The following is a 144,179-nucleotide window of genomic DNA, read 5'->3' on the forward strand; positions in this document are numbered from 1 at the left end:
AATATCGGGGCTTTTGGTGCTTTCCTTGCCAAGTTCTGGGGCCAGCAGAAGACACCATCCCTTCCTCCCAGGACTAAGAGTTGGAAAGCTCTCCAAAGGCAATAACAAGGACTTTCTCCTTCCTTTATGGAAGCACTCCTGGTAGGAAGCTGCCCTTCACTACCCATATCCATCACACCTCTTCTGTGGTACAGCAGAGGCAGATGTAGGAAGGAGGAGGAGATAGGGTCTGTAGTCACAGGCAACAAGGAGCTGAAGCATCCCTCCCAAGCCTTCAATAAGGGAATCACCATAGACACAGGAAGCAATCAGTAGCTCATTACTGCCTGCTCAGGACCCACAACCTGAGTACCAAGTGTGACAAGTGCCCCTGGCTTCTGAACAGAGGAGTGCCAGTGAACTGCAAAAATGTGCCCACTAAGCACAGGGAAAGTGACCAAAAGGGACATTTCTCGAGCTTGGGCATTTAGAAATCTCACGTTTTGATTGAAGATCATTCTTCACCCCAAAGTGCTTTCTTTTTTTGAATGGACACCCCCATTTGCCCACCCTCCTGTAAAAGGGGGCTGCTGCAGCAAGGTAGCACACATGACCATATGTAACAGCATAGATTTGGATGGCATTACTGCCAGGCTGGACATGGGGGCAGTGCCCAGTCCCCCAGGCTAGGTCCATCTTCTTTGTCCTCAGCATCTCTTCTTTTCCATTTTGTGCTTGGTCACACCCTGATGATCTAGGTCTGAGAGACCCTGCCCCTTGCTTAAACTTTGGATGTTAAAAACTACTATAGTGACCCTCCTTTGAAACAAGCCATTGCCTTGGTTTTCTGTCCCCTACTAATAATAAAGATTGTTTCTTTTCTCAATAATATTAATTTAATGATGCCTTTCTGAGACTAGATCCAGAAATACCACCTTGGCATTTCTAAGATATATCAAGAAGGACAAAGACTGGCATAAAAAGCTACCGCCTGAAGATGGCAACTAATCTCTTAGGCTTTGTAAAGCTTACAAGTACTAGGTTTATTTCTTTGGTCCCAGATGCTCCTCTCTTCCCACTCTTTTACCACAGCTTTTAAGCTTTTTTTCATACTTTCTTGTTTGGTAGCAAGGGAGGCAGAAGACGAATCTAAAAATTTCCTTAAATTGAATATAGTTTTTTTATTCTGAAAAAAGAGAAATATAGAATTCACACTTTACTCGCAAAAGTATGCTATGATTTTAAAGAAATATATATATATATATATATATATATACATATATATATATATATATAATATATATATATATATATATATGTATGTATGTATGTTGTCCTTTTTTGCCAACATCCCTCCCACACAAATCTTAATGCTTTATTTTCTTCTTGCTGTCCATCACTAGGTAAGTAAGTGATTTATACCAGCTTTAAAAGTTTATTTTCAAATGCAATCATAATAATAGCATCTTGTATAAGAAAGAGGACTGGAATAGGATTCAGAAGATCAGCAATAATATGAGCTATAACGCATTAACAGGGTGCCTCATTTCTGCAAGTAACTAACTTCCTTTCTCTCTTTGCCTCCATTTTATTAGCTATAAAAATGCAGATAATAATTGTAGGCTTTTGCTTGTATGGATTTGGTAGGAAATGTATATTTTTAATCAGATTAAAGGAAAGACTGAAGATGAGAGAACAAAAAGCTAGTGGAGGAGAAGGGACAGGGAAGCTTAGAATATTTCTTTTCTCAGCTGCAGCTAGTTGAAAGAAGGTACTGTTTACCTGAAACTGAATGAAATCATGAGCAATTGGAGCCTTATTTGACCATTGAATCAAGGAGTGACTGGAGAGAATTTTAACACTGGACTAGACTTGGCAAATTTATCCTTTCTACAATTTACCCTATCCTCTCATTGTTACTTGGTGAAATGTAATATGGGAGATCTTTCTATCTCATTGTCATATGTTACCCATGATAAAAAACAACAACAAAAAATTAAACATGCAAAAAACAACAACAAAAACCCAGAAAGGTTTCTGGATAGTATTTAGAAAAGTCATGCATCTCTTTCCATGCACATATTTCTGATTCAGAGGTCAATTAGTAAGGAATATATTAAAGTTGTACCATGATTTTAGTTTGTTTCTTGATTAGAATTTAGTTGGTGATCAGAGGAAGACATGGTCCTTTTATGATGGAATATAGATAAGACTAGACAATGTTTAATCAAAAAAAAAATCATCCCAAGAAAAGGATTATAGCAAAGAACTGATAGTAGTCTCTAAATTCAAAGCAACTTAGTGTTATTCAATAAGTAATTATTGAAAATAGTTTCTATTGAACAGAACTTTGCATATGCTTGATGTTAGTCTCAGATGCCAATGTTATCTGTCAATAAGCAGTTTCAGTCATTCAGTGAGGAGCCATTTGGTTTGGGAACATCTTAATTAAATCATTTTGACTAAATAACCCCATTTGAGCGAAGGTTTCCCTTTCTCCTAGAAAGAATTGAATAAAGCCAAGCTCTACATTCATGTTTATTTACAATGTAAATGCATATTTTTATCAATATTTTCTGACAGGTTTATATTGGATTGAGGCCCAGAAGGTTTTTTCTGCATCTACAAGGTTTCCCAGAGCTATTGGGTTAGTGATTTTGCTCAGTGCATTATAAATGGCTTGTTCTCTTTACTGATTTCTCTTCATTTCACTGTAGCTAACGACATGCTCTGCAGATTAATGAATTCCTGCTGAGTCCAAGCAAGTCTTGCTTGGTCCTTCATGAACTGTTCTTGTCGATGTGGTTGGAGAATACGGCTCTGAGATTTTTCTGTTTGGAGATATTTATAATCTGAGAAGCCTTGCTTCTCCACGCTGACATGAGCCCCCAGAATGCTCCCTACTCTTCTAGTCATCAATAACGCTTCGGATGCAACATTTCATTTTTAAATGTTGTGGGAGTCCATCCTTCACAACAGTTCATGTGTGTGGTTTTCCTAATCTTGAAAATGGACAAAGTAATAGCTATCTTTGCTAATGATGCCGAACATCAACATTACTTCCTTTTGGAACACTTTGGAGGGAAGATGTCCTATGCATTTTTCTAACATATGATAAAAACAAATAATTTGATCTTCATGTAATTTTAAAAAGAATTCTAAAATATATTGATTAAGACTGGTTTGTGTGTGTATGTGGTGAGAGAGAGAGAGAAAGGGAGAGAAACAGAGACAGAGACAAAGACAGATAGAGGAAGGGAGGGAAGGAGAGGGAGAAAAAAAAAGAGAGGGAGGGAAAGAAGGAGAGAGAGGGAAAGGGAGAGAAATAAGGAGAGAGGGAGAGGGAGAGAGAAGGAAAGGTGGAGAGAGAGAGAGAAACCCCCCAACGATGCTAATGGATAGGTTCAACTATAACATAGCCTCAGAGATTTTTCTGGATCATTGAGAGGTTAAGTCTTTTGCCCAAATTCAGTCACACAGTCAATATACATAAAATGTTGAATTTGAATTCAAATCTTCCTTTAAGCAAAACAGGCCATCTCAGTAGTAGATGAGGCTTCCTCAAAAGGTGATCTATAAATACTGTAGTTTAGGATATATTCTCTGAAACAAGATGTCTGGGCACTTAATATAAAATTTCCCAATATAAATATATCCTGTAGTGCAAAGGGTACAGACTTGCCTGGGGTGGAGGGGAGAGGGGAAGACCTTGGTCCACTTTGCTGCATGACCTTGGAAAAGCCATATGATATCTCTTTTACTATTTCCTCACTTAAAAATGGAAACAATAGGCACATCTTACCTACTCCAAAGAGTTGTATTTATAATCAGATATCAAATATAAATGTCAAATCTGTTTCTGGGCCCTTATTTGTATCTTTTAAGCTGGAAGGTCCTGTTGCTGTTTGTTTTTGTCTTATGTAGCTCTAGACTGTGTATAGTTTTATTGAAATCTTGGGACAGAACTTTGGTGAGAAGATATTCTAAAAATTCAGAGAAAATTCATATTGTATTTGTATGTTCTGGGAAATAGAATTATACTCTAATATAAAATCGTAAATACCACTTATATTTGTACTTTGTGTATTAGCTTCTCCTCAAAAATATAAATAAGGAGGTGAAATTAAAAATATGTATAGTCTAACATTGTTATAGAGAGAAAACACAGTATGGATTTGGATACAGAAGTCTTGGGTTCAAATCCTCCGCTACTCAATAACTGTTCATCTATCCATTTTGATTGGCTATTTGCTTCTCCAGATCATTTAATTCTTGAGGAATGAAACTGAGGCAAACAGGATTAAATGACTTTCCAGAAGCACACATCTAGTAAATGTCTGAAGTCAGATTTGAACTCATGAAAAAAATTGTTTTTTCCTGATTCTAACCTCTTTGCTCTATTCACTTAGCTATCTAGCTACCCTAATCACAGATAGATAGGTGCATAAATAGATAGACAGATAGATGTATAGAGATAGATATGGATGTATACATATATTGTGCATTTACGTAAATGCATATGCATGTTTATGTACACATATTCACTGTTGTACATGTATATATATATATAGTAAATTGTATATATCAATAACTATTTACACATGCATGGATACACATGACCATCCTATCTACATGCATGTTTGCATACAGTCTTACTTAAGATAATATAAGCTGTTTGTATCCTCAGCAATCAGCATGGGCAGGTTAATAAATGAGTGTTGGTAGAATGATTGATTGACTTTCATTCTTACCCTGTACCATTCCTCCTGTTGAAAGCAGCTAGGTGATGAAGTGGAAAGAATGCTGGACCCAGAATCAGGAAAACCTAAGTTTAAATCTGAACTGAGACCCTTCCTAATTAATGTGACCTTAGGTAAAGAACTAAATCTCTATATTTGTAAAGCATTTTTCACAGTGCCTAGCACATAATAGGTGTTATACATCTGGATATTCTATAAACTTCCCCTATTTCTTTAGGATTCTGGGAAAAAAGTTTTTTGAAATATCATTCTACCAAAATTATTCAAGAACAGCTGTATTAAATGCAATTAGGTATTTGTGAAAAAGAGGCAGAAGTCCAAACATGTATCTTACAGAGACTACAAATCCTCTTAAAATAAAACTCTTCAAGGCTGCTAAGCATATGGATAGCAACCAAAAAGAATGGCTGAGTTATGCAGGATTAAAGCTTCATAACTTTGCCAAATATATTAAAATATTTAAAATTCTTTCCAAATTTAAAATCAGAATGAAAAATAAGTCAGGTATAATTTATTAAAGATATTTGCATTTGGTAAAATTTCAATCAAACTTTCATTTTTAAAATATTTTTAATTTGCCCTCAATGAGGAAGCTGATACAAAGGAGGTCAGAGAGCAAATTGATGATAACTTATACTTTAACCAAATACCTCTCTTAAAAGAGAGAAAATAGAATTTGCTATTTTTGACCATCTGTTTTGTGATATTGAGTTCTTATCATGTAACAAATATTACAGCCAGTGTTTGATGACAAACCTTCTTTAAAAATTAAATGTTGTTAATTTAATGCCTCATTTCACTGCTCTCCTTTGCATTAATGCATTCTTCAAAATATCCCTGAGTATCTAACCTGGTACTGTTATGTCAGAATCTCGGAAACATTCTCACCAAGGGAATGGATTTCTCTGACTAAGTTAATAATATGCTATCTTTGAACATCAAACATTTCTTTATTTAAATATGTTGTTTGAAGAAGAGACAAAGTGTTTACAAAAGCTATTAGCATTCAAGATGATGATTCTGGAAAAAGAAAATCAATAATAGTTTTGGAGCTTTATATGGTGCTTTAAAGTCTGTGAATCACTTTATCTTACAGATGAGCAAACAGAGGGTCCTAGGAGTGTAACATCTTGCCCGCAGTCACCAGCTAGTACATTTCAGAAGATTTCAAATTCAGCCCCTTTTTTAAAACTTCAAATCCAGCATGCAGTCTCTCTCTTGCTCTTTTCCATAGCTCCTGAAAAATCAAATCATATGAATTTTGCAACAGACGTTTGCATTTCTTCTTCCTCTCCCTTTTTATTTTTGGTTTATACTTTTCTCTTTATGATTTTAAAATTCTTAGGAAACAGTTCAAGCAATGGAATGCCTGCAGTAGTTCTACAATTTAATCTTGAAGAAAAGAAGTAATATATTTTTCCTCACTAAGGTGCCATAGAATGTATCACTTTTTTATATTTGTGATCATTAGTAGATCAATTATCCACTGAGCCTCAGCTTACTCATATATAAGATGGAAATAGTAATACCTGAAGTGCTTACCTACTAAATAGTTTTTTTCTGAAGTTCACTTACTTTTTTGGCTACACTTAAAATACTTTTAAATTGTCCATTGAATCAGTGTCAAAAAATAATTTAATCTGTGATCATAAACAAATATTTATGTCTACAAACTATATGAACAAATATACAATAAATATATTTATATTTCATAAATATTAATTATATCATACTATATGATCTAATTATAATATATTTTATATCTTACATATGTATTTACAGGTGATATATAATTAGTAATTATAATAAGATTTATAATTTTAAAAGTGTTAGATTTTACATAAATATATTCATTTAAATATAAACATATTTCATTGTAAAATATAAATATTTATATTTTTCAAATATTTTTGTTATTTAATTTAATGCCTATGTAATTTAAAAATAGAAACTATATAGATTTTAAAAACCACATTACAGTAAAATATAAAGTATTCCAAAAATTTTAATGAAATTTTAAAACTTAAAACCACTAAAAATTGCAAGGACATCTTGTATATTGTTAACATCTTTGTGATATAAGTGGAATTAATAGCCTTATTTTATAAATGAAGCAAAGATATTAAGCAATTTGTCCATAGTGATATTGCTAGAAAATATATGAGGCAGGAGTTAGGGGAGTTTTCTGTCTCTCATCTAATACTTTTTTCACTTCTTCATGTAGCTCTTTGACTCTGTTTTAGTACTGAAATACATCTTTCAATTATCTCTCACTATTCTTCAATTCATGCTCCACACAGTTATCAAAATTATTTTCTCAAATCATAACTGTGAGCATACTATGCTATTGCTTAAGAAACATTAGTGTATCCCAGTGCTTTTAGGGTAAGCTATACTTTTTTTTTTTTTTTTTTCCAGGTAGGCATTTAAAGTTTACTGCATTTTGGCTCTAGTTTACATTTTCAGACTTAATCAAAGACATTCTATTTTGAGCATGTCTAATTCTTGTTAAACTATTTCACTTAACCTATCTTCCCATATTCTATCATTCCATCACTATGCTATGAAGCTGTCTCATGTGCATGGGATGTTCTCACTTCTAACTTCTCCCTTTTAGAATCTTGATCCTCCTTCAAAGCTCAACCTTCTTTGTGAAGAACTTTTTAAAGCCTTTAATAATCAGTGGTAACTCTAACATTTGTATTTACTCTTCTCCATGTCTCTTTCACCTCATTTAACCTAATTCCCTTGAAGCAAAGCACCAAAGGCATGAATCAGATTGAGCACATACAGGGGTTCTTCACAAATCTATAAGGATTTACAGAATGATTCCCAAACAGGACCCTTTGCTGAGTTTAAGCAAAGTGTCACCTGGCATCTATCTTATCACAGTGGGAGAAATATCATGTGAGTTCCTGACTTCAGTACAGTTTCTGCTCCATTCCCCTAATCAGTTTCCCCAACATGTCCATCCTGGTCTTGATAAAAGCTTATTGACCACACCATCTCTTTCTCCTCTCAGTTCTTGTTACCTTCTCTCTCTCTCTCTCTCTCTCTCTCTCTCTCTCTCTCTCTCTCTCTCTCTCTCTCTCTCTTTTAACTTTTTATTGACAGAACCCATGACAGGGTAATTTTTTACAACATTATCCCTTGCACTCACTTCTGTTCCGATTTTTCCCCTCCACCCCCTCCCCCAGATGGCAAGCAGTCCTTTACATGTTAAATAGGTTACAGTATATCCTAGATACAATATATGTGTGCAGAACCAAACAGTTCTCTTGTTGGATTCAGAATTGGATTTAGAAGGTATAAATAACCCGGGAAGAAAAACAAAAATGCAAGCACTTTATATTCATTTCCCAGTATTCTTTCTTTGGGTGTAGTTGCTTCTGTCCATCCTTGACCAATTGAAACTGAATTAGATCTCTTTATCAAAGAGATCCACTTCCATCAGAATATATCCTCATACACTATGGTTGTTGAGGTATATAATGATCTCCTGGTTCTGCTCATTTCACTTAGCATCAGTTCTTGTAAGTCTCGCCAGTCCTCTCTATATTCATCCTGCTGGTCATTTCTTAATAATAATTTTCCATAACATTCATATCCCACAATTTACTCAACCATTCTCCAATTGATGGGCATCCATTCATGTTCCAGCTTCTGGCCACTACAAACAGGGCTGCCACAAACATTTTGGCACATACAGGTCACTTTCCCTTCTTTAGTATTTCTTTAGAGTATAAGCCCAGTAGAAACACTGCTGGATCAAAGGGTATGCACACTTTGATAACTTTTTGAGCATAGTCCCAAATTGCTCTCCAGAATGGTTGGATGTGTTCTCAATTCCACCAACAATGTATCAGTGTCCCTGTTTTCCCACATCCCTTCCAACATGTGGCACTTCGGTATTTGAACTGTTTTTTCCTGGCTGCTTGTAAAATTTTTTCTTTAGTCTGAAAATTCTGAAGTTTGGCCACAATATTCCTTGGAGTCTTTATTTTAGGGTCTTTTTCAGAAGTGTTTGATGAATTCTTTCAACACCTATTTTCCCTTCCGGTTCTATTACTTCTGGGCAGTTCTCTTTGATGATTTCCTGTAAAATAGTATTTAGGCTCTTTTTTTCATCATAATTTTCAGGTAGTCCAATGATCCTGAGAAGGTTATCTCTCCTAGATCAATTTTCCAGGTCTGTTGTTTTTCCAAGTAAATAGTTGACATTTTTTTCCAATCTTTCATTTTTTTGGTTTTGCTTGATTGATTCTTGATGTCTCAATGAATCAGTCATTTCTATTTGTTCAGTTCTGATTTTTAGTGAGTTATTTTCTTCATTACCTTTGTTTACTTCTTTTTGTATATGTCCAATTGAGTTGTTTTGCTCTATGGAATTTTTTTCCATTTCTACATATATATATATATATATGTATATATATATATATATATATATATTTTAGTGAGTTATTTTCTTTTTTCAATTCACAAATTCTGTTTCCCTGCACTTCTTGGGAGTTTTTTACCTTGTTTTCTTTTTCCACTTTATCAAATTTTCCTTTTAGTGAGTTATACGTACTCTCTTGCATAGCTTCTCATTCCTTTCCCCATTTCTCTTCTAGTTCTCTTTTAAGGTTTTGAATAGTCTCTTCTAGGAGACTTTTGTATTGGGGACCAACAATTGGAGACTGTCTGCTATTAGTCTCTTCAGGGTTGAAAAGCTGTTCTCTTTCTGGGTAGAAACTATCAATGGTTCTTTTGAATTTTTTACTGATTGTGTTAAAGCCTGTAAGGTCTGCCTTCAGAGCCAGGAGGTTACCAGCTTCCTCTGCAGAGCAGTGAAAGGTATATGGATGGGCAGCTGTCCTGCCAGCCGGCTACAAAAAGCAGTGAGGTACTGGAGTGCTCTGGGAAAGAGTCCCCCACCAGAAAGTAACTCAGGCCTGCAGGGCCGGGCTGGGAAAGTGCCTTTCAAAGAACCTCAGCTGTGTGAGATAATGACTGCCCTGGGGCTAGACACTTAGCAGTGAGAGTTTCACTGCCCCAAGCCAAACCCTGCCCTGGGGCTGTGGGTATTAGCAGCTGAGCAGTGAATGGATTTGCAGGGACCAGAAGTGTCTGGGCAGGAAGCACAGTCAGCTGGGGGGGTTCTATTGCCCCAGGCCGAGCCCCCCACTCTGCCGATCAGAGGCTGCCCAGGCTGTGCCCCCTGTCGTGCAGATTAGTAACTGCCCCCGCAAAAGCCCCGAACTGCCGGATGTGGCCACAGGGCTGCCGTAAAGTCTGCCTGAGTCACTTCCGGGTTTGAGGGGTTACAGCCAGATCTCCTTAGGTTCTGGTGTTTTTTAGAGAACCCTCTGTTTTAGGCTTTAACTTCTCTGCCAGTTTACTGCTTTGTAGTCGAGGCAGAGCAGTTAGCCTATAGCAGAGTGGTCCCTATAACTTCTCCAGCCACAGAGATCACCCCCGCCCCTGGTCTGCTCAGGACGCTAGCCTCTCCCTGCCTGTGCTAGTCTGTTCCTGGCCCCTCAGGACAAACCTTTCCTGGCGAGCTTCCGGATCGGCTGGTAAGTTGTAGTGCTTCTCATCTTCATGAATTTAAGCAGGGAAGAGCTATTTTTGAGGCTGGATTAAATAGTTGGTTATGAGGGTGATGAGAGGAGCTTAGGTGTGTGCCTGCTCTGCCATCTTGGCTCCGCCCCAGAAGTCCTTGTTACCTTCTCAAACTTCACCCTTCCCAAAACTAAAGTAGAAAATTCCTCAAAGGGAAATGGAGACATACATTGTGAATACAAATAAGATTTAAAACATCATGAACAAGAGATTGCAAGGATAAATGGCATAAAGCCTTCAACAGAGCAATATAAGTTCTACTAAGAACATATGGTGTTGGGAGAAAGTGAATATTTCTAGAATATTGGGTGATTTCTTGTGATTAACATTTAGGAAGATATGAATGAGAAGTTCCCACAATAGGTTGCCATGGATGGGCCATTATCTACATTACTGGAGGGAATAATTTACAATAAGGAAATAAGAAATCTATTGAAGTACTAAAGTAAGACTTTTCCCCATCCAAATAGCTTTGTTCAGTAAAATGTTTCCAACATTGCTTGTGATTGTACTCCTTATATTGGACATATGACTTGCCCTAAACTTTTCCATACACACACACACACACACACACACACACACAAATATATTCATATACACAGACACACACACATATACACACACACAAATATATGCATATACACACACATACATATACATACACACACATATATATACATATATATACACATATATACACACATACATACACACATATCTTTTCATACTTAAATACATGCATGCATACCCACACATATATACACACATGTATAAATACAGACAAAGAGATATAAATTAATATAAGTACTCACTGTCTTTACCTATAATTTTTACCTATAATTAGTCATTTGAATTGACTTCCTTAACTGAATGATCCTTTCCAGTTCTTCTCAGAACATGCTTATCTGACATTCTTTAGACTATCTCTTGTATATTCATTGTCTATATTTGCTACACATGTATGTGTGTAGTACCTACGGTGTTACCTATAGTTATAGACATATACATATTTATATATATTTTCTCTATGTGTGTGCATATGCATATGTCTATATATAGACATGTATGTCATATATATATATATATATATATATATATATATATATATACAAACATGCCTATATACATATATGTGTGTATGCATATATACTTATGGATGGATTTATCTACTCTTTTTTAGTTTGCAGGTGATTAGAAAATTCCATCAATTAATTTACTTTTTAAAAGTTTACAGCATCAGAGAATTTGGATCTGAACCTTAGAAAACATGTAGCCCTCATTTGACTGAAGATAAAATTAATTCCTGGACCAGTAAGAAGTTTAATTCAGTAAATTAGCAAAGTGAAGAGTTACAATCTAGTACCAGTCTTCTGGATCTAAATCTGAAATATTTATTTTTTCATTTGAATATCCTCACCATGTGTCATCTTAGATTTTAAGCCCTAAGGATTATGTCTAATGATTTATTTTGCACACAAGCAAGACCATATTTACTTAGGTCTTTTTAATATTAAAAAATGATATTTCAAATGAATACAACCTCAGTTGGTTGGCATCCTGTCACTTTTCACTTTCCATTTTAGTTAATTGTAAGATGGCAATCAGTTTATAAGGAAACACAGTTTCATTGAGTAGTAAATAATAGCAAAAAAAAAAAATGTTAAGTGGTACAGTTGAGTGCTGGGCCTAGAGTCAGGAAGACCATTCTTCCTAAATTTAAATCTAATCCTAGATATTAATAGCTGTGTGACCTTGGAAAAATCTCCTAACTCTATTTGTCTCAGTTCTTTATCTATAAAATAAGTTATTCTTTGTGTTTCAACATGTAATGACATTCTAAAAATAGTCATTTGAGTCCTTTAACCCAATTCTATAATTTAAAAAATACCATTAAGCCCTGGAAATGTCACCCCATATAAACACAATGATTACATCATAAGTTATTATTTCATTCCTTAAAGTTTGATCCTTTTTTTAAAGAATAAAAAATTACTATGAAATTAGTGGCATTATGAAGATAATATCCTGAGGAAGAATGGAATTAAAACAAATTATTTAAATGTATTATATTTGCAGAACATACAAGGAAAGCTAATGACAGATGAAAGTGCACAATAAATAATATTTCATGTATATACATGTGGAATGTATATTTCATGCACACAAATACGCAGTTTATAATAATTCATAGATGCATGGAATCTCAGATCTTTTTGGTTGGAAGGGATATCAAGAGATCATTTAGTTCAGTAAAGTCATCATTCAGTCATGGATCAATGCAGGCCACATAGTGACTGGAAAAGTAGGTAACATTATCTATTGTGTTATATTTTTATTTTACATTGCATTTTTATTTATTTTGATAGACATTTGTCAAATACACTTTAGTCTCATTCCAAACAAAGTAGGTGATTTTACAGCTTACTTGTAGCACACAACCTTGATGTGACATCTACAATCTAGCCCAAAACACATCTAAGAGGGAATTTCACCTCCTGTGTAGCATCCTTAAAAAAGTCTCTGCTTGATGATGCATAATTATGAAGATCTCCTTAACCTTGATTTATCCTTGAGCTATCCCTTTTAGCATTAGTAATTATTTGGATTATTTTTCTTAAATTATGTTAAATCTACTTCTCCATCATTCTATGCATTTTTCATATTTTATGAATAGGTTTATGTTTGTATGCACAAAATCATACTGATCAAGCATAATTCTTATTTTATATGTTCTAAAATCCATTCATGATACAGAGGATCATGGAATTGGAGATGGAAGAGATGTTAGATACATTTCAGAAACCTGACCCACAGAAAGGTGAAGTTTTCAGTTTAAATAATAAAGATGGAATTTTAATTAGAGGCCTCTGATTCCAAATCCATTGATCTTTTCTCTACATTATTCTGTTTCTCAGTTGTGCTGATATATTAGAAAATGAATTCTTGGAATATAACATTTTTTTTAAAGTCAAACAATGTAAAAATGATGACTGATTAGCCAGTAGTATAATGTGTGGTTTTTTATGATGATAAAATAAAGGAAAATAACAATTTTTATTTTTATTTTTTATTATATAGCTTTTAATTTACAAGATATATGCATGGGTAACTTTTCAGATTGACAGTTACAAAACCTTTTGTTCCAACTTTTCCCCTCCTTTCCCCCAGTCCCTCCCCAAGATGGCAGGTTGACTAATACATGCTAAATATGTTAAAGTATAAGTCAAATACAATATATGTATACATGTCCATATAGTTATTTTGCTGTACAAAAAGAATTGGACTTTTAAATAATGTATAGTTAACCTGTGAAGAAAATAAAAAATGCATGCGGACAAAAATAGAGGGATTGGGAATTCTATGTAGTGGTTCATAGTCTTCTCCCAGAGTTCTTTCTCTGGGTATAGCTGGTTCAGTTCATTACTGTTCTATTGGACCTGATTTGGTTCATCTCATTGTTGTAGAGAGCCACATCCATGAGAATTGATCATCACATAGTATTGTTGTTGAAGTATACAGTGATCTGGTCCTGCTCATTTCATTCAGCATCAGTTCATGTAAGTCATTCCAGGCCTTTCTGAAATCATCCTGCTGGTGAGAAAATAACAATTCTTAATAGGTGACTAATTAATATACCTTATCCTAATATTGCTTATATTTTATGGTGAAAATTTTAAGAAAAATAAAAGAATATCTTAACTACAAAATGTAATTGAATCTAAAATATAGTTAAAATAAAGAGAATACCTGATGATTTTTTCCCCCAAGGCTGCAAAGAACAAAAAAAATTCTTGAATTATATTTGAAATAAGTAGTATAGAAATATTTTTAAAGAATCAAAACTTGTACAATAAAATGAAGCAAAACACTTCTTGGGAGATTGAATAGTCAATGAATGCACAATAGAGAAAAGAAAAGGAAAACGACAACTGTTCAATCAAAATGAACAGGAGGCCCTTGGATCTATGGGAGTGGAAAAGTTATTTGTCTTCTGTTGAATGATCATTTATTGCAGGAAATCATCTAAAAATTTATGGAGCCCAAATATATATACATACAAACACATGTGTGTATGTGTGTGTGTGTTTACATACACAAGTTAAAATGTATGCACATTTTATGCACATATATTAAATATGTATATATACAAATGTATGGTGATAACTAATATCTATACAATTAATTTCCTCTAAACTTATATATGTATGGGATGGGAGTTAGGCCCCCTTTCCCAAATTAACTAATCAGAGACATATTCAGGTACAAAGAGTGAGCATTTATTTAGTCCCTGCAGGGAGAGGCCCAGACACATCTGGGAGCCATCCCAGCTCCATCATGTGCCCCTGGAACTTGGCCAGATTCTGGCTGATCCAGGACTTAAAAGCAAAAAGACCTGAGCCTTCTCATTGGATAGATAAAAGGATGTAACCATCCTTTGTTGGAATCTTTACAAACTGCTAACTCATTAGAGTTGATAGATTATTGATCTGATCTTACAAGAAGATGTTTTGGGCCAGAACCTGAAACAAGGTACTAAGTAGAATTAATTGATACAATGCTTGTGTTTGCACCTTTACTCATTGGAGTTCACATGTTTGGGAAATTTCAGGGTTTAGTATGAGATATCTGAATTCACACCTCCCTTGAAGCTCTTAGGGCCAGAGAGCACTATGGGAGAAAACCCATAATCCCATTCTCTCAGAAGAGTCATATATAAGAGAGATCTATTCCAGAATATTTTCCACTTGGCTGGCTGGTGGCAGAAGAAGAGTTTTCAGAGGAAGAAGCTACGAATCGAGAGCTCAGTGAAGATTGAGAAGGCTCTCTCAGAGGCAAGACAGATTCAACTTGGTGCTGGCTCTGGAGGCTGATGAAAGCAGAGGCAGAGGCTAAAGGACAAAACCTTTGGATTTGGAGACATTCAGAGGGAGCTCTTGGAACCAAGCAGAGAGAGAGGCCTCAACTAACCAGGCTACTTTGAAAGAAGAAAATAAACGTTTGTATTTTTACCAGCTGGCTGCATTTGGGGTAATCATTGATCTGAACTGATACTAAGGCTGCCTCCAAGAAAACCTCCCCGGAGAAACCTGCACCTCTCCCCCAGAGAGAATTATTCTACTTATTTTAAAAGAAGAAGATCACCACAATCCTTGACCAATGGTCACCAATGTTATCTGCCTCCCACAGGTCACATCATTTCCTGTAACTTCACTAACTTCCTGCGTCCCAGGGTTCAAGGTCTGGAAATAGGGATCATGTGACTTAGGCCTAGTCTTATAAACTGAGAAAGCTTCATCCAATCAGTCCCATTCAGTCTCCCCTGTTTTTCATCCATCTGAAGATTTCTCACCCCAATATACACATCTTCCACTATGGCATCTCTGTGACCTGGGCCTTCAGGCTGGTTCCTCTTCAGTACCAACTGTAACCCGCCCTCTGCCATTTAGAACCAGCACTCGCACTTTAGTGGAAGCTTTCAGAAACCACTTTAGCTACTCCTAAACTTGGCTAAATCTTGAACTACTCTAATGATTAAGCATATAAGCAAGAAGGTGACAGGATATTGCTGCTTAAAACAATGAGCAGGGATCAGACCCCGCTTCCACCCACTCCCACGATCTGTCTTGGAAACTCTGTCAGCACAGAACAGATTGGAGTCTGGCAGCCATAGAACTCCAGCATTGTGGAGGCCTGAGGACCTCAGGGCCATTGTCGCATCATCCCCATCTCAAGCAGTCCAGACCCAGACTCGTTTGGGACAAAGGGACGAAGGTCTTTTCTGGAACTGCTTCAGGTTGACAAGGGGCATAGGCCTGGCCCTGCCCAGTGGGGTACGGACTGAAGAGGGGAGACAAGTGAACTTGTAGGCAGCAGCAGCAGCAGCAGCATCAGGTGCTGAGTGTCAGAATCGGGTCTCAGGTGATTTCAGGTGGACCACGTGGTTGGAGTCTGGAAGAAGCAACTCTCACAAATATATTAAAAGTATAAGAACTAAATGTAAACAAAAGAGAAAGAATTACCAAAAATAGAGATAATATGGAGGTTACTAAAGACTGTAACCAGGAGCCCCATCCAGAGGAAGACTGGGGGGAGATGAGGCTGTCATAAATGTCTCTTGTCCAAACAGCTTTCCTAGGATAGATACCAAAGAATGTTTTCCCATAATTCTTGCTTTTGTTTCTTCAAAGGAGCAGGTACAATGGGTAGAGCATGTGCCCTTCAGTGAGTATGAACTCTCCCCACAAAAACCCTAGAGTCTCACAAGGCAAGGCTTTTACCTAATTAGTACAGATGTTAACAAAACCTAAAATAATTTGAAGCCCCTGTAAGGAGCACATGTGTGGGCCTTTTTCACAGTCCTTTCAGAATTTACTTTCCTGGGAACTATATGAGGGAATGCAGGAGTCAGGGATTGGGGAATTAAAGTTGCCATGGTCAGGGGCAAACAATCAGTAACATGGGCAGCTGATCTATAAGCCTAAATTCCCCTTCATTTAAGAAACAGAAACCTCTCTAGGTCCATAGACAGCTGGCAGTAATCGTTTTCTCTGCATACTTAATGGGGAATTGTTTGGCTGTCAAAAATCCATTTTCTTTCCATATACCTCCCACCTCACGATCATGCAAAACATGAGAAATGCATTGGAAGTCAGTATAGATCTTTGATAAGTAAGCAAAAAGTCTAGGATTGGGGTTCCAGAAACCCCAAGGACCTTGTCTTGCCTTCCATCAACATATAGTGTAAAAGGCTCTAGGCAGATTAGCTTAACTTTTAGGGTCTTAAAAATACCCTTAGCCTAATCAGGGCATAATAAGATTGTCTGCTTCCTCTTAATGAACAAAAGGGAAAGTGGACATGGCCCCTAATATTTGGAAAGAGTAGGCCTTTAAATAAAGAAACTCTTGCCCCAGGAAGCAAAAGAATTAAAGATGTTATAACAGCAACCAGAGAATCCTACAGAGCTGAGCTGTAAATCAAAATATCTATATACTTGTATTATGTTTTACATCTTCCACCGATCACTTGCTCTGACTACAGACATTTTCTGTAGGAGGAAATATCAGCAACATGATTTAAATAGTATTAAATCTTAACCTTAAGAGCACATACAGGATAAAGCATCCTTAAAGTAGTTTTACTTCAGGTAACTGTCCTAATTTTAACAAATTCTACCTAAAGTCTGACTCAGAAATAATTAGGTGGGTTTCTCATTAAAAAAAAAAAACACCACTGGGAAACTAAGTCAGAAAAATCCTACCTTCAGCAGAGGCCAAAATTCTCCTTCTGACTTCTACCTGTAACAACTTCTGAGTAGCTTATGGCATATTCCTTTCAGATGGTGGATCACTAGCTTGATGATCTATAAGATAATCATACCTGAATTTAAAACTCCAAATAATATCAACTGCAGTCCCAAGACATTTTATCTCCAATAGCAATTCTCATTAATCAAAGCTTCAGATGAATCTAGCTTTCAAGGATCACAGTAAGAGATTCATCCTAGAAAGTCACAGTTTATCTTTTATATCTAAGTAGATGGTTCTAAGTTCAACATTACACAGGTCATTTTGCTTTTAAAATACCCAATACATAGAAAAATTCTAAATTGCACATTGTCCATAATAAACATTTTCAAAGGGACAAAGGCAAAAACTTATTCTCAGAGTCCCTTTAAATAATAGTACAACTTTAAGATGACTATAATTAATTAAAACTCATACAGAATATCCAATTTACACATAAAAGAACTTTATTGGAACTAACAATTTCTTCTTAAAAAAATGTTAAGTCAACTTCTTCCAATTGAGGAGTCCCTATAAACTTTTTGGAAATAGTCCTATCAATTTATCAGATCAGATTAAAATTCTGCTCTAGGTTTTTTGTTATCATATTCCTTAAACAAGGAGACAATTATACACTTAGATAAACATTAAATAATTTACTGAAGACAGATGGGATACCTTAGTAGAAATAAATCGTTTTCAGAAAACTTACGATTCCAACAAATCTCTTAGAACAGCTATAAAGTTGAAAAATAAAAATAAAACATTCAGTTATTAATACCATGTAAATGTAGGCTGTTCCTTTAAACAGTACAAGCGATTAATATTTCAAGCAACAAGGAGCTACAGTTTGTTAAAAAGCTACTGTACCATATTTAATGGGAGGAAGTGAATTTAGATTGTCACCTGATAAGGCTCTTTCCACATGGCCACCCTTCCTCCCCACTCCACATGTCATTTTTCCTAACTTCACCATGCTTCCTAACCCCCCACTTCTCACAGCTAAACTTTTTAGGGTGTCAAGTCCCTTGGATCCAATCTGCAAGCCACAAACAGGCCCCAACTTCATTGGGTATCTCTACAAATTCACCAGCTTGCACATTTTTGGCCTCTGTTTTCCAATAAGCCATTTTTCTCTCTTTCTTCCTCCTTTTCTCATGCCATTTCTTCCCCTGTCCCATCTCTATTTCCTCCCGATGCCTGCGTGCTCAATCCTTCTCCAACATATTTTAAACACTCCCAAACCAATAACCCTTCTTACTAGATGTTCCATTTAAACTATTAATTGCTTTTGCAAATCAGTCTTTCTTATCTCGTATTTAAATCATTTTTTTGTAACTTTAAACTTTAAGATTTGCAATTAGTAACTTGGAACCAAATTTCATAAAACTTATACATATATCTAGCAGAGCTGACAAATTTTAAAACATAACTCATAATGTTTACAAATTACTCAATACTTCTAGAAAGCAACATATCATCTAATTAGGGATACAAATTGACCTCCCATAAGGTAAACTACCAGCATTTTGTTTTAATAATCTATATTTTTAAATTTAAAATCCAATCAAATACAATTTTAAATTCCTAATAATATAAAACTGCTTTTCCTATCATATCTCAAATAAAGAATTTCACAAAAATGATTAAACATAGTTTCTTTCTCTCCCTCTGGCCCCATATGGTCTGTTGCAGTAAGGGAATGAACAAGGAAAAGAAAAAAAAAATCATCATCTTAATTCTCTCTTCACTCTTTGCATGATCTTCCTCCACAAGGCCCCAATTTAATTGAATTGCTTTGGAATTTTGAAATGACCAATTGCCAAATTCCCAGATCATTATTCTCAATGGATTTTTTCTGAAGTTCCAACTTCAGAGTTGGACCAGAGCTGGAGCCCACAAGAAAGTTGGACCATTCTCTTTTTTTCAAACCCCCCCCCCCAACAAATTCTAACTTACAGAACAGACATGACAAAGACATTTTGTACAAAGACACAAACATAGACAAAAATCACATGGAAGAGACCACCTCTTCCCCAATTTCCCACATACAACAGAATACTCAGGTGCACTTTTTTCCTTTTTCCTTTTTGTTCTGATGATCTGAGTTGGACTGCCTCCTCTCAGAGCATCCAATCTTATTACCACCTGGTCTCCAGCAAAATGCACAGCTAATTCCCCCAAGGGTGGCTTGGCAGACCAGAGTCAGAAGTAGTTGTCTGCTTTCCTAGCCAACCACAGAGTGCAAATGTCCTATGCCTTTAAGAGAACCCCTTTCCTGGCCCTCACCCTTTCATCTGGATCATCCCAGGGCCCACCATTTAAGGATAGTTCAAAGACACCTTAACGGACAGTCCCTTCTGTGGATCACACATGCATTAAGTTACCTGGCTCTCTCTTACCTGGGCTTCATCTTGAAAGGCTTGTGTATTTTCTGTTTGTATCTGAGTGTCTCTCCTAAACCCATTTTTCATAGAGAGGGAGGCTCAGAGTCTGATCTCAAGGATGGTGAGAGAAAATCCAACCTGGTGCTTGCCTTGAATCAGGATCCCAGCCATCTTTCTGGGAAGCCACAGATCCTAGAGGAGCCCCCATTAATTGTGTGGGACAGGTGCCAAACTGCTTTCCCAAATTAACTAATCAGAGACATCTTCAGGTACAAAGCTTCCAGCTTGTCCAGGACTTAAAAGCAAAATACCCGAGCCTTCTCATTGGATAGAGTAAAAGAATGTAACCATCTTTGACCAATAGTCACCAATGTTGTCTGCCTCCCACAGGTCACATCACTTCCTGCAACTTCACTAACTATCTGCATTGCAGGGTTCAAAATCGGGGAATAGGGAACAAGTGACTTCCTGAAACTCAAGGCTCAAATGGATATAGGGATCATGAGACTTAGGCCTAGTCTCATAAACTTGAGAAAGCTTCATCCAACCTGTTCCATGGATTTTATTTTTTTAAATAACATTATTCCAAGCCTGCTAAAATTGTCATTGACAAAAAAAAAAAAAAAAGTTCAACCACTGAAATAGAGCAACAGATACTATCAATCAAGATATCATCCATTAAGACTGATAGGAAGAAAAGAAGATTAATAGTAGTTGATGATTCCCTCTTCAGAGGTTTTCAGGCAGTTACTTATTGATCTGATAACAACAATAGAGAAGCTTGTTGCCTTTCCTAAGCTAAAATCAGAGACATAGCAGGAATATCTTAAGGCTTATTGGATCATGACTATTATTAATTTTTGCTCATTCTTGTACATATAAATATTACTATCAAATGGGACCTAAAATTGTTGCCAAAAATTACAAAGTTGTAAGGAAGAAACTGAAGAATATAAAGGTCCAAATGGTGTTTTGCTTTCCATGGTCCATTGATGAAAATAAAGTGAGAAAAAACACTAAGAAGTGAATAGCTACATAATTATCCCCTTCACAATGGGATTTGAATTTCTGGAACATGGCTTTAAATATAACTATAAGTGACTACTAGTGAGGTATTGGTTGTTTGTTTGGATGTTATCCTTTGTCTTTGACAAGGACCACAATTACATCACTATATTTGTGTTGAATTAAAGTGTATCTGATTGTGGTTGATCAGATCCAATATGAGCTACGAACGCTTTGCTACAAATAATTGATAAGGACATTTGAAGCGAATTCTGTAACTCCACATCTTCTACTTTGCTCAGAGAACATAGGGCCTTCTCTGATGAGGGCATGCCATGCTGAGTGATCCTGTGCCAGTATCTTCCATATCATTCAATCAATTCTCAACTTCTGTGTGACCTTGAGAGTGTCCTGGCATTTCTCTTTTTAACTACTATGTGAGCACTTTCCCTGTGAGAATTCTTCATTAAATAGCCTTTTTGGCAGGCATATATTTGGCATTCAAACAGTATAGCCAGCCCAGAAGACTTGTGCTCTCTGCAGTAAAGTTGGAATGCTTGGCAATTTAGTCCAAGAAAGGACTCAGTGTCTGGTATCTTATCCCACTGAGTGATCTTCAGTCCTCTTAAGACAATTCAAATGGAAATGATTAACTTGCCTGTCCTGCCACTTGTACACAATCTGGCTTTCATAAGCAACAATTAGACCAGCACAATGACTCTGTAGACCTTTAGCATGATTGTCAGTTTAATATCTCTATTGCCCCACATATTCCTTTGGAATATCTTAAACATTAATTAGCTTTAGAAGTGCATGTGTTGGCCTCATTATCAGTGTGGACATCCTTAAAAATATTCTGTCAAAGTAGTGAATTTATTCTTAGCATTCAAAACCTCTCAATTTTTTATAATGGATGGCAGTGCATATGGATGATGTGATGATAGATGGAAAACCTTTGTTTTCTTAGTGTTAACTGTTAGGACAAAATTAGCATAAGCAGCAAGAAATCAATCCATAATGTTTTGCATCTCAGCTTTGGAGGTTGCATTGAGTGTACAATCATCTGCAAACCAAAAACATGAACCAACAGTCCATAAACTTCAGTGTTGGCTTCCAATCTTTTCACGTTAAAGAATTTATCACTTGTGTGGCAGCTGACTTTGATGCCATCTTTGTTCTCATAGAAATGTTTTGACAACATGGATGAAAACATCATGCTACAAATCAAAAGAGTAAGAACAGTCTTGTTCACTCCATTGGTGACCAGAAAGCTTGAGAGCACCATACTTTGTCCAGACCCCAGGGAGGCACGCCATCATGAAATTGATGTACAGTACTGATAAACTTTACTGGACAATCAAATTTTGACATAGTTTTCCATAAGACCTTGTGATCAAAAATATCAAAAGCTTAATCAGATCTAAAATGTTTGTTTATAAACCTCATTTCAGTTGCTATTTCTCCTGGAGATGGTGGTAACAAATATTATATTGACAGTTCCTTGGCCCCTTCTGAAGCCAAACTTACTCTCAAATAGATGACTATCTTCCAGATGTAGTATATAGCTTTTTAAGGAGTATTCTGGCAAGAATATTGCCAGAAATGATCAAGAGAGACCTCCCAATCCCACATGATCATTACAGGACAATCTGTTACCTTTATCTTTATAAAGATTGTCAATGAAGATATCCTTGAATTCCTGAAGCATAACTTACTTTTGTCATTTTATACAGAAAATTTCAGTCAGCTTTTCTATGAGCAATGGACTTCAGATGTTATAAATTTCAACTGAAATAGAATCAGTAACAGGTGCTTTGCCAAACAAAAGAAGCCTAATTATATTCAGAATTTTCCCTTCATTTGAAACTTCAGTTAGATAGGGATTGATTTCAACCTGAGGTAAAAAGACAATGACTTCAGCATTGATTGATGATAGTCTGATGAAAACACTATGAAAATGTCCCTCTCATCTCTTTAAGATCATTTCAGAAGGACTTCAAGAAAGGGATCTCATTGGGTGTGAAAAGGATGCTCAACCCAGCTCAGACTGTATCTGGAAAAACCAGTAGTAAGGTTTTAATCATAGGATATTAGCATCTAAGACCCTGAATTCTGGCTCAGCAAAACAGTACCAGAAAAAAACCCACTGCAAAAGGCAAATTGACAGGAAGGGGGGGAAATCAAGTAACACCAGGTAAGACTAGATCAGGCTACTCTCAATGGTGTGAGTAAGAACCAAACACAAGCAAGCCCTGTGCTCAAAGCCAAGTTTTAAAGCTTCACAAAGAGCTTAGAACAGAACCTTCCCTCTCCCCACTGTTATGGGCCAGAACTCTGCCCTCAGAAACAAAGGATTCTTATAAGGTACTAAGTCAGTGTAATTGATAGAGACAATGGTTAAATATAGTTTAGCACTGATTTAAATTTACAACAAATAACTGTTTCCTAACGATATAATGATTGGTTTATACCCAGTGTGGAGCATATAAGCTAGATTCAGAGAGGTAGAGAGCTTAGGCAGAAGCAGAGAAGACAAAGGACTTGTGTCAAGAGCTCAAACTCTCAGAACCAAGGAGAGAGATAGACCTCTAAGAAAGCTAACCAGGGCCCAGGAAAGGAGACGAGACTTTGAAAGAGATAATAAAGGATTTGGACTTTAACACATGGCAGTACTTGTGTGGTGATCACTGAACTGAAACAAAGGCTGCCATGACCCCCAAGGAAACCGAAAAAATAAAACACTACACTCCACCTCACCTCCAGAAGCAGAGCTCTAAAAGTCATAAAATAGAAAGGAGGAGAGAAAGAATGAAAAAAAAATAGCAAGAAACAGAAAAGAACTTTGACAATAGAGAGCTACTATGATGACAGGGAAAAGTGAAACACCAGAAGAGAGCAAAATGCCTTGCAAAATCTCAAAGGGGGACATGAATTGGTGACAAATCTAAGCAGACTTCTTGAAAGAGCTAATAAACGATTTTAAACTTCAAGTAAAAGAAAGAAGGAAAAATGGGAAAAGGAATGAGAAGTATGAGAGAGTCAACAACTTGAAAAAAGAAGGACAAAAATTGACTGATGAAATCAACTCCTCAAAAAATACAATTGGCTAAATGAAAAAAGAAAACCCACTGAAGAAAAAATATCTTTTACAGTAGAATTAATTACCTGGAAACATACATAAAAAAGCTGACTGAAGAAAATCATATATTAAAAACTAAAACAACCCAAATGGAAGCTAATGACTCCATGAAACATTAAGAATTAGTCAAAAAAATTTTTAAAAAAAGAATGAAAAAAGAGACAACTTATAGAAAAGTGGGAGGGGAAAGAGAAAAAGGGAAGGGGAAGGCTAAATAGAAGGGAAAACAAATAGTAGGGAAAGGTATGAAAGGGGAAGGGTCTCTACAGGGGGAGGACTGCTTGAGGCAAGTAGTGACCATAAGTAAAATACTGGGGAGAAGGGAAAGGAAAAAAGAAAAGAGGAAAGTATAATTTGGGACTAATAAGGTGGCAGGAAATACAAAATTAGTCATTTTAACTGTAAATGTGAATGGGGTGAACTGTCCCTTAACTCAGAAGCAAATAGCAGACTGAATTAAAAGCCAGAATCCAATAATTTCTTGTTTACATAAACACATTTAAAGCAGAGTGATATACAAAGAGTAAAGGTAAAAGGCTGGAGCAGAATCTATTATGCTTCAGGTGAAGTCAAAAAAAAGTAGGGATAGCTCAGATTAAGCAAATACAAAAATTGATCTAATCAAAAGAGATAAGGAAGGAAACTATATCTTGCTCTATATAGTACTTGATAAAGTACTACAGATAATGAAGCAATATCAGTATTAACATATATGCACCAAGTGGTATAGCATCTAAATTCCTAAAGGAGAAGTTAAGAGAGCTGCAAGAAGAAATAGACAGCAAAAATATACTACTAGGGGATCTCAACCTTGCTCTCTTAGAACTAAATAAATAAAACCACAAAATAAATAAGAAAGAAGTTAAAGAGGTAAAAAGAATACTAGAAAAATTAGGTATGATAGATCTTTGAAGAAAATTAAATGGAGACAGAAAGGAGTATACTTTTTTCTCAGCAGTCCATGGAACCTATACAAAAATTGACCATATACTAGGTCCTAAAGACCTCAAAATCAAATGCAGAAAGGCAGAAATAGTAAGGCATTTTTTCAGATTGTGATGCAATAAAAATTACATTCAACAAAAGGCCAGGGTAAAATAGTCCAAAAAGTAAATTGGAAACTTAATAATGTCATTCTAAAGAATGAATGTGTGAAACATCAAAATAGACGCGATCAATAATTTCATCCAAGAGAAGGACAATCATGAGATAACAAACCAAAATTTAATGAGATAACAAACCAAAATTTGTGGGATGCAGATAAAGTGGTAATAACGAGGAATTTTATATCTCTAAATGCTTACTTGAATAAAATAAAGAAAAAGAAGATCAATGAATTGTGCTTGCTACTAAAAAAGCTAGAAAAATAACTAATTAAAACCATCCAATCAAATACCAATTTGAAATTCTAAAAATAGAAGAGTTCAATAAAACTGAAAGTTAAAAACTATTGATTTAATCAATAAAACTAAGAGTTGGTTTTTATGAAAAAACCTACAAAATAGACAAACCTTTAGGGAATTTGGTTAGAAAAAGGAAAGAGGAAAAGCATATTGTTCTTCTCAAAAATGAAAAGGGAGAACTTTCTACCAATGAAGAGAAAATTAGAGCAATAATTAGGAGTTACTTTGACCAACTTTATGTCAATAAATTTGACAACCTAAGTGAAATGAAGCTATATCTACAAAAATACAGATTGCCCAGATTTACAGAAAAGGAAATAAATCACTTAAATAGTCCCATTTTAGAAAAGAAATAGAAGCCATTAATCAACTACCTAAGAAAAAATCCCCAAGACTAGATAGATTTACATGTGAATTCTAAAGAACAATTAACTTCAATACTGTGTAAACTATTTGAAAAAAGCTAGGGAATGAAGGACTCCTAACAAATTCCTTTTATGACACAGACATTGTACTGATACCTAAATCAGGTAGGACAAAAACAGAAAAAGAAAATTATAGACCAATTTCCCGAATGAATATTGGTGCAAAAATCTTAAATTAATTATTAGCAAAGAGATTATAGAAAATCATCCCCAGGATAATACATCATAACCAAGTGGGATTTATACCAGGAATGCAGGGCTGGTTCAATATAAGGAAAACTATTAGCATAATTGACTATATCAATAACAAAATTACCGAAAATATATGATTATCTCAATAGATGCAAAAAAGGCATTTGATAAAATCCAATGCCCATTCCTATTAAAAATACTAGAAAGTATAGAAATAAATGGACTTTTCTTTAAATCAGTCAGTTGCTTCTATTTGAAACCATCAGCAAACATTATATATAATGGGGATAAACTGGAACCATTCCCAGTAAGAATCCCATTATCACCATTACTATTCAATATTGTGTTAGAAATGCTAGCTTTGGCAATAATAGAAAAAAAAGATATTAAAGGAATTAGTTTAGGTAATGAGAAAACCAAATTATCACTTTGCAGATGATATGATGATATTTAGAGAACCCTAGAGAATCAACTAAAATATTATTAGAAAGAATCCACAACTTTATCAAAGTTGCAGGATACAAAATAAAATCACATAAATCATCAGCATTTTTATAAATCATTAACAAAATCCAACAGCAAGAGAAACAAAGAGAAATCCCATTTAAAATAACTGTTAATAGTATAAAATATTTGGGAATCTATCTGGCAAAGCAAAATCAGGAACTATATGAGCAAAACTACAAAACACTTTCCACACAAATAAAGTTCTATCTAAACAATTGGAAAAATATCAAGTACTCTTGCATAGATTCAGAGAATATAATAAAGATGACAATACTACCTAAGCTAATCTATTTATTTAGTGCTATACCAATCAAACTCCCAAAAAACTATTTTACTGACCTAGAAAAACTAACAACAAAATTCATCTGAAAGAACAAAAAGTCAAGAATTTCAAGGGAATTAATAAAAAAAAAGCTGCCTATCTGTACCAGATCTAAAATTATATTAGATTTGTGATATATTATTTGGCTTAGAAATAGAATAGTTGATCAGTGGAATAGGTTAGGTTCACAGAACAAAATAGTCCATGACTATAGCAACCTAGTGTTTTACAAACACAAAGACCCCAGTTTTTGTGATAAGAATTTACTATTTGACAAAAACTGCTGGGAAAATTGGAAACTAGCACTGCAGAAACTAGATATTGACCCACACATAACACCATATGCCAAGAAAAGATTGAAATAGGTTCATGATCTAGACATAAAGAATGATATTATAAATAAATTAGAAGAATATAGAATAGTTTATTTCTAAGACCTGTGGAGGAGGAAGGAATTTGTGACCAAAGAAGACCTAGAGATCATTACTGATCACAAAATAGAAAATGTTAATTATATTAAGTTAAAAAGGTTTTGTACAAACAAAACAAATAATATTTTTATATTCAAAGGTTCTGATAAAGGTTTTATTTCTAAAATAGCTAGAGAATTAACTCAAATTTATAATAGTTGAAGGCTTTCTCCAATTGACAAATGGTCAAAGGATATGAACAGACAATTTTCAGATGAGAAATTGAAAGTATTTGTTGTCATATGAAAAGGTGCTCCAAATTACTATTAATCTGCGAAATGCAAATTAAGACAACTCTAAGATTAATCATACTACACTCCTGTCACTATATAACTGTTAGATTGACTAAGATGACAGAAAACAATAATGACCAATGTTGGAGGGGATGTGGGAAAACTGCAACACTTGTTGGTAGAACTGTCAACAGATCCAACAATTCTGGAGTGCAATTTGGAACTATGCTCAAAAAGTTATCAAACTCTGTATACCTTTTAATCCAGCAGTGTTTGAACTGGGCTTATACCCCAAAGAGATCTTAGAAGAGGGAAAAGGATGCACATGTGTAAAAATGTTCATGGCAGCCCTCTTTGTAGTGGCAAGAAATTGGAAACTGAATGGATGCCCATCATTTGGAGAATGGCTGAATACATTATGGCATATGAATGTTATGGAATATTGTTCTCTAAGAAATGACTAGCAAGATGATGTTAGAGAGGCCTGGGGAGCTTACATGGGAAGATGCAAAGTGCAATGAGCAGAACCAGGAGATCATTATACACAGCAACAACAAGATTATACGATGATCAATTTTGTTGGACTTCGCTCTCTTCCACAATGACATGATTCAAACAAGTTCCACTTGTTCAGTGATGAAGAGTGCCAAAAACACCCACAGAGAAAACCGTGGGAACTGAGTATGGATCACAACTTTCTCTGTTGTTGTTAGCTTACATTTTGTTTTCTTTCATAGTTTTTTTTTTTTCCTTCTTGATCTGATTTTTCTTGTGCAGCAAGATAACTATATATATATGTGTGTGTATGTGTGTGTGTGTGTATCTATCTATCTATCTATCTATCTATATATGCACATACATTGGATTTAACATATATTTTAACATATTTAACATATATTGGACTACTTGCCGTCTGGTGAGGGGGAGGTGGGGAAAGGAGGGGGAAATTTGGAACAAAAGGCTTTGTAAGGGTCAATGTTGAAAAGCTACTCATGCATATGTTTTGTAAATAAAAAGCTTTAATCTTAATATTGATAAAGATTTTCCAACATATTTTCCTTTGTTTTCCTCTCTTGTGCTTAATTTTATGTTAAAGACACAGAGTGCGAGATCTTGTCAGTTTCTCTATAGAATTATGGTATTAATCCTATCTAGGAAAAAAAAATCTAGATTGTTCATGAGGTGTATATACTGCATAAAAACAGTACAATGGAAATCTGTTTCTGGTTTGTGATGCCCAACCAATCTCCAAAATTTAGAGACAATTTCAGGACTCCATGTTTTCTCTCTTAGCAGAGAAGCGTGAGAATTCTAAATAAACTTCTTCAAAGAAGGAGATTTAAAAGGGTAGGGAGAAGGTATAGAGTCCTGTCCTTCTTTGCCTTAGTCTCATCCTCCTTACTCATTGACTATATAAAGGTCTTTTGAACTTCAAAAAGATCTGGAACTTTGCATTTTCTCATTACATTGTATTAGTATACTCTACAGGATAGCAGCAGCAGGCAGGAGTGTCTGCATTTGAAATCAAGAACAAATTCGATACTATGAAAAAAAAAAAAAAGCAATAATCTATAGAAAGCCTAGCAAAAACCATACACCCTAAAGAGAACATTTCGAAAAGATAAGCAAAAGGGACATCTAGGAGCTGTGAGTCTCCCATTGGCAATTATAATCTCTAAACCTGAGTCCACTTTTCCTTGGACTCTAAATTTATTGGTAGGAGAGTATATCACAAACAGTGTATCACAAACTTTTGGTGAAGAGATACTTGCTTACTGACTTTACTGCAAGATATTTTGTTCTCACTTTAGTACCTTAGTAAATACTCCTTTATCAAAGTTAAGTGTTAGCTTTAGTCAGAACTAAGGAAACAAATAGTTATTGTGGAGATATATAATATTTAAATTTGGGCAATTCTGAGGTACCATTTCAAAGCTCTTAGGTAATAATAAAGGTTGGAGGGGATGTGGGAAAACTGGAATACTAATGTATTGTTAGTATAGTTGTGAAATGATCCAACCATTCTGGAGAGCAATATGGAACTATGCCCAAAGGACTATCAAAATAGGCACACCCCTTTATCCAGCAGTGTTTCTATTGGGCTTGTATGCCAAGGAAATCACAAAAAAGGAAAAAGGACCCACATGTACAAAAATGTTTATGACAGTCCTTTTTGTAGTGGCAAGAAACTGGAAACTCAATGGCTGCCCATCAGTTGGAGAATGGCTGAATAAGTTATGGTATATGAGTGTGATGGAATATTATTGTTCTATAAGAAATGATTAGCAGGATGATTTCAGAGAGACCTGGGAAGACTTACATGAATTAATGCTAAGTGAAATGAGCAGGAGCTTATTATACACGGCAATAACAAGACTACACAATGATCAATTCTGGTGAACATGGTTCTTTTCAACAAGGAGGTGATCTAAGATCACTCCAATAGATTGTTATGGAAGATGCCATCTGCATCCAGAAAGAGAGCTGTGGAGACAGAATGTCATTTGGGTAATAAGGTTTTTGTCTTTTATTATTGTTGCTTGTTGTTTGTTTTTCTTCTTGTTTTTCCCCCTTTGATCAGATTTTTCTTGTGCACCATGTCAAATGTGGAGATATGTTTGGAAGAATATATCTCATCATTTACTGTTTTGGCAATGGGGGAAAATAGAGGGGAAAATACTTAGAACATAGGTTTTTACAGGAGTAAATATTGAGATCTTTGCAAGTGTTTGGAAAAATCAAATACAAGTAAAAAGATATTTTTTTAACTAGATTTATCATTTCATAATGAAGAAACTCCTTTTACTAGTTAGGTTTCTGTATGTTTTAACCTTTTCACCCTGGGCAGTTTTGAACATTTTATCATTGAATCTTCATAGGATGATATTAAGAATTAGAAGGAACATTAGGGGACATTTATTCCAATTCTTTCATTTTACAGATGAGGAATGCTTCCTGGAACAAGTAGATATAGAAGTCATAAGAAAAATTTCACAATGATTTAACTAGCATTAGATGATAACTTTGTTGTAAACATTAAGATAATGAGAATAAGGGAATGCTGAAGCAGAAATATTTCTAAGAAAGAACATTTTAATAATCCAGATTAAACCTAGTAAGGGCCTATACCCAAACTTTAAATCTGGGGTTCTTAATCTGTTTGATGTCATAGACCTCTTTGAGTTTCACCTTTTTGAGTGAAACCTATGGAACCCATCTCAGAATAAGTTTTAATGAAAAAATACATATAATTAAAAGGATACTAATCATCATGAAATAATTATCAAATATATATGTTTAAAAGTTTATGTACTCCTGGTTAAAATTCCATATGTTAAAAAATATGAAGAAGGAAGTGAGATATCTGAAAACTGTCAATCTAGTCTAGTTGTTTTTAACCAAGGGTTTATGAACTTCCCTCACAAAAAATCTGATTATTATTCCATTATAATTGTTTTTTTGGAATACAATGTGTTTGGTTTTGTGCTTTTAAATATATGTATATATATTTATTTCTATAAACTATTTGGCTCCATAGATTTCATGACTGCCAAGAGATCCATGGCACCAAACACATTTTAAGCAATTCTGACTGAGTGAATATATGGAACTTTAATTTGTGGAGGTATAGTAAGATGATGATGAACTACCTGATTTGTTTTTCACATTTGGGATTTAATTAATCAGTACTTCAAGAGCTGTGGATCATAGATATAGAGTTCTAAAGTATTAGAGAAACCATGTAGTTCAAACCTTCATTTTACAGTTTAGGAACCTGACAACCTGACATGTCCAAAATTAAAATGTAATAAATATTAAAGAGGGATTTGAACCCAGATCCTCAGGCTGCAGAGCCATTGCTCTTTCTGCTTTACCATACTTCCTCTGTAAGTTTCTGCTAACATGTTATATTTCAATGAAAAATGCTTTTAAGAATTCAGAAAACATTTGATTACATCCATATAGCAAGCACTTCCCAAATAAAATTTGACATTCCTAATGAAATTAAATATTATGGATAAATGAACTTGCAAATGAGATTAAAACTTTGAATGCCAAGAAAATATTTTCTGATAAAAATAGTTCTGTGATACACTATAAACTTTTCTTTTTCTATGTTTAATAGATTGACTTGACATAATTTCACCTTTTCTTAGTGAGTCAGACTCATTATTAAAAACACCAATTATTATGTTGTGCCATAAAAACCTAACTATATTTAGATGTTTTTACTGAAAATGAATTGTGTGAATCAGCACATCTCCTGGATGTTAGGCTGAGGCTTTCCAGGCTTACCAATTGATTCTTTAGCACTGACATGTCCACTTACCTGTGTCAGAATTCTTTTACTCCAGCATACTGTTCCACCTTCCATTCTCAAATTGTTTGCCACTTTCTCTCACTGTCACATCCTCTAATCATCATAGTATGATATAGCTTCCTTTTTCGCATTGCTTTTTTTCCTATGCTGTCTATCATTTCTCCCTCAATGTTCAAAATTTTCATGTAAAGACAGATTGTATATAGACATCTACCAGACAAGCAAAATACTTCTGTGTAGCAGAAAGCTCAGTCACTGTGTCAGATATAATCTCTAAATCTTTGACTCTTCTTGTTTTTATTTATATGTTGTTGGTGCCCAGGAAATTTTTTTTTCACCACTGACAAACACTATTTGTTTTCCTAACTCCTTACATTCCAAGTGTTATAGGAAGCTAGGTTCAGTAGGACAGATATTTTTATTTACCATGCCAATAATCACGATCAATCTCAAAGTTGGAGAACAGATACAATGCACCTATTTCCTTTTCTTGAAGAAAATAAGGTTTTTGGTTGTAGAATATTGCATATATTACCACAAATGAATGATGCTTTATAGAATTTGTTCATTTTTGTTACAAGAGAAGACTCCTTGAAGATTTGAAAGTGTATATTTCTAGAAATCATTATGATAGGAAAAAAAAAACCTGCCAAAAACTCAATAAAACTTTGATTTTAAAAAAGTGAATTACTAAAGTATTTACTTCAAGGACATCTAATAGGCAACAATTATTCAAGTTATGCTAAAAGTAAAGATTCCTTGATGAGTGTTGGGTGGGTGTGTTTATTTGAAAATGATTATGATGGCATTGAAAATTACCAAAAAATATCTTTTATAAAGATAGGTACTAGACAGTCATTTTTCAAGTGGATACATAAACTTGAAGGTGATAAAAATACAGTTCTTTACAAATCTTAGGATAAAATTTATTTTTTCCACAAATTCAGATAAGATTACCCAAAATCAGTCTAATTTCATTTGGACTCGTGGAAAATCCATGACTCCAATTGAAATTAAACTGATCAAAATTTTTGCCTTAAGTCTGCAGGGATCTGTTTAATCATTTTATTTGTTGTTCTTCCCTTCCCTTAGCATCAAGGAAAACTTAGAAACTCAGAGATCTGATGTAAAGTGAGCTAAGCCCTATACATAGTAATATATGCGGTGGTTAGTTTTATTTGTCTTGCATAAACTTTGGCCCCGTAATACCAGTACTAGGTCTACATGACAAAAATATCGCTTTGAAATATATTTGTTTGTTTTGTTTTTAGAAAAAAGCAACTGGACTTCCGGCCAAGATGGCGGAGAGGAAATACACGTCTGTGTAACCTCCGTGTTTTTCTCTCACTATTCATTTCATTTCATGCCTCTGAATTAATGCTCGACTGAAAAAAAAACCATACAATTACTTACCAAGAGAAACCATCCTTGAGACTCGTCAAGAAAGGTCTGTTTTTGCGCGAGGGCGGGGACGGTATTTGGAAGCAGTCTGCGGGCAGCAGCAGCTTCAGCGAGAGCACAGATAGCAGCCCAGAGCCGAGCAGAGCGGAGAGGGGGTGGGGCGTGATTGCAGCCGTCTCTGCGGGGAGAGCTTTGCTACAGGAGCAGGTCAGCAGCCCAGCAGAGAAGCTAAAAATACCGGGGGTGAAGAATACAACCCCAAACAGCTGGAGTCTCTCGGGACCTGGCCAACCCTCCCCCACAGTGTCTCAGCCCGCTCGGATCTCAGAGCGCTCGGATCTCAGCGCGCAGGCGCCATAGCACAGTAGGACCCGTGCCTCACGAATACCCTGCCCCTCCCCCAAAGAAAGCAGCCTCCATTCAAGGGGTTTTTTTCCTTCTGTTTCTTTGATAGTTTGTCTTTGATAAATAGACAGAATGAGCAAGAAACTGAAAAAGAATCTAACCCTGGACAGCTTTTATACAGATAAAGAGCAGACTCCAAATCCTGAGGAGACTAAAAACAAACAGTCCACAGGTGAATCCCCAAAGGAGGAGATCGTATGTTCCTCAGCACAGATGAATCTCATGGAGGAAATTAAAAAGGCTCTCACAAGGGAGCTAGAAGAAAAATGGGAAAAGGAGAGGGAGGCTTGGCAAAAGAGCCTGGAGAAGTCAGTTAAAGAGAGAGTGGATAAAGAAACCAAATCCTTGAAAAATAGGATTGGTGAACTGGAAAACAAAATTGGCGAAATGGAAAAAAATTCCACAGAATAAAAGAACTCAATTGGACAATTAGAAAAAGATCTTAAAAAAGTGAGTGAAGAAAATACCTCACTGAAAATCAGGGTCGAACAATTGGAATTGAATGACTCGAGGAGACAAGAAGAATCAGTCAAGCAAATCCAAAAAAATCAAACAATGGAAAAGAATGTGAAATACCTTCTGGGGAAGACAACAGACCTGGAAAACAGATCCAGGAGAGACAACCTGAGAATCATCGGACTTCTAGAAAAGTATGATGAAAAAAAAAGCCTGGACACTATTTTCCAGGAAATTATCAAAGAGAACTGCCCAGAAGTCATAGAAACAGAAGGTAAAATAGACATTGAAAGAATTCATCGATCCCCTACTGAAAGGGATCCTAAAATCAAAACACCAAGGAATATAGTGGCCAAATGCCAGAACCCTCAGGCAAAGGAAAAAATACTGCAAGCGGCTAGAAAAACCCAATTCAAGTATCAAGGAGCCACAATAAGGATCACCCAGGATCTGGCAGCATCCACATTAAAGGATCGAAGGGCCTGGAATATGATATTCCGAAAGGCTAAGGAACTTGGTATGCAACCAAAAATAACTTACCCAGCGAGATTGAGTATCTTTTTCCAGGGAAGAAGATGGACATTCAACGAAATAAGCGAATTTCATCTATTTCTGATGAAAAAGCCAGAACTTAACAAAAAATTTGATCTACAAGCACAGAACTCAAGAGAAATCTAAAAAGGTAAAGATTAATCTTGGGAACTATATTTCGGCTATAAAGTTGTATAAAGAATACATGTATACCTTGTTCTAGAAACTAGATGTGGAAAGGACATTGTACCAGAAATAAGGGAAAGTGGGGGTACTACATCTCATGAAGAGGCAAAGAAAACCTAATATATCTGAGAGAAAGAATGGAGAGGGATGAATATAGTGAGTATTTTACTGCTTTCAGAATTGGCATTAAGAGAAGAATTTTAGACATATTCAATCTATGGTGAAACTTCTCCCACCTCATTGAAAAGTGAGAAGGGAAAAGTGAAAAAGGAAGGAATAAGCTAAGTGGAAGGGAATACGGTAACTGGGAGGGAAAGGGGCAAGTTGGGGGGGGACACTAAGGGGGAGGAGGGATACTGAAAAAGGGAGGGCTGTGAGAAGCAAGTGGAGCTCACAAGCTCAATACTGGGAAGGGGGGTAAGGGGGAAAGAAGGGAGAAAAGCATAAACCGGGGTTAACAAGATGGCAAGTAATACAGAATTGGTCATTTTAACCATAAATGTGAACGGGGTAACTCCTCTATAAAGAGGAAGCGGTTAGCAGAATGGATTAAAAGCCAGAATCCTACAATATGTTGTATACAGGAAACACACCTGAAGCGGGGTGATACATACAGGTTAAAGGTAAAAGATTGGAGCAAAACCTACTATGCTTCAGGTGAAGCCAAAAAAGCAGGGGTAGCCATCCTGATCTCAGATCAAGCTAAAGCAAAAATTGATCTAATCAAAAGAGATAAGGAAGGGCACTATATCTTGCTAAAGGGTAGAATGAATAATGAAGAAGTATCTATAATAAACATATATGCACCAAGTAGTGTAGCATCTAAATTCTTAAAAGAGAAATTAAGAGAGCTGCAAGAAGAAATAGACAGTAAAACTATAATAGTGGGAGATCTCAACCTTGCACTCTCAGAATTAGATAAATCAAACCACAAAATAAATAAGAAAGAAGTCAAAGAGGTAAATAGAATACTAGAAAAATTAGATATGATAGATCTCTGGAGAAAATGTAATGGGGACAGAAAGGAGTACACCTTCTTTTCAGCAGTTCATGGAACTTATACAAAAATTGACCATATATTAGGACATAAAAACCTCAAACTCAAATGCAGTAAGGCAGAAATAGTGAATGCATCCTTTTCAGACCATGATGCATTGAAAATTACATTCAATAAAAAGCCAGGGGAAAGTAGACCAAAAAATAATTGGAAACTAAATAATCTCATACTAAAGAATGATTGGGTGAAACAGCAAATTATAGACATAATTAATAACTTCATCCAAGAAAATGATAATAATGAGACATCATACCAAAATGTATGGGATGCAGCCAAAGCGGTAATAAGGGGAAATCTCATATCTCTAGAGGCCTATTTGTATAAAATAGAGAAAGAGAAGGTCAATGAATTGGGCTTGCAACTAAAAATGCTAGAAAAGGAACAAATTAAAAACCCCCAATCAAACACTAAACTTGAAATTCAAAAAATAAAAGGAGAGATCAATAAAATTGAAAGTAAAAAAAACTATTGAATTGATTAATAAAACTAAGAGTTGGTTCTATGAAAAAACCAACAAAATAGACAAACCCTTAGTAAATCTGATTAAAAAAAGGAAAGAGGAAAATCAAATTGTTAGTCTTAAAAATGAAAAGGGACAACTCACCACTAACGAAGAGGAAATTAGAGCAATAATTAGGAGTTACTTTGCCCAACTTTACGCCAATAAATTCGACAACTTAAATGAAATAGAAGAATACCTCCAAAAATATAGCTTGCCTAAACTAACAGAGGAAGAAGTAAATATCCTAAACACTCCTATCTCAGAAAAAGAAATAGAACAAACTATCAATCAACTCCCTAAGAAAAAAACCCCAGGACCAGATGGATTTACATCTGAATTCTATCAAACATTTAAAGATCAATTAACTCCAATGCTAAATAAACTATTTGAAGAAGTAGGGATTGAAGGAGTCCTACCAAACTCCTTTTATGACACAGATATGGTACTGATACCTAAACCAGGTAGGCTGAAAACAGAGAAAGAAAATTATAGACCAATCTCCCTAATGAATATTGATGCTAAAATCTTAAATAAAATATTAGCAAAAAGATTACAGAAAATCATCCCCAGGATAATACACTATGACCAAGTAGGATTTATACCAGGAATGCAGGGCTGGTTCAATATTAGGAAAACTATTAACATAATTGACTATATCAACAACCAACCAAACAAGAACCATATGATCATCTCAATAGATGTAGAAAAAGCATTTGATAAAATCCAACAGCCATTCCTAATAAAAACACTTGAGAGCATAGGAATAAAAGGACTTTTCCTTAAAATAGTTAGGAGCATATATTTTAAACCTTCAGTAAGCATCATATGCAATGGGGAAAAACTGGAACCTTTCCCGGTAAGATCTGGAGTGAAGCAAGGTTGCCCACTATCACCATTATTATTTAATATCGTATTAGAAACACTAGCCTCGGCAATAAGAGTCGAGAAAGATATAAAAGGAATTAGAGTAGGCAATGAGGAAACCAAACTATCACTCTTTGCAGATGATATGATGGTATACCTAGAGAACCCCAGAGATTCTACCAAAAAGCTATTGGAAATAATTCATAATTTTAGCCAAGTCGCTGGCTACAAAATAAATCCCCATAAATCCTCAGCATTCTTATACACCACCAACAAAATCCAAGAGCAAGAGATACAAAGAGAAATTCCATTCAAAATAACTGTTGATAGCATAAAATATTTGGGAATCTACCTACCAAAGGAAAGTCAGGAATTATATGAGCAAAATTACAAAAAAGTTTTCACACAAATAAAGTCAGACTTAAATAATTGGAAAAATATTAAGTGCTCTTGGATAGGCCGAGCAAATATAATAAAGATGACAATACTCCCTAAACTAATCTATTTATTTAGTGCTATACCAATCAGACTTCCAAGAAAATATTTTAATGATTTAGAAAAAATAACAACAAAATTCATATGGAACAATAAAAAGTCGAGAATCTCAAGGGAATTAATGAAAAAAAAATCAAATGAAGGTGGTCTAGCTGTACCTGATCTAAAATTATATTATAAAGCAGCAGTCACCAAAACCATTTGGTATTGGCTTAGAAATAGATTAGTTGATCAGTGGAAAAGGTTAGGTTCACAAGACAGAATAGTCAACTATAGCAATCTAGTGTTTGACAAACCCAAAGATTCTAAATTTTGGGATAAGATTTCATTATTTGATAAAAACTGCTGGGATAACTGGAAATTAGTATGGCAGAAATTAGGCAAGGACCCACACTTAACACCACATACCAAGATAAGATCAAAATGGGTCCATGACCTAGGCATAAAGAACGAGATTATAAATAAATTAGAGGAACATAGGATAGTTTATCTCTCAGACTTGTGGAGGAGAAAGAAATTTGTGACCAAAGATGAACTAGAGACCATTACCGATCACAAAATAGAAAATTTTGATTATATCAAATTAAAAAGCCTTTGTACAAACAGAACGAATGCAAACAAGATTAGTAGGGAAGTAACAAACTGGGAAAACATCTTTACAATTAAAGGTTCTGATAAAGGCCTCATTTCCAAAATATATAGAGAACTGACTCAAATTTATAAAAAATCAAGCCATTCTCCAATTGATAAATGGTCAAAGGATATGAACAGACAATTTTCAGATGAAGAAATTGAAACTATTACCACTCACATGAAAGAGTGTTCCAAATCACTATTGATCAGAGAAATGCAAATTAAGACAACTCTGAGATATCACTACACACCTGTCAGATTGGCTAAGATGACAGGAAAAAAATAATGATGAATGTTGGAGGGGATGCGGGAAAACGGGGACACTGATGCATTGTTGGTGGAGTTGTGAACGAATCCAGCCATTCTGGAGAACGATCTGGAATTATGCCCAAAAAGTTACCAAACTGTGCATACCCTTTGATCCAGCAGTGTTTCTATTGGGCTCATACCCCAAAGAGATACTAAAAAAGGGAAGGGGACCTGTATGTGCCAAAATGTTTGTAGCAGCCCTGTTTGTAGTGGCTAGAAACTGGAAAATGAATGGATGCCCATCAATTGGAGAATGGCTGGGTAAATTGTGGTATATGAATGTTATGGAATATTATTGCTCTGTAAGGAATGACCAGCAAGATGAATACAGAGAGGCTTGGAGAGACCTACATGGACTGATGCTAAGTGAGATGAGCAGAACCAGGAGATCATTATACACTTCGACAACGATATTGTATGAGGATGTATTCTGATGGAAGTGGATTTCTCTGACAAAGAGACTTAACTGAGTTTCATTGGAGAAATGATGGACAGAAACAGCTACACCCAAAGAAGGAATACTGGGAAATGAATGTGAACTATTTGCATTTTTGATTTTCTTCCCGAATTATTTTTACCTTCTGAATCCAATTCTCCCTGTGCAGTGGGAGAACTGTTCGGTTCTGCAAATATGTATTGTATCTAGGATATACTGCAACATATTTAACATATATAGGTCTGCTTGCCATCTTGGGGGGGGAGGAGGGAGGGAGGGGAAAAAACGAAACATAAGTGATTGCAAGGGATAATGTCGTGTAAAAATTATCCTGGCATGGATTCTGTCAATACAAAGTTATTATTAAATAAAATAAAAAAATAAAAAAAAAATAAAAAAAAGAAAAAAGCAACTGTTTACAAAGATATGTTAACAGCAATTTTTGTAGTGGCCCAGAGGGGATCAGAAAAGGTCTTACAAATTTTGACACTTGAACAGAAAGTCAAAATGGAAGATTTGGCAAATCTTGCTTCAAACCTTCCTTTTGAGATTTATTTCACAAAACTTCCCCACATCACACACTAAAGGACTTATCATTACTTCAATTCAATCTATTCTATCTTTACCTCTGCCACCATTACAGTCAACATCCTCAAGTCTAGAAGACAACCTTTTTGACTTTTCTTCTGACATTTTCCAATTTTGTAAAAGATAAGAAATCATCTCATCAAGATCTTCCTTAGCTCCAATCAGTGTGTATTCCTTTCTTCTTAGATCTCTCATATCGATTTGATTTCTTCTATATGTTGAATTACAATTTAGCTTTTAATAGTCCTTGACCCCCTGAACATATTAATATATCAATTTATCTTGATAGCCAAGAGCATTTCAATTTGCCATCTTAATTTCTTCTCATGGATTGCCCATATGTCTGTTGAAATAAACTGAAGCTTATCAACATGTTCTAGAGAAACTCCTAAGATAGAAGGTCATTGCATCATACATAGACAGGTTTAAAGACCAATCTAGTTTTTGAGCAGTTAAGGAAACCATGGCACAGACTGGTTAAGTGGTTTGCTCAAGTTAACATATCTGGTAAGTATCTGAAACAGGATTTGAATCATGGTCTTCCTGTTTCCAAAGTCAATTCCCCTAAATCCACTGAATTATGCTGCTCATCTAAGGAATGTCAGAATAATACAACAGAGAGCTAAAAAGAGGGATAATTAATATTAATGGTATTCTATTAAAAGATTTGTTTTTAAGTTGTAAATCTAAGTACAGAGATAGAACAGATAATTTATTTTAACTAAAGAAAGATCTTGTCCAAGTATTCAAGTGGATCTGAGGACATCTTTCTAGATATTAATAAAAATGATATTGAGAGAATACTTATTTACTTAGTATTGAAGATGACAATGTAGTTAGTTTAGGATGAGGACTAACGGGTAATTAATATAATAGATTAAAAGACTAAGAAGCAAAATTATTTTTATTCCATGTGTGTCTCTAAATGTTACCAATTGAAAAATTTTGGCTCTTCTGTTCCTTGGCTACTAAAATGTTCCATGACTCACAACCATAGAGTACTGGTAGAAGATTGGTATCAGAAAGCTATAATAAAATTAATACATAATTTTATTATGACAAATTAATACATAATCTGAGCATATAACCAAGTTTTCTTCAAATCCTAGATAAAATCTCACCTTCTATAAGAAACCTTCCCCAATTTTTCTTACTTCTAGCCTTTTAATTGTTAATTATTATCCTATGATTCCTCTTTATTTTCATAATGTCTCCCATGTTAGTTTGTGAGTTCCTCCAGAGCCTTTCTTGCCTCCTTCCCATTATTATTCTGTGGTGCAGTACCTAAAACATTATAGGTACTTACTAAATTTTTATTAACTGACTTGACAAATTAATTAAAAATATAGAATTCCCTTTGTTGTCGATCAAGAGACATATGCCTCATATATTCATAAGAATTCCTTAAATAAAGTTGGCAAGTCTCTATTTGGCTCTTTGATTGCTTTTCTTATTCCTACCTTTTCCCCTTAAGCCTTATTTCTTTCTTTTCTCCATCAGTAATATTTAATATAAAATGCACTATATGCAATATTTGTAAAAATACATATGATATTTTCGTAATTGGGAATAGCAGCAAATCTACTCTCTGACGAGTCTTTAAAAACTCCACACATTCTTGAGAACATCTTAAACTCATCACTGTGCAAAGCAATGATACTGGTACATTAGTTCATATACGATTTCACTGTTCGTTAACTTGTGATTTTGGGTACTGAGTAATTGGCAAGATTAATGATTATAGTAACTTCTCCAACCTACCCTCATTAACATTCTGATTTTATATTTCATACGCTAATAGAAGGCATGAATGTGATAGTAAAATAAATTGTTAATATATTTTAAACATTTGTCAAAAAGATTTATTCTAATGATAAATATAGAGGAGACACAAAATCCAAATTAAGTATTGTTAATCTGTTTAGTCCACTTATACATCTTTTCAAACAACTACCTTAAATTAGTTTAAGATATTCTACAAGTACAGTACTATGCTAATAACTTAAAAATAATAAAAATAGTCTGTTACCAACCTTAAGGGACAGTTTACCAGAGCGATATGTTATTTACATAAATAAGTAAATACAAAGTAGTATAAAAAATTTCAAAGAGGCTCTTATAATTGGGAGGGGGAATCAGGAAAGTGTTCCTGTAGGAGGTGAAGCCCAGTGTATAATTAATGAAAAAAAAAATGAGCAATGTTAGAAAGTTGCAACCTTTTTTTTTTTTTTTAATCAATGACTTCCCCAAGTGACCTTGATGTGTTAAAAGAAAATTACTACATTCCTGGCTGTTGATTTATTAGTTTCCAAGCTATCAAGTGTGGTCACAATTTTTAGAAAACATAAGGGATCCCTAAATGAATTAATTTTGTTTCCAAACATGGACTACAAATCAACAGTTGTCTATTCCCATTGTCCATCTTATTGATATTCAGGATAGAAGGGCAATTAAGCATTATGGTTTGGTTTTACTACACTTTATGATGTCTTACAGCCCACAGGGGCTTAGCCATGCATCCATTAACAAAGCAACAGAGCCTGAGATGTCAGTTAATCACATTAATTGGATGCAAACCCTCTTATAACCTCTTCTGCTTCTCTTCTATCCCCCTTACATTTATGAGTATGAGTTAAAGGAATTAAAGAGGTCTTTTGTTCCTTTTTAATCTACTCCTTCTTTGTGTTTTCATTATTCCACAGGCATGCATTATCATAATACACTCCTGTTTCAATAAGAAATCTTGAGCATTTCCACTTAGACTGAAGTCTTTTGGATTTATTTAATTTTTCCAGGTAATTAATAATCGGTTGCAGGAAACAGATAAAAAGTTTTTTAGTTTTAACAAGTACCATTTAGCCTTTGTGATACTGAACATGTTTGATCATGTTAATCTCAATCACTTATACTAGAAAGTTCATTTTACCTTTGTTCAAATGAGAAGTAGAAGAACAGCACAAGATTCTGTTGTGGTATTAACTTATTTATTTTCAATATCCTTGTGCCTCAAAAGCTTAATTCCTATTCATGACAAGAAGCAATGTTAGGTTTTCTTGAAAGAAATCACTTAGGTTTTCTAAGTGATTTAAAAACTAAATTATTAAACATACTTTAAATAACATCACAGACTACTTAATAACTGATGATTTTATAGAGCTTTTATGATTTATAAAAGTCTTTATATTGCCATACCTTGAATTTTCAATGCTATCATATAGCAGAGAGGCATGGAACAGTATTGCCTCTAAAGAACTAAGTATAAGTATTTCACAGAAGGCAAGAGAGAAGGGAACAGTCCACAAAATATGATCATTGAGGAGTTGCAAAGAAGAACAGGAGCAAAGGACAACATCAAGGAACTGTATAACAGGAAGAGGCGATGGGCTGGTCATTGGTAAGAGTGAAAGATGAGGGACAGCCAGTGTGCTATACTACTTCAGTATCAGGAAAAAACATAGAAGATGTCGAGCATTTGAAGTAAATATCCCTCTTCACAACAAACTTTATGGAGAATATAAATAATAATTTCACATAATGGACAGATATAAGTGAATTATAATATGCATATTTAGAGGGAAATCCAAAATCTATGAGAATACAGATTCACTTAAGTATCTTACATTTGTTCAATAAACAATTATTTGCCCTCCTTATTTCAGGAACAGGAGGAAGAAACTTGGAAAGTAAAAAAATATTAATTCAAAGTTTTCTCTTTTTTTCTAGGACTTACACTTTGTCTCATTTTGTCTAGAGAAGTCAGTTACTACTGAACTTCTTGAAAGATGAAAAATTTCATTGTGCCATTGAATTCTTATTACCCATCACAATACCTGATACACAATAGGCACTCAATAAGTATTTATTTAATTTAAATAAGAAACTTTTTGTAATTTTGAAGCCTAGAAATATTTCTTTCAAACATGCCCTCTAAAATAGTGTTTGCAGAAATTCTGAAATAATTTAATACAATGGAGTAAAGATTTGAGGGTAAAATAGTAATCAGTGCTTAATTTAGTGACTTTCTTTTTTTCTTTTTTTCTTTTTCTTTTCTGCTGTTCTGGAATAGCTTTTTACCTAGTAGGGGCTCTTTTAATGTCAAGTGACTTGGGATGTGGTAAGACATTTCATAATAATCAAATATGATTAACTCATCAAAACCTTTCAGAGTGACATTTAAATTTAGTTATCTCTGTAGTAAGTGTTGAAACACAATGAAGAAAAGTTTCATGCTTGAAATACTGAGGAAGATGATAGTTTGCATTTTTGCATTACTCTGGTCATGGATAAACAGGGAGCAAAGAAGAAGAAAACAAGGGTGCTGTAGCCTGAGGGCATCTGTGAAACTTATGAATCATTGAGGAAGTCTGTTTTCTCTTTCTACATTATATGGCATAAGTGAAAAGGGTCTGAAAGAAAAAAAAAACTCTCTTTCCAATAACAGAATAGAGTTCATTCTGCTACACTCATGTTTATATGATTGTAGCCTCCTGGTTTCAGATCAAAAGTTGAATACTTTTGGCCCAGAAGCCACAAAGAAATCTGGGCATTCCATCTATCTTCAAGTGACAGGCTCTTTTCTCTATGTATTTGTTCTCATATTTATGGTTCTGATCATTAAAAAACAAAACTTGACACATGACACTTCAAGCCCCATGTACCACCTCTAAAAGATCAAGCAGAGTATTTGAGCAATCTTTTCAAAACTATGTAATTTTTGTCTTTGTATTCTTAGTCTAGCAGAGTGCTTCATGTACAGATGATTAATAAATTATATTATTATAAAAATAACATTAAAATTTCAAATTAAGTTTAAAGAAAAAGAACTATAGATTTACAGTTAAAAGAAGTCTTAGAAGTCCATCTAGTCAAACCACTGAATATTTCAGATCAGAATCTTCAGGACCAGTAGGGATCAGGTGCTTGACCAAAAGCATAAAGATAATTGGCAGAGTTGAATTTGAATTCGGGATATTTGATTCCAGAGGTAGTGTTTTCTCTGACTTCATATCACTATTCTCTGCATCAACTATCTACTTCTACTTATCAGAAAATTTGTTATTACCTCAAACCTAAATTGACTTTTTTATAATATCTACCCTGACTAATCCTAGATCTACTCTCTGGGGAGAATCAGAAAAATGTCAAGCTCTATTTGGTGACAGTTTCTGAAGCCTGTAAAGATAGCTCTCATACCAATTCCAACAAATATCTATTTTTGGTGAGGCTAAATATCATCAGTTATTTAACTGGCCAGCCAATCAAATTGTTGTTAAAAACAATGATTATTGTTATTATTGTTGTTATTATTATTGTTATTATTATTATTATTATTTGGACTTATTTATGGTTTGCAAAACACTTTACAAATATCTCATCTGATCCTCCAACAATCATGGGAGATGGATGCTATCCCAATTTTACCAATGAGAAAACTAAGGTATTCAGAGGTTAAGTTACTTGTTCAGGGTCATACAGTTATTAAGTATCTGAGACTGTATTTGAACTTAAGTTTTCCTTATTCCAATCCAGCATTCTGTCTATTGAACTAGTTAGGTACAACATACAACATAAATCTATAAAGCCTTTCACCAACCTATTTGCTTTTCTCTAAGCACTTTGCAGGTCATTATAATCTCTTGTGAAATTTGATCGCTCAGAACTGAACACTTGAGTTGTGGTTTGACCAGGGGCAGAGTACACTACATTTATGACCAGTCTAGTCCTGTATGCAGTGATCATGACCTAACTCCAAACTTGCTCTTAATTTTTTTTTAGTGGAACACTCATAAGTATTTGCTTATCATGACTCTTTGTAAGCACAGACGAACTGAGAGCTATTACCCAGATTTCATCTAATTTGATTTTATGGAACAATGTAATAATTTCATTGTTTTTAAACATAAAAGGATAACATTTACTCAGGAAGCATAATAGCAGCCAGATGATTAAGCCTGATTTTGTTATGAGCACCTTTTCTACTGACAGTTCTTAACACTATTACTTAAGACTTATGAGTCTCAGTTTCCTCATCTATAAAGTGAAAAAATTAGATTAGATAAACTTGAAGATTCCTTATAGCTCTAAATTTGTGATTCTATAACCTGTGTTACACTCACTACAGTGGTGTAGTGGATAAGATACCAGATTTACTAATCACAAGCAGTGTCTTAATTTCTCTGAAACTCTGTTTCCCTTATGCAAAATAAGATTAAGAACATTTTTAATACCTACTTCAAGGATTACTTCAAGTCTCAAATGAAATTTATATGCTTCAAAATATATGCTTTATATGCTTTAACATTTTTCATTATGAGGAATTTGTTTACTGTTTTTCAAGCTAGTTATAACATTAGCTCTCTGTCTGATGCATTAGTGAAAAGGGCCATGGTCACAAACATTCCTGCTCCTGGGTTAATGTCAATGAAAAAATACTACTTTATCCTAAATTGCAACTAAAGGCGTAGTATCAAATTGTTAATTTACTCATCCAGGAACAGCAGTTTCACTTTCCACTGTTCCTAAAATGGGGTAAAAGACAAAGATTCAAATAGTTTCACACTGCATATCTAAAGATTCACTGAATATTATTATATTATTTAGATGTTATAGTATTACATTATTATGTTATATTATGTTATACTGTATTATATTATGTTACATTACATTATGTTGTTATAGTATATTACAGTTTTGTTACATTTTATGTTTTTTTTATATTATATTGTATTATATCATATTATATTATTATATCACTGTTATTTAATTTGTAACAGGGGGACTTTTGGGGTTAGATATCCCCTGTGATCTCTTCCTAATCTGAGAATCTGTAATTCTGAAATCAAAATATATAATAATTCCAACCCATCTATTGTTTGTTCTACTGAGTTTGAATAATGTTCAGAAAATTTTGTGAATGGTCTCACTGGAGTGATGGATGCAAGAGGAAACAAAGGCAAGTGAATTGGATTATGCTTCAAATCTTTCCATGTATAAAATTCACATTCTCTATGATTATTCCAAGCCATTATTAATTTTAGTAATTATGTGTCTCTGAAGAGTTTGAAATAGTACAACATTATTATTCTGTGATTTCTGAATGAAGCAACTCCTTTAGGTTGAAATCAATTCTGTCTATATGAGAAAATATATCATATACATAGAAATGGCTTATTTAAGTTATTATATAAACTCCAGCTCAAGTCTCTAGGAAACGTTTGCAAGTATTCCTAGTGGGGTATGGAGAGCACATCTATGAGAATTTTGCCTTGTTTGATGTCAGAGAGAGGCTTACCCCCAGAGCAGGCCATTTATAATGCTATTCATGTATTCCAGAAAGCAATGTTTTATATACTTTCTCCCCTCGGTATTCTCAACTGTTAAGCTAAGACAATCTGCCCTCTCTTGTGTTTGTGTGAATATTTTACCGGGTAAATTGATTTATTGGAAACGATTCAATTTTGTACTCTCACTGTTGTGAGTTTTAACTTTAATTGTGTTGCGAGTGACAGATAGATATTCTGTTTGTTCAGTGTAGTTTCCCTTGTGTTTTTATACATGGTTTAAATCAGAGCCTTTTTTTTCCTTGAAATTCCAATATTAAAATATCCTTTTGCTTAAAAATAAATAAAGCTTCAAAACCTAATCACGTTAGGCTGATTCGTGGCAACTGTCTTCTGAAAATATACTTTGCAAGGTTAAAAGGTATGATTTAGTATTACCCCATAAGCTTCATAGTCACTCTTAAGTCAATTTCTAATCTTTCATGACTTTACTCCAACAAGATTAACATGGAGAGGGAATGTTGATTGATTGTCTTCCCGTAGCTGCAAAATCACAAGTTTCTAAGAAGTAGTTTTCATATATAGTCTCTCCTCCACAAAAACTAGGTGACATAGCTCTCAGTTACACATGTATTTATGGGCTCTCTTCTTTTTTTGGCCAGACTATATGAAGGTCTAGCAAAAGGAATAATACAATAGAAACCTACTTTTTATTCTAATCTTAAAAATTCATTATATATCATATTAAACATAAGTAGCTTATAATATAGACTGTGGAATGTTATTGCATAGATAAACTAAATAATCTCTCCATCTTTGCACATATATTTATAATATGCACTATATATACATGTATTTCCATAAATATGTATGTATGTCCAGTTACCACTCTCTCTTTTTCTCCCTCTCTCTCCCTTTTCATACATAGATATATACAAATCAATACTCTGTGTATATGTGTGTATGTTTGTGTGAATATGTAAACATAGAAAAGGAGAATGAAGTAATAAAAAAAACTGTTCTGAGAAAATAATGTAAGTTGCAAAAAATTTAATTAATTAGATTTGGAGTAAAAAAAATTTCAAATCCAATACTCTAGAATCAGTATACTAATGAGAGATACAGAGAAAGTAAAGAATGCTTTTTTCTCTCCTATGGTTTTTCTGTTTTGTCCTGATTTTTCTCTCCCAATGTGATTCATAAAGCAATATGTATTAAAAATAAATTAATTTAATTTAATTTAACAAAAAAAAGAATAAATGTGATAGAATAGAAAGGAAAAGAAATAAAAGAGTATAGCCAAGCAAAAGAAAACTTGAGAAAGCACTTCTATCCACCAGGGAGAGAGCTGTGTGTCTGCTTTCCTTCAGTTCTCCTCTTTGACCTAAACCTCCTTCCTCCTGCAAGTGCTGGCAACCAGATGCATACCTGTCTCACTGCCTCTGCCATTATAACTATGCTGGGTCCTGGACTCTGACCCAGGACTCCAGGCACGGTCTGGGAGGTGAAAGTTCCTGTGGTTCCAGCTGAAATTCTCTAGAACCCAGACAGCTCCAGGGTTCCTCACTGGATGTTTCTGTGGAGCTAGCCTACGGGTGTTTATCCTCAGCCATCCTTCCAGTTGACTTGATGTAGCCTTTAGGAATAACCCCAAGACTACCTGGCCTTGAGAATGATGTAGTTAGACACCTGTCAGATTGGCTAGAGTGACAGGGAAAGATAATGTGGAATGTTGGAGGGGATGTGGGAAAACAGGGACACTGATACATTGTTGGTGGAATTGTGAACACATCCAGCCATTCTGGAGAGTAATTTGGCACTATGCTCAAAAAGTTATCAAACTGTGCATACCCTTTGATCCAGCAGTGTTTCTACTGGGCTTATACCCCAAAGAGATACTAAAGAAGGGAAAGGGACCTGTATGTGCCAAAGTGTTTGTGGCAGTCCTATTTGTAGTGGCTAGAAGCTGGAAAATGAATGGATGCCCATCAATTGGAGAATGGTTGAGTAAATTGTGGTATATGAACATTATGGAATATTATTGTTCTGTAAGGAATGACCAGCAGGATGAATACAGAGAGGACTGGAGAGACTTACATGAACTGATGCTAAGTGAAATGAGCAGAACCAGAAGATCATTATATGCCTCAACAACAATATTGTTTGAAGATGTATTCTGATGGAAGGGGACCTCTTCGATAAAGAGAGCTAATTCAGTTTCAATTGATCAAAGATGGGCAGAAGCAGCTACACCCAAAGAAAGAACACTGGGAGATGAATATAAACTGCATGCATTTTTGTTTTTCTTCCCAGATTATTTATACCTTCTGAATTCAGTTCTCCCTGTGCAACAAGAAAACTGTTTGGTTCTGCACACGTATATTGTATCCAGGATATACTGTAACCTATTCAACATGTAAAGGACTGCTTGCCATCTGGGGGAGGGGGTGGAGGGAGGGAGGGGAAAAATTGGAACATAAGTGAATGCAAGGGATAATGTTGTAAAAAATTATCCTGGCATGAGTTCTATCAATAAAAAGTTATTAAAAAAAAGAGAATGATGTAGTTAGGAATGATGTATATCTTCCTTTAGGTTATCTTGCCTTAGTTTACTTTGTATGGCCAGGATGCTGAGATCAAAAGATTACTAGCTATGGGATAACAGCTTTCTGTTCAGTGATAAGGGGTTTCTGAGACTAAGGAACAGCAATAATGAGCTACTTAAAGCCAGTGCAGGCTCAGAATAAAACTGGATGTCCACTACTTGACCTAGTGACTTTTTAGACCTAAAAACACACTTTAGCACATAAGGGGAGGCAGAGCCAAGATGGTGGAAAGGACACAAGTTTCTTTCTGATCTTCTCCTACAGCCTTCAAACTAATGACCAAATCTAGCTTCTGAATTAGTTCTGGACTGTCAGAACCCACAAATATTGGGAGTGTAACTAATTATTAGTAGAAGATAATTTTGAAGATTGCCAGAAAAGGACTGTTTCATTTGGGCATGGAGGGATGCACACTAAGAGCAAGCAGGCTGAGCAGACACCAAAAGCAGGAAACATAAGTCTTGAACTGATATGACCAAAAGATAGAGAATCCACAAGGAGGAATTTAAAGCAATGTTGGCTACTCTGCCCTGGGTGCTAGTCAATAGATCAGCAGAGAAGTTAGAAAGCACCCAACAAAAACGCAAAAGATCAATAGTAAACCTTGAAAAAACAGAATCTCACAGGACCTGGGCATGCCCACCAGCACCCCAGAGTGAGTCAGCATGGACCCAGTACAGCTGCAGCCACTGTCACTGCCACTACCACTGATGCTTGTAGAGAAAGCCACTGCCACTTGTAAAGGAAGCTTGGACAAACCCCTTGCCCTAAAAACATATCTCAGCTTTTTTCAAAGATGAGTAAGAAAGCAAAACAAGCTCTGACCATAGATAGTTTTATGGTGAAAGAGAAGAACTGGTTTCAAATCTTAAAGAGACTAAAAGCAGATCATCACCAGATGAAGTCCCAAAGGGTGATATAAATTGGCCCCCTTCACACAAGACACACCTAGAAGAAATTTTAAAAAGATCTTAAAAGAGAGCTAGGAGGATAATGGGGAAAGGAAATGAGAACTTTGCAAAAGATAACCACAGAAATTATCTGAAGAAAATTTATTACAAAATAGACTGAAATGGAAAAAAAAGCATATAATACCTTAAAAGTACATTTGATAAAATGAAAAAGAAAACAACTCCCTTAAAAACAGGATTTGTGAAATGGAAAAAGGGAAATAACTCCTTGGAAAAAAAAGAATTTGTGAAATGAAAAAAAAATCATAGAACAAAAAGCTCATTTAAAAATTCAATTTGAAAAAATACAAAAAGAAATAAAAAAGTAAATTAAAATAATTTACTAAAAATCAGAATTAAAAAAATGGAAATGAATGACTCAATGAGACATCAAGAATCAGTCAAGCAAAATAAAAATAAATGAAAAAAGAAGAAAATGTAAAATACATAGTTGGGAAAACAAATGACCTGGAAAATAGAGCTAGGAGAGATAATGTAAGGATTATTGGACTTCCTGAAAACCATGATAAAAAAAGATCATAGACATTATTTTTCAGGAAATCATCAAAGAGAACTGCCTGGGTGTCATAAAAGCAGAAGGTAAAAGAGCCATTGAAAGAATTCACTAAACATCTCCTGAAAGAGCCCAAAATTAAAACACCAAGGAATTTTGTGGCTAAATTTCAGAACTATTGGACCACGGGGGAAATATTTCAAACAGCCAGAAAGAAACAATTCAAATATAGAGGAGCCACAATAAGGATTATCCAGAACCAAACAACTTCCACCTTAAAGGATCAAATGGCCTGGAATCTGATACTCCTTTTGGCAAAGGAACTTGTTAAACTGAGCATTTTCTTTCAGGAAGAAGATGCACACTCAATGAAACAAGTGAATTCTATTTATTTCTGATGAAAAGATTAAAGCTAAACAAAAAAAAATGATCTCCAAATATTGAACTCACGAGAAGCATAAAAAGATGAAAAGAAAAGAACAGGAACTTAATTTCTGTTATGAGTATACATAGAGAGGTCATGTATAATTTGATTTTACTTTTATAATATAAAAAAGAAGCTAATGGTGGAAAGGGGATTGCAAATGAAAAAGAAAAAAAGTGCAGGTAAAATAAGGGAAATTACATCTCAGGAATAGGAAAAGAAAAGCTATTATAATTGAGGAAAAGTGGGGAGGTGGTGTGAACATTGTGGGAATCATACTCTTATCAGATTTGGCTCAAATTGATTAGACATATTTGGTTTCATAGAGAAGCTTCTCTTATATAGAAAAGTGGGAAGGAAAATGGGAAAATAGAAGAGATAGGCTAAATAGAAGGGAAAACAGAAACAGTAGGGGAAAGGTATAAGAAAGGAGAAGGAGCTCTAAAGGAGGAGGGCTGCTTGAGGCAAGTGGTACTCATAAATAAAATACTGGGGAGGAGAGAAAGGGGAAAAGGAAAGAGAAAAGTATAATTTGGGGGTAAATAAGATGGTGGAGAATATAGAATTAGTAGTTTTAATTATAAATATAAATGGACTGAATTCTCCCATAAATTGGAAGTAGATAGCTGACTGGACTAAAAGACAAAAACCTACAAGAAACACATTTAAAAAAGAGTGATACAGGTTAATTGTACACTATTTCAAAGTCCGATTATTTTTGTACAGTAAAATAACTGCATGAATATGTGTGTGTGTGTGTGTGTATTTGTGTGTGTGTGCGTGTGTGTATAGTATTTAACTTATACTTTAACATATTTAACATGTATTGATTGGTCAACCTGCCATCTAGGGGAGGGAGTGGGGTAAAGGAGGGGGAAAATGGAACAAAAGGTTTTGCAATTGTCAATGCTGAAAAATTATCAATGCATATATCTTGCAAATAAAAAGCTATAATAAAAAAAAAAGAAGAGTGATACATACAGAGTAAAGGTAAAAGACTCGAGCAGAATCTATTATGCTTCAATTGAAGTAAAAAAAAGTTGTGATAGCCATCCAGATCTTAGCTCAAGCAAAAACAAATATTGATATAATCAAAAGAGATAAGGAAGGAAATTATAATTTGCTAAAGGGTACCATAAATAATGAAGCATTATCAAATACCAAACATATATTCATCAAGCGTATAGTATCCAAATTCCTAAAGGAGAAGTTAAGAGAGCTGCAAGAAGAAATATTTACATAACTATACTAGTGGGGGATCTTAACCTTGCTCTCTCAGAACTAGATAAATCAAACCACAAAATAAATAAGAAAGAAGTTAAAGTGATAAATAGAATACTGGAAAAGTTAGGTATGATAGATCTTTGGAGAAAATTGAATGGAGTTAGAAAGTAGTACACATTCTTCACTATATGGAACCTATACAAAAATTGCCATATACTAGGACATAAAGACCTCAAAATCAAATGCAGAAAAGCAGAAATAATGAGTGCATTTTTTTAGATCATGATGCAATAAAATTTATATTCAATAAAACCCCAGGGGAAAATAGACCAAAAAATAATTGGAAAGGAAATAATCTCATCCTAAAGAATGGATAGGTGAAACAGCAAATCATAGACAAAATTAATAATTTCATCCAATAGCATGACAATAATGAGACAAGATACCAAAATTAGTGAAATGCAGTCAAAGCAGTAATAAGGGGAAATTTTGTATCTCTAGATGCTTACTTGCCAAAAATAGAGAAAGAGAAGATCAATGAATTGGGCTTGCAACTAAACAAGCTAGGAAAAACAAAACAAAACAAAACAAAAATGAAAACAAATTAAACTCCCCCCAATCAAATACCATACTTGAAATTCTAAAAATAAAAGGGGAGATTAATAAAATTGAAAATAAAAGAACTATTGAATTAATAAATAAAACTAAGTGTTGGTTTTATGAAAAATCCAGCAAAATAGATAAACCTTTAGTTAATTTGATTAGAAAAAGGAAAGAGGAAAATCAAATCATTAATCTCAAAAGTGAAAAGAGAGAATTTTCCACCAATAAAAAAGAAATTACAACAATAATTAGGAGTTATTTTGCCCAACTTTATGGAAATAAATCTTAAGTGTAATGGAGGAATACCTACAAAAATATAGATTGTCCAAATTAACAGAAGAGGAAATAAATTACTTAATGGTCCCAATTTAGAAAAAGACATAGAACAAGTTATTAATCTACTCCCTAAGAAAAAATCTCCAGGGCCAGATGGATTCACATGTGAATTCTACCAAACATTTAAGAACAGTTAACTCCAATTCTATGTAAACTATTTGAAAAAAATAAGGAAAGATGGACTCCTACCAAATTTCTATTATGACACAGACATGGTACTGATATCAAAACCAGAAAAAAACAGAAAAAGAAAATTGTAGACTGATCTCCCTAATGAATATTGATGCAAAAATCTTAAATAAAATATTAGCAAAGAGATTACACAAAGAGATTGCATAAAGTCATCACTAAGACAATATTTTAGAAATAATCCCCACAATGTTAGCAAAGTTGCAGGATACAAAACAAATGCACTAAAATCATTAACATGTTTATATTTTACTAACAAAATCCAACAACAAGAGATACAAAGAGAAATTAAATTTAGAATAACTGTCAATACTATAAAATATTTGGGAGTCTATCTGCCAAGGGAAAGTCAGGAACTGTATGAGTAAAACAAAAAACAAACAAACAAATGAAAAAAAAATACACACACACTTCATTTTCCACACAAATAAAGTCAGATCTAAACAATTAGAAAAATAACAAATGCTATCAGATAGGTGGAGCAAATGTAATAAAGATGACAATTTTACCTAAATTAATCTACTTATATATGCTATACCAATCAAACTCCCAAGATACTATTTTACTGACCTAGAAAAATAACAATAAAATTCTTTGGAAGAACAAAAAGTCCAGAATTTCAAGGAAATTAATGAAAAAAATGGAAATGAAGGTGGCCTAGATGTACCAGAAATAAAACTATGTTCTAAAACATCAGTCATCAAAACCATTTGTTACTGGCTAAGAAAAAAAGAAGTTGATCAGTGGAATAGATTAGGTTAACAGGACAAAATAGTCTATGACTGTAGCAATCTAGTGTTTGACAAACACAAAGACCCCAGATTGTTGGATAAAAATTCACTATTTGACAAAAACTGCTGGGAAAATTGGAAACTAGTATGGCAGAAATTAGGTTTTGACTCACACATAATACCTTACACCAAGATAAGGTGAAATGGGTTCATGCTCTAGACATAAAGAATGATATCATATACAAATTAGAAGAGCATAGGATAGTTTACATCTCAGATTTGTGGAGAAGGAAGGAATTTGTGACCAAAGAAGAACTGGAGATCATTATTGATCACAAAACAGATAATTTTGATTATATTAAGTTAAAAAGTTTTTTGGATAAACAAAACTAATGTAGACAAGACTGGAAGGGAAGTAATAACTTGGGAAAACATTTTTCCTTCAAAGGTTCTGATAAAGGCCTCATTTCCAAAATATATAGAGAATTGACTCTAAATTATAAGAAATCTAGCCATTCTCCAATTGAGAAATGGTCAAAGAATACGAATACACAATATTCAGATGAAGAAATTGAAACTATTTCTAATTAAAGAGGTATTCTAAATAAAATTATTGATCCAATTAATTGCAAATTAAGATAACTCTGAGATACCACTAGACACCTCTTCGACTGGCTAAGATGACAAGAAAAGATAATGATGAATTCTGGAGAGGGTGTGGGAAAACTGGGACACTGATACATGGTTGGTAGATCTGTGAATGACTCCAAACATTCTGGAGAGCAATTTGGAACTGTGTTCAAAAAGTTATAAAACTGTGCATACCCTTTGATCCAGCAGTGTTACTACTGGGCTTATATCTCAAAGAGATCTTAAAGGAGGGAAAGGGACCCATATATACAAAAATGTTTGTGGCAGCCTTTTTTGTAGTGGCAAGAAAAGGGAAAGTGTATCAATGCCCAGTAATTGAAGAATGGATGAGCAAGTAACGACATATGAATGTTATGAAATATTATTTTACTATGAGAAATGAGCACAGGATGGTTTCAGAGAGGCCTGGAAGGACTTACATGAACTGATGCTAAGTGATATGAGCAGAACCAGGAGATCATTACTCACTTCAACAACAATACTAAATGAGGATGTATTCTGATGGAAATGGATAACTTCAACAAAGAGAAACTCTCCTTCAGTTCCAGTTGCTCAATGATAGGAGGAGCCATATCCTCCCAGAGAGGACTGTGGGAACTGAATGTGGTTCACAACAAAGCATTCTTACTCTTTTTTGTTTTTGTTTGCTTGCATTTACAGGTTTGATTTGATATTTCTTGTGCAGCATGATAATTATATAAATATGTATGCATATATTGGATTTACTGTATATTTCTACCATGTTTAACATATATTTGACTACTTGCAACATAGGGGAGGGCATGGGGGAAGGGAGGGAAAATTGGAACACAAAGTTTTGCGAAGGCTAATGTTGAAGAATTGTCCTCCCATATGTTTTGAAAAATAAAAAGCTCCATAAATAAATAAATGAATAAGCAAATAAATAAATAAATGGATGAATGAATGATACACCTTAGTAAAATTCCTTGTGAACTGTGCCCAGGGAACTATGGTTATTGCACCTGCACTCAAAGTCAGAACCAGACTGCTTCTAATTCCACCTCTAAGCCATAAAATTATTTTATCAGTGACATGAAGCACCTGGTTACTCTTATTTTTCTCTCTAGATTTAACTTCTTGGTCTTGGCTCTTTGCTTATTTCTTTTAGAATCCAGCCAGCTTTAATTTTCATGATAATTATAATAAATTCATCTTTGACTTAGAAATTGGTCTGAGCCTGAAAATTATTTTGAGACAATAGTCTGGAACCCCAACATTTGGGGGTTCCCTTGAATTCCAATAAGTTCTTCTCAGGTTGTCTTAGAAGGATTTCTCTTTTCCCCCAAGACTTATTTGTTCTTACTTGATCTGTGTTCATCCTGAAGCATATTTATTTTGTTTGTAAGAGAAGTCTGTAGATCTTGGAATTTTCTGACCTACTCTATTATCTTCCCAGAATCCTTCCCTGCAATTTATTTTAATCCTTTCAAAGATTTTATATCAAAGATAGTTTTATCTTTCACTAGCCAGCCACAGGGGGGAAAATACTATTTCTGCTTCCCACTTTTGTTGGTGAAATTATTTTTAACTTTACTACCAAAAAATCAATGTATCAACAGCTTTCATTTAAAAATATGTATATATATTTCCTTTAATTCCCATTCAGTAATCATCAGATTTCCATACTAACTTTTTAAAAATTCTGTTTAGGTCCATAAATTCTTTCTTATTTTTTTGGTCCCATGAGCATGACCATAGTATAATAGGTTAACAATGCCACTAAGACTTCTTCCAAACATTCTAGACCTCTTGTATTCATATTTACCCAATTTCCCTCCCTCCCACCCCCATCTCAACCACTACCATCAACAACAACCAGAATAAATAGAGTTCATTAACTCCTGGATACTTTTTAGAATTCTTTTGCATTCCCTGTCCACTTCATGGCTTGCATTTATGATATGTAGCTAGAGTGGCAAGTGCATTCTAGGTTCCTGAAGCCTCCAAAGCTTCTCTAAAAACTAATTTCCAGTTTACCTCCCCCATTCCCTCTCTATAGAATGCTGAAGGCTTCCCATTCCTCTAGAGCATCCCTGGTCCAGAGTGTTGGCAGGCTTTCAGTTTGTTTACCCGCATTCATGCTGCCTGCCCTGGAGAAGAGATCCCATGGGCTTCTAGCTGTCTTTTTGCATTGCTCTGGGGTGGGAAAAAGGAATTTACTGTAGGTTCTCTTTGAATTTCTTATCTTATTCAATTCTGTGCTGTTTGTGAAATCTTTTACAGAGTACATGTAAAAGATAGGATCCTCTGTGACCTTTCATGCAACTATAATAACTAGAATTTCTCACAGAAATTTCAAGTACCTTGCACATAGTTACCTTTGGTAATTATAGAAAGAAGCAGAATTTAAATCAAGGTCTTCCTAAGTACAAATACAGGAATCCAATTGCTATATTAGATTGCTATCCCATGACTCAGAATAAATTTTTAAGCATTTTACTAATGACCCCCAAACTAGGTAGACTCTTTATCCTTAGTGTAAACAAACTATGGTCCAGAGAAACTTAGAAAGTTATAAGATTTTAAAATTAAAATTCTTGCAGATAGGATAACAATAGCAAACATGATTATGTAGGAAAGAATAGAACAATATATTCAAAATATTTTTGATAATTCCCTATGCATGGAGTCTTGACCTAGTTAAACACATGAAATGTTAAATAATACTATATCACAAACCAGTATAGTAGGAAGTCCTGAATAAATAAAGATGGCAAGGGGGAAATGCCATGAATTTAAGATAAAGGAAGTTAAAGCAATATTGATATAAGTAAAAACATACTCACTTCAGACAATGATCAGAATAAGACATGAGAAAGAAAACTGAAAGGAAAGAAGAGGATGTTAAGAGAGATAAGCATTTTTCTACTTAAGTATTGCTAGTGATAAGAATAATCCAAAACTGCTATGTGTTAACTTAGAAGTTACTATAGTCCTCAACTGGAGATCAGATCATGTATTGTCAGTGATATTACAGAAGAGTTCAGATGATTTCTAAAGTCATTTTCAATTCTGAAATGCTATGATTCTCTGATCATTTCTATAAATGTAGGATCAAGATATTTATACTCTTGAGTATAACAGAGAAGTTAATTTAGGTGAATATGAGGTATGATTTTGCACATAGAAAAAATAACTCTAGTTTTATCATTTTAAGAGATTGGTTGGTCAAAGAGATTCCTAAATTGAGTTTTGCTTTCAAGTTGAAAACAGTTAATAAAACCAAAAGAAAATTTGGAATGATGATGCTTATACTGTAGAAATTTGAAAGGGTCGAGTTAAAATTTAATTGAAAGGCAGTTCTCAAAAGTTGTAAATAATTAACAATTATATATATATAAATGCTCTAAATTATCATTAATATAAGAAATATCAATGACAACAAACTTGAGATCTTAGCTCATACCTTAAAAAATGCCAAATATAACAAAATATGGAAATAGTCAAAATTGGAAGGGTTGTGGAAAGATGGATTCACTAATGCTTTGCTGATGGAATAGAAAATAAGTATAACCCATTTTGGAAAATAATTTAGAATTATGCAAAAGATATGACAAAGTAATCTAAGCAAGAAATTCCACTGAAAATGTACCAATATAAGATATTTTCAGTCAATAAGCATTTATTATGTATGTACTATATGCTAGACACTGATAAATCCTGTAAATAAAGGGGGGTAGTAAAAGCAAATAAAAGCAAGACTAATTAAAGGGGATAGAAATAGCAGTGAAGGACACTGGTAAAGGTTTCCTGGAGAAGACTCTATTGAGCTGATGCTTAAAGCAAGGCAAAAGTTCATAATATTGAAAGTTGCGACAGGAGAGCATGCTGATATAACAATTTAGCTGAAGCATATGGGAGAAGTGAATGGAATTCACTATTTCTGTCACTATCCTTGTTGGCCCATCTTATTTTTCCTTGAGATTCTTGAATGTATTGTCATTGCTTGGGGAAAATAATTTCTTAACTATCATCTATTTTTGCCCCTCTTTTGTAGGTTTTATATCAGAGTTCTTTTCTCCATCCCCTTCTCTGACAATGTTCTTATCATCTCATGGGTACAATGATCTATGCACAAAACTTCAAAATCCACAAATCCAATCTTTATCTCTTTTCTGAGTTCTCTCTGGACATCTTTACTTTACTGTCTTATATTCTTTTTATTCAAATTGGCTGCTAAAAGTTATTGATTTTTTTTTTCCATAGCAGCATCTCTCTGGGTCACCTTCTTTGTATTCATCTAAGGGTCTTCATCACCTCTCTACTAGACTACTATAATAGTCTTATTAGGCTCTTCCTTCAAACTCTCCCCTTCTAAAATGTAATTGCCAATTAATTTAATAACACAATCATGTATTAAGCAGCAATAATATGAGCCAGTCATCAGTGATACAAAATTGGTTACCTACTAATAGGGAAATAATATTTTCAAAAGAAAATATAAATCAAGGCAAAGTAAAAGAAAGAGAGATAAATATTAAGTAAAGTAGTCTATTTTAAAAAGGAAAAAAATTATTTTCATGTTGAGGAATCAAGAAACCATCCATGAAAGAAGTGGTGCATGAATAGAGTCTTAAAGTTAAAGAAAGATTTCAACTAGGAAGTGATAACGAACAATTTCACTCTAAATTTGCACAGCAGGAAAAAAAGTAACTTGAAAGAGTGTCTAATTCAATTTCATTTTATACATGAGTAAATTAAGATCTAGATAATATTATAATTTTCCTAATTATTATTATATTAAGTAGGTAATATTAAAAATTCTTTTTTAATAAATGTGCAAATCAAACGTTTCAGATGTTGCATGGTTTGATTTGTCACATAGCTTTTAGGCGTAATCTAATTCTTCTTCATCTAAAATTTTTTTTTCCCCACACTGAATCCTCAGTGATGTAGTTTGAATTCACCATTTCAATATCTCTTCCAAAGAGGTAGAAAGAGATTAGAAACCTGAATGACAACTGAGGTGACTAGATAGGTATTTGCAAGTTCAAGGTACTAAAAGGGAGAAAAGGTTAAGAAAGCGAATATTCTCTTCTCCTTTCCACTTCCAGCAACAACTAGTGTCAAGCATCCAACTGCTCCTTAATCTCACCTTTTATCTACTCTGTCATGTTCCACTTTGTGCAAAAAGTTTTCCTAATAAATAAGCCAATTTGTGGTGAGAGAAGGACAGAAGCTTTATCTGCATAACTATACCTCTCACTGTGAAACTGATGGATGTTTTTAAAGCCCTCAAGGAACATTTGCAGGCAGCTGTGTTTGCTGTATTAAAACAAAAAAGGAGGAGAGACCCAGGGGATCAGGTGGAAATACTAGGAAGAGGAAGGATTATGGGCTATGGGAAAACATAGCAGTAAACACAATGATTGCTGGGGGTAAGGAGGAGAGGAAGCCCTCATCCCAAGAAAAGCCTGGAAGGAAGAATAATTCTATATTCCAACAATATGGAATAATATTCCATATAATCTCAATAATACTATCTAATTTAGAGAAACATTTATTGAACGCCTATTATATGGAATACACTGAGCTGGGTTCTGACAATACAAAAAGGGAAAAAAAGATAAAATTAAATAAAATATAAAGAAGGAAACAGGATAATCTTAAATCTCAAGTTTGCAATCTGATAGGGTTATGATATCCCTGTGATATCACCATTTCCTAAATTCTTTATCACTAGGAAAGCATGAGATTTTCCTAACTTTTCTCAGCGCTACCTTTGTTGTTAGTTTTCACAGAAAAAAAGGAAGGAACAAAAGAAAGAATCTCAGAGCTAGAATAGTTCTCAGGATCATATTACTCCAATTTGCACCTATTTTAAAATTCTGTCTCCAATTTTCCCAACAAGTTTGTAGTGAGAGGGAACCCACTACTTCCCACATTAGCTCATTCCATTTTTGGATAACTTTAAAATGTTAGGAAGTTTCTCCTTATAAGAAGTCCAAATTCACCTTTTTGCTACTTCTACCCAACTGATTGTGCATTCTCTATTTCACTTGGTTCTTCAAATGCTTAAATAAATAAACCATATTTCCCCTGAATATTTTCTTGTCCATCCTGATAATATCAGTTTGCTACAATTAACATTATATAGCATGTTGCCAAGGCCTTTCACCAGCCTAGTCACTCTCCTCTGGCTGCTGTCCAGTTTAACCATGTCCTTCCTAAAGTATTTTGCCTAGAATTGCAAAATAAAATAGATATGTTTTGACAAGGCCAAGTATTTTGATATGATATGATATGTGGAAAATGATTTCTCTCTTAAGAACAGTGTTAAGTAGGTACTTAAAAAAAACAAACAAACAAACAAAAAAAAACATTACTCCCTGTATTTTTTGTATCAAGGTTAAGAGGCTATTACTAAGTCAAGTTTATAATTTTGGACTGCATTGTTAATCAGTTAACTAATAATGAAACTAATGTCATTTCTTTTTATATTTTATTTAGAGTGTTTATCCTCTAACTGAGCTCATGAAATAAATAATACCAATAATATTATTATTCCCATTATATGAATGCTTGCCCATACTGACACTGTTAGAAAAAGTTAGAGCTACAACATGAACTTGAATCTTCTAATTATAAATTCATTATTCTATTTAATACACCAAAAGTATCACTGAGTTCTCCCCACACACATACACAAACACACATACACACACACACAGGACCACAACACTTATGAGTAAGGCCCAATTAAGTCAGATTAAAATATAATTTGGAAACAGGTAATATTAAATTGTAGTTTTCCAAATCAATATGAATCCCTCTAGGAATACTTAAATATGGCTTAATAGCTCCCATTTCTGTCTAAGTTTGAAACACAGAAATATACTACTGACACTTTCAAAAGACGAAAAAAGTAGTAAGTTATGACTTTAAGGCAGTTTACTAGATGTTAGGAACACTAAGACAGAAAAAGGAACTTATTTTCTACCAGGATAGGCAGGAAACGAAATAGAGATTATGATAAGAGATATGGAATATAACCTAAAAAACATAGACATATTAAGTTGGGGCAGGAGAGACTATTAATATTAATATGTATTAGGAATGTTCCTCAAGGAGGTAACAGATGACCCTCATTTTTGAAGGAATCTTAGGATTCTAAGATGCAGAGGTGATGAGCAAATGTATTCCAAGGACTAGGAATAGGTCCTACCAAAGTTTTCCGACAGGAAATGGAATTTGAAACTCATGGGATAGAGAGTAAGTTTGTCAGAAAGGTAGAAAAACCAAAGAGGAGGAATGTTTTAATAACCTAGAATGGCAGGGCAAGCCCTTATTATGAAGAGGTTTAAATATTGGCTTATAAAAATATTAATAGCTTAAATTATATCAATTAGGTTGAGCATAGTGTTCCACATGGAGTTAGCTAATAATTTATTGTTCTTTTAAAATAAATTTATACAAAAGAGAACATATTGTGTCCTATTTTTATATCCATTATATTGAATCCTATGGATCCCATTATATCCATTTATATTGGGTCTTATATTTATAGCTATATTTGTGTGTATGTGCATTTATATATACACATATACATATACATATATATGTGTGTGTGTGTGTGTGTGTGTGTGTGTGTGTGTGTGTATGTGTGTGTGTGTGTGTTTAATATAAATATGTTTGGGGTAGTTCTCAGGGGATATTTGCTGCTTTATTTCTTCTAAGGTAGGTCCATTTCTCATTAGTTACAACAAGACAGGAGTATACTTCATACTAGTTCAAGAACTCCCTTTTCAGAAAAGAGAGGTCAGGGAGTTTCACTGCCCTCATTTAACCTTGGATGTTCATTAAAGACAGCCTTTGTCATGAGAGCAAACATGTGATCAGGCACAAGTTAGTAGACTCTGGGGAAGGAGCTTTGTTTTAGAGTAGGCTAGATTAAGCATGATTAAAAGCATACCAACTTGTCCATAACAAAGTAACTCACCCAGGAGTTACTTTGCAGCTCACTTCTCCTCATCCTGAATTCCAAGATTCTTTGATGTCAGATGATTTTCCCTCCAAATTCCAATTGCCAAAGAGAGTAAATCAAAGTTTCACACAGAAAAGCTCTCAAATGAGAAGAGTTTGTGAGTTTGAAAAAGTATAGCACATCAATTCATTGGATAGAAATTCATTTATAGAAGTTGCTATCAGACTCTAGCATATCCCTAAAACTATCGAATTCATGTTCTTTTAAATGGAATGAGAAGAAAATATTGAAGCCTGTGAGAATCATAAAATAAAAGGGAATGTATGAGAAAATAAAATTAAATATCTTATTTATTAAGATCTAGCTAAATATCTAAAGAAACTGCTATATTAAGAAAGCACTCATTCAGAAAAATGATTAAAAACAATAATAAAAATCACATCAAAATAGTAGTTGACTCATATGTTTCTGCATATGATAACTTTCTATGCATTATTGTTTACTCTTGCCAAATGAAATGAAAATTGCTTATTTTTATTTGCCAAACAGTCCATTTGGGAAGGAATTCAAGATTCCCCTCAATTCATGACACTTTGTCCCTCTCAAAAAAAATATGTAAAATAAAAGAAAACTTTTGCTACATTGGTTAAAATGGTGTATTAAGAATGCCTAGTCTAAATCTTATGGATAAATATCAGAGATCTTTATACTTTTTGATATGTTTGCAACTTGATGCTCCAGAATCCCACATTTCTGCCTATCACTTTTATATGAATAAAGAAATAGAACTAAAAGATCCTTGGAGATCAGAAAGTAGGCATTTTAATCTTTTAGTAATCCAAACTCTATTTTAGATTGTGGTTCAGGCTAACCACCAAATCTAACACCTATTTATATCATTTTTTTCCCCTGTGGAAAAAATTGTTCTCAGTTCCAAATAGTGCTTTTACAAAATGGATTTTTTCACTGATTTGTGAGGAAGTAAGAACTCTTCTCCAAAAGATTTCCTCCATCAAAATTTTCCCTGGAATTATTAATGAAAGAAAAAAAAAGGAAGATGATAGTCCCAATCATTGTTTTATAAGTAGACCAATGAGGTGATTGGATTTGGTCCCATGCCATACAAGTCTATGGTGAAGAAATTGAATATATTTACCTTGGAGAAGAGAAAGATTTTGTTAGGTTCAGGAGAGATGAATATATTCATAAAAATGTGTTTAAAAATAGTTCTAACTCACTAGCATTTTCTGATGATGATATGAAAAATTTGTAAACTAAGATTTTTCAGCAGTTAAGTAACTTGGGTAACTGAGGAGAGGGGAGATACAGTACAGATGTTTGTTTCCCTCTGAATGCTGTTATTTTGTGCTTTTAAGAAAGTCAAAGCATATTTTCAATGTTATTTGATAGAGAACAAGACTCTTGTTTTGTGAATAGAAACAGTAATACCCCATAAATAAACCCTCTATATCCAATCTACATTTTAGATTAGCTTGCAAATCTTGCTTTCAAATTCTTAAATGATTTGTCAGGTACCATGCTAAATTCAACATTTTGTTGATATACAATAGGTCTTTACTTGCTGTGACTGGAAATCTATTTAATTCATGACTATTTATTAAGCACTTAGTATATGCTAGGTCCTAGGGATATAAACATAAAGAATGAAACAATCACTACTCTTGAAGAGTTTATGCTTTATATTGCCAAGAGATGGTAAGTATAAATTTTACTATGTTAATGTAGTTCTAACCCAGATAAATAAGTACAAATTATAAACAAAATTATACAACATAAAGGTAAAGACTTTTAAGGAAATACATAATGTTCTGGCAAGCACAGAAAAAGCCAGCAAAATTTTCATATAAGTCCCTAGTATAGTTGAGGTATACTTTTGCATCAATGTGGACCCAGTTGATGCTAAAAGATGTTCACTAGGAAGTTCCATACTTACCCTAATAGGTTGGGCATGCCCTAATGACCAGAAAAGTTGGAAAATAGGAATACGTTTAGCAGAAAACTTCTATATGTCAAATTTGTGTCTCATTATAATAAGACAGTATGCCTTTGTCTTGAGAGGTAGGTGGAATTGGGCATGTTTCTAATCAGAACTTAAGATTTCTAGTTCCATTTTGATATACTGCATTTCAATGAGTGCCTGTCATGTGACCTTGGTATTATACTTTGGTTCTCAACTAAAACAAACACACATGCTAGAATGTGACTACCATTATGCATGATATTGGTTAGTAAATAATTAGTATTTAATAACTAGAGAAAACAACACATAATAAAGAATAAGCCACCTTCAAAGTGATGGAGAGCTTTTATGAATCTGCAATATCCCACTCCCCCAACTCCTAGGGGTATTGGTTTGGATCTATAAGTTCTAAGATAGATGATAACGCTAAAGCTAATGATGATGATGACGATAAAATAGCTAGCATATGTGAATTTATGTCTGTATATCTATACAGCCTACCTATCTATCTAATTATCTAACTATGTATTTACATATCTATATATCTATATCTATATCTATATATCACATTAATGCTTTAAGAGTACTTTGCCTATATAAGTTCATTAAAGTTGTAACTTGGGACAGAGAGAAGGGTGCTATATGAAGTTTCTATAAGATGTTTGACTCATATTTTTCATCAGGCTATTTAATTGTAGGTGAGATCTGACCTTCAACACCATTCTATGTTACCATTCTCCAAACTGCAGATCCAAGGGAGTTTTTGTTGTTCAGTCATTTCTCCAACTCTTCAAGATCCCATTTTTTCCCCATTTATTTGTTAGTTTGTCTTTTGGCAAAGATACTGGGGTGGTCTGCTTTTTCCTTCTCAAACTTGTTATCTGGATGATGACCTGGGGCAAATAGGAGTAAGTGATTTGATCAGGATCATGCAGTTAGTAAGCATCTGAGGTCAAATTTGAACTCAAGTTTTTCTGACTCCAGACTAGTTTTTGTTGTTCAGATATTTCTCCAGATCTTCAAGATCCCAATTATTTTTTTTTCATTTATTTGTTTGTTTTTTTTTTGGCAAAGATACTGGGGTGGTCTGTTTTTTCCTTCTCAAACTTGTTATATGGATGATGACCTGGGGCAAACAGGAGTAAGTGATTTGGTCAGGATCACAGATAGTGAGCATCTGAGGTCAGATTTGAACTCAACCTTACTCTAGACTCAGTGCTCTATAGAAGGTGCTATCCCCCTAGAGGATAAGTTACATAGTATTATTGAGTAAAATATTTTTTTTTTCTTTAAGAAATCATCTTGGTTTACCTACCAAAATTACATTTGAATATAATATAACTTCCTTGAGTTTATGAGCTTGGTTTTTATTTCATTCATTTCTTTTGTATTTGCTTTTGTATCTTTGAATACTTTTACATAGTAATTACTTAATAAATACTGGTTAAATTGAATTTATTTGTTGAAATCATCAATCCAAAATGTATACATTTGTGTATTTGCTTTGTTGAGATGTATCTTGATTATCATTTCCATCATATAGTCATTTCTGATATACTATGTATCCATATTTAAATTGTTAGAAGACTTCCTAGATATGCCTTTTAATAATCTTCCTTTAATCTTTTCTTTACATACAGGTATGCTGGATCAAAAATTTTCAAATTTTCAAATGTTTCCTCTTTAGTCTTAATATTTATTTTTTTCTCTATGACTTGATTTGTGATTTGAGCATACAGTTTTGGAAATTTTCAAAAAAAAAGAAAATAGAAATGACAATATAAAATCAATCATTTGGAATTAATTCATGGGCATTGCTAATTTCTGCCCATCTATTGATCCAAATAAACTTGTACAAAGTAGAAATGCTTTTAATATATACAAATTGCTGTGGAAAAATAGTGACTTACTCTTGTAAGTGACTTCCTTTCCCTCCCCCAGAAAACACTTAATATCTATTTCCTTCCTATAACCTGAGAGTAGATTCCACACATAAAATAGAGAATGTAAGAAAAGTGAAATACATGGCTGCTAAGATCTTTTCCAACTCTAAAATATAAGAACTATGAATTAATGTTTGTCATTGCCTTCACATGCTGAGCCATGACATGTCCTCACTTAATAAACTCTCTTTTTTCTTTTTTTTAAAAAAGAAGGAAAAAAAAAAACACCTTGTTCAGCGTTCATGCTGTGGAGGCAAAGATAGCTTTCCCTGCTCAAGAATTTCTTTTGACAACTTTAAATTGCATTTCTAAGATGTCAAATTGAGTCGCATCTTGTTACCTTATGACATGATGTAACACAAACATATCCACAAAGTGGAACTCGACATGGTATTTTAGAAATGCACCCCTGACTTTCTGTATCCTATTCTGGCTATCAATTCACACATTTGAATAGCAATAATTTCATAGGAATAGAAGTGGTAAATGGAAAATGGTGCAGAAAATGGGCATGATTGTATTAGTAAATCATTTCTTTCCATCCACTTTATCTTTTTTGAAGAAAATTGGGTGAAAATCCTCTATATTCTAGTATTTAAAGCTAGAAAAGACTCTAGTGGTCAAGTCAGCCAACACTATCATTTGACAAATTTGGGAATTAAAGCCAATGAAAAGAAAGATTCAGAACAAAAATTTAAATGTTTCATTTTAAGCTAGAGAAAAAGTATTTTATCCTGTTGTTGACAGAATATTGACCTCAAAAAAATGAGACAATTAAAGTGGATTTGAAGAACTATTTTCATAATTATAACTTCATGAAACTTAAATTCTGTGATTCTGTTAACTCCATCTTTAAAGGAATAAATAAAATAATGACTATTGGTCTTACATTCATATAGGACAAAGAATAGAAATGATTTCATTGAAGTAATACATGACTGAACTAAAAAAAGGTGTAGGGAGCACCAGAGTGTTGCACTCAAATCTTCTTTAATCAAAGTGCTGAACACCTATTTGTTTAATGTATTGGAATTAAGCAATGGACTGAAAAATTATACGTTTAATATATTGTGAAGGGAATTTTGTTCCCTATGCATTGGATTATATAGTTCCAAAGCCCCCTTTGACTCTGTAATTCTGTGTTCTCTGAATTTAATTAGATTTTTGATGATGGATGACTTCCTACTATTAGCATTTCCATTCTGTACTTTGGCCTCTTGATAGTATCCCTTTCTGTCAGACACCTATACAAAAGTACCCAGCAAGATCTTTTACCTTTTTCTGTCCCTACAGATGAGCTTTCTCAAACCATTCATTTTCATTCCTTTACAACCATGTATTAGTGACTCAGAGAAATGATCTCCGAATTTTGACTATGACTTGATCCCCACTATATGATCAATTAAAAGTCATTCTGCAGCTTGTCTTCAACATAATGTATATCTCTCAAACCCACCTTTTTTTCCCAAATGTCCTTAAGTTTCCTAGATCATCATCTCATCATAGTTCTCAACCTTAATGTCACCTTTGATTTCTTACTTTCTTCACCCCACATATCTAATCAATGAACAAATCTTGTGTTTTCTTTCTTTGCTCTTTTGTCTTTAAATATAGCTACCACCACAACTTAGCCTCTCTTTTCTCACCTAGACAATGGCAATAGCTTTCTTTTTAAAATGTATACTACATATAATGTATCTATGAATACATATGTATATATACTTTTATGTCCATATGCATACACATATGAATATCTACACATATTTATTGAATTGTTTTCCATTATCTTGTTTCCAGAGAGTATATGTGTGCATATACACACATGCAAAATTTATTTTCAATTCATTACTTTTTAAGGCAGCTGTATGTATCTGTAATTATTATAAAATTATTACTTTAACTGAGCTGAAATAGTATAGAGCATCACCAAATCTCAGTTTTAAGTAGTCTCAGAGGCCATATAAATCAAGTTACACAAACAGTAACTCCTATAACATACTCCACAAATGATTATCATTTCCTGGAACACTTAAAATGATGGGTAGTAGATTGAACATTATTTCTGATAAAAAAGACAATTATAAATCTTAACTCCATCAATTAGTATATGTATAATGCCAGATAAGTCCGTGAATATCTTTAAATCTAAATTTCTTATAATAGTATTTCCTGTAGAAACTACCTTTTTTGTTGATGTTTTCTTAAGTTCACATGAGATATTGTGATGTTCTGCAAAACTTAAAGTATTAAATACTTTAGTTCTTATTATTCTTGCCATATTTATCCCATAGTTGAAGTCCTGGATTTACTGTATTTCATTTTTGGATTAATTAAATCAATATTTCAAGAGGAGTAATAGTTTACTGGATAGAAAGATAGCAGATCTGGGTTAAAGTCCTTCCTTTGATACATGCTAGTTGTATGGTCCTGGAAGAATCACGAATTCTCAATTCTTAGTTACCTCTCTTAGACTTTTTAAGTTACAGAATTGTTGATGAAAGTGTTGGTAAAGGATGGTTCTTCATCAGAAATTCTCTTTATCAATAAAAATCACTAAAATATAATAGCAGCAACAACAACACTTTTTGCTTATAATGACTAAGTAATTCTTAACTTGATGTTATCTGAAATTTTATATATCATCATCTAAGATTTTTACTGTAAAATATCTCTGTTAGTGAAATTTTTCAGCTCTGTTGTTATTGTTGTTTTCCTTAACTGACTCTAGTTTCCAGTCAGACTAAGTGGCCAGTTGCTTCTTGAACTTCAGTAGGCTGCCACTTCTGTGCATTTCTGTAGTCTATCATTCATCTTCTTCCTACCTTTTACCTGTACTCCCCTCTCTGCAGCTTAAAATCATACTTTCCCTGCAAGGATAAAATCAGATGACATCTCCTTTGTGAAACCTTCTCTGCTTAAGCCTGTAAAAAGTACGTTTTTCAAATTTCTTAAAGAATGCAGGCTATATTTCTCTTTTCCACCAAAAGCATTTTTACTTGGTATTATATTTAGAATGATCATAAATTTTAGACTGGAGAGAAGTAATCTAAACCAGAAGTATCAAACATGTTGCCTGCAGGCTTCATGTGGCCCATGATACTCTTATGTGACTCTGAACCAGATTAAAATATAATTGGACTATATTTAACAAAATAAATAAAATGCAACAAAATTGATAAAATTATATTTTAAAACTGTTAATATATCACCCATAGGGATACTTAATGTAGTTTAATGGCCTCCATTTGCATTTAAATCTAACACCATTGATCTGGATCAATCTTATATTACAGATAAGGAAACTGAGGTTCAGAAATAAAGAAGCATCATTATCACTCAATTGTTATTGTCTTTTTAGTCAAATGTAAACTAAGAATGAGAACAGCTTATTTTTTAATCTTGGTAACCAAGAAACAAGGGCAGTATCTTTTTTTTTAATAACAGGAATGAATGAATGGAATGAGTAGATATATTTTACGAGAGAAAACATCCTTCTTTCAAAATTCTGGGAAAAACAGAGTACAGCAAATCATCATTTTTAACATTTCTTCCTGCAGAGGCAATATGGTGACATGGACAGAGTGTCAGCCTCAGAGCCAAAAAGACAGATGTCTTCAGAAGTGTTACCTCTGATAAATAGTGGCTATGTGACCCTTGTCAAATAACACCTCAGAACACTAAGCAGTTCTCTGTGACTCTGTCAGAGAAGATGTCAATCTAAATCACAAGGAGTTTTCTCATCCAGGAATTTCACATACTAATGAAACTACAAACCCAGTCTCCATCCCTCATATAGAAAACTTACCAATCATCTTGCGTTACCATCCCATTTCTGGGAGTACTAATGTAACATACCACCATGTTGAAAAACTAACAGAAAGCCTCTGTTAGCTCTACTCTTACTCTATGACCGACTCTTTTATTTTTCTAGTCCACGGAATAACGTAAAGAAGATTGTGTTTGGAATGAGGATGCTGATTTGAATCCAGCCTAATCACTTAATACCTTCATGACCTTGAAAAAAATTCAGATTTATTTATATGTAAAATGAGATATACGTTAATATCCCTTTTAGTTTTAAGTCTATGGTCTCTGAAAAAAAATCTCTTAAATGAATTCATCCCAGCATCTAAATGTTCATAGCATTTCTTTATGAAAATATGTTTTTCTTTGTGTTTAATTTTGAGAACTTCATCTTGGGGTTTAAGACAACAACAAACACCACTACCCCCCCCCCCCATCTATTCAATTCCAATTTTGCCATTTGATCCTCTAGCCATTTCTGTAAGTCATTTTCTCCTCACTGCTCAGATTTGTCATATTGTACTCCCGGATACTGAACACAGCAAAATGCAATTTACTAATGGCTGAGTAAATCCATTTGCTCAAATTATATTAATTTAATGTTCTTTGTTAAATAAACTGAGATCATTAGCATGATCTACATGTTGGTATTGTTTTCTGCCTAAAGTATAATTTGTATAAGGCAAAAAAACACAGGAAAGAAATTTGATACATTCTGGTTTTAATTGGTAGCTTTATTTGATTTCCAAAAGCTTGTTTTAAGGTCTAATTTCCATTTCTTTATGTGAAGTTAGTGCTCATAAGAGGTGTTGAATTAGTAGTACTAGAGTTGCAAATTGTTTGTCCAACAGAGAAGTTCCAGTGGCTACATGAAGTTCTTCACAATTTTGATTATTTCCAGGGAATTTTAACTTTGACAAAAATCAACATTCTCTTGGGTTTTAAGTTTCCAATTTCTATGCTTAATCAACTCTCACTTTTTCCTGACATTGCCAGCAACAATACACCCAAATATTTTTAAAATAGCAACAATAATAACAAGGGCATTTAGGCATGAAGAATCAAATGGAGACAATTTTCCATTTTGGATCTTTAAAGGCAAATCTTTTTTCTTGTATTTTTTGAGAAACTGTAATATAGGATTTGAAATCAGATGGGTAATGTGTCTTCTTATTAACTCTTTCTAATATTATATATGATCTTGCATAGTCTTCTTAGCACTATTTACTAATGGTGCCAGTTATTAATCCAACTCAGGGATAAGATAATTTTTAAATTATTATTATAGCTTTTTATTGACAGAACATATGCATGGGTAATTTTTCAACATTGACCCTTGCAATCACTTCTGTTCCAATCCCCACCCCACCCCACCCCACCCCTGCTCCCCAGGGGTAAGATAATTAAAGGAAATAAAAGGAAATACTTTGTAGATTGTCATTTTGAATGGGGATTACCATTATATACTGCTTCAGAATGAAGTTAGTACTAATAACTAAAAGTTACAAAAGTATTTTTTTTTACCTCAAAAAGTATATATATATAAAAATTGGAATTTTTTCAGACAATGAGTAACTTCCGAATACAGTAGATTCCATGATGAAGGCAAAGCACTTTGTAAATCTTAAAGAGCTACAAAAATCCTAGAGCCACAAAAACTCAGCATTTCTTGGTATCCCTTTATAGTGTGTTTATCATTATTACTGCATATAAAACAAGGAGATACATAGATATATACACATATAGGATGTGGGGATTGGAGCATGTGTATGTGCATATGTATATACACACTTTGAATGTGAATAAAACATGTAAGTATATATATAAAAAGCTCCATATATGCATTATATATATATTACATATAATTTTCCTAAATGTGAAAATATATGCATGAAGCCATCAAAATTGATCAATTTTCTCCCTTAAATGTTCTGTGAATATCTGTCAGTTAATAAGTGTTAGCTAAGTGTCTAAGTAGATAGAGTGCTAGATTCCAAAGTTAGGAAGACCTGTATGAGTTCAAATATGGTCTGAGACATTTATTTACTTGCTGTGTAACATTGGATAACTAATTTAACTCTTTTTTTTAATTTAAATTTTATTTTATTTAATAATAACTTTGTATTGACAGAATCCATGCCAGGGTAATTTTTTTACAACATTATCCCTTCCACTCGCTTATGTTTCGTTTTTTCCCCCTCCCTCCCTCCACTCCCCCCCCCAAGATGGCAAGCAGTCCTATATATGTTAAATATGTTGCAGTATATCCTAGATACAATACATATTTGCAGAACCGAACAATTCTCCTGTTGCACAGGGAGAATTGGATTCAGAAGGTAAAAATAACTCGGGAAGAAAATCAAAAATGCAAATAGTTCACATTCATTTCCCAGTGTTCCTTCTTTGGGCATAGCTGTTTCTGTCCATCATTTTCCATTGAAACTCAGTTAGGTCTCTTTGTCATAGAAATCCACTTCCATCAGAATACATCCTCATACAATATCATTGTTGAAGTGTATAATGATCTCCTGGTTCTGCTCATCTCACTTAGCATCAGTCCATGTAGGTCTCTCCAAGCCTCTCTGTATTCATCCTGCTGGTCATTCCTTACAGAGCAATAATATTCCATGACATTCATATACCACAATTTACCCAGCCATTCTTCAATTGATGGGCATCCATTCATTTTCCAGTTTCTGGCCACTACAAACAGGGCTGCTACAAACATTTTGGCACATACAGGTCCCTTTCCCTTTTTTAGTATCCCTTTGGGGTATAAGCCCAAAGAAACACTGCTGGATCAAAGAGTATGCACAGTTTGATAACTTTTTGGGCATAATTCCAGATTGCTCTCCAGAATGGCTGGATTCGTTCACAACTCCACCAACAATGCATCAGTGTCCCCGTTTTCCCGCATCCCCTCCAACATTCATCATTATTTTTTCCTGTCATCTTAGCCAATCTGACAGGTGTGTAGTGGTATCTCAGAGTTGTCTTAATTTGCATTTCTCTGATCAATAGTGATTTGGAACACTCTTTCATGTGAGTGGTAATAGTTTCAATTTCATCTGAAAATTGTCTGTTCATATCCTTTGACCATTTATCAATTGGAGAATGGCTTGATTTTTTGTAAATTTAAGTCAGTTCTCTATATATATTGGAAATGAGGCCTTTATCAGAACCTTTAATTGTAAAGATGTTTTCCCAGTTTGTTGCTTCCCTACTAATCTTGTTTGCATTCGTTCTGTTTGTACAAAGGCTTTTTAATTTGATATAATCAAAATTTTCTATTTTGTGATTGGTAATGGTCTCTAGTTCATCTTTGGTCACAAATTTCTTTCTCCTCCACAAGTCTGAGAGATAAACTATCCTATGTTCCTCTAATTTATTTATAATCTCGTTCTTTATGCCTAGGTCATGGACCCATTTTGATCTTATCTTGGTATATGGTGTTAAGTGTGGGTCCATGCCTAATTTCTGCCATACCAAATGGTTTTGGTGACTGCTGCTTTATAATATAATTTTAGATCAGGTACAGCTAGACCACCTTCATTTGCCTTTTTTTTTTTCATTAATTCCCTTGAGATTCTCGACTTTTTATTGTTCCATATGAATTTTGTTGTTATTTTTTCTAGATCATTAAAATATTTTCTTGGAAGTCTGATTGGTATAGCAGTAAATAAATAGATTAGTTTAGGGAGTATTGTCATCTTTATTATATTTGCTCGGCCTATCCAAGAGCACTTAATATTTTTCCAATTATTTAAGTCTGACTTTATTTGTGTGGAAACATTTTTGTATAATTTAACTCTTTTGCTTCAGCTTTCTCATCTGCAAAATGGGCCAGAGAATAAATGGTAAACCATTCTGATATCTTTGGCAAGAAAATGACAAATGGAATCACAAAGAATCCAACATAACTGAAATGACTCAACCATAACATAAATGGAACTTTTGGGGATGGAGTCGAGAGTTCCAGGGTGTAGTAAAGAAGGTGGAATAAAGTCAGGGAGCTCCTTGAGTTCTCCTAGTTTGCTTTGAAAAACACCTGAGATTGAGCCTCTGAACAGAATCTGACAGAATGAAACCTCTCTCCAGCTGAAGACAGACTGAAAAACTTCAAGAAAGGTCCATCTCACTGGGGAGAAAAGGGGGTTCAGCCCAGCTCAGACAGACTCTGGGAAACATGGTGAGAAGGTCTTACTCACAGCAGATCAACAGCTGAGACACTGGGTCCTGGCTCAGAAGAGGAACACAGCAGGGGATATTATGTATGATTTTCTTCAGTTAGCTTTTATATATCTTCAGTCCCAGTTCAGGAGAGAGACTGGGGGAAACCAGGCTGTTTCTCCCCTGCAAATACAAGGAGGCGCTGTACTCAAAGCCGAGGCTCAGAGCAGCACTGGAAGTTTGGGACAGCGCCCAAGTAAATTAAATTAAATGATAAAATGGGGTATATGTGATTTAAAAAAAAGTAGAATTAGCCAAATGGAAAAAGACATATAAAAGCTAACTGAAGAAAATCATACATTAAAAACTAGAACTGAGCAAATGGGAGCTAATGACTTTGTGAGACAGCAAGAATCAGTCAAACAAACTAACAAATGAAAAAATGGAAGAAAATGTGAAATATCTCATTAGAGAAACAGCTGACCTGGAAAATAGATCCAGAAAACACAAATTAAAAATTATTGACCTACCTGAAAGCCATAACCAAAAAAGCTGGATAGCACTCTAAAAGAGGTCAATAAGGAAAACTGCTCAATATTCTAGAAAGAGAGGAGGAAATACTCATTACAATAATCCACGAATCAGCTGTGGAAAGGCTGCAGAACTTCAAAACTATAATCTCAGAGATTAAAAAAAAAAAGAAAAAAGAAGTGAGCATAGTGTTCATTTACATTCAGTCTCCTTAGTTCTTTCTCTGGATGGTGGTAGAATTTTGTGTCCAAGGTCTATTGGGATTGCTTTTAATCACTGAATCACTGAAAAGAACCAAACCTTTCATAGCTGATCATCACACATTCTTGCTGTTATTGTGTATAATCTATTCCTGGTTCTGCTTGTTTTGTTCAGCCTCAGTTCATGTAAATCTTTCTAGACCTTCCTATAATAAGCTTGTTCATCATTTTTTAAATAAAATAATAGTATTCCATTACCTTCAAGTACCACAGCTTGTTCAGCCATTCCCCAACTAATGGGCATTTACTCCTTTTTCTTTCTTTGCTATCCCCAAAAGAGCTGCTACAAACATTTTTGCACATATGGGTCTTTTTCATCCTTCAAGATTTCCTTGGGATACAGACAAAGTTATGTCCCTGTTGGGTCAAAGAATATTCACAGTTTGATAGCCCTTTGGGCATAGCTACAGATTGCTCTCCAGAATGACTGGGTCATTTCATAACCACATAAACAACTCTTTGTTTTACCACATCCCTTCCAACATTTATTATTATTCTCTCCTGTCATCTCAGTCAATCTGAGAGGTATGAGGTGGTATTTCAGAGTTGTTTTAATGTGCAATTCTCTAATCAATAGTGATTTAGAGCTAAATAATCCAATTCTAAATAATGATTATGTCAAACAACAAATCACAGAAACAATCCATAATTCCATCCAAGAAAATGACAAAAATGAGATAACACACCAAAGTTTATGGGATGCAGCCAAATTTTATATCTTTAAATAAATATATACATTTATTTAAATTATATATATTCATAATATGTTAATTATATATATATATAATTTAAATAAATATATTTAGAGCTATAAATAGAATAAATAAAATAGAGAAAATGGAGATCAATGAATTAAGCATTCAACTAAAAAAACTAGAAAAAGAACATATTAAAAACCCCTAATTAAATACCAAATTATAAAATTTGAAATTCAAAAGAAAGATTAATAAAATAGAAATGAAGAAAACTATTGAACTAATAAACAAAACTTAGAGTTGGTTTAATGAAAGAACTAACAATATAGATAACCCTTTGATTAATTTAAGCAGAAAAAGAAAAGAAAAGAAACAAAAATCATCAGCATCAAAAATGAAAGGGATGAACTCACCACCAAAGAAAAAGATATTAAAGCAATAATTAGGAGTTATTTTGCCCAAATTTTTTGGCAGCAAGTCTGGCAATCTAACTGAAACGTATGGATATTAACAAAAATATAAAGTGTCCCAGTTAACAGAAGAGGAAATAAAATACTTAAATAATCCCAGTTTAGAAAAAAGAAATTGAACATATCATTAATGAACTCCCTAAGAAAAAATATCCAGGACCAGATGGATTCGCAATTCTATCAAACATTTAAAGAACAGTTAATTCTAATTCTATGTAAACTCTTTGGGGGGAAAAAAAAGAGAAAAAAGGAGTACTGCCAAAATCTTTCTATAATGAAAGTATGATATTGATTACCTAACCAGGAAAGGCCAAAAGAGAGAAAAAAATACAGACATATCTCCCTAATGAATATTGACACAAAAATTTTAAATAATATATTAGCAAAGGGATTATAGTATCTTGTCATCAGGATTATACACTTTGACCTAATGAAATTTATACTAGGAATGCAGACTGGTTCAATATCAAGAAAACTGTTACCATAATTGACCATATAATAAACAAAACCTACAGAAAACATATGATAATCTCAGTAGATGCAGAAAAAGTTTTTGACAAAATATAGCAGCCATTCCTATTAAAAACATTAGAGAATATTAGGGATAAAGGGAGGTTTCTTTAAAATAATAATCGATAATCTGAAACTTACAGCAAGCATTATTTATAATGGAGAGAAGCTAAATGCATTACCAATAAGATCAGGGGTGAAATAAGGATATCTATTATCACTACTATTATTCAACATTGCACTAGAAATATTAGCTTTAGCAAAAAGAAAACAAAAATAAATTAAATGACTTAGAATAGGCAATGAGAAAATAAAACCATAACTTTCTGCATCTATGTTGATATACTTAGAGAATATTAAAAAAAATTCAAAAATCTACTTGAAACAATTCACAGCTTTAGGAAAGTTGCAGGACATAACATAAACCCACACAAATCATCAGCATTTTTATATATTACTGACAAACCACATCAGAAAGAGATAGAAAAAGAAATTCCATTTAAAATTACTGTAGACAAAATAAAATACTTGGGAATCTACCAGACAAGACAAACCCAAGAAATATACAAACATAATTGCAAAACATTTCTCATGCAAATAAAATCAGATCTAAACAATTGGAAAAATATCAATTGTATATGACTAGGCCGAGCTAATATTATAATAATGGCAATTCTGTGTAAATTGTTTAATGTTATACCAACCAAATTGTCAAAACATTATTTTCAGACAATTTTCAGATGATGAAATTATACTATTTATAGTTATGTGAAAAAAAAATGCTCAAAATGAATGTTGATTAGAGAAATGCAAATTAAAACAACTCTGGGGTATCACCTTACACCTCTCACTTTGGCTGAAATGACAGGAAAAGATAATGATAAATGTTGGAGGAGATGTGGGAAAACTGGGACACGGATACATTGTTGGTGGAGTTGAGAAATTATCCAACCATTCTAGAAAGTAATCTGGAACTATACTCAAAGGGCTATAAAACTGTGCATACCCTTTGACTCGACAGTCATTACTGACTCTGTATCCCAATGAAATCATAAAGGAGGTAAAAAATAATGTGTAAAAATTATTTGTAGCAGCTTGTTTTGTGATGGCAAGGAATTGGAAAATGAATAGATGCCCATTAATTGGGGAATGATTGAACAAGTTGTGGTAAAGGTAAAGGAACGTTATTGTTCTATAAAAAATGTTGAACAAGCTGATTTTAGAAAAGCCTAGAAGATTTACATGAACTGATATTGAAGGAAACAAGCAGAACCAGAAATATATTGTACATAGTAACAGCAAGAATGTGCAATAATCAACTATGAAAGGCTTGGTTCTTTTCAGTGATTCAGTGATAGAAAGCAATCCCAATAGACTGGATATAATATTCCATCCGCATCCATAAAGAGAATATAAAGAAATTGAATGTAAATTATGTTCACTTCTTTTTTCAGTTTTTTTAATTTCTCCCATGGTTTTTCCCTTTTGTACTGATTTTTTTCTCCCAATATGATTCATAAAATAATGTGTAGAAAAATAAATAAACTTACTACTATATAGAAAAAAAAATAAAAAGGTGAATGTTGAAAACTGACTTTGCATGTATTTGGAAAAATAAAATACTGTTAAAATATGTATAAAAACAAAATACGGAGAAGAAAAATATATGTATATATAAAGGTAAAAATAAAATAAAATAATATTCTGTGCTGCAATCTAAAAAAATAAATTTATTTTTGACTTATAGTTATATAATGACTTATAGTATTAATTCCATAGAAAAATTGCTAATAATTCTGACAACTGAAGTTGGTAACTGAAAAATTTCCCAAAATTAAGATTTAAAGACACATTTAGTGGTTCAATCCACATTGTGTAAAAACCTTAGGATTCTGCACACAAGATCTCATAAGGGGACATGAGTCAAAGAGACAACAAAAGACTCAGTGTTATAGCTATTGCCAAGGTCTTCACTTAATATAGTAGGACAGTTGACTCTATTTTAGCTTTTGTTTCCAATTTGCATTTATTATTTTTTTCTAACCAAGTTCTAAGCTCACCTATTCCTACTTGCTATACTGTCAACACCCACATTTTATGGAATAATTGGAAATAGCCCCAATCATAGTATTCTCATCCAGATGTCTCATCCATTTGCCTTTTATAAAGATATTTTTACACTGAAAAACTGAAGTGAATACTCTAAGAGCAAAAAACAAACAAAACGATGACAAGAACAAAAATCTTAACTTTCAATTCACCTAGACCTTAAGCCCTGGCAAACTGATTTTTTTCCTTCAGTCTCTGTTATTTGAATTCACTGGTAGTTTTACAGCAAAGATTAAACTTTTATATAAGAAAGAGTTGCTGGGATTCTCTCTATGCTCACTTAAATAGAATGAAACAATATAGCTGTCTTTTTAAAATCACTTCATTTTCAAAGAAGATGGTAGGGTCCAGCCTGGGGGCTGCTAATTTAAAGCAATTTAAGTGTGGTACTTGACAAAAAATAAGGGTGAGCTATTTCATGTTCTCTAAACGTGTTTTGCAATTTTTTAAGTGGCCTTTTCTACATCTCCCAAATAGATGTACCCCGAAAGCAAAATGCTCATAATAAGGTTAAAGCATCATTGTTCTGGGCCTGAAGAAAATCTTGTAGTTCTTTTAGTACAATCTCCTAATTTTAACAAGGTTGGAATTCAAATACACACATTACACACTACATATATATACTCTGAATCTCAGATTAAGCTATTTCTGAATTTTCCAGAGTCAATAAGCATTTATTCATTGCTTACTGTATATAAGGTCCAATTAAAAATATTTTATTGCTAATTTACTTATTGTAAAATTTCCTCATTTGCGGAGATGTCTTTCAGTAATTTTTCAATAGGGATTTTTTTTTATTTTTTATGTGAAGTCCCTAAAAAGTGAAATAAATTTTTTCATATTATCAATACTTTTCTATTTACCTTGTGTAGTAGCTACTAATTTTGAATACTTTCTTTTTTAAAAGTTTAATTGAATTTGGAAAATGGACTATTTCCTACAATTTTGCAATGCTTCATGGACTTCTTATATAGGTAAAGAAAGAAATCTTAATAAACATTATAAAACCCATAAGATAATCTCTCTTTTAATAAAATGACCTTGAATGTGCTATTTCCTAAGGATTTTTTTTTTCTAAAAGCTGAAAGAGAACATATGTTTGTAAGGTAATTCCTTTCATGAGGCTTGAAATCATACAGCAACATAAAGCTTCCTCTACCTCAAAAAATATATATTGTCATACATTTTTCTATCTTCTAAAACACTAGGAGGTCATGATTATATAACATGACTAGCAGTTATATGTATTAGTTAGTTGATAGTTTTGTAAACTTGTCTATCAGTACGATTTTGCTAAAAATTTCATGATCTGTGAACTCATTAATCATCAATGGATCCAGATATTTGAAATGAAATACATTTGGATCTAAGAAATTATACTAAAAAAAAAAAAGATGTCTTTTGTATCTATAGTTTAAAGGCTAGAGGAGAAGCCTCTTTTTAAATTGTTCAAGTTATCCCTTTTATTCTTAAAAACAACTAATAACATAAATAAGGCCTAATTTATGTAATAATTATAAGAATACATATATTATATGTACTTTTTTAAGACAGTATGTCAATAAAATTCAATTTCTCAAGGAATTAAATTTTCCATTTTATTATTATCCTCCTTATTTCAACCAAATGTATAAAGATTTAAATTGCTACTTGAGAAATGATATGTATACACTCCAGAATATGCACAGGGATCAAAATTATTTTTGGTAATTAAAGTTTTTTATTTGATCAATATCCAAATATCCTCTTAAATATATACATAAACAATAAATTATGTGTATCATATTTTTAAAAAAGATTAATAGTTACCTAATTTGAAAAAGTAAATTTCCAATTTTTTTCATATTTTTCCATCAAAGGTATATCTCAGGGGTGCAAGTACATACAATCAACAGAGTGTTGAACCTAGATGAGTTCAAATCCAGCATCAGACATTAGACACAAGTAACCCCAGGCAAGTCACTTAACCTTGTTTTCCTCCATTTTCCCATCTTTAAAATGAGCTGGAAAAGGAAATGGCAAACAATGCTAGCATCTTTGCTAAGAAAACTCCAAATGGGATCATAAGGAATCTGAAACAAAGATAAGCAACTGAATAGCAAGGAAATATCTCAAGAATTACATGCATGCTTACTTCAGTCAAACATCAACAAATGCTTCACATTAGGAAAGCACTATGAAATTCATTTCATAAATTATGCATCTTTAATACCTTGGAGAAGTAATTCAGTATTGCTTTTATTTTTTTTTTTTTCCCATGGAAGAACTAATTGGGGAGGACTTAGGTGGTACCTAAAATTTTACAATATTTCATTAGAAGTCGATGTACAAAGAGGCAGCATGGTATTTTGGAAAACAAAAACTGAATTTAGTCACAATTCAGTTAAACAAGTTTTCAATTGGTACCCACTAAGTCCAGACTCTCAGGTCCTATGTTAGAAACTAGGAATACAAATATAAAAATGAAAGCGATCCCCCTGCCTCCAAGAAACTTACATTTTTACCAGACATAATTACTGCTATTTTCATAGTAATTTGAAGGCAGCAAACTTTATTGGATATATCATTTGAAAGATGATTTTTTGAATATTTGTTTTATGAGATTTCTATACATAAGATAAATTTTTAAAATGGTTTTGGTTAGTGGACCTATAATATTAGGTGTGACTGTATTCTTCATAGAATGGGGAAAGGACAGAGCAAGAGGAAAAGAGTAAAAAGGTAAAGAATATTACTTGTTTAGAGCTAGAAAATATGTAGCATGACTGCAATAAAAGCATAGTCACTTAAATGGAAAGATACGTCTTTGTCAGTGTTGAGAGACTGAGTGGAATAGAAGAAATAGTTCTGTCACATATTATCTGTAGATCCTTGGGAAAATTAGCTCATCTTTAAAATCGTCCTTTCTTCATCTGAAAAAATGGAGATACTAAATTAATAATTAATGATAATTAAGATGACTGTTCGTGATGACTGGGAAGCTTGAAATATTATTGCCAATATCTTTTGTTAAAGCTGATATCCTAAGAACAACACCTCAGGTATAATTGTGTGTATTGGCATTTACCCTGCCTAACTTGAGGCAATTTGCCTCAAGTACTTTTCAAGGGGAGGGTCTTCAGCTCCTAAATCCATTGCTAAATCTTGGTTATAGTCAGCACAACATTCATATGGAGAATCGTTTTAGGACCCTTAGCTCCAGTGGATTTTCTTTTCTTGTCCATTATAGCACTTTCCACCACTGAAAGTAGTAATTACACAGAAAATATACAGCACTGGATGAAATTGTGGAAAATTGATATTTTAATGAACATTTTCCAGAACTTGTATGTAATGAATGAAATTTGCAGATCTGGAAAGCTAGCCTTAATGATGAAGCCAATCAAGCAGAAAAATTGCATGCAATACAAACCCAGGAAGCCTCTGAATGCTCGCAATAGTTTCTAAAACTTGTTCCTGATGCATTCCTTTTATCACAGTAGGAAATGGTATTATAATGCACACACCTCGCATAATGGGTTTCAAGTGAGTATTAGTTATTTGTAATGGAGGTTAAAGTCACTACCACTACCCAGTGCAATCATCAGAGATGAAATGAGATTGAATTACCCATTTCTTGTCCTAAATCTCTGACCAAAATGTAATACAAATTACTAGGTGAGAAACATTCAATTTTGGTCTGCTCCATAGGTTGAGCACTCTGATAGTATGGCATATAAAGGAGGTGAGAACGAGAAGAGACCAATTGTTGTTTAAAAGGAAAAGACAAAAAGAAAGAAAGGGAGAAATCCCATGTGTCACAGGAAGATTTGGGGTATAGATTGGAAAAAATAAAGCCACATTAGCTTAAAGAAAATTAATCAGGAAACAACCATTGTGGAATAATAATAATGAATAATAATAACATAGCAACAACTAACATCTATATAGTACCAACTATGTATGAGACATTGTGCTAACTGTTTTATTATTATTATTATTATTTCATTTGATCCTAAACAACTCTAGGCGGTAGGTGCTTTTAATAGAAAAGGAAACTGAGGCAAACAAGGTTAATATTTGCTACTACACAGTGTTACACAGCTAGTATCTGAGGCTGGTTTTAAACTCAAGTCTTCTTGACTTCAGACCTAGAAGTCTATCCACTGGCCACATAACTACATAATAAATTGTGTAATAGATGAATGACGAGTCAATGGGACTAAATTCTAGTCTTTGTATTGCTACTAAATGGCAATGTGACTTTCCATATCAGTTTCTTCATCTTTAAAGTGATCAGGTTGGAACAAATGGTCTCTAAGCTCTGTTCTCTAACATTTTATGAAATATTTATTGTTTTAAATAATCTAAGTCATATGGATGAAAGATTAGATGGTAGGAAAATAGTTTGTTTTTTGTTTTTGTTTTTGTTTTTTTGTTTTTTGTTTTTTTCTCCTTATGAATGGTCAGAAACTTTCCAGACTAATAAAGTTGTGAAAATTATGTGGAAAAGATAAAATTTAAGCAAAATTTTGAGGAAAGGAATGACAAAGGACTCTAGCTACACAAATAAATTTAAAGGACAAAGGGACAAAATAAACCTATAGATTAAAAAATAACAACAAAATTCACTTTACTGGACCAAAGGTTATTTGAGCTACAGTCACCGATACAGTTAGTTAAGTGATGAAGCACCTAATATTTAAGGCAGAATTCATATTGTACATAGTAGTGAAAATCCTCAAAGTTATAGCTCGTCTGGCAAGATTTAGGAAATTATAAATGTACAGCTAGAAAGGGAACTCAGAGCCTTCCCTCAGTTCAACTGCCTTCAATTTATACTAGTTAATATTAGCTAATAGTAATATTAGTAATAATAATAATAAAGTTTTGCAATTAGGATCTCATTTTATCTTCACAATATCCCTAGGAGGTAAGTATTATTATTATCTTCATTTTACAAATGAGGAAACTGAGATGAATAGAAGTCAAGTGGATTAAAAGTAGAACTGTCTGAGTCTGGATTTGAATTCAGATTTTCCTGAATTCAGGCCCAGAACTCTATTCTCCATACTAGCTGTCTTCCTATTTTAATTGACAGATGAAAAAGTTCATGAAAACACAAGAAATGATTGGATAAAAGGGAATAATATAGCTTAATTCTTTCCCATAAACACTACTAAAAAGATCTAGCAAAAAGGCTAGATGAAACCATACTGGTTCATTTTTTCCAGCCTAAAATCTCATGATTCTGTTCCTAGGCGTAGTAACTAGAGAAGGTACTTCAAATTAAGTGAATGGCTATATTGCTGTCATTCTGAACCTAGAATGGGATGAAAAAATTCAACCTATGGATATGGACAAGGGATGGTATTGCAATTATGTGACTGTGATCCCAGATAAGGATCAATATTTCTGGTTAAATTGACCAGAGCATTCAGTGGCTCAGGTCCCAGAAGGAGGTGATAAGATAACTTATAGTTCCTATATTCTAAATCAACAGAGTTTTCCAGCTACTTAAAAGATGCTAGGTTGAGCAACAGTCAACTGGAGTTCCATTCCAGAGAAAGCCTGGTATAGTATTAACCAAACTGAAGTCAGGATCAAGAACTTAAAAAATGCAGACCCATGAAGGCAATAATCAGATCTGAGATAAAAACTACCAAGAACATAATAGTCAAATTGGGAGAACTTTTAGTCTCTCCAAAAATACTGCAAAAGGTCAGAAAGAAAGAGTTCAAGCACTAAAGAACTGTGGTAAGGAAATGAGCATTTAGCAACTATTAGTATAAAAAAGTAGACTTAGAAGGATATTTCAGAAGAAAAAATTACAAATGATTTATAATTCAGAACAATTTACCTAGCAAAACTATGTAAAATCCTACAGGAGGAATAACTGAACTTTTAGTGAAACAAAAGAGAGCTTCCAAGAATTCTTCATAAAAAGAACAAAGCTTAGTAGAAAATTCTGAAATGTTAATACAGGTATAAAGAGAAATTAAAAAATAAAAAAAACAATACAAGTGAGCATTCTGAAGATTGAAATGCTAATGGGGAGGATGACAGAAGATTCCTCTCACAACCATAAAATCATTGTGCTGATTTGTTATTGTCCAGTAATTTTTCAGTTGTTTTCTACTTTTGGCGACCCATTTGGGTTTTTTTCAGCAAAGGTATTAAAGTGATTTGCCGTTTCCTTCCCCAAATCATTTTATAGATAAGGAACTTAGGGGAAAACAAATTCAAATGCCTTCCGCAAGATTACATAAACAGTAAGAGTTTGAGACCAGTTTTAAACTCATGAAGAAAAATCTTTCTGATTTCTGGCCCAAAACAGTATCCACTATGCTACCAAGCTGCTCCATCAGAAATGATATAAGGGGTTAAATGAGAAAGAGGAACTACTGTTTGTTGTTGTTGATGATGATGATGTTATGGTTTTGGTTTTATTATGTGTTGATTACCTTAAACATTAAAGGAAAGGAAAAGGAAAAATAAACTGGGTATAAAAGGAGGAAGAAGGCAGAGTAATGTACAATCACACATCAGTAGGGTATATAAGTAAAGCACCATACAAATAAGAAAAAAAAATGTAAAGAGAAAAAGAACAAACTGTGAATATCTCTTTAGTCTGACACAATGGAAGAAAAGTAAAACACACACACACACACACACACACACATATATATACACACTCACACAGACACTGATTTAAAAATGCTTGCAATTCCATAAGGAAGTAAAACATTACTAATTAGAAAGCTAATGATTACATTAGGATACAAATTCTAATAGAGTGCATCTTGAAATGAAATTGTAAAAGAAAAAAAAAAAGATAGAAATTGTTGACTAGATTGTGAATGAGGGGGAAAGCAAAAGGGCAAAGTGTCAGGAACACATTGCATGAAGAATCTAGAACTTTCACTGACCACAATGATTTTTCACTATTTTGTAAAGGAAGCAGCCAAAGAGAAAAAACAGAGAATAGGATGAAGGCAATACACAATATTAACAACTATGAACTTGGAAGATGGGAAGTTATTCATAAAACAGAAAAGAATAACTGAATGAATTAGGGGGAAAATGTCCTATTTATAAGAAACCCAATTGAAACATCAAGCTTTGAACAGTGCTAAAATAAGAGGATAAAATAAAAATCTATTATGCTTCATCTAAACTCAAAAAAGTAGGGGTATCAATCATGTCTTAGACAATAGTCAAAAATAGGTTTAATTAAAAGATACAGGAACCTCTATTATATTAAAAGGTACTTTAGGCAATTGATCAGTGTTTATAGACAAAAAAATTAAGTCTACTGGTTACGAGTTAGAAAAAAACCAGTAAAACAATAATGGTTTAGGATTTCTATGAACCCCTTTCAAACTGATAGAGATATAACAAAAATTAACAATTTATTAATTTAATAAATCATGGCATACATGAGTAAACACATTGTCAAAGGTAATATTTGAAGCCATGAATATCGTTTCCATTTTGGGCATTGTGACATTGATTGCTTCAATCACTTTATGAACTACAGTAAGAGTTACACACAGGTATATAATGCTTTGAAAAAGTCCTGTATCATGGGCTGAAGATTCAGATTATAAAACTATTTAAGAAAGGAAGGGTAAATTTTTTTATTTCATAATAGATATATTTCTTTCTATTTGTTGAGTTATTTGTGATGTGCACACACACACATATCAGAAAACAAAGATAAACTATGTTTTTAATTTTCAGAACCTTACACCTTATTCCCCAATAAAGTGAGCAATAACATATTATATATCTCTCGCATAATCTATCTATACAGAGGTATACATACACATGTTATATATAGATATAACATACATATATATTATATTGGAAAGCACAATGTTAAGCAGATTATTTTATTAAGCAGACATTAGTTGTCTTTCTTACAGAGCACTCTTAACAATTATATTATTTCATAGGCATGACATTTTCCATGTATGTATATATAAATACACATATATCTATATTTTGATTATTATTGAATTGAATATTGAATAGAATAATTATTGAATTAATTATTTTGCAACTTAATGAGATTTTTTCCTAATTACTGAAGTTGATATTACTTAACTCATCTAACTTGCAACGGCAGCAAGATATGCCTTCAGTTTGAGACATAGATAGAAGTATTGTTTCTGACATTAGAATCAGCAAAGGGTAACAGACAATAACATGGCTGATTACTAAAGTAGAAGATGTAAATTCTTCCACATTTCTATGCATTAAAAGGCTTAGAATTCCTGAATTTTAATATAAAATACAATGAAGTGTATCAAATGAGATTCCCCTATCTTGCCTAGTAATAATGTGGTTAAATCACAATGTGAACATTTTAAAGGGCACAAAAAAAAAAAGGTTTTAAAGTACTTCTGCCTCACTAAGTTTCAAGAATACATGATTTCATTCTCATATCTCATTCAACGTTCTTGTATTTTATTTCATTACTAAATTTGACAATGTTTTTTTCTTGGTTATCATATCATCCAAGACAGCAAAGTTAATGATTCCATGGGCAAAAAGCATTCTAGTAATTGTTGGCAATCAAACGAATACATATATGTCATTGAAATATATAAAAGCTGTACATAAATAAAATGCATTTTTTATATCTTGCAGCCAAAGTAATTGATACTTTCAGCTGTGCAACATCAGAAATGGATAGTTTTATAAACAAAAGTATTATTCGATTTACATTAACACTTGCTTTGCAGCTATACCCTAAGGAACTAGACTCAGATTTATGCTGTCTTCTTAAATTAGAAAAGTGAACTAAATGAGAGCAAGGACCACCTTGTCTTTCTATTTGTATCCCCAATGTTTTATACAAAGTAAGTGCTTAATAACTGCTTTTTTGGTTCATTCTCTAAGTCCTTACAGTACTCAGAATATTGTGTTAGTTAATGGACCAAATAAAGTTCAGGTAAATCAATCTCTAACCTGAACATACAAGATTTAGTGGTATAAAACACACACATATAAGACTCTAACAACACTTATTCCCCATCTACTTTACATGTCCATTCATTCCCATGAATGCAAATCCACAGAAAACTACCCAAATGCAAATACATTCTAGTAAATATATGTGACCAGGGAAAGCCATTCAATCCATTTAGTTTAAATAGAGAGGAAAAAAGAGTATCATGTCTCAGATACATAGAAAACTTATAGAAATATACAACACCAAAGTCATTCCCCAATAGTTAAATGGGCAAAGAATATGGACAAATAATACTCAAATGAATTGCAATGGATTAACAAAACTGTAAAAGAAGAGCCCTCACTTATAATGAGGGCACTTACCAGACCAAGAAATATGGGTGATGAGGCACATGGAAGTACAATTATAACCAATAAATATGTATACATGTATTGTGCACAATGCAACTCATACCTGAGATAATACCATGAATATCTCTGGTGATATTATGTTTCCCTCTGCTATTTGCTCCTACATATTATATCATTACTGAGGGCCACTGTGCAATCTGTCTCATTTTGTAGCTATAATTTTCATAGTGTTTTCTGAGCTAGGGGTCATTTTTTTCTTCTAGGCATCTCTGTTGGTTTCATAATTACTAGTCTTTCTCTGATAATTTCTGCAGGCTTTTTACTTCTTCAAGGCAGTTCATTGTTCTCTACTACCATCTACTGGAATATAGCCACCAATAAACTATTCCAATGAAAGGGAAAAACTAAAATCTCCTGGAGGGCACATCTAGGGATCATTATACCAAGACAGACAGGGAAAAAAAAGACAGAAGATTGTCCCAGAATTTTTTAGTTATAAATTGAAATGCTAGCAGAATAATGATTTTCTTTTAAAATTAAAAAGCATATGATTACTATTATATCATCTGTATTTACTATTGTATTCTCCAAAAATCTTTTCCCAGAGAAACATCCCTCATAATTAAATATGAAGAAAGGAAGGGAAATATTTTTTAAATTAAACTATATATCAATAATCTCTGATTTTATATGGTATATCCTACACCAATCATTCCCCAATTCTACACAGAAGCAGGTATAGGTATCATTTTATCTTTCTTCTTGGAGACTAAGTTTGATTATTATAAATTCACATCATTCAGTTTTGATTATTTTCTTTTGAGTTCTTTCATGCACATGTAGCTATTGTATATATCGTTTTTCTTGTTTTAGTTACATTACTTTAAATCAGTTTAGTTGTCTTTCTAAGATTTCTCTCTTTTACTATATTAGTTCCTTTATAGCACAATATCATTGCATTACATTGATCTCTCATGAGCCATTTGACTGCCATTAGGGACAATTTTTAACTCTTCATACTTTGTTATAATTATAATTTATATAGTCCTTTAAGTTTGCAATATAACTATTAAATATTTGTCCTCACAACAATCATGAAAGATAGATATTACTATCATCCTACTTTATATATGAAAAAAACTAAGGTATAAAGAAGAGTTTAAAGAACTTGCCAAGAATGACATAGCTGGTAAACATTTGATGCTGGATTTAAATTCAGATTTTATGAACAATTGGCCCATTCTTCTATCTGCTGTGCCACCTGCTGTCATTAAAAGCACTGTTAAATATTTATTTTATTAATTACAGTACATTTATTTTTGTCATTAATTGCCTAAAAATATATACCTTCCACATGAATCTTGGTTTCATATGACCTGAGCATTTTAGTTATTTTCTATAAATCTGACTGCCTTTTCAAATTTGTTGTATCAATTCATGGCTCCAACAGTGAGACATCAACATGTCTGATTTCCTATAAAATCCCTATCCTCAAAAATTTTTACTATTCCAATCTTCAGCAATCTTAGACATATTTCAAAGTGTGAAATAAAACCTCATGTTTGTATTGATTTGAATTTCATCTTATTATAAATGATTTTGGGCTGTTCTTTCATATTTTTGTTAATCCATTGCAATTAACTTGAATATTATTTGTCTATATTTGTTGCCCATTTAGCTACTGGGGAATGGCTTTGGTGTGGTATATTTCTATTAGTTTTCAATATATCTGGGCCATGATGCTCTTTCCCCGCCTCTATTTAAATTAAATGAATTGAATGGCTTTCATGGCTGCTTTTTTATAACATAGTTTGAACTGTGGACCACTATTCCTTTTGTGATCTTCAAACAATATCCCCCAAACTCATTTTGTTGTCTCCATATAACAAACATTCATAGCAGCTGAATTGAAGCAGCTTCTTTTAACTCCTATAATACTTCATAATGAGCAAAATTCGATAGAAAAATTTGAATTTTTATAAAATGATATTTTTAAATTAATGTAAGGGGAAAAACTGCCTTAAGTTAGAGCTCTACAAGTGTAGAATAGCTACCATCGTCAAAAGGTAAGTTCCCATCACTTAATGTTTTCAATTCAAAGACACATACTTATTGGGTAACTTTTGTAGAATGAATAGGTTAAACTGGATTATCTTTGATATCCTTTCTAACTTTGATACTATTATTCTACTGAACTCCCAAACCTTTGTCTATCCTTTGATCCAGAAATACAATTATTATAAATCAGAGGAAAAAATCTATACAGTAACAAAAATATTGTCAATATATTCAACTAGGAAATATCTAGTAATGTAGATAAATACAATAATCCAATGCAACTTCAAAGAATTCATAGTGAAAAATGCTTTTTATTGTTGAGTCATTTCAGTCATGTTTGACTTTTAGTGATCCCATTCAAAATTTTCTTAGCAAACATATTAGAGAGGTTTGCCATTAACTTCTCCAATTCATTTTACAGATGAAGAAACTAAGGCAAATAGAGTTAAATGACTTACCCAGTATCACAAAGTTAGTAAATTTCTGTGACCATATTTGAATTGAAATATTCCTGAATTCAAGTTCCCTTCCCTTGAAGAGAAGGGAAGACAAGGGGAGGGTAGATAAAGGAAGAAAAGGGGAGGAAAGGGAAGGTTTCTATATTTTTGTAAATTGCTTACATACAAAAATTTCACAGTGCTTTGTTTTGCAACTATCTAATGCAGTAGTGCATTTGGTTATCAAAATATGCCCTCTCATTCAACTCAACTTTAACTTCCAAGAGGATAGGTCCCATGTCTTAGGCAAAATTTTTCCTCAAAATTTCAAGAATTGTTTTATATGACTATATATATACATACATACATATATGGGAAAGAATTTCCTTAAGTGTAGAACTCCTAAAATGGGGAGCAGATCAAAGTCCATTTATGACTTATTAAATAATGTCTTAGGGGATCATTCCCTTAGAAAAGTAGAGATTAATGGATTTTTCCCAGGAATACACAACTAATAAATGTTAGAGATAAAATGTAAGCTGAGGTCTTCCTGATTTCAAGCCTAACACTCTCACCACTATGAGCTATAGCCTCTATAGGACAAGACTTGGCATATGCTTAGTAAATTCCCCTAAGGGTATAGTAGGTGCTTAATAAGTATTTTTTGAATTGAATCTAAATTGCTTTTAAATGTGTCTTCATATTATTAACTTCCTCATTGTCATTAATTTAAATACTAAGCTACAAAGACATTATACTGATCCTATTTATCTGCCTTTGCAGGCGCTGATAAGTTCACTGTGAACTTATGGACACTTAATATATGATCTTAGTGATAACAAGGGATGGCTTGCAGTGTTTTGAACATAGAAATAGCTGAATTCATATTTCTAGAATTATAAAGATTCCAGCTTCTTGTTTAACATTTCATCCAAGTTGATTTGATCATAGATTCCTCTAGGTTAATTTGCAAGGAAAATTTTCTAGCATCAATGCCACTTAATGGGAGTATAAGTTTAATATATAATAGTATATATAATTATTAAGTAATTGCATAATTAGTACTATTAATTAGCTATCTTGTATGATTTGAGAACTAAAACTGTTTCAATCTTGTCATCTCTCACCCACTCAAAAACTAATCACATTTTCCTGTCACAGCTAATCTGATATTTGAACCATTATTTTCATTCTTCATGGTTAGACATTGTTTCCAGCAGACTCCTAGAAAGTTAGGATAGATGTGTTAATGGTACGTATGTTAATTCAAGGAGTTCTAATCAACTTAGAAAACTGGAAGAATGATGAAACTTTGGGGGCAAATTTTAATTTCCCACATTTCTTCCTATATGGTGTGGACATGTGAACTGGGATAATTTTAAGACAAAAAAAAATCCTGATTAAACATGAGTAACTGGGACCATCCTAAAAGATGAGTTGTTAGTTTGCTGCTCCCTCTCCTTTTCTTTTTTCTTTTATTTATGCTTATTTGTTTGTTTGTTTAATTTTACCTGAAGAGAGAACCTAGTTATGGGAGCTGCTTCACAAGTGATTCAGTTGATTTGAACTCTTAGAGGATGGATTTGTTAGACGTAGCCAGATTTTGCCTATAAAAGTAAGTATATAGAACTTGTACAAACTTTAGTCTACTTCTCACCTTGTTTTCAGTCGGGTAAGAGATAGTTTGCACTCAGCTGAGATACTGGAGTTGGATGATGAATATCATCAGTCTCTTTCAGACTTCTTGGGAGACTTTATAACAGCTAACTTATGGCAGAAGTTGTTGGTGTTTACCCAAAGCTTTTTCAACACAGTTCAGTGACAAGGGATCTGAGTTGAATTTTCCCATCATCCAAAAGAGATTCTAGAAAAGAGAAAAGGACCCACATATGCAAAAAATGTTTGTAATGGTTCTTTTTGTAGTGACAAGGAATTGGGAATTGAGTGGATGCCCATCAATTGGGGGATGGCTGAATAAGTTATGGTATATAAATGTAGTGGAATATTATTGTTCTATAAGAAATGATGAACAGAATGATTTCAGAAAAGCTTTGAAAGACTTGCATGAACTAATGCTGAGTGAAGTGAGCAGAACTAGGAGAATATTGTAGACAGTAACAGCAAGATTATGTGATCATCAACTGTGGTGGATTTGGCTCTTCTCAATAATTCAATAGTTCAAGGCAATTCCAATAGACCTGGGATAGAAAAATATTATCCAGAGAGAGAATTATGGACACTGAATGTAGATTAAAGAATATTATTTGCACCTTTTTTTGTTTCTCTGTTTTTCTTTTTCTATTTTTTTTTGTTCTGCTTTTTCTTGCACAGCATGACAAATATGGAAATATGTTTGATAAGATTGCCTGCTGACTTGGGGAAAGGGAAGACAAGGAAGGGAAAAAGAAAAATTTGGAACACAAAATCTTACCAAAATGAATTTTGAATTATTTGGAAATTGTATTTGGAAAAACAAAATACTACTGAGAAAAAAAAAATTTTTTTTCTATCCCAAAGGATAAGCGAATCTTCATGTGCTGATTTGTGTGACAAAGGAAAGTTCATGGACATGGCCTATTCTTTGCTCTCTGCAACAATGTTAAGTTATTCATGTTTTCTAACAACCATAAAATCTTTGTTGCCCAAGGAGAATTTAAAACACCGGAATGTATGGACACTGTGTGGGACTCCTGAGTGAACTAGACGGTTCCCTTCCAAGAAGACTCCAAACCACAGTATGTCACTGAGTCCAAAAGTCTATATGGCCCTCTTGGGCAAGAGGGAGCTAGTATAAAAGGAAAATGCTTCTGTTGTAAACCAGATAAAAGAAGATTTTAGGTGATTATTTTTTCCTTTTTTTGCATTTGTCTAGGAATTCTTGTGAATACTTTGCATCTTCTTTGTGGGATGAAAAAGATATTTTTTATCCATTATGTTAAATGGAACACATGTATTGAATTTGAGAGCCAATTATCCCCATGTGGAAATATAGAAGTGGGGCATAGCTATAGATAATTTCCAGAGTAAATCCTAGTGGAGTCAAAATGAGCTATGATAAATGATCATTTTTTTGAGTTGTGAAGATCAGATTCAATGCAATGAATCCAGAGCTTGTGATGTTATGGGTTATAATTTACAAGTAAATTATTGGTTGACAGCTTATTCAATTATTTACTCAATTTCTTTAAAAAATAAGTACCTAGTATTGAGGATCTGAAATATATGTGAGCAGTTCAGTTTTAGGGAAAGGAAGGATACTATATTTGGATTCAGAAGATCAGTCATCCTGTTCTAACTCTGCCAAGTATTTTGGTTGCACTAAGACTAAGTTTCTTTATCAGTAAAGTTAGAGTAAAGATAACTACTCACAGGCTTATTAAGAGCAAGATGGAAAACTAACTCATTATAATGAAACAGTTGCAAATTGAAAAACATTACACATCTTCTACATAAGCTATTTTTCATATCATAGTTGGGTTAATAATGATAATTACAATAATAATACCTATTGGTATTTTATGGCATTTTATATTTTTCAAAATATTTTCTATAGTTTATTCCATAATACTCTCACAAGAAACAGATGAAGTAAATGATATATTATGAGCCCCATTTTATAGATGGAGATACTAGTTTGAGAAAAACTATATAACCTGCTGAAGGATAAAAAACTATTAATTCTACAATATAGTTTTCAAATGCAAGTGTTCCTGGCACTCTATCCACTTTATGGAACAACATATGCCAAGTTGTGTAGCTTAATGCCCCACCCTCCATTAAAAAGTCAGATAAGTTGTTCATGAAAAAAGACTGGGGCAAGGGATGAAGGCTCCAAGTGATGATTCAGCAAGCTTGTTGTCTAAGGTATAAAAGATTAGCCACTGAGGATAGTCTGTATCCTTCTGGCTTAATGATGTCCCTCTGCTTTTTAAATCACCATGCCTAAAATATTATGATGACCACTGTAATGTTCATAAAGTGATAGGAAAATCCTATAGCTAGCTGAATGAATATTATTTCTTGTTTAAGTAGCTAATATTTCCTTACTCTGGAATTAGTAAATTTAGTCTTGTTTGTTTTTAATTAAATAATTATATTTTAACATGCATGGTTTCTTTTGCAATCCCATGTATTTTGCTTTTGATATTTAAAAAACTATTCTCTGAAGAGGCTTTTAGGCTTTCCCAGACTGCCCAAGTAGTCCATGACACACTAAAAAGTTGAGAACCTGGGTTAAGCAAGTGGCCCTTTGTCAACTGTTAGGTGATCTGAAAGTGTCTCATTTGCTTCCATTTCTTAATTTGAATCCCCAGAGCAGCTGAATCAGGTCTGACCTACAATAAAATTGCTTCATAAGGAGACTACATTATAGATCCCAGCACCTCTATACTTAATCACCCTGACAAGAAGAATCCTGACAACTTTATAAGGAGTTAATCTCAGAAGAGTATGAGTAAGAGATAACACAGAATAAGAATGAGTATGAATAAGAATAAGAGAATTACACACATCTTACTTGAATCTTTTTTTTCCCCTTCTTCAGAACTAACTGCAAGCAGAACTTCAGAATCGGCTGGATCCTACAGAGTACAGGTGCTACTATTTAAAATATATATATAATAAATTCAGAGGACCCTTCACATTGGTTAACGTCCTGCCAAGTCTTTCAGCAGCTGCCACTCCCTTTCTCTTGGAAATGGATGCTGGCTCATCAAAAATGGTAGAAGATGCCCCAGATTAATCAACATGTTAAAAATTCTATTTTTTTCTTCTTTTAGAAAGAGTGCTGAATGTACAGCATGCCATCCCAATCCGGAGAATTGGTTTCCATGGGGATAGTGCTCAGCTGTCCAGTTGTCAAAGCTATTGTCAAGTGGAGGCTGAGCACTTACAATGCGGTTTCTTCAGGAGCACCTGCAGACTTGAGTATCCAAAAGGCTTCTGATTTCTTCAGCGGGCTAACTTCAGAGCAAGGTTTAAAAATAGTATGTGGGAATATAGAAACATTAAGCTCAACACATAATTGTAAGTGCAAGAAAAATCAGCTCACTGGAGAAGAATTAGATACAGATCTCCCAGTGGATAAAGGCTGCTCTGAAGTACATCACATTTACTACTCTAGTTTGTGGTGATTATATCCATAAAGTGCTTATTTCTGCTAATTCTGGAGGCATTCAAGGTTGCCAGATAGAGCCAAATGGGAGTAAAAGGTTTACAAACTAGAGCCACGTGCAGGTAATAACACAAAGGGAGCTATGCGAAGTCCATTTCATGGCCTCTTCAGTGTAATAACCTAACTTGTAGCAACACCAGTTCAGATCAGTACTGCAAGTATTTATTAAAAATGTCCTAATTTCCACTCATCTTTCAATGGAGCTAAAATAAAATCCAAGTTTTTCTTTGACTAAAATGTGATTTATATTATTAAGTATATGTATATATAGATATATACATATTCATTTAGCATATCAACTCAAAACTGTTTGTTTAATGTAAAGTAAATAGTATCAGTTTAATTAATAGTGGGATAAAATTGTGGAAAGGTAAGAAGCACTTAGTGTTAATGTGCAAGGTAAAAGGAAATAATTGATTTTAATTATTTTTATCATCTAATTAATTGCTCAATATTACTAAGAGATATTATTCAGGGCATTTGCCCAATTGAAATTCTGCATTTAAACTATTGTCTGTGCATGCTGTTTGATGGATAAAGGGATGACCTCCAGCATGACTCAAAATGGAAGATGTTTAGCAGTAGGGGGATCTTAGTCTTACTGTTTCCCTAGAGTGAGGCATATGTTGTTGTCAGAAAGATTGAATGATGCAGGGTGCAAACAAAAGCATTATATTATCTTTTATTAATATCCCCATAGTTAGAAAAAAAGAATGAGGTTCCCCTGGAAACATCCCAAGTTGACTTCCTCGGGATAAAAATACTATCATTGAAAAAATCAGGCCCCTTGAGGAGAAGGAAACAGGAATGAGAACTTATAAGAATGTGAAACCAATAGATATTAGGGAGAAGAAGAAAATTTAGATTAATAGATGAAAAGATCTATGAAAAGTAAAAAAATAAAATTCCAAAAGAATCAAATCAAATCAACAAGCATTTATTAAGCATCTAATATATGTGGGACATTGTCCTAAAAACAAAGGCTAGAAAGAAAGTTAAAAGCAGCCTCTCTGATTTCAGTTCCCATGTCTATAAAGTGAATACAACTAAAATGGCTCCATTATTCACTTTAGAGAGTTATTATAGTGATCAAATGAAATAATGTAGATAAAGTGCTTTGTGTTCCTTAAGGAGCTATATGATTTTTCTCCCCTATTCACTTCTCTATTGTTATAACCTAAGTCTTAACTTCTTTCTTCTAGACAAGACTCTTTAGATTCCAGACCCTTAGTTTTTTCATATATAAAATTAAAGGGTTGCAAATGGTGACTTCTCAGGCTCCTTACAGTTCTACCTATATAATCCTTTTCCAGCCCACAATTGAAATAGTCCAAAGGACAGATAATAATTTGGACTAATCTACTTGAAGTAGGAAGAGAAAGAAATTGGATAAGAGAGATGATGATTAAAAGTATTAGACAAGTATTGGAAACTGATTTGGGATGTTTGGCAAGGATGGTATTTGATAAGAGAAAATATTGGAGATTTCTCTGTGGTTGTGAACATGGGTAAACAGAAGAGTAATGGTATCCTCAACAGGAATAGGATAATTGGTCAGGAATTGTTTTGTTTTGTTTTGCTTGGAGGGAGGATAACCCATATTTTACCTCTAGCTTGGTCTTTTATCATAATTCTGCCTTTTTGTTTGGAGTGAATGAACATAATACAAAATGATGTTGAAACATTAAAAAAAAAGATTCAGCTACTGCATGAAACCAAGTGTACTATTTGGTTTTGGACTCCTAGGGAAACTCAATGGCACTAAATAAATATGCTTCCACATGTCAAAAAAAGTTTTTATCTTTTATCTTTTCCATCCAAAAGAAAGCACGCCAAAATAATAAAATACCACATATTCCCTTATGTCTATCATACAAAGTGCATTCTTTTCAGAGTCATCTGTATCTTAAAAGACACATTTTCTGGCTGATAGGAGTTTTAGCAAGTCCAGCAAATTTGCATCACCCATAGATGGCAGCATTGCTCTTCAGGAGCCCTGGACACTTTAGGATAAATACCGTTACCTTGGCAAAAGTTATAATCTTATTATAAGCTTTCTCGCTATATTTTCCTTAATATTCCAGTTAGGAGGATGTTGTGGGCTTTCCCAAATAGACAATGAAATATAAATGAATGAAAGCGATAATGGAACCTTCAGGGACACTTTTTCAAAAAAAAAAAAAAAGTGAGATTGCAGGTAGGAACAGGGGGAATCATATGCCATTCTGCACTTCAGTGAGGGGGTCTTTGAAATTTAGCCCTTGATTCTAAGAGCAATTTAGACAAAGTTTCCAAAAGGCTCTTTCTCTCAAGAATCACATCTTTGACTTGCACTGGTTTCTTTCCCCATTTTATTTTCCCCCAGGGAGGTGAGGTTTTTATTTCTTAGAACAAAATCCCTTCCACAGGTAGATTAAGTGAAAGAGATTTAAAAGAGGACCCCGTCAAACTCCTCAAAGCTATTTGGAGAATTTTTTTAAATGCCTTAAACATAGAAAATTTCTTAGAAGAACATTTTTTCCAACTAAATTGAAGGTCCTCTCAGCTTGCTAGACTTATATTTAAAGCTCAGGTCCAGTAATAGGGATTCTACATTCATCTGAAAATAGACACCAAGTACTGAATACCCAATGCCTTAATAAAAGCATAGAAGAGGAGCAAGAAAAGACTAGTTATGTCTCAACAGTGAAGACATCCTTTTCTTGTTTAGTTTTTAATCTAAAAGCCCTTTGAGAATACGAGCTGTGTAACATTTATCCTTTATGTGCAATCCAGGGCCTAAGAGTGGACTTTACTCACAATAGACATGATAAAGAAGGTATTAAATTAAATTGAAATATAGAATAGACCAACATATCTGATCGATAATTCCCAACAACCCTAAAAATCTGTTCCTTATTCATATCTTTCCCAAAGATTTGTATTTGGAATGAACATCAGGAGGCCATTTTGTTTACTCCAAGCATTTTATGGAAAAGGAAATTTAGGATTTGAGAAGTTAAATCAATTGACTAAAATCATACAAGTATTAAAAGATAAAAAAGTCATCTTTATCCAGGAACAATCTGTCTTCTATTGCACAAGATTACCAAGCCTTAGTTCATTTTAACAATCATGGAACTGCAACATAGGAGGCCACAATTCCTATTAACAATATCAACAAGCAAATCAATAGTGCTTTAAGATTTATAAAGTATTTTACATATGTTATTGTACATTCAGAGCTAAAAATACATAGAAATATAGATTGATAGATATAGATCTGATATATAAATAAAGATTGAGTCTATTTAGACAGGTTCAAATATAAATATAAACACATAAGCACTGATCAAGATATACATATAAACATGTAAATTTTGGTTCAAATATACTTATATATATCTTATATAGATATATAGACATAAAAATAGATATGGAAACATATTTGTGGATATAAATAGATGGAAAGATAGATATCAAAGAAGATAGATCTGTAGCTGTAGATACAGATTACTTAGCTATATATGTGATCAATCAAGACTCATTTATTAAGTCCATGCTGTGTAGCCAACATAATGTTCAAATCTGGGGAGAAAAGTACAAAATTAGAAAAGGCTCATTTCTTTCCAATATTAATTTTAAAGTATGATTGAGAAACACAATATCAATCCAATTAAATATAATATACAATCTTATGTAGTAAGTGCACTGGAGAACTAGAAAGGAGGCAGGAGCAGCAGAGATTTAGAACTTGAAGGAACCTTAGAGATAATCTTCATTTTCTAGATAAAGGAAAATTGTCAGAGAGGTTTTAAGTATCTTGCCAAAGGAAACTAGTTTAATAAACAACATGATTGATATTAATTCAAACTCAGGTCTTCTGATTTCAAATGAAATACTGTTACCATCATAGTATGCTGTCTCCTAATCGAATTTCCTAAATTATGTGGAACAGGAAAACTTCATAAAGAAAATCAAACTATTTTTTTTCTAGGTATTAAAATTTTGGTTAGGAGTTCAACAGATAACAACAAGGAACAAGGGCATTTTAGGGAACAAATAGTCCAAAGAAAGGCATACACATTCTGTATTGGATCAGACAGGCATTCAGTATCACTACAGCCTATCCTCTCTAGGATCAAATGCATTATCCTTTGTTTGGTATTCAGAGGTCTTGATAATCTGGCCCCTTCCTACCTTTTTAGTCTGTTTTACTAACTCGCTATAATTTATGATCCATATTCTAAGATTTGCTGACAATGACCTTCTTGATGTTCCTCACACAGGATTCTCCATCTCCTCATGTCAGGCATTTTCAATGGCTATCCCCCATGCTTGGGATTCTTTGTTTTCTCATCTGTATCTATGGGCTTCTTTCAAGACCTAATTAAAAGTTTTATTTTTTACAAGAAACTTTTTTCTACTATTAAAATAAAAAAAGAAAAAAAAAAGAGGAAAAAAAAAGAAACTTTTTTTCTGTCTCCCTTAATCTTCCAAATTGTCTTTTATGTATCTTGCTTGTATACAGTTGTTTGCATCTCATTTCCTCCCTTAATCTGTGAGTTCCTTGAAAGCAGAAGTTGTTTATTTGTTTTTCTTTCTTTGTGTCCTTAGGCTTTAATACACTTAGCACAGTTTATGACATGTAGTCAGTGTTTAATAAATGCTGATTGACCTACAATACAGAGTATATAAAGTAGGTTAATATGAAATAAGGATCCATTGTGGAGATGGCACCAAGTTGTGAAAGACCATGAATACCAGGCAAATAGTTTGAGTTTATTTGGGATATCATAAGAAAACAGATCAATATTGTCCTTTCATTAATCATTTTATAAAAATTAACAATATTATTTCCCACAAAATTCTGTCTTCTACTTTTCACGTCCTATTCTCTTCCCCTTTCAAACAGGAGCTATTAATTTCAGGGGGGAAAAATTCTCAAATTTCTATATATTTTCTCCTCATTCTGACACTGAGAAGATAGACAAGTTGTCTGAGGTCACAGTCTTATCCTCCCTCAGAGACAGAGATGCTTAATCACCAGACCTAAGAATTTTATGAAAAATAATATATCTGTGAGGAATTATTCACTGAAAAGTGATATATAAAGTTCTTCACCAATAGTTTGTTGCTCTGGTCAGCTTTTTTTTCTTAATCAGTCATACAAACATTTTAAACATTTTTATGTGCCAGGAAGTGTGCTAAGCACTAGCGATCCAATGGAAAAACAAACAAACAATAATCAAGGTAACAAAACAAATAAACCAAAACAGTTTTCACTCTCAAGAAGCTCATACTTTATTGGGGGAGAAAACATGAAAACATGTTTGTATACACAAGCTACATATAGAATAGGTTAGAAATAATTAACAAAGAGAAAATGGTAGAATTAGGGGAAGATTGGGGAAAGCTTACTGTAGGAGGCAGGATTTTAATTAACTTGAAAGAAGCCAGGTGAGAGGAAGAGGAAGAAAAATCCAAGTAAGAGAAAATGCTCTGAAATTGGAGATAGGTGGTTCAGCGCAAAGATCAGTGAGGAAATCAGCTTCATAGAGGAGAGGGAATAATTGTTGGAAAACTCAAAAGTGAGAGGAAAGGAAAGCCATGGTGGGCTTTAAATACCAAATGCTTGATCCCAAAGATTATAGTGAGCCACTGAAGTTTGAGAGGAGGGACATGATCAGAATTTTAAGTTAGGAAAATCAACTGGCTTTCTAGATGGAAATGAAGAGGAAAAGAAAAAAAACTCAAAGCTTCCCATTTCAGAATCATACATCTCAGAGTAGGGAAGGATCTCAGAGAAAAGTCATCTAATCTGTGGTTTAAAATAAAAATGGTACCCATAGCATAATTATACTCTTTGTGAAAACTTCTGGCAAGGATGAATTAAATTAAAAGAAAAAAAGCCACTATACTTCTTTATGAATTGAATTGTTAGGAAATGTGTTTTCTTTATATTTAGTCAAAATGTATGCCCATGCTCTTTCCATCAATTGTTCCTAATTTAAGGGGCAGCTAGTTGGTACAGTAGATAGAATACCAGCCCTGAAGTCAGGAGTACCTTCCTAGCTATGTGACCCTGGACAAGTCACTTAACTCCAATTGCCCCAGCAAAAATAATAATAAATAAATAAATAAATAAATTGTTCCTAATTTATCATTCTGAAACCCAGAAGAATAAATCTAGAATAGAATTTCCTTTTCATAATAATTTATAAAATAGCTAAGGCGACTATCTCCTCTTTTTCCCCATTCCTTTATTTTTTTCCCTTCCTTTTCTTTTTCTTTCTTTCTTTTCTTTCTTTCTTTTCTTGCTTGATGCAGGCTAGACAGCCTCTGTTCCTTCAGTGAATCTCTTCATGTTATGATCTTGAGATTTCACAAAACATCTTGGTCATCCTTTAGATGCTCCTATATAGCATCCTATTCATTGACCTTCCTAAAATATGACATCTACAAGTAACAGCAACTCTTCAGATATAATACCAACACAGAGAACAGTAGAACTAATATCTCCCAAATCCAGGTCATTAGATCTTTCTTTAAAACAGCCTGAGATCACTTATCTTTTTGCTTGCTTCTACTAGTAGGAAGTTTTTGACCTTATACTCATTAAAAATCCAGATTTTTTTAAATAACTTTTTATTGATAGAACCCATGCCAGGGTAATTTTTTACAATATTATCCCTTGCATTCACTTCTGTTCTGATTTTCCCCGTCCCTCCCTCCACCCCCTCCCCCTGATGGCAAGCAGTCCTTTACATGTTGAATAGGTTACAGTATATCCTGGATACAATATGCGTGTGCAGAACCGAACAGTTTTCTTGTTGCACAGGGAGAATTGAATTCAAAAGGTATAAATAATCCGGGAAGAAAAACAAAAATGCAAGCAGTTTATATTCATCTCCCAGTGTTCTTTCTTTGGGTGTAGCTGCTTCTGTCCATCTTTGATCAATTGAAACTGAATTAGCTCTCTTTATCAAAGAGATCCACTTCCATCAGAATACATCCTCAAACAGTATCCTTGTTGAGGTAGATAATGATCTCCTGGTTCTGTTCATTTCACTCAGCATCAGTTCATGTATGTCTCGCCAGTCCTCTCTGTATTCATCCTGCTGGTTATTCCTTACAGAACAATAATATTCCATAACAAAACCCAGATTTTTTTCATGTGAATGTCTGCTGTATCATGCCAATTCTGGCCTCAAGTTTTCTAGTAACAAAAACTTTTGGACTCCAATTCTGGTACATATTAGTTAGTCCTCACACATTTATGTAATTATAAAAGTCTAAGTAGCATGCGGTCTACTATATATTGTTATACAAAAGAGCAATAGAGATATTAAATAGCACAAGAACTAACACAAATCTGCAATTGTCAAACCTTCACGTTTATATTGAAGCAATAAACAACTACTCATTTAATTTAACCATTTGGGCTGGCTCTAAATTCCCATTACTATATTATTACTTAGTGTATATTTTTCCATCTTACCCACAAATCTACCATGACAAATGTTTTGCTAAAATAAAGGTAAAATGTGTCTATGGTATTCTTCCATTCTATTATAGTACACAATTATACTTGTCTAGCATAAATTTTTTCTTGATGAACTCATGCTGGCTTTCATTGATCACTGTTCATGATTTCTTCATTTAATAATATGTTTTACAATTTTGCCAACTCAAACCTACAAGTTGATAGTTTGTAAATGTGACTACTTTTCTCTCTCCTGCAAACCAATGTAGTATTTTAACTTTTTCAGACTTGTAGCAGCTCTCCTATTTCCAATACTATTTGCAACATCATTGATAGTAGCTTAACATACATTCTTTTTTTAGCACATACATAACACACACACACACACACACACACACACACACACACAGGCAGAGACAGAGATAGAGAAAGAGCAACTAAAGACTTTAAAGGACAGAATATTTCAGCTGAGCCTTGAGTTATAAGAAGGGAGATAAGAAGGCAGTGAGGACATTACAGACATGGAGTATAGAGGAGCCTGTACAAAGGGATAGAGATATATGATGGAATGTCTTATTTGTGAATCATTAAGTAAGCCAGTTTGGGTAGGATGCAGGGTAAATGGGAAAGCATAATGCAAAATTTACCTGGAAATAATTTTAATTTTTTTTCAGATTGTTTGGTTCCCTCCAAAATCTCAAATTTAAAAAAGGGGTTTCTAGATAATATATCTTTATTCCTCTCCAGCCTTCATTGTTCACTCATCTCTACAGGACTTTGCTCACTATGCCAAAAAAAATCTTTTCACTCTTGAACTACTTGTGATATGGAAACTACTATTTATCCCTGAGGCATCTCTCCCTCTGGCTCTTTGATTTCTCCCAGACACTCTAATTTAAGGAGGAGGTCCAGACCAACTATGTCTTTATTCCTCTCCAGGATGCACTGCAGGATTTGTTCACCTATGCCATATGCTCATATCCTCTACTTTTCAGCTCTCTTTTATGTATTATCTTCTTCCAATAATGCGTAACCTTTATGAATCAAGGATCATCTATATCTTTTGGGTTGTTTTGTATTCCCAATGCATAGTGTTTGTGACACACTAAATGCTTAATAAATGTGTATTAACTGTCCAACAAAAGTAGAATAGAGCAAGATTGTAAAGGGCTTAACATGACAAGGAAAGCATTTTGTATTTTATGCTAAAAAATAGGGACTCATTGGATCATCTTGAGTAGGAGGGCCATATGGTCAGACATATGCCTTAAGAATAACAATTTGGTATTTTTATGGAGCATGGGTTATACTGAGGAGAGACTGGGAGGAGAGAATCTGAATGAGAGATTACTATAATTGTGCAAAGAAAACTTGTATTAAGTTGGTTATGAAAAGATTACATTAAAAAAATGGACTAGGGAGTTTTTCCCCATTGGCAAGATTTGGCAAAAAATTAAATCTTGTGGGGTGGGAGTGAGACCTAGATTAGTACCCACATTAATGATATCATAGAAGAAATATTTAGCATTGACTATTTCTCTATGTCTCTCTCTTCTTATTCTATGTCTCTCTCTCTCTCTCTCTCTCTCTCTCTCTCTCTCTCTCTCTCTCTCTCTCTCTCTTTCATTTTACCATTGTGGCATCCTAAATGTGGGAGATTTAAATATGATCTAGTTCAAAGCACCCAAATATCTATATATCTATATCTATGACTATCTATATCTATAGATAGATAGATAAAGAAAGAGATAGATAGATATAGATATACATAGTTTGAGATAGCATAGTACAGTGGTCTCAGAATCAGAACAATCTTGATTCAAGTTCCATCTGTTTTACACATTGACTTTGTGTCCCCAGACAAATGTCTTAAATATCCAGTTCTGCATGGAAACTCTTTTAGGACCTTTTTGTATTTGTATATTTTGTAAAAATGGTGCTATTTCTGATTCACTAGAGAGAGATACCTAATAGGTAGGCATTCACTGAGAAACATTTCCCTAATCAACTCAGATTCTTTGACTGGATATTGATTTTATCACTGAATATTCTTCCACCACTCAACCAATTTGCAACTTTTTAATAAGTTTTCTCATTTTGGGTGATTTATTTTTCTTGTTTTACCTTCAATATACCATAAAGGAGCTATCCAAAGTGTTGGAGAATGTTTTCTGTCTTGCTCATTCACTTATTTAAAAAAAAAAATTCTGTAATCTCATTATACTTTCCTTGAATGTTCTTATAATGAGACACCTACTCAACCCTGTTTCTTGTCATACATAACTATTTTAATATTTGTCATGTAACTTCTTACTCACTCAGTGAAACTGTTATCCTAGGAAACAGTATATGTATTTCTATCACTCTTCCTGTAACTTTAAATGATTTTTGAGTTTGTGTAATTCTATGATTGTTATCAGCCAGAACATTGCTGAGAAGAAACATGGCATTAAAGAGATATACTTTTGCTACAGTGGACAATATGGGATTACTGAAAACATAGTACACTTCCAAATATACTTTAACTGGTTTACAGTTACATACAATTCTGGGATGAACTCAGTTGTCGGATTAACTTGATGACTTGTCTGTCCAGCTGCATGACATAATTTAGAAATATGCATTTGCCATCCATATTGTTTTTCCCAATGTGGTTAGATTCATATGTTTCACTGATTGTCAGAATAACATGTAGTATTAGGGAGCATTATTCAATCAATACAATGTCATTGGTAAATGGGAACCTTTGAAAAATCACAATGAAGAATTATGTCTTTTGTTTAGATCCTGTGCGGAATATTTGCAATGTTATTAACAAGTGTCTTCTGTAAGTAATAATGTCCTTTAATACTATATTTGATGCCATTCTCAGCACATCATGAAACCAAGCAATTCTGTGGCCATACCTGTTAGTAAGTCTTACACTAGAAACTTTTACATATGTACTTCAGAAATAATAGTTTATCTCATATGTTGGCATGATTACTAAGAATTTTATTTTCATTATATGGAAGATTAAAAGGCAAATGACATGATGCAGTCAAAATTTCACTAAGTCTGTAGTCTGAGAATTTTGGTTCAAATACTTAATTTTTCTTATTATGTATGTAAATTAGCACAAATCACAATTTTCTTAGATCTCAGTTTCTTTTCTTTGAAATAAATTGACTATAATAATTTTTAGCATGCTTTCTAAATCCATTATGTTGCTTTTGTTCTTGTTCAGTAAATTCAGTTGAGTTTGCCTCTTTCTGGCGATATTTGGTATTTTCTTGCAAAGATATTAGAGTGCTTTACTATTTCTTTCTCTTAGATCATTTTACAGATAAGAAAACTGAGCCAAACAACATTAATTGATTTGTCTACGGTCACACAGTTAGCAAGTTTCTAAAGAGGCACATTCGAACTCAGAAAGAGAGTCTTCTTGAGGGACTAGCCTTCTAGCTACTATATCATATAACTGCCCTAAGATCTAAAATTTGTAATCTAAAAATTAATCTATTCAAATCTAAATCTAGAATCTTAGATTAAAATCTTTCAGTGTGTAGTTTCTTTCTCTTTTTTTGAATACTGACTTATCAAAAATGTTAGTCATTTCTTCATTTTTTGTCACTTGAGAATTTTACTTCTCTGTAATTACAAAGACTCTAATAAAAATGCTGGTCATAATAGAACTAAACACAAATGTCTTTTTATTCATGGAAGACCTATCTCTACACTAACATTCATCCACTAATAACTATACCTATAGGTATATAATTTATCCTATACACTATCCCCCGAAATGTACTGCTTTCTAAACCACATTTTTTCATTTTGATATAATGATTTGAGATTTTGTCAAAAACTTTGTTAAAATCTAGAAATAAGAATTCTAAAAAAAAATTCTCCACAAATGATATATATTTTCTGGCATAACATATAATTTCTGTACATTCACATAACCTTCAAGGCTTTATAAAATTGTACTAGGTATCAACGTCAAGTTCAAAGTCAAGTTCACTAGCCTATTCTTTGTAATAACTACTCTGGCTCCTTTTCTTGAACATGTGGATATGTTCTCTTCTCCCATCTTCAATTATTTCTTCCCATTCTCTAGTCTTTGAAATATTATTGACAAAATATTCAGTAATCATGGCTGTCACTTTTACCAGTGATACAGTTCATTCTGGCTTATTGAGTGGACTCATTATGGCACTCATTTATCATTCCTTTGCTTTCCTGGTTTTTAAATCCCTTTTAGTTATTTTTTTATCCTTTATGCATCATAAATCATTCCCTTTAGAAAAGAAAAAAAAAGTTGATTGATTCATTTTTTCTTTTTCTTTATCATCTTTTAACATCATCTTTTCTAAGCTATCAAGTTTTCCTCTTTTTTCTGTTGTTGCTGATCTTCCTCTTGCCCTAACCAAATTAGAAAATTCATTCCCATTGTCCTTATTGTTCACTATCAGCTTAAGTTTATTCTGTTATATATTTTAGATTATGTGTGTATGTTTACACATATATAGATGTATATATACATATGTGTATAGATGTATGTATGTGTATGTTATTCATATATACATGAATGAAAATTGATAAACTCCCCCAGTAAAGGTAAATAAATCTAATTTAAATCAGTATGGAATAGCTTTATCTCAAGGATTTAAATTTACTGATACATTCAGAAAAACTCTCTAACAGGCTATAAATAGCATTTAGCAATATGTAAAATAACAATAATTCAAAATTCAGATGCATGTGAAACTTTTTGTCAGTATTTAACTCCAGAATTAGAGATTCTTGAATAATGAAGTATCTTAAACACTTGGATGACTGAATATCACACACTCTAACAATCCTGATTTTAAAGAAGTTTTAACCAACACACACACACACGCACACACACACACACACACACACACAGGCTATATTTACATTTAATCTATAAGTATGTCTTTTAAGCTGATTTCTAAACTACATTTTAAATGAAATGTGATGAAAAAGTAAACTTAATCTTGTTAAAAATCACTTTTTTATGGAGCATTCTAAACTAGACAGAAAGTTATTTGAAAAGTCAATGCAAGTGATTGCTTACATGATCAGCATGAAGATTATATTATTTATCAAAGTACACACAGAAAACCACAATTCCACTCATATGAAAATATGAACAATAGGAAATAAAATAAATGCTTCATAAGTATTCTATCTTCTCTTTCTGTCTTGTTTTTTCTTTTCTTTACTTCATTTTAGCTTTAGATAAACCTATAGATAAACCTAGAAACTAGAGATATTTATGTATGTGTAGGAAAGTTCATATTTGTCCTCAAATGCTTTTTTTTAACATTGTCATTTAAATTATAATTACAAAAATTTTAAGGAAAAAATTACCTAATACTTGCTAATAATTACTAAGGACTAAGTTTTTATAACATTGCTACTATTGCAAAAATGAAAAATGTAATGGCATTTATTCAAGCTCTTACATTGGATTAATGAAAAAAATAAGATTCAACAACTGTGAAATTATTTGGGTTTGCCTAAAATTACATATTTCACAAAAGCAGGGCACTTGGCATTGTTTTCAATTACTTGTCACAGTATGATGCCTAGCCAAATTTCTTTTGCTGGATTATGATGCTATGTTAAAGCTTCCATCTAAAATTTGCCTTTAGTGAGTTTGGCAATTACACCTCTCCATTTCCCTTTGAATAATTTTCAATTTTCATTCTTCAGAGATCATCCTATTATATGTCTCACAGATGGGAAACATCCTTGGACAGATGCACTAATATTTTAGGGAACAAAATTGTCATTAGTAGGAGGTATCAATTGATTTGAGCCTTGATCTACTCAAAGAATTTCAAAAGGAAGAGGAAACAGAGAGAGAGAGAAAGAGAGAGAGAAAGACAGGCAAAGTGACAGAGGTGGACAAAGCAATAGAGACAGAGAGATAGAGAGAGAGGCAGAGAGACAGAGATAGTTAGACACAGATAGAGACTCAGAGATATACATAGAGACAAAAAGAGATAGAAATTGAAATAGACAGACAGTAATTGATAGAGAAAAAAAACATTTCACCATTCCAGCATAGAGAACAGACTATGGAAATGTTTGACAGAAGATGGAATGTTATGCAAAGGAAATTTAAAATAGGCTAGTTTGACAAGAATGTAGGGAACATGATAGAGATTAATTTTAAAGTCATTTGGAAAAAGAGGATGATGTCAAATAATGAAGAATTTTAAATACTAAACAGTTATTTGTTTTTTTTTTTTATTTTACCAACAACCTTTCACCACTAATATTCAATATTGTACTAGAAATGTTAGCTTTAGCAACAAAAAAAGAAAAAAAAAACTAAAGGAATTAGAGTAGGCAATGAGGAGATAATAACTATCACTCTTTGCAGATAATACAATGGCATACTTAGAGAATCTGAGACAATCTTCCAAAAACTTACTTGAAACAATTAACAACTTTCACAAAATTGCAGGATATGAAACAAACCCACACAAATCATTAGCATTTCTACATGTTATCAATAAAGCCCTGCAACAAGAGATAGTAAGAGAAATTCCATTTATTTTAAATAGACAAAACAAAACATTTGGGTGTCTATCTTCCAAGACAAACTTAGACACTATATGAACACAATTATGAAATACTTTTCACACAAATAAAGTGGATCCAAACCATTGGAAAAATATTAATTGCTTGTAGACCAAGTTAATACAATAAAAATGAAATTCTACCTAAAATTGGTTTACTTGTTCATACCATACCAATCAAACTGCCAAAAAAATTTATCTTATAGAGCTAGAAAAAATAATAGCAAAATTCATTAGGAAGAACAAAAGATCAAACACATCTAAGGAATTAATGGGGAAAAACATAAAAAAAGGTGTCCTAGCAGAACTAAATGTAAATCTATTTAGTGGAATAGGTTAAATACACAACACAATAATTAATGACTATAATAAACTGTTTTGTAAGCCCAAAGATTTCAGCATCTGAGATAAGAACTCACTAATTCACAAAAATTGCTGGGAAAACTGGAAAACATGTCAGAAACTCATAATGGACCTGCATCTTACACCTCATACCAAAATAAGGTCAAATGGGTACATGATTTAGGGATAATGGTTGAAACTATAAGCACCCTAGGAGAACAAGGAATAATTTACCTATCAGTTCTTTGGAGAAGGGAGTAATTTATGGTCAAAGAACTAGAAAATAGTGTGAATTGCAAAATGGACAATTTTCATTACATTAAATTAAAAAGTTTTGCACAAAAAATAACCCAATGTAACCAAGACTGGAAGGGAAGCAGAAAACAGGGAAATAATTTTTACAGCCAGTGTTTCTTATAAAGGTCTCATTTCTAAAATATATAAAGAAGTGAGTCAAAGTTATAAGAATACAAGCCATTCCCCAATTGATAAATGGTCAAATGTTACAAACACAATTTTCAGATGAAGAAATTAAAGCTATCTATAGTTATACGAAAAAATGCTCTAAATCACTAGTGATTAAGTCAAATAATACTTGACATACTTAACATCTCTCAGATTAGATAAGATGACAGGAAACGATAATGATTCATTAATTATTCTTTTTTCATTTAGAATTATGCTTAACTTTTCTGGGTATGTTATTTTCAATTACAACCTTTGTTCTTTTGCTCCTCTATGTGTAGTGTTCCAAGACCTGCAATAGTTTTTTTTTTTTTTTTTTTTTTTTTTTTTTTTTTTTTTTTTAATGTAGTCGCTGTTAAGTCTTATGTAATTCTACTTGTGCCCTGTCATATTTGATTTTCTTTCCTTGTTTCTCATAATATTTTCTCCTGGACCTGGAGTTTTTAGAATTTGTTAATGATGTTTCTGTAAGTTCTCCTTATCTCTTTCTAGTATTGATCAATTGATTTTTTTTCTATTAGTTCTACTTTCCCTTTCAGGACAATTTATTTCTTATAGTCTTATATTAGAATTCATTTTTAAATTATAACTTTCAATTAGTCTGATTATTTTTACATGTTCTCTTTTTGATCTATTTTCCAGATCAATGTTTCCTCACATGCTCATTTTCTGGCTATTTTAAAATTCTTTCTATTTTGTTTTATTACTGCTTGGTCTCTTATAATCTTGCTGGCTCCCCTTGCCTAATTCTAGTTTTCAAGGCGTTATCTTCTTCCTTAAGGTTCTGGATCTCCTTTTTTAGTTAACTGGCTTTTGTTTTATAATCTTATTTTTTCTTGAATTTTTCTCTTTTTTCTCATTGTTTTCTCCTCTCATTTTATTTTTAAAGTTTTTTCCTAGTTCCGTGAATTATTTTTTGACAGGTGATTATTTAATGTTACTCTTTGAAGTAGGAGAAGCTTTCTTTTTTTTTTTTTTTTTTCTTCAGTATCTTCCTCTAAGGATGAAACATATTCTGTCCTATTCTCATTACAACTTTCTAGGGTTAAATTATTTTTTTTCTTGCTTATTCTTAAAAGAGAGATAGATACATATATACATACATATCTTTGTGTATATATATATATATATATATATATATAATATATATATATATATATATAGTTATATGCTATATGAAATTATTGCTATAATCACCTTTATTCTTGGGGTATAGGGAACCCCAGTAGCCCCAAGGCTTGTCAATTGCTTTTTTAGCAGAATTAAACTGAAGGTGTTTACATTTCATATGTGCCTTATTTCCATTCTGGTGTCCTCTGATCTTCTCAGATTATCTCAGGAGGACCATTGTTCTGCCCCAAATTTGTGTATTCATTTACCCTTAGGTGCTATTTTGTGGGGAATTTGTGGGAATTTCTTGTTCGTGGGGAAAATCTGGAGAACATGTAATTTTCTGACTTCCTCTGTCATCTTCCCAGAATCCTCTCGTTTGAAAACTTTAAAGCACAAAGAAGTACTAATTATCATCATCTTCTTCAGGATTATAATCTTTATAATTACATTCTTTGGCAGTGGTAATTTCCTTACCTGAGACTTCCCTTTACCAAAGGATTCATAGGTCTATTCCCTATTCATATTCCTACTGAATGCCAATACTATTCTCAACATAAAAGATTGAAAAGAAACATATTTAAAACAATATATTAATAAGTATTGAAATGAAATCTTAGTATTTCACTGGTTAAAATAACTTTAATTAAATAGGTTGGCAATATGGCTCCAGTAATAGGTTAACTGGGAGTTCTGTTAAATTCCTTACATTTTTAAGGTTGAATAAATAAACAAGTTAATTTTAGAAAAAAATTATACTCTTCTATAGCCTGAGTGACCATTTTATTTTGACAATTTGTGGATCAAAAATGTGCTAATTTCTACTCTTCTGCAATTTTTTCTTCATGATGATTTTCTTCTTTTAGCAGGCTATTATTTTCTGCAGAGGATTTACAATGAATAGTATTCATTGGTCATGACAAACCTTCAATTAACTGACTTTCAAGCAGTGTATATTATTATCTCATTATCAAGTTGTCCTTTCCTTTTCTCTTTACTCCTTCGACGTATTTATTTATTACAAATGGTTCACAATAAGTTCTCTTAATTATTTAAAATGACACTTCTATCAGTACTAACAAATTTTCTTCCAAAATTGGACTCGAAAAAATTCAAGGTCCCAATTTAATTGTACTCTTGGATGCCAACCAAAGAGCAATTGAACCTCTTCCATTGAATGTGTCTATTGTCAATTTTTTCATCAACAAGTTGTCTTGAATTTCATTTGCTTTTTTTTTCTTTTCCTTTTATATTAACCTTTTTTTTTCTTTTTTCATATATACCACCATTTTCCTTCTGAATCTGTCTCTTGATTATCTTTATAGCCAGTTTTTACTTTAATGTCAGTCCATCATATTGCTACTCAAAGGTATCAGTAGCTTCATAGAATATTTCATTACTTTGACATAGTGGCAAAAAGTCTTTTTCCTTACAAAGGGCTCAGTCTGGGTTCCAGCTATGTGACTTATTTTCTGTGTGATCTCTAAAAAATCATCTCTTAAATCATCAGTTTCTTCATCTGGGAAAATTAGGTCCTAATGGAATATAATATTCTAGTTCTAAATCTAGGACCAGAAAAAAAAGTCAACATATAGTAGAAAACCTAGAATACAAAGAAAAACCTCAAGAAAATACCATTAACCACCATCAAACTTACTTAGGGAGTGCATATATCATGATTTGCATAATTTAAATAGTTTTTTCTTTCCAATATTGTGAATCATATAGAACCAGTATTATTATTATTCTCATTTTACAAATAAGAAAACATGAGAGAAATGAAATAATTTGATCTAGAAGCAAGCTCATATCCAACATAAATTAAATGTACAATTTTTGGCCATGACCAGAATCTACATTTTTTTATTTCAATTCAGTGATCAAACATACAACCATCCTCTATCTTTTCCTATTCAATCAATCAACAATCAATGGATTTTTATTGAGCCTTTATCATGTGCTTAGAATTGTGCAAGGATGAATAGGGTAATCTCTAGGTTTTATAAATTAACAATCTTCTTGAGAAGAAAAGACTTTGTTGCTGAATGATTCAGGAGAGCAAATAGTTTAATGTTAAATTGTATTATTAAAAAACTACAACTAAAGGAAGTCAAACAAAATATGAGTGTGGACTGAAAGATGGACATCATGAAATGAACCTCAAAAGATGAATAAGATTACTAGAGTAAATGTAGCTTGTGGCCCAGACACCTGAGCCCTGACTTATTACGACTAGGTCTATCCTAAAATCAGAAACTCAGAGATTACTGTGAGGAAAATCCTCAATGTAGCACATGACCATGTTTTTAGAAATGTGTAAAAGGGATTAGAAACCCCATATAACATTCATAGTATCAACACACTTATCACATACATGAAAGCTTATATTTCAAGCCACAACAAAAATGCAAAAAATGCAAAGGACTCAAGGGAACTCATAAACATTAAGGACTAAGAATAACTCATAAGCATAAATATTGCTTTCCTTCAGGATTTTAAAGTTTTCCTAGTTTTCAAAAAATATATATTATCTTGTAGTTTGGACTCCCCACAAAAGGGAGACACACTTGGGTCTTTTAGAAAAATAGCCCCCCTCCCCATCAGATGCATATCATCTGAATAATTTATGACAACAGGGTCCTTAGTCGCATTTCATATAAAAGCTTTAGTTTTTTGCCCTTGTTCTTCCCAGTACCAGAGGCCACAATTCTGACTCTCATGAAGAGTTGTATTTCATAAGAGATTTCCCTTCTCAAATCAAAATCTATATCCCCAGACTATGTCAGTTGGAGTAATTCCAGAGGAAACTCTAAAGGCTAACTCTGCCTGGAAAACCCTTCTTATCATTGTTTGAAGGCCAAATGCTGGAATTGTGCCACTGATAAATTCTTCTTTGGCTCAAGTGCAATTGTCTGAAATGTAGGGCAACTAGAAAGGCTAGGAAACTAGTAAGGAATACTTCTTATTCTTCATTTTTGTAGCAGAGATGTCATGCTTAACAATCTATTTATCTGGTTTTATGAATGCTTCTCAAGCTTCCACAACAATTAAAACCTTAACCCTGAACTCAAAAATCCATTTTATTTTCCACTATCAGAATGAGCTTGTTATAACAATGAGTGCTTCTGGAAACATGAGCATGAGTCCTTAAAGCTAAAATTCTGTCTCTTTGCTTGAGATGAAAGGGAGAAATTAAGAAAAGGTAATTCTTTCATTCTCTCTCTCTCCAACCTGAGGTTCTGAACCAAACCTTCCTGGTTACATGAGTAGAAGTTGGAAGCACTATAGGAATTTAGCATAAAGAAAAGAAGACTTTGAAATGTACTGGCCTCTAAATATTGGAAGCAAATAGATATACTATGCTTAGTCCAAAGGCAAAATAGGTAGAAGCAACAAAGAGCCATTTTTAATAAAACATTGCTAAACAATTTGAGACATGAAAAAGTATAATGAACCATTCCATCTCACTGCAAGTCTACAAGCAAAGGCTAGAAGACAACTTATTAAAAATGTTGCAGTGTTGTAAAAGGGTTTCTTATGTAGATACTACATCAAAGGTGTATACATTTGAATCTTGAAGCTATCAAGTCTAAGCCTCTCATTTTACAGATGAGGAAATTAAGGTTCATAAAAGTGACTTGGCTGGGATCCACAACTATTAAGTGTCTATGTTGCCTGTGAATTGCCATCTTACTGATTTAAACTTTTTAAATAGGGGGCCAGTTCACTGTCCCTCATTCTGTTGGAGGGCCAGACTATAGTAAAAAGAAAAACTTTGTTTTGTGGGCCTTTAAATAAAGAAACTTCATAGCCCTGGGTGAGGGGGGAAATCGTCCTCAGCTGCTGCATCTGGCCTATAGGCCATAGTTGGAGGACCCCTGCATCTTATGTCTTCTCATAGTACCCCACTTCCTGATTACACTAGAAGACATCTAAGGTCCCTTCAAAATCTCAGGTTCTTTTATTCATTTTTTTCAAATCATAGTGCCATACATAAGGCTTACTTTGGTTCCAAATATTAGTAGAAATATATTAGTAAAGAGTAAATATATATATATATATGTATGTATGTATGTATGTATTTCCATTTGTGTTTGTTTTGTTGTGATTGTGTTTGAATTCAAAAGTCAATTATCTGGAATACATTTTCCCTCTACCAGAAAAGGGTTCTACAGAGGCCAGAGTACTTGAGAACAACATTTTTGTGCCTCTGACAATCAATCAATCTACAAAGATTTATTCCCCAAAGATTTCTTTCTCATTTTTGTGTGATTCTAGCTATAAGAGAGCACTCAACTATCCTTACCCTATAATGAACCTCATGAAAGTTTAACTGACAAAATGCATTCATACATATCCAGGCTTCCAACTGCTGGCAGTGGTACCTGAATCCTTGCTCTATAAGAAGGCCTTTTCATACTCATGCTTGCCATTTGGAAGTCAAATTTCATAATGTAAATTAGTGAATTTTTTATCCTATGGATGTCTTCTGCATATCTCTACTTTTAAAATAAAAATGTCTATATCATCACTAAAGAAACTAAATTTTATTTCATTTAAAAAGCCCTTTAAAAATTGATAAATCAGTGACCAGTTAGTAGTTATACATGAAGTCACAGGGCATTATTACTTCCTTTAGTAATTAAATGTTCACATCTGTACATAACCCTCCTTCCCCCTGCCCCCGTGATTTTTCTGATTACTAGCTACCATTCTCACAGTTGGAGAAAAAATAGACTCACATCTGTAGAAGAAAAAGATAGTGAATTGGAATGGGGGTAAGGGAGGTGCGTGGTTCTGAAATTTTAGGGATATTGAGATAAACAGCACCTTCTGATCCACCCCACTAAATGCTAAGCTGGGTCCAAGAGTCAGTGGCTGTCAGTAGCAGCTGGGAACTGTTGGAATACTCTTGAGCACCTGCCACAGCTGTCAGCAGTGACAGCTGCCAGGAATACTCAGAGAATGCATAGTGGGAGGCTTGGTGATGGGCCTTTACTTCAATAAGATCAACAAGCAATTCCCCAAATACATCCCATGCATTCTTGTCCCTTTGCTTTTGTATTACAACATTTCTTACACTTGGAAAATGCTTACTTACCCTTAACACTTAAACACTCACTTCCTCAGTTGAAATTTTACCCAAAGTTCAAGGCTCAAATGAAAGACTACCATTTATTTTTCTTCCTCTTCCTCCTCCTCTTGCTATTCTTCCTCCTCCTCTTTTTCCTATCTTTTCTCCTTCTTTTGCTCCTTTTTCTCCTTTTTCTCTTCTTCCTCCTCCTCCTCGTACCCCTTCTAGGAAAACTTACCTTTCCCCTCTGGATAGAAATGAATTTTCTTTCTGTCCATTCTCAGAACATTTCATGTTTCTCATAATACATATGAACAGAACATTTCCAATTATGCTTATTTCTGAATTTTGTTTTATATATTGGTTGTTTTATATAGATATAGATATGCATTTCTTGCACTTCCCCTGCACTCTCATACCATATATAAAGTCATATATAAAAATATGCATATGTATATCTATATATCTACATATATACATATACATTTGATTGACAAACTTTTGTAGAGAATAAAAATAAATGCCAAAATAAAGGAAGCAACTTGACACATGAGAAGAAAACAAAATGTAAGAAAATTCTTGTTAATAAACAAATAAGTAGGAGAAGAAAGGCAGTTGGATAGAGATAGTTCAGTTTTTTCACATTTCCTAAAAGTAGCAACATTTTAAGTTTACTTATTGTTTATTTGCTTTATTGGTCAGCACCATATACACTTAAACATTTCTAGAAGTGGGTACATTTATCTCTTATTAGTTCAAATGTTTCCTTTTATCTTGTAGTACTAGAATATGAAGGTCACCACTGACTGTTTTCTCCTATTTTAAGCTAATCAGAATCCCAATTCCTAATGGTTCCAGCCTGTAATCTTATGTTGCCTTACTTTTTATATTTATGAAAACATTTATATTTCACTGGCTAGAATACTAACAAAATCAGTAGTGTTGCAGGAGCCTAAATGATCATCATTTCAAGATTATTCCAGATATCCATATCTACAGCAGAAGTCTCAGGGAACACAAAGTCCCCAATGTAATATCACCCTGCAGGATATTGCTTTACTTTGCCATTGCCCAGGAAACATGAATGCTAGGCTGGCTTTTGAGAGAATTGTAGCACTGATCTATCTATCTTTTCAATTTACTATCTGTCTTTCTATCCATCTATCATCTATCTACTATTTATCAGCATTATTGTAGTTAATAATTTTTTGTACTTTTTTGATAGGATGCAGACAGGAATGGTAATAAAAAGTCTATTTTTAATATTTAAGGACTTACACAAGTGGATAAGTTTGCTGCTTTTAGAATTTGAATAACCATGTTAAGATAGAAGTTTATCTTCTGTAGGCTCACTGAAAGCACCATTAGTACAATCTTAGTAGAAGATCTCATTATGTTCTCACATGATTTTGATCTCTTCTGCCAGGACTCTATATTTTGAAAGATTCTGTTCCATTTAGTTGGGAGAATATGGATATTTATCATGGAATCAATATGAAAAATGACTATCCTTTATTCTTTATGGATCAGTGTTAGCTTTGGGTGTTTTGGGGCAGTAGGTTATTTTGTGAAAATGGTCCAGGTTTAGCAAAGTTTATCATATGTGTTTTGCTAGAACTTTGAAGTGATAATGATGATGATTATGATAAAACTTTGAAAAAAAGTCTTTCCTTTTTTTAGGAGTGGGTAAAGAGGTAACAGAGCAAGATCAGGTATGAACTCAAGTCTTTGACTAAATATTAACCTAGTCTTCAGAACTGACATAAGAAACACGATTTGAAAGGGCTATGTGGAGTTTACAGTGATACAGATACAACTGGGAAGCAATTCCATTTTAAACTCCCATTTTCAGTAACATATAATTTGTGAGAAATGGCCTTTAAAAACCAAGAGGCTTATGTTTATTGTAAGATATAGAGGATTTTTAAAGAAACACCGTGGATGGCCTTTTTGTGATTTAGCATCACAAGAACGAAGAGTATTTGTGTTCCCCTTGCCACCTCCAGATTTTTGACTCACACAACGATTACCCACTGTTTGATTTGTTACTTCAAGCTAGGAAGAATATATAGACTATATTATTATAATAACCCACAGAGAAAAGGAAAAGGTACCCTATCCTTTCTTTCAAGGTTCTTTTAATTTTTAACCCAATGTTTTTACTCATAAAAATGTGACTATGCTTTTTTTTTTTTTTTTTTTTTTTTTACTTCAGCATTTGGCTACCCAAAAGGCCATGCATACATTTATTATTTAGCACCCACAAATACTGTAGTTTAATATTTAAATGACTTTCCATGTATTCTTGGGAATATTCAAATTCTAAATGACCAAAAAAACCCAAACAAAAAGCCAAGAATCAGATAGATGTGCCAAATGAACCAGTAGCTTCTAAATAAGCATTTTATATAAACGTTCTTTATAGCATGCTGTTACCTCTACACAAAATAGACCATTAGAAAAACCACTTCAGCACTCCAAAATTCAATTTCTTCATGATATGAGTCTTAAATACTTGAAATCCCTGCAACCCCAGGCTGTTGTGGGGAATCAAAGTCAATCTAATATAAATACGATCTATTAAATGCCTGGTGAGCCCAAGATGAGAGGCAATGACTTAGTAGGCTGTGATCTCTCCTAGAAATCAGGAATAATCATATTCCACTCTTATTTATCACTCATATTTCTTGTGTGATCATAAGCATGTTGCTTAACATCTCCGTTTTCCCAAGAACTCTAAAACTTTAACATGTAGGCAATTATCTGCATTGATGAAATGAATTTCTATATTGGAGTTTCCCTACAATATTTAAATTACAGTTTCAGATTTAAAAAAAAAGAAACATATTTAAGATATTATTCTAAATGCTGGAGATGCAAAAATGGACTATTTCAAAGCAGGGAAATGTACATCTACAAAATTTTAGCTATAGCATAATATAGAACTAGAAATACTATGTTGTAACACATTTATTGGAGTACATCCGTAATATACTACTTCATTATCAAAAATGACATTGCCATTCATGGAAGCTATTTAATTGTGCTTGCAAGTCACAAAGTATTAATGAAAGATCAGTTCTTTTTTCTCAAGTGGAAATATAGGTATAAAGGACTGAATCTCTTAGTGAAATTGTAGTTGCTGTCATTTAAAAGAAAAAATTAAAAACTCCTAGCATATGTTTTCTCTTTTAATTCTCACATCTTGAGAGAAAGATGCTATAAAATCCTCGTGTTACAGATGGTGAAATTGAGGATCAGAAAGGTTTAGTGGATTGTCTAAGGTCTCATAGCTAATAAATACCAAAGATAGGCTATTAATATATGATCTTCTGACTTAGGTTTAATGCTCTTTTCTCCAAGTCCACTGATTCATAATTTTTCCATAATATGTGTGACTCTCATTGGAAAAATAATCTATAGATAGTAGGATTGTAGGTTCCTTTAATGAAAATAATAAAAGTCATCTCTTCACACATTTGCCTGGGAATCTACATTCTGTTCTAAATAGGTCTGCAAATTATCCAGGATGCAGAATTTTGTTTCTGCTGGTCTACAACCTATCACAAGCATTCACCTGTGACAATAGATTTGAATTCTGACTTATTGCATAATTTTAAAAGGAAACAATCATTTATTATGCACCTACTCTGTGCCAGGAGTTACAGATATTATCACATTTGATCATTTCAACACCCATGGGAGATAGGTGTTATTATCTCCATTTGACAATTGTAATAACTAAGGTTATTACAAATGACTTGCACAATTCATATAGATTTTAACTGACTGAAGCAGGGTTTAAACTCTTCTTCCTGACCCCAATGTCAGCGTTTCAATCATTCTATGAATTGCTTTCTTATGAATGTCTTTGGAGAAGATGTTTTACCTCTCTAATCCTTAATTTTCTTTATATAATTAAATAAGGTTGGATTTCACTAACCATCCATAATTTCCCTTCCAGCAGAAAACCTGTGATTAAATTGTTTTTTTTTTTTTTTAAAGACAATATATTCCTATTATGGGTTCTTGATAAGTAGAATAAACAGGATAAAACTATTTATAACAAGAACTTTTTTTCCATTTTTTAATATTTTATTTTATTTTATTTAATAATAACTTTATATCGACAGAATCCATACCAGGGTAATTTTTTTACATTATCCCTTGCACTTGTTTCTGTTCCGATTTTTCCCCTCCCTCCCTCCACCCCCTCCCCTAGATGGCAAGCAGTCCTATATATGTTAGATATGTTGCAGTATATCCTAGATACAGTACATGTTTGCAGAACCGAACAGTTCTCTATAACAAGAGCTTATCATTGTACTTGCCTAGTACTGTTGTCATCTTAATCATTTTAATATTACAGTTAGATAATCATAATGAATGGCATCTATGACATTAAATGACCATGATTTAGGTTTAAGTCCAATTTTAGCCTTGTGCAAAATGTAGATAGAATAAACACTGGCTTTATCCGTGTATCTATCCAAATAATTTTTAGAGTAGTTGAGGGGAATATAGAATTTGGAAAATATTAAAATGCCATGGAAGTAGTTGCTGTTATTTAGCTGCCAATATCTGTGCTAGTGATGTCTTTAAAACAGGGATCTTCAATAGATGATTAGCAATGAAGATGCAATGTAGAGCCATTGTATCATTCTTCCACAGTAGGCTAAGCCAAGGTCAAGATGTAGCAGAATGTCCTATTTATTTCACATAATGTGCAATAAAGTAATAAATGCAGGTTTTGAAACCTAGGATCTGTCAACTAAATGGAGTGATATTATTCCATAGGAAGAGATGATTAGTTATAAAAAGCAAAATAAAAACAAAACAAAAAGCAACTACCAAAAAAAAATCCTCACTCATTTTCACATGCTTTTATAAGGAATTTGTGCATTAAAATACATATTTTAAAATATTCATAAAAATCCTATTGCGAATATCATCTTTTGAGTTTTCCTTCTGAATAAAAATAATGATCTTTTAATGCTAATTTTCATAAACTGGGGGGAGGAAGGTCTGCTGTGGACAACATATAATCTGAAAGCCAAAAAACTCTTTTAAAATATGTGGTATTTTGAGGTAGGTGTTAGAAGAAAATTCTTGAGATTATATTTTGATCATGTACTCTTTCAAGCCATCAGACTCCCACATATATTTTCCCACTGAGAAGGGAGGAGATTGTCAAATAGTATCCCATGTTCTAATATATAGCCATCAAGAGCTCTAATTAGAACTTCAGAAGGTTACTATTTTACACTAGTGGTTAGCTCCAACTTTCAAATCCATAGATATCTTATGATATCATCCTCCTATCTCAGGAAGATGCTTTATTTTGGGAAGTTTTACTAAATTTCTTTTATTATCTATTTTTTGACCAATGAAATAAGGAGAAAAATTCCAGAAGAATAACTCTCAATGTTTCAATATTCAATTTAAGTTTTTATAAGCTCTGACAAGCTTAATGAGTAGAGAATACTCAATTTAAGACAATTTCCTTACTGTTTTTGAAAAATGTCAGGTTTTGGCCAAAAAATGTGAACTGATTACAATCCAGGTGTTGAAATGCAGATGAAAAACAACAGTAAAAGACCTTCTACAAATAATGGCCTGCTTTCTATATTAACTACTTTTTAAAATAACTATATTTACCTTACTCTTGGATAATAATTATACTTCCTTAGGTATACTTTCATTTCCCTAAATGCTCTGTTTGTTTTATGCTTGAGGCTTTCAAATTACTCAGAGAAATCAGGCATGTTTATACATTTAAAATATATTTTCTTTTAGTCAGGGTACAAATAATACCTTAAAGCAAGGGAATATATTTAGCTTAACACAATTGATGAATCAAACTAATATTATAGATTATGTTCAATTCATGGTGGTGCTTAATTTTCACTTCTGTTCTCAATATTTAGTTAAAATCAGTCACATGCCATCACACACATATGTACATATATAATAGATTACATATATATGATTGTATTGAATATATGTGTATATTTATACACCCATATGTAAATATGAATATACTCAAAAGTTAAAATCAGTTGGCTTTTTTATATCTACCTTTTTTTCTGCTGAACCATATTATCAAAAAAACTTCCATTCTAAAAAAAGCTTGATGGAAAATAATGCAAAAATCACAGTTAAAGTACCTAGCACAGAGGCCAACTGTTTGTCCTTTGAGCTTCCAAGAGGCCTAAAACACTCCAGAATGACCTGAACTAGATTAAAATGTAATTGGGAAATACTTAACACAATAAATAAAAAAAATAATCCATAGATTACATTTAAAAACAAAGTCAATATGGGCATTGCAGGGATTTTTATACACAGATTAATGACACTGCTTTCAATATTATACCACTGCTCTGTAGTAAGGTGCACAAACTTTCTATTCTCTCAAATTGAAATGAAAGCTTGGAAAATAATTCATGTGCACATGTCATATAATGGATAGATATATAGAAAGATATAATATATATATGCATATGTACATTCATATTATGTGTATAAAACATATATATGTATATATATATATATACATATACATAAAGAGAGACATCAATAAATAATTTAAATGTCATCTAGAAACCTAAAATTATATACATATATATATATACACATATATTTATATATGTATATATATATATATATATATATATATATATATATATATATACTCATATAACTCATATACTCATATAACTGTTGGTATAACAAGAAATATATATATATAGGCTCATGTCACTGCTTGGTATAACAAGAAAAAAAGGCTGAATTTAGAGTCATAAATCTAGGTCCTAGTCCTGACTCTTATTCTTACTTTACTAGTAGATCATTTAAAATTCCTTATCCTCAGTTTCATCATTTGTGAAATGAGACTAGATAAGCTCATCTGGTCCCTTCCAGTGTATAGTCTGGTAATAATCATCACACTTGACCTGCTTATTTCAACTCTATTAACTATTGATACCAATGATGAAGACCAAATCAATTTTGCCACAATTCATCAAACTGATTGTTACAATCAGCTATGCTATTCTTGATTCTTTCAGCCTTCATTGATCTCTTTTTGTCTTACCTCCTATTCAGTGGAGCACACAATTTAGCACTTAATTATATACTGATGCATGGATTTCTAATCATTTTGTGTACATTATTAATCTTGTCTCTCCATCTAGACTATAAGCTTCTTAAGACTAGAGTCATATTTTATATTTGTGGATTTCCATTCTAGTGCATAACTTAGTCTTTCTATGTTCTTAATTCATGGAATCAGAATAATAGAACCGATATTCAATTCAATATTTATTAAATCAGTATTTATTAAATCTCTACTATGTGCCAGATATTATAGTAAAATCTGGGAATTTTTAAGACAAAAATATAAGTCTTGATCATCAAGTGGTTTACATTTTAAGATGATCTTGTTCAATTTCTTTCTGTTTTAAATGAAGAAATTAAGACTTAAGAATATAAATGATTTCTTTCCCCAAGGAAGGAAATCCAATGGCAATTATTTCCTTCTACTAGGATAGACCCTGAGGAAGGAAGCATTAAAGCATTAACTGTTTTTTTTTAGATCCTGAAATGTCATTTATGTTAGGGTATTACTAAATGAGATCAATATTTACTGTCACTCTCTGATGCTGTGATAAAATTCGTGTAGACTTCTCTCTTTCTCTATTTCTCTCTCTCTCTCTCTGTATGTGTGTTCTTAATTCAATTAAAATTTTATTTTTTATTTTGTTTTGAAATTAATAAAACGATTATTTCCATAACATAAAAGAATAAGGAAAAATAAAACAAAAGATGATTGCACATTAAACTGAAAATTTGTTATGTACTATTTATATATTTTAAATTTATAGTAATTCTATAAATTTCTTTTTGTTCCTTTTTTTCTCCCCTCTCCCGTCAAGATGGCTATGATTAGAAACAAATATGTATACATATATGTATATATGGATATAGATTTAAATCATTTTATACTTCTGTGCTATAAAGAAATAATAAGCTCACTGATTGTAGACTTAAATAAACTTGCATAAAGTAATGAAGAGCAAAGTGAAAAAAACAAAACAAAACAAAAGAATGTTCTATACAGTAATGTGCCTCAGTTTCATCATCGGCAAAAATTGTGATAATAACAGCTCCTAGGATAATTTTGAGGGAAGAGTGTGATGATATTTGTAAAGTATGTTGTAAACCTTAAAGAGCTACATAAAAATAAATTATTATTAATTATTGTGTCCAGATTAACTTTCTGAAGGATCTTGATATCAGTCCAAGTCCTTGGTCTTAGAAAAGGAGCGATGAGGTAGGAATCATGTGAATGATCAAACATGGAGTTCATTTATTCCAAATTCTCGCAGCCTTATATAACCTAAAACCCTTTTATAATTATAGCAACATTGTGCATGGGCTGACTATATATACTGTGCATGCAGGACCACTTAAACAACTTGCTATTGTATGTAGATGATTCTTTGCCACTTGGTATCACTCTGCTTTAACTACAGCACAGGTTGTCATACTCCCTGAGTGGTGAGGAAGGCAGAGAGCCCTTAGGGAAGATGGGGAGTGGAACCAGACATTGCCAACAGATTCCCTCTGGGCTGAAGGGTCTTATACGTCACCCAGAGTTCCCCCACTATCTGTGGCCCTCTACATCTCTCCCTTTCTTTTCTTTTAATTAAAGCAGCTATATACTAGTGGTTAACTCCTTCAGCCTGGGAGGAATCACACAGGCAAGCACAAATATCACACAAGCAAGTAGCAATAGAACAAACAATATGAATAAACAAGATATTAAAAGACTTCCATTAGTCCCAGAAGGAATATATGGAAAGTAACTATCAATTTACAAGCACACATATACCTCCTTCAACAGCCAAGAGGTAGTCCAAAGCCAATCTATTGTCCTTCACTTCAATGTCTCAGGAAATATAATGAATGGTGAAGGAGAGTAGCAATTGTTCTATCACCAGGTGCTACACTGTAGGTTTCAAAGTCCTGCATCAGTCTCATTTACAACTTTTGATGTTCATGAGTTCATTGTCATACATGTAGAGCTAACTGACATGCTCTTTCAGTGGTGGGTGCAGTCAGAGATGGAACCACCCGATGTTTCCTGGATCTGCTCTTTTGTTTCAAAGGTCTTCATCTCTCTCTGATGGACAAGGTGTATATGTCTCATCCACACCCATTGAATTCTTTCTCCATCTGTAGAAACACAAGCAAACCCTCTCCCCCAAGCAGTTAACCTATCTGGTCCCTTCCATTCACCACTCTCCAGATCTTTCCAAATCACCTGGCGATTATCTAAAGATAGTGGAACTGCTTGCACGGGACACTACCCTGTCTGCCAGAGCCAGTGCATCTTCATCAAAAATCAAAAAATTAATAGTATAGAGAACTAAATTTAGAAAAGATTTATAATGGGTCATATCCATTTGCCAAATTTCATTGGGTTTCAAACTAGAAGGGTTCTTCTCTGGAGGAAGAATAGGAGTGTGGAAAGAAAGGCAAGCTTTACAAGGTTTTATTATGCTCTTAGCTTCCTCTTTTGTTATCCCAAATTGTAGACATAAAGCCCTTGCAGCCTAGTAATATTTAGAATGAGATTCTTGGGCTGCGTGAAATAAAGGAGTGTTGGCTAACAAGGTAAGAAGGTGATTTGCCTGCGAGTTTCCATAAAAAAATCAGTACCTGGAAGTCCACTATGAGAGTGGACATGAAAGATATAATAAATATTTGTTCTCCCACTGCCTTCCACACCTCTGGCTCCAAATTCTCTTCCTTAGAGAGCCAAGGCTGTGAGCACTCCAGAGCATCTGAGGACCCAGTGATCTGCTTCTGAGTCACCCACAAACCTTTCTTCTCCCCCAAACTAACTAAGCATGCTTCATACTTTCCTAAGGGGTTGGGGGAGGCTCCTTTGTTAGTGTTTGCTCCATTTTGGCTGAAAAAACAAAAGTGACTAGATTAGCCTTTACCCAAACTTCCTGTTTGCCTATTTTTATACTCACCTTATTTCTAAGGTCATGGGGACTCCTCCAACCAAGGATACCATTGACCTGTTATGTACCATATTTTCTAGGGCCCCATGTTTAGGTGCCAAATGTTGTGTCTGGACTTGCTCTCTGGTGGACCTCGGTACCAGCCCTAGTCCTTGGTCTTAGAGGATGAGTGAAGAGGTGGGACTCATGTGGATGGTCAAACATGGAGTCCGTTTATTCCAAATTCTCTCAGGCTTATATACCCTAATACTCTTATATAATCATAGCACACTGCACAAGAGCTAACTTTACACTGCTCATGTGAGACCACATAAACAACTTGCTATTGTATGTAGATGTCTTTTCCACCTGGCATCACTCTGCTTTAATTACAACACAGGTTGTCACCGCCCCCTGACTTCTCAGATGCTGAGAGCCCTTAGGGGAGATGGGAAGCAGAACCAGACATTGTCAGCAGGTTCCCTCTGGTTGAAGGGTCTTATATCTTACCCAGAATTCCCCCATTGTCTGTGGCCCTCTACAATTAATAGATCTTGAGACCTGAACAATCTGGCTATAAGGGACTGCTTACCTACCTTGCCACTAATAATAAACTTGATGAATTGGTTTATTATTGTTATATTAATTGTTATATGTGCTACACTAATAATTTAGATCTATCAATAATTGTTATTGTATTGAAATTTGGTTAGTTACATATTAGATTTCATAGAATCAAACTGCTTTCATGGATTGCTTCCAATAAGCAGTTATAATTAAGATTATAATTTTGAATAAGGATAGTGTTTAATTTGTGCCTACATGTTGGCATTTTTAAACATTTTGTTCTGAGCCACGTATGGCATTTTTTTCTAGAGGATGATCATTAACATCAAACCTATTATTTTAATAAATTCAATTTTAATTTTAAAATGTGATAATGAGCAAATCAGTTGTTTTCTCCATCCTTCTTCTGTAAAAAAGAAGAAATTGAAATAAACAACTTTTTGGGATATTTCCAGTTGCAAATTTATAACCAGATCATGTTATTGTTGCATTTTTTTTCATTACTCAAAACTCAATAAAGACTAGTCTATGGGTTAATCTTAAGTGAACATTATTTTATAGGATTTAATGCTGGTAGGAAATGTTAAAGTCCCAGGTCTAACATGCTAAAGCTGAAGCTTAGACCAATTAATTAAAAGTTCATGTTTTCACAGACATTAACTGATAAAACTGAGAGTAGAACTTGCATCCCCTCTACCATTTAAATAGCAATATTAATGAGTCGTTTTAAGTCATATATGATTCTTTGTGATGCCATTTGAAATTTTCTTGGCAAAGATCCTGGAATAGTTTGCCATTTTCTTCTCCAGTTAATTTTATAGATAAGAAAATGAAGGCAAACAGACTTGAGGGACTTGCCCGGGGTATATAGCTACTAAGTGTCTGAGACCCATTCTGAACTCAGGAAGATGTCTCCCTGATTCTGAACCAAGCACTCTATTCCCTGTATCACCTAACTGCTGGGTTGTTTTAGTAAATGAATAAAATGTAAATGAACAACCTCTACAGTAGAGATTATTAACCATTTTTTGTGTCTTGTTCCCCTTTGGCAGTCTAATAAGACTATGAATGCTTTCTTAGAATAATGCCAAATGCATAAAAAACATGACATTTCAAAGTGAAAAAAAATCATATTGAAATGATCTTTTTTCTTGCTCAGTGCGAATGGTGTAAGCAAGGAGGGAATTAATGTTGCACTTCTGTATACCTTAAAAAGAGACAGTCAGAGGAATAACTTAATGTAGACTAAGAAATCATCTCTCCAAATCCAGTAGTTTCCCAAAGGAGGATGTTTATAATCTAAGACATCCTGTGGTTAGAATAGACAGTAGCATGGAGGGTGGTACAGACAAATATTTCTTCATTTTTCTACTACTATGAAAACCTGTGGAGAGTTAGACTCTGAAAAGAATTTTTCAAGACAAAAAACTTCCTAATTGACTCCTACTCAGCTTTATAAAATGATTTAAAATTATAAAGCTAATTTTCAGAATGTTATATTTATATCCCGGCTTATTCTTCAGCTTCATAAGGCAGTTAGTATAAAATATATTTTAAAAAATGGATTTCAAATCCATATTTAGGAGGTATTTGTCTTGCAGTATACTGCCACTATTTTGCCTGCTACAATTCAGATACTGTCAGAAATCAGTGGAGTAAGCAAGAAGGGAAGAGGGTTTATTTCTACTATTTATCCATTTATTTATTCATTAAAAATTAAATTGGACATGGAGAATGCTGAGACTAGGAATCATTTTCTAAAACACTTAATTCTTTCCTTTTCCCTCTGTATATTTAAAGAAAAGAAAAAAAAATATTTAACAGCATGTTGCCCAGCTATTAGGGAGAGAGAAACCTTGGTGACAAAGGGGTAGCTCCCACAATCCTTCCCTCTCCCCCTCCATCATCTAAGAAGCTTTAGAAGAGTGTTTTGGAACTAGTTGAGAGAGTCAATTATTACTTTTCAATATAAACATTTATAACCAGAAAAATTAAAATGCTATAAATTTGGACTTGGTTTATTGTTTTGCTGATTATCTAAACTTAAGAAAGTATTAATAATGTAGGTCAAATTTAAAAGTACATTTGTACATCCTGTCCTCTCCCCAAACACACATTCAAAAAAACGGGAAAAGTAGTCGTTAAAAATTTGTTAGTATATTTTTGATTTTTCCCTTTTGGGCGCATGGATTTAGACTTTCCACTTGCACAATGCTACAGTCACAGTCTTGGGTCATGAGAAGGAGATGCTCATGGATTTTGATTTTGCTTTTTTATCTTAATTGTACTTGGTATCATCCACAATAGCAAAGGAGATTAAAGAGGTGATTTGGAACCATCCCTTTAGGTTATTGATTAACAGGTTTAGGTGGTGAGAGTGAAGAAACTGGTTGATTTTCTCAAAGGTAAGTGCCTTTAGGCAAGTCCATTCAGAATTTTTCTTTGAATTGTTGAATTGGAATGGAGGTGTTGCCTAAGGGAAAGTTATACCCTGGAGCTAAAAGGAGTTGAGAAAGAACAAACATGAATATAATCCAGAAGCTGGAAAAGATTCTGTCACTTTATACAGCATAATACACTTAATGTCCTAAAATGCTGTCTAGTAACCAGCTTTTTAAAGGGTAGTTCTCAATGCCATATGGCGTCTTGTAATTGAATGTAGGAATTGTCAAATTATGATGTATTAACAGTATATAATATAAACAGATAATTTTTATTTTATATTTTATATATACCTTTTTTATATTTTATTTACCTTTTATACCTACATACTATTTTATATACCTACATACTACATACATGTAAACATGTCTTGAGGAAAAGGGGGTTGTTAACAGAAAAAGTTTAAGATGTCCTAATCTACTGCCCTTTTAGAGACTAAGAATCTGATGTCCAGAGAATTTGGAGATGTGCAGAATCACACTGGGAACAAGTTAATGACCCTTTCTTCTGACTCACGATTCAAAGCTGTTTTGATTCTAGCATCATACTTCTCTTAACTTACTTCAATATTATGATATTTGCCTTTCAGGAAGTTTTTCCTTCTTCAAAAAATACGAAATTCTTAGAATATGAATTTCTAAACCAAGATGATTTTAAAGAAGAAAAAAATTAACAAAAAAGGTCATATACCTCATGATTTAAAGATTATTGTACTCTATTTTCCACAAATGTTTTAATATAATTAAAATAAACCAGGAAATAAAATTGAAATGTTCCCCCCCCAAAAAAAGCTTTTATTAATCAATATATTTAATGTTTGCTCTTGCTGACTGTATCCCAGATTTCATCAATGGAGGAAATACCTGATGCTGAAAATTTTTCCTAAAGTAGTTCAGCAATTTGGCTATAATTTATGATCTTGGAGAGTTACCTGGAGTTCTGAGAGGTTAACTGATTTACCCAGGATGACTCAGCTACTATTTATAAGAGGTAGGACTTGATCTTGAGACTTTTTGTTTCTAACACTGTTTTTCACTATTGCCTGTCTCAAAATATCTGGGCATTTAAACTTTCAGAAAGAATTTCTATTGAATTTAGTGCAATTCTGTTCTAGATTTGTAAATTAAAAGGAAAAGACTTTTCTAGTTACTATAATTTATTTTGAAATCTTATTAGTGAAAATACAAGACTCTTCCCTAATTATAAAACACAACTTGTGATTACTTTTATCAAAATATATGAGGATTTAATGTTTTTAGGAAAATAGTTCAAAATGATTTGGGGAAAGGGAAAAGGGAGTTTTCTGTTTGTCCAAAAACTTCTTGGGTTACCTTACTTCAAGATTCCTTGTGCAACAAAGCAATTTTGATTTCACTTGGGTAGGTTGTAATGTGATTTTTTTTTCAGTGCCATGTGTTTTTGAGTGTCTCCTGTAATTTGAATTTAGAATCTCCTGAATAACTGCTAGTCTAATGTAAACTTAATAAAAATGTACTATATGTCCCATTCAGTCACATTGGAGACATTCTTCCTTCCTCTTTGCCAACCTCTAGTTCCACTGAGATGGTTCACATTTTTCTGATTTCTTTATTTCTTTTTTTAAAATTTTTTAAAATTTTATTTAATAATTACTTTATATCGACAGAATCCATGCCAGGGTAATTTTTTTTTTTTACAACATTATCCCTTGCACTCATTCTGTTCCGATGTTCCCCTCCCTCCTTCCACCCCCTCCCCTAGATGGCAAGCAGTTTTATATATGTTAGATATGTTGCAGTATATGTGCAGACACAATATATGTTTGCATAACCAAACAGTTCTCTTGTTGCACAGGGAGAATTGGATTCAGAAGGTAAAAATAACCCGGGAAGAAAAACAAAAATGCAGATAGTTTACATTCATTTCCCAGTGCTCTTTCTTTGGGTGTAGCTGCTTCTGTCCATCATTTATCAATTGAAACTGAGTCTTTGTCAAAGAAATCCACTTCCATCAGAGTACATCCTCATACAATATTGATGTAGAAGTGTAAAGTGATCTCCTAGTTCTGCTCATTTCACTTAGCATCAGTTCATGTAAGTCTCTCCAAGCCTCTCTGTATTCATCCTGCTGGTCATTTCTTACAGAACAATAATATTCCATAATGTTCATATACCACAATTTACCCAGCCATTCTCCAATCGATGGGCATCCATTCAATTTCCAGTTTCTAGCCACTACAAACAGGGCTGCCACAAACATTTTGGCACATACAGGTCCCTTTCCCTTCTTTAGTAGTTCTTTGGGATACAAGCCCAATAGAAACACTGCTGGATCAAAGGGTATGCACAATTTGATAACTTTTTGGGCATAATTCCAAATTGCTCTCCAGAATGGTTGGATTCGTTCAGAGTTCCACCAACAATGCATCAGTGTCCCAGTTTTCCCGCATCCCCTCCAACATTCATCATTATTTTTTTCCTGTCATCTTAGCCAATCTGACAGGCATGTAGTGGTATCTCAGAGTTGTCTTAATTTGCATTTCTCTGATCAATAATGATTTGGAACACTTTCATATGAGTGGTAATAGTTTCAATTTCATCATCTGAAAATTGTCTGTTCATATCTTTTGACCATTTATCAATTGGAGAATGGCTTGATTTCTTATAAATTTGAGTCAGTTCTCTATATATTTTGGAAATAAGGCCTTTATCAGAACCTTTAACTGTGAAGATGTTTTCCCAGTTTGTTGCTTCCCTTCTAATCTTGTTTGCATTAATTTTATTTGTACAAAGGCTTTTTAATTTGATGTAATCAAAATTTTCTATTTTGTGATCAGTAATGGTCTCTAGTTCATCTTTGGTCACAAATTTCTTTCTCCTCCAAAAGTCTGAGAGATAAACTATCCTATGTTCCTCTAATTTATTTATAATCTCGTTCTTTATGCCTAGGTCATGGACCCATTTTGATCTTATCTTGGTATATGGTGTTAAGTGTGGGTCCATGCCTAATTTCTGCCATACTAATTTTCAATTATCCCAGCAGTTTTTATCAAATAATGAATTCTTATCCCAGAAGTTAGGGTCTTTGGGTTTGTCAAACACTAGATTGCTATAGATGACTATTCTGTCTTGTGAACCTAGCCTTTTCCACTGATCCACTAATCTATTTCTTAGCCAATACCAAATGGTTTTGGTGACTGCTGCTTTATAATATAATTTTAGATCAGGTACAGCTAGGCCACCTTCATTTGATTTTTTTTTTTCATTAATTCCCTTGAGATTCTCAACTTTTTATTGTTCCATATGAATTTTGTTGTTATTTTTTCTAGATCATTAAAATATTTTCTTGGAAGTATGATTGGTATAGCACTAAATAAATAGATTAGGGAGTATTGTCATCTTTATTATATTTGCTTTGCTGATCCAAGAGCACTTAATATTTTTCCAATTATTTAAGTCTGACTTTATTTATGTGGAGACTTTTTTATAATTTTGCTCATATAATTCCTGACTTTCCTTTGGTAGATAGATTCCCAAATATTTTATGGTATCAACAGTTATTCTGAATGGAATTTCTCTTTGTATCTCTTGCTGTTGGGTTTTGTTGGTGATGTATAAAAATGCTGAGGATTTATGGGGGTTTATTTTGTAGCCAGCTACTTTGCTAAAATTATGAATTATTTCTAATAACTTTTTAGTAGAATCTCTGGGATTCTCTAGGTAAACCATCATATCATCTGCAAAGAGTGATAGTTTGGTTTCCTCATTGCCCACTCTAATTCCTTTAATATCTTTCTCGACTCTTATTGCCGAGGCTAGTGTTTCTAATACGATATTAAATAATAATGGTGATAGTGGGCAACCTTGCTTCACTCCAGATCTTACTGGGAAAGATTCCAGTTTTTCCCCATTGCATATGATGCTTATTGATGGTTTTAAATATATGCTCCTGACTATTTTAAGGAAAAGTCCATTTATTCCTATGCTCTCAAGTGTTTTTATTAGGAATGGGTTTTGGATTTTATCAAATGCTTTTTCTGCATCTATTGAGATGATCATATGGTTTTTGTTTGTTTGGTTATTGATATAGTCAGTTATGCTAATAGTTTTCCTAATATTGAACCTGCCCTGCATTCCTGGTATAAATCTTACTTGGTCATAGTGTATTATCTTATTAACCTACTATATTGGGCAATAGAAAGAATAGCAGACCTAATCAAAAAGATTCCTCTTCTTCAATTCAAATCTGACCTGAAATACTAGTTGTGTGACCCTGAACAAGTAATTTAACCCTGAATGCCTCAGTTAATCATCTGTAAAATGAAATGGAGAAAGAAATGGCAAATCACTCCAATATCTTCAACAAGAAAACTCCAAAAGAGTTCATAAAGAAATGGACTCAACTGAAAACAATTGAATAACAATAGCTTCTTTTTGTATGCATTTGTTTACATGTTGTCTCCTTCCCATTAGATAGTAAATTCCTGGAGGTCAGAAAATATCTTTTGCCTTTCTTTGTATCTCCTGTACTGAATACTGATTTTGGAACATAAATCAGGTGTTAAAAAAAAACAAAAAAAAACTTGAAATTCTAAAAATAAAAGGAGAGATCAATAAAATTGAAAGTAAAAAGAAAACTATTGAATTAATTAATAAAACTAAGAGTTGGTTCTATGAAAAAAAACAACAAAATAGACAAACCCTTAGTAAATCTGATTTAAAAAAGGAAAGAGGAAAATCAAATTGTGAGTCTTAAAAATGAAAAGGGAGAACTCGCCACTAATGAAGAGGAAATTAGAGCAATAATTAGGAGTTACTTTGCCCAACTTAATGCCAATAAATTTGACAACTTAAATGAAATAGAAGAATACCTCCAAAAATATAGCTTGCCCAAACTAACAGAGGAAGAAGTAAATATCCTAAACAGTCCCATCTCAGAAAAAGAAATAGAACAAACGATCAACCAACTCCCTAAGAAAAAATCCCCAGGACCAGATGGATTTACATGTGAATTCTACCAAACATTTAAAGAACAATTAACTCCAATGCTAAATAAACTATTTGAAAAAATAGGGATTGAAGGAGTCCTACCAAACTCCTTTTATGACACAGACATGGTACTGATACCTAAACCAGGTAGGTTGAAAACAGAGAAAGAAAATTATAGACCAATCTCCCTAATGAATATTGATGCTAAAATCTTAAATAAAATATTAGCAAAAAGATTACAGAAAATCATCCCCAGGATAATACACTATGACCAAGTAGGATTTATACCAGGAATGCAGGGCTGGTTCAATATTAGGAAAACTATTAGCATAATTGACTATATCAATAGCCAACCAAACAAAAACCATATGATCATCTCAATAGATGCAGAAAAAGCATTTGATAAAATTCAACATCCATTCCTAATAAAAACACTTGAGAGCATAGGAATAAATGGACTTTTCCTTAAAATAGTCAGGAGCATATATTTAAAACCATCAGTAAGCATCATATGCAATGGGGAAAAACTGGAATCTTTCCCAGTAAGATCTGGAGTGAAGCAAGGTTGCCCACTATCACCATTATTATTCAATATCGTATTACAAACACTAGCCTCAGCAATAAGAGTCGAGAAAGATATTAAAGGAATTAGAGTGGGCAATGAGGAAACCAAACTATCACTCTTTGCAGATGATATGATGATATACCTAGAGAACCCCAGAGATTCTACTAAAAAAGCTATTAGAAATAATTCATAATTTTAGCAAAGTAGCTGGCTACAAAATAAATCCCCATAAATCCTCAGCATTTTTATACATCACCAACAAAACCCAACAGCAAGAGATACAAAGAGAAATTCCATTCAGAATAACTGTTGATACCATAAAATATTTGGGAATCTATCTACCAAAGGAAAGTCAGGAATTATATGAGCAAAATTACAAAAAAGTTTCCACACAAATAAAGTCAGACTTAAATAATTGGAAAAATATTAAGTGCTCTTGGATCGGCTGAGCGAATATAATAAAGATGACAATACTCCCTAAACTAATCTATTTATTTAGTGTTATACCAATCAGACTTCCAAGAAAATATTTTAATGATCTAGAAAAAATAACAACAAAATTCATATGGAACAATAAAAAGTCGAGAATCTCAAGGGAATTAATGAAAAAAAAAATCAAATGAAGGTGGCCTAGCTGTACCTGATCTAAAATTATATTATAAAGTAGCAGTCACCAAAACCATTTGGTATTGGCTAAGAAATAGATTAGTGGATCAGTGGGAAAAGTTAGGTTCACAAGACAGAATAGTCACCTATAGCAATCTAGTGTTTGACAAACCCAAAGACCCTAACTTCTGGGATAAGAATTCATTATTTGATAAAAACTGCTGGGATAATTGGAAATTAGTGTGGCAGAAATTAGGCATGGACCCACACTTAACACCATATAAGATCAAAATGGGTCCATGACCTAGGCATAAAGAACGAGATTATAAATAAATTAGAGGAACATAGGATAGTTTATCTCTCAGACTTTTGGAGGAGAAAGAAATTTGTGACCAAACATGAACTAGTGACCATTACCGATCACAAAATAGAAAATTTTGATTATATCAAATTAAAAAGCCTTTGTACAAACAAAACTAATGCAAACAAGATTAGAAGGGAAGCAACAAACTGGGAAAACATCTTCACAGTTAAAGGTTCTGATAAAGGTCTCATTTCCAAAATATATAGAGAACTGACTCAAATTTATAAGAAATCAAGCCATTCTCCAATTGACAAATGGTCAAAGGATATGAACAGACAATTTTCAGAGGATGAAATTGAAACTATTACCACTCATATGAAAGAGTGTTCCAAATCATTATTGATCAGAGAAATGCAAATTAAGACAACTCTGAGATACCACTACACACCTGTCAGATTGGCTAAGATGACAGGAAAAAATAATGATGAATGTTGGAGGGGATGCGGGAAAACTGGGACACTGATGCATTGTTGGTGGAACTCTGAACGAATCCAACCATTCTGGAGAGCAATCTGGAATTATGCCCAAAAAGTTATCAAATTGTGCATACCCTTTGATCCAGCAGTGTTTCTATTGGGCTTATATCCCAAAGAAATACTAAAGAAGGGAAAGGGACCTGTATGTGCCAAAATGTTTGTGGCAGCCCTGTTTGTAGTGGCTAGAAACTGGAAATTGAATGGATGCCCATCAATTGGAGAATGGCTGGGTAAATTGTGGTCTATGAATGTTATGGAATATTATTGTTCTGTAAGAAATGACCAGCAGGATGAATACAGAGAGGCTTGGAGAGACTTACATGAACTGATGCTAAGTGAAATGAGCAGAACCAGGAGATCACTTTACACTTCGACAACAATATAGTATGAGGATGTACTCTGATGGAAGTGGATTTCTTTGACAAAGACTCAGTTTCAATTGATAAATGATGGACAGAAGCAGCTACACCCAAAGAAAGAACACTGGGAAACAAATGTGAACTATTTGTATTTTTGTTTTTCTTTCCGAGTTGTTTTTACCTTCTAAATCCAATTCTCCTTGTGCAACAAGAGAACTGTTTGGTTCTGCAAACATATATTGTATCTAGGATATACTGCAACATATCTAACATATATAGGACTGCTTGCCATGTAGGGAAGGGGGTGGAGGGAGGGAGGGGAAAAATCGGAACAGAAGCGAGTGCAAGGGATAATGTTGTAAAAAAAAAAAATTACCCTGGCATGGTTTCTGTCAATATAAAGTTATTATAAAATAAAATAAAATATATTTTAAAAAAAAGAATTTTATATCTGCCACTGTGGTTATTGTCCATTTTTCATTCTCCAAGAGGAACAATGACATAATAGGGATGATGTCTTGATTTTAATTGGATTTAAGTGAGTCAGGACTGTGCAAAATCATCAGTCTTACTCTCTCCTCCAGTCAACTGCATCCAGTGGCAAGACATAGGTCAGAATAAATAGAAATAACTCCAAAAGCAGTGGGAGACCTTAGTCTTTTAAAACTAAGATATTTCCCAAGGTTTCAGTTTATCCGAAAAAATTCCCATTCAGTGATTATGGGCTAGTAAGAAATTAGGCTGCAAAAGTGATAGGGAGGCACTGGAATTTGTTGATTGAGAATAGCTTAAGATATGATCAAACCCCAACTTTAGGAAAATTATTTTGGTGGTTGAATGGAGGATGAGTTGAAGGGCTAAGTGAGTTAAATCAGCAGGCCTGAGATTGATGAGGGGCTACATCAGACTGGTGTCATTATGAAAGGAGAGAGGGGGTGGTATTTAAGAGAGATGTTGCAAAGCTAAAAGTGATAGCTTTTGTTATCATTTGGTGGAAAGACACAATTGGTAGAAGTCAGAAGTCAGGTCTTTTTGAATTCCACATCTAACATTCTTTTTAGCTTTATTACACACGAAGGGAACTTTTTTAACAGAATAATTTGCTTCTCTTAAAATCCTGTAAATATATTATCTGCCTACTGATAAATAACTGTGATAAAATTTTTAATATTGTCTTTATTGTAAGACTTATAATCTTCCGGTTTTCTGTATATGGGCTTAATCATCCCATATAATTATAATGATACCTAATATTCATGCAGTAATTTAAGGTTTTTAATATATTACCTTATGTGATCATAAAAATAGAACTAATGAACAAGTCCCATTATCTCTATTTTACAAAGCAGGGAAAAAAGGGGAGTGAAATGTATAGACAAGTATCTGAGACAACATATAAACCCAGGTCTGAACTCTAAGTTCATTATTATCTGTATCTACTAGAGAATACTATTTCTATACAATACTTTTAAAAATGAAAGTTCTCAGGCAACTACATGCTCCAGTTTTAGAATACTAGAAATGGAGTGAGGAAGATAGTAGTCTGAATCCTGCCTCAAACACTTAGCTATGTAAATCTGGACAAGTCATATGATCTCTCTCAGCCTCAGTTTCCCTATATTTGAAAGGGGGAATAATAATAGCACTTACTAATTAGAGTTTTTATAAGGATGAAATAAGATAACACAGGCAAAATCCTTTTATAAAAAATAAAGAAATATACAAAAGTTCAATTTATCTTGAAAATTACCTCAATAATCACAATAAAAGTAACCTGCAAACTTTCAGACTGCCTGAAAGTACCATCAGGTCTAATGCCTGAACCCTACTATAGAGATTTAAAGTTGAAGATATAAAATTGAAAATTGATTTCTTTTTAAATTCTTCTCCATGTGAGTCTAAATTCCTTACCCTTGCAAGTTTACTCAGACAACCTCAGTTTACAAAGGTAACAAATGTATTCTTGTATCTTGTGACTCTTTCTTTGTCTTGTGACTTGTATCTTCATTCTTGTAATTTTAGCCACAATACATGTCATTAAGAAATTTGCTTAAGAAATCCCTGAGATTGGATTAAGTTGTAGCAACTTGTAAATTCTCCAAGTCTTGTTTGTCGTTAAAGAGCTTGCAGAATGGAAATATTGGAGTATGACCAAAATTTGGGTATCTTGATGAAAATTGCTGTGTTATTTCTGAAAGTATTCAGGCTCAAACCATCTCTAAATCAAGCATAGGCCTTTATTGGTGGACATTTATTTGGGGTAAAGGATGATATACCCTATAGGAAAACAGGCAATCACCAGCAGAGTGAGGTTTGTATAGAGAGGGGGAAGTAAGACAAAAACAGGAGAATTGGACAAAAGCAGAATGAAGATCTCAGGAGATTTTTGCATATATCTGGGCAATCTTAGATAAGTCCCTTGATATGGATTAAAGTACACAAGGAAAAGGTAGAAGGTCCTCTTGTTTTAATGAAATCCAAGAGAGAAAGAAAGTGACAAAATTTTTGGAGCTAGAAAAGCAAAGATTGCATCATTAGGCCTTCAAAGAATTGGGACTCAAATTCATTTGGGAATAGGCATGAAGGTCTCATCTTCTATAAATGCTTCATGGGGAGTGGAGCTGACCCTACCTAAAGACTCAGTCATGAAAGAGTGAGATGGATATGTTGAACCCAGCATTATCCAGGGAATGAAACTTCCCTTCTAGAGAGGTATGGGTCAATATCTTTCCTATAAAGTCATCAGTTAACATGAGGCTAATCTGGAAGACACAAATCCTCTGAAAAAATGTTTAAAGGACAGGGATCAAATATCTAAAGCAAAATAGCAGTAAGGAAAGATGTAAGTAAAGGGAAGAGGTGATTCCCAGGAGCTTGTCCTTGAACCCATTGAAAGTAGCTTTATTTATTTATTTTTTCCCAGAAAGGCCTGGAGAGACTTACATGAACTGGTGCTTGAAGTAAGTAGAATATTGTACACAACAATAGCAAGATTATATGATGTTCAATTCTGATGGACATGGTTCTTTTCACCAATAATGTGATTCAAGCAATTTCTAATGGTCTTGTGATAAAGAAGAAGATCTGCACCCAAAGAGAGAACTGTGGAGACTAAATGTGGATCACAGTATGGTGTTTCCACTTTTTGTTGTTGTTTACTTTTATTTTGTTCTTTCTCATTTTTTTTTTTTTTTGCTTTTTTGATTGATTTTTCTTGTGCAGCATGATAATTGTGGAAGTATGTATAGAAGAAATATACATGTTTAAGATAGTTGATTACTTTCAATCTAGGGGAAGGAATGGAGGGAAGGGAAGGAATAATATTTGGAACACAAGGTTTTGAAAAGGTGAATGTTGAAAATTATCTTTGCATATATTTTGAAAATAAACAACTTTAATTTAAAAATATATATGTAGTTCAACGTGGTTATAGAAGGGAAGGAAATCTAAGTCTATGGACCAGGCAAGCTATTTCTATTATCTGAAAAAAAAGAAGTCACTTTGCTAAGAAGTGTAAAAAGAAGAGGTGGCTATGTTTGTGGAATATATATTTCACGAAGGTAGCCCTTAAGATAAAACTACCTCTGGGGAAAATTAGATATAGATTATTGGTTTTGAGATTATTTTTTATGCTGTCATACAGTATTTGATTTTAAAGTAATATGTTTATAAATTACAAAATCAAGTTTTTATTTTTAAAGTATAATTTGATCGAGTGATTGGCCTTGAATGTAATTCATTTAGAATGTCAAAATTAATATTTAAAACTGTATGTTATTATTGTAAAAACCATTTTATGAGAAATGTTTTGAAGAATTGAAAAATGCAACTCATGATTTGGAAATTAGAGAATATTATAATTATAACAACCCTATAAAAACATTTGATTAGGTATTTAAAGAAAGGAGAAGAATGTTGAATTGACAGAGAAAAATGTATCTAAATTCCTAAAAGTGGAACAGTTTTTAATCACTTTTTCCCTGGAGAGTGATAAGTTTATGGTTTATAAGAGAGAAGAGGAAAAAAAAAAAAGGGTGTATGTGTGTGTGGAAATGTAACTTGTTAACAAGTATCAGTAAAAAGAGGGATTGAAGCTTCAAATGATCCTTACATCAGTGATTTTTCAGGAGCATTTGACAATTTTTATTCATCTGACTCTTAAGAATTGCCTCCACAAAGAAAAAGATTTGTGATTGACTAAGAAGTAAATAAACTTCAATTTGCAAGAACATATTGTGAAGTAAATTGTTTAAGTAAGCCAACGAGAAATTGTACAAGATATAGACAAGTAAAGTAGAGAATTTTTAATACATATGAAAGCAAAGTATCATAAAATCATGTTTTTAAAAGTAATTAGGACAAGAAAGTAGATTTTTTAAAATAGAAATTATATCAAGTGCTTTACTAAGACAATTATGACTTTTCTGGTAGTCAACAAACTGGTAATTAAAATTTTGTTGAAGCTGCCAGGAATTAAAAAAAAAAAAAACTTCAATAAAATAGTTTACTTAAAATCTAAAGAGTTTGAATATATTAGGTCCAAATGGGTTAGCCTGTTTTAAAGTATTAACTTCTCCAGAACTTTGTTGAAATTACTTTTTATGCTTACTGTTAATCTTCAAATTTTCTTTACAACTGTAAAGCTCAGTATATCATGTAAGCACAAATTTGTTTTATTAATTTAATGAGCCAGTTAACACTAACTGTTATTGATCAAGAGATAAATTTTTTAAATAATTACTGACAAAATAAGTACTGATATCTCAAAGGAAAAGTCAAGTAAAGTAAGTTATATTGAAATTTTAGTATATAATTAGGAAATTAGATAAAAGAGAAGTAATTTTTTTTCCTATTACCAATTTCAGATAAAACAATTTTACCATTCTGTTCAAGCAAAGGAAAAGAATATCAATAAACAAAAATCTTTGCAGTGTTAAAACTGCAGAAAATGGCAAATGTCTCTGCAAAATAGAAGGCCATGCTTAAAGTATTGGTCCTCATAGAAAGACAAAATCAAACCAAAATAAACTTGAGGCCCTATTCTCAATATACTTACATTATATGAATGAGTACCAAGAAAAGTTCCAGCCAAAATTCTGCTAGAAACTTGGAGAAAGGTGACTTACAATAGAAAAAACAAAGCAGGCTTCATGAACCTGAGTAGAATCTTAGATTGTTAAATTACACAGTGGGAGTAGAGGTGGTGTTTTTTGAATGAAAAAGAAAAAACAGTTTTAGTAAAGGCAAAGGAATGGGAGCAGAGAATCTTAAGGGAATGGAAGGGCTAGATATTTATATAGCATTTGCTATATGCCAGATATGGTGCTGAATTTTTTACAAATATTTCATATAATCCTCACAAAAATTCAGGAAGGTGGAGTATTATTAGTATTTTCATTTCACAATTGAGGAAAATGAGGCAGACAATTTCATGACTTATCAGGATCAGACAAACTTAAGTTTGTCAGAGTAACAGATCTAGATGAGCATCTTCAAGCATGCCTCTCCCTGTGCTACCTTAATTCCAATGATTTAACTTCAGATAAATGTAGATGTGAACATTATACTTAACTCAGATTCTCCCCATATATTTAGAAACAATGCTTATCTAATTATATCATTATATTATAAATGTATGTATGATACACAAATGATGAGGTCCTGGATAACTATGTTGAGGTTCAAAAGGAGCTCCTAAAAGATTGGGGGTTGAAGATCAGAGTTGTGAACTGCCTCAAAAGAATGGGCTCACTTGAGCACATCTCCAAGTCAAGAGACAAAGTTTGTAATGTCAGTGTAGGCTAAGTTCCAAAAGGATTTAACAAAGAGTCCAGAGAAAGAAGATACATTTATAAGACAAAGTTACAGAGACCAGAGCTTCTTATTACTTCTTTGCTAATTTTATGATTTACAGGTAGGTTTGAGGGATGGTCTATTCACTATTGTCTCAGGAACTTGGTTATCATTG

Source organism: Antechinus flavipes, chromosome 6 (assembly GCF_016432865.1).
Source record: "Antechinus flavipes isolate AdamAnt ecotype Samford, QLD, Australia chromosome 6, AdamAnt_v2, whole genome shotgun sequence".
NCBI lineage: Eukaryota > Metazoa > Chordata > Mammalia > Dasyuromorphia > Dasyuridae > Antechinus > Antechinus flavipes.